General features: G+C 32.6%; 14 protein-coding genes and 1 pseudogene across 17 annotated transcripts; 9 read left to right on the top strand and 6 right to left on the bottom strand.

The window, feature by feature from the left end:
- Positions 1 to 2,233: 2,233 nt before the first annotated feature.
- Positions 2,234 to 2,921, top strand: LOC107371008 (uncharacterized). The gene is made up of 3 exons (XM_015938957.3): positions 2,234 to 2,359; positions 2,442 to 2,526; positions 2,651 to 2,921. Exons 1-3 carry the CDS (start codon positions 2,240 to 2,242, stop codon positions 2,836 to 2,838), a joined length of 393 nt encoding a protein of 130 aa, XP_015794443.2. The 5' UTR covers positions 2,234 to 2,239; the 3' UTR covers positions 2,839 to 2,921.
- A 4,036-nt stretch (positions 2,922 to 6,957) lies between these two features.
- Ptp69D (Protein tyrosine phosphatase 69D) lies at positions 6,958 to 23,845 on the top strand. The gene is made up of 8 exons (XM_089267874.1): positions 6,958 to 7,577; positions 7,642 to 8,144; positions 8,499 to 11,863; positions 20,733 to 20,826; positions 20,921 to 20,997; positions 21,075 to 21,329; positions 22,074 to 22,358; positions 22,685 to 23,845. The coding sequence occupies exons 2-8, from the start codon at positions 7,679 to 7,681 to the stop codon at positions 22,769 to 22,771; spliced, it is 4,629 nt and encodes a 1,542-aa protein (XP_089124000.1). The 5' UTR covers positions 6,958 to 7,577; positions 7,642 to 7,678; the 3' UTR covers positions 22,772 to 23,845.
- Positions 23,846 to 24,046: 201 nt separating this feature from the next.
- Positions 24,047 to 27,251, bottom strand: LOC107371362 (hexokinase-4 pseudogene; annotated as a pseudogene). Its single transcript, XR_001570792.3, has one exon. The product of XR_001570792.3 is annotated as a hexokinase-4 pseudogene (transcript).
- A 1,846-nt stretch (positions 27,252 to 29,097) lies between these two features.
- LOC107371613 (heat shock factor protein) lies at positions 29,098 to 31,080 on the bottom strand. The gene is made up of 2 exons (XM_015939752.3): positions 30,952 to 31,080; positions 29,098 to 30,881 (listed from the first exon to the last, which is right to left on the bottom strand). Exon 2 carries the CDS (start codon positions 30,816 to 30,818, stop codon positions 29,325 to 29,327), a length of 1,494 nt encoding a protein of 497 aa, XP_015795238.2. The 5' UTR covers positions 30,819 to 30,881; positions 30,952 to 31,080; the 3' UTR covers positions 29,098 to 29,324.
- Positions 31,081 to 31,189: 109 nt separating this feature from the next.
- On the top strand, positions 31,190 to 33,409 carry LOC107371614 (mitochondrial import inner membrane translocase subunit TIM44). Its single transcript, XM_015939753.3, has 9 exons — positions 31,190 to 31,359; positions 31,448 to 31,567; positions 31,693 to 31,857; positions 31,926 to 32,156; positions 32,221 to 32,351; positions 32,462 to 32,816; positions 32,875 to 32,964; positions 33,026 to 33,136; positions 33,211 to 33,409. The coding sequence occupies exons 1-9, from the start codon at positions 31,348 to 31,350 to the stop codon at positions 33,328 to 33,330; spliced, it is 1,335 nt and encodes a 444-aa protein (XP_015795239.1). The 5' UTR covers positions 31,190 to 31,347; the 3' UTR covers positions 33,331 to 33,409.
- Positions 33,138 to 34,192, bottom strand: LOC107371615 (meiotic nuclear division protein 1 homolog). Its single transcript, XM_015939754.3, has one exon. The coding sequence runs from the start codon at positions 34,042 to 34,044 to the stop codon at positions 33,433 to 33,435; it is 612 nt and encodes a 203-aa protein (XP_015795240.1). The 5' UTR covers positions 34,045 to 34,192; the 3' UTR covers positions 33,138 to 33,432.
- A 6,050-nt stretch (positions 34,193 to 40,242) lies between these two features.
- LOC107371852 (uncharacterized) lies at positions 40,243 to 43,482 on the top strand. 2 transcript variants are annotated; one of them, XR_001570906.3, is made up of 3 exons: positions 40,246 to 41,530; positions 42,122 to 42,705; positions 42,818 to 43,482. XR_001570906.3 is itself a non-coding variant. In XM_015940011.3 (2 exons), the coding sequence occupies exons 1-2, from the start codon at positions 40,686 to 40,688 to the stop codon at positions 42,486 to 42,488; spliced, it is 1,212 nt and encodes a 403-aa protein (XP_015795497.1). In that variant the 5' UTR covers positions 40,243 to 40,685; the 3' UTR covers positions 42,489 to 43,473. The 2 variants fall into 2 exon arrangements, 1 of the variants encoding a protein (XP_015795497.1); XM_015940011.3 differs by having other exon boundaries at positions 40,243 to 41,530; positions 42,122 to 43,473.
- A 10,077-nt stretch (positions 43,483 to 53,559) lies between these two features.
- Positions 53,560 to 55,013, top strand: LOC149094129 (uncharacterized). The gene is made up of 2 exons (XM_089268304.1): positions 53,560 to 54,115; positions 54,303 to 55,013. Exon 2 carries the CDS (start codon positions 54,313 to 54,315, stop codon positions 54,883 to 54,885), a length of 573 nt encoding a protein of 190 aa, XP_089124430.1. The 5' UTR covers positions 53,560 to 54,115; positions 54,303 to 54,312; the 3' UTR covers positions 54,886 to 55,013.
- A 600-nt stretch (positions 55,014 to 55,613) lies between these two features.
- LOC149094128 (uncharacterized) lies at positions 55,614 to 56,453 on the bottom strand. Its single transcript, XM_089267423.1, has one exon. It carries the CDS (start codon positions 56,451 to 56,453, stop codon positions 55,614 to 55,616), a length of 840 nt encoding a protein of 279 aa, XP_089123549.1.
- Positions 56,454 to 57,236: 783 nt separating this feature from the next.
- On the top strand, positions 57,237 to 60,728 carry LOC149094127 (uncharacterized). The gene has a single exon (XM_089267422.1). The coding sequence runs from the start codon at positions 57,237 to 57,239 to the stop codon at positions 60,726 to 60,728; it is 3,492 nt and encodes a 1,163-aa protein (XP_089123548.1).
- A 145-nt stretch (positions 60,729 to 60,873) lies between these two features.
- Positions 60,874 to 61,365, top strand: LOC149094126 (TATA-box-binding protein 2-like). Its single transcript, XM_089267421.1, has one exon. The coding sequence runs from the start codon at positions 60,874 to 60,876 to the stop codon at positions 61,363 to 61,365; it is 492 nt and encodes a 163-aa protein (XP_089123547.1).
- Positions 61,366 to 66,573: 5,208 nt separating this feature from the next.
- LOC107365393 (uncharacterized protein F54H12.2-like) lies at positions 66,574 to 67,809 on the top strand. The gene has a single exon (XM_015932879.2). It carries the CDS (start codon positions 66,574 to 66,576, stop codon positions 67,807 to 67,809), a length of 1,236 nt encoding a protein of 411 aa, XP_015788365.2.
- A 2,229-nt stretch (positions 67,810 to 70,038) lies between these two features.
- Spt-I (serine palmitoyltransferase subunit I) lies at positions 70,039 to 73,737 on the bottom strand. 2 transcript variants are annotated; one of them, XM_025162742.2, is made up of 8 exons: positions 73,197 to 73,737; positions 72,591 to 72,917; positions 72,389 to 72,483; positions 72,096 to 72,262; positions 71,757 to 72,019; positions 71,244 to 71,689; positions 71,058 to 71,175; positions 70,039 to 70,741 (listed from the first exon to the last, which is right to left on the bottom strand). In XM_025162742.2, the coding sequence occupies exons 2-8, from the start codon at positions 72,741 to 72,743 to the stop codon at positions 70,574 to 70,576; spliced, it is 1,410 nt and encodes a 469-aa protein (XP_025018510.1). In that variant the 5' UTR covers positions 72,744 to 72,917; positions 73,197 to 73,737; the 3' UTR covers positions 70,039 to 70,573. The 2 variants fall into 2 exon arrangements, with proteins under 2 accessions (XP_025018510.1, XP_015795345.1); XM_015939859.3 differs by lacking the exon at positions 73,197 to 73,737 and having other exon boundaries at positions 72,591 to 72,977.
- Positions 70,096 to 70,611, top strand: SNRPG (small nuclear ribonucleoprotein G). Its single transcript, XM_089268179.1, has one exon. The coding sequence runs from the start codon at positions 70,229 to 70,231 to the stop codon at positions 70,457 to 70,459; it is 231 nt and encodes a 76-aa protein (XP_089124305.1). The 5' UTR covers positions 70,096 to 70,228; the 3' UTR covers positions 70,460 to 70,611.
- Positions 73,738 to 75,147: 1,410 nt separating the features above from the next.
- LOC107371868 (uncharacterized) lies at positions 75,148 to 125,213 on the bottom strand. Its single transcript, XM_015940027.3, has 15 exons — positions 123,832 to 125,213; positions 110,924 to 111,021; positions 105,336 to 105,436; positions 103,538 to 104,048; positions 103,232 to 103,333; positions 103,032 to 103,132; positions 97,518 to 97,763; positions 95,248 to 95,693; positions 92,644 to 92,776; positions 91,651 to 91,703; positions 91,309 to 91,578; positions 76,535 to 76,637; positions 76,200 to 76,356; positions 75,995 to 76,128; positions 75,148 to 75,633 (listed from the first exon to the last, which is right to left on the bottom strand). The coding sequence occupies exons 1-15, from the start codon at positions 124,653 to 124,655 to the stop codon at positions 75,184 to 75,186; spliced, it is 3,729 nt and encodes a 1,242-aa protein (XP_015795513.2). The 5' UTR covers positions 124,656 to 125,213; the 3' UTR covers positions 75,148 to 75,183.
- Positions 125,214 to 144,179: the final 18,966 nt, after the last annotated feature.

Here is a 144,179-nt window from a genome sequence, read left to right as displayed (position 1 = left end):
GTAGGAAGAAGAGAACAAAAAAAGGAAAAAAGCCTTTGGCGACTTTTAAGTCACACTTTTTTTATTTGACTTGTGAACATTTTTCATGATTCAATTTCTTTTCTTCATTCCGTTCATTTTAATTATAGCATGGTGATACTAATTGAAAATTCAGTGGAATCTCATTTTCCAGCAAATTTCCGTTCCTTATTGTTGGAATCTTAATTGTGTGATAATTGTACGAAACAAACACAGACAAAGGTGTTCAATCAAAAGGTAAATAAAGGTTGATTAAGAATGAAAGTTTTCTCGTTTCACTTATTTTTCATTCTCCATTCAAAATGAATTAATAACAGACAAAAAATGATGAAAAATCCTATCAATTCAATCTGAATATTTGATTGAAACAAGAAGAGTTTATTCAATCATTTGACAATTTGAACCTTGGATAGCTTGGTGATGAATTGTGATTCGTTGTTAAATAAATGATTTGAAATGGAATCCAAGATGATGATGGAAATGATTTTTAAATGAGAAAATAATCAAATTGTTGATTGGACAAAAGTAAATACATTATTTTGGTATTTGAGTATTCAGTATGTAAGATCGAGTGAGAGTGAAGATGAAGATGAGGATGAACAAGAAGGGTTGTCAAGGCAACTCAGAATCGAGGTTCTTGACTTTACTTGATTATATCAATCGATTGATGTTTATATTTTTCTTTTCTTTTTCTTTTACTTTTCTCTTCTTCTTTTCTCCTTTTATTTCAAAAGATTCTGTGACCTGAGTTAATCAAGATGAAGAGAAGAACAAAAAAGCTTAATAACCGTTAACAGTAAACAGTAACAATTATTTTACAATTATCATGCAATTTGATTATTGATTCACTGGAAAAGGCAACTTCTCTTTGGGTAAACGAGAGAAACATTTCGCTTTTTGTTTCCTTGCCAAGATCTGATTAACAATAAGAAGAAACATGATGAAGATGGTAAAATCTGGTTTCAAGTCCAATGAATATGAGTTATTCTGGTTTAACTCATTTTGTCCTTTCCCTTGCATTTTCCCAATAAAGATAGTAAAAGTGAAAGTAAAACAAAAAGTAAAGGTTTGAAAGTCAAACAATTTGTGAGCATCAAGAATCTTGGGATTATGGAAAATTCAAATTCTAGTTTGATATTGAGGCAAATTGGAATCAATTCTGTTTAAAGGTTAAATTTTGGCTCTTTTTTTCTGTTCAACTCATTTTGTTTCATCAATTCTCATTGATATTTGGCAAATTCTCAGTAGAAGTACATTAACAATGGAAATAATGTAATAACACTGATAATGAAAGTATTGGAGCTACAATGTTGATATCAACTCTTACGACTTGGTAAATGATTTCAATGTTGACCCTTTTTGTCTGTAAATAAACTCACCGTTAACAAACGACCCGACTGTTGAGGTAACTCACAAATAAGAGTCAACATCAGTTTGAAGACGGTAAATGACAAAGTAAAAAAACTATTCAGTGTCGGATAAAAAAATAATATCATTTAACTTATTAATTTTCCAGTGGCGAAAATATTGGTTGATTTTTTTCCTTTTCTTTACATATTAGACGAATGTTTGGTAAAATAATCCACCTCCTGTAACCAGTGCCTGAATCAATAGGGCATTTGTGAAGTATGTAAACAAACCATTTTATTTTGAAAAATCTAACCTTAATTTGAATTTATTTAATTCTGGTTATTAATCGATAAGCAACTACACAGCAATTAACATTGAAAATCACAGGTTACAGATGAGGTTATTGATAGAAATCTTTTACATAGACACAGATGAGGGATCCGGAAACATTTTGCTGTTTAAATGATTTGTATAGTAATTCAACTACCATATCAAATTAATTCTTATTTAATTATCAATCAGGTGAGTCAATTGGAAATAAATAATTTAAAAGGAGAACGGAAGTTTGAAATCGAATCTAAATTATCAAAAAATCCAGGTCTTTGCGTACAATATCTTTTTACCTGATCTGATTTGACAGTATTTCAATTCATTAGGAAAAAGAAACAGCATAAAAGCGGAAATTTTTCGTTTCATGTGTTTTCATGAGTACCAACATAAGTTGCTTTCAATCTATAGAGCTTTGTTAAATGAACGTAAATTTCTAACGTGTTTGCTCAGTCATCACATCCATATCATCTTATCTATAAAAAACGAATATTCTTTTACATTTAAGTTGTTTAAATAAAACGCAAGTATATAAAGCTACCGCATGCAGGTTTTCTTTCAATTCAAACATAAACATTTCAGTTCTAAAGCAATTGCAATTTTTATTGTACCGAAAATGAATCTTTCATTCGTATGTTTTTTACTTATGTACTTAGCATTTGGCGTGAGTTTTACTTTGTCTTTTGTGAAAATCAAAATCGAATGTAAAATGTATCAAAATTATATTTTTACGTTTTCAATTGCAGATAATTGTTAGTGAATCGTTTGAAAACTGTTGGATTAATGACGAGTGCCAAAAGGACGAATGTTGCGTAAAAATCGCGAATTTTTGTAAGTATTTTCTTTTTTATGATTTTCTTATTTCTCGAGCCAATTACCTTTCAAGGGATACTTTTTACTTGTGGGAACTTTTCTTAGATAAGGTTGATATAGAATGATATTTTTAACATTTTAGTTGGTAAATGCAAGGAATTGAAGAAAAAGACAGAGGGTTGTAATGTGAAGGAACAAAAACAACCTCTCAAGGATCATGTATATCTTGTCCAGTGTCCATGTGCAGAAAGTCTTAAATGTCATCCCACAGAGGGTATAATAGGATTAGCACGCGGAACATGTCGAAACGCAAGTGAAGACCGAGATTGATTTCGAAATTTGAGGACACTACGGACAAACGTACGAAACATGTAATGTACCGAAATTAAACTGAAATATTTTATCTAAAAGAAGTGCTGATATGAAATTCTTTTTTGTAACTAAGAGTCGTGACTAAGTATGCAGTTTTCAATCACTCGAGGTGCTCAAATCTAGTACATTCAGACACAAATGCGAAGAATGAAATGAATGAATTTGTTTTGAAAAATTTTGACTTCTTAATAATGATTTTCTCATTGTATTCACACTTTTTGCAAAATTGATTTGCACGCCATCTGCGTATTGCAGAACTACGATCGTAGTATCAGATGAAAGATAAAAGACTTAATTTTTACATGAATAAAAAATGGCTGATTAAATCATTTGTGGCCTTAAATTTGCATTTCGTCAAATCGTCAGGAAAATATTTTTTGAAGTACATCAATCGATTCTTTTTCGTCTAATTATTCTTATTACAAAAGATTGGAGATAATAATATGAGGCAAAGTTTTGAATAGACTTAGCAGAAATTAGTTCAAGTTAGAAATTAATTGATTTAAATTTTCTGTCGTTAGCTGTAACTAATCTGCAAAATGGAGTTGTCCATGAAGACAAGAACTTCTATTGCGATTTTGTGGAAATTCGTTCTGATATGGATGGATATGATGAATATGGTCTTAAGACTATACAGTTTTTGCCAAAGCATGGCTTGGAGCGGAATCCTGATGAAACGTGAAATTTTATCATAACGATGAATTTCATTACGAATTATTAGTTTGTGTATTTTATTCATGTTGCATAACGAATTGATCATGACTTCAGATCTTTGACTTTATGACTTTATTACTGAACGAAATCACCACCCAAACCATAACACTTTTCCTTTTATATGATTGAATTGTCATGAAATGAAATTGATATGAAATGTCTGTTGAATTTCTTCCAATTATACCTAATTCTTCAATTACAGTTCCATTGCAACTGTTTTGATCGTTTTGGTTAATGAATGCATCCTCCCTTGTGGTAAGTCGTTTACCACCAGCAGAAAACCTTGGAATTCTACTCATCGTCTGAAAAAAAGAGAGGTATACAAAAAATATGTTGTTAAATGTATGACGTTGTAACATTCAAGATGTGACTCCTTACCTTGTATTTTGTTAACGAAAAAGAACAAAGAAATGAAAAACCTAATTTGTAAACTTAGAATAACAATATTCAAATGAAGAAAAACTGTGGTCAGTTTTGGTCCCAGGCGAGGAATATATAATGAGTATATTTAAGCGTCACTCTACGAGGACTCTTCCACTCTCTCCTCATTGGGCAGTGACCTTAACACTGTATTGCCCTTTATAAGGCCTTGTTAAGAGGTTTATGATGATCCTTTTGCTTGTATAAAACTTCCTACAAGTTTAAGAAATAAGACTTTTCCTTTAAAACCTCTTAAGTTCATCACATTTAATAGATCCAGATGGTTTCGTCATGTAATTCGTGGTTTTTAGACCTATGAGACTTTTGAGCTTCAATTTGATTATCGTGTAACTTATAAACTCGCTCTTTGACCGCTTTTTAAGCTAAATTGTTTACACTATAACGAATTGTAGATCGGGAAACTCAAAATGGCTTAGAAAATTCTATAGCCAAAAATGCGAAACGACTGTTTCGTCCATGAATCACTCTCTAAATCTTAGCAACAGAATTGAAAATTCCATGATCAGACAGGTTGTCACTCATTATTTTCTACAAATCCAAGCGAAATCCCTCATAATTTTATTTTGCAAAGTTCACAGCATTTAAGCCCACGAAGCACTCGTGACAGACTGATGCCACTCTCTCATTTGACCTTACAAATTAAGGTTTGACCTTATTTCGACCTCGAATGTCGATTGGAAAGATTTCCGCAAAATGTCTATTAATGATCTTGACCTTGAAATATGACAATAGAGTATTCGCGAAATTTTCATAAAATTTTTTCCAGGCTCAAGGGCACTCAGAGTCCGAGTAATGGACATTTTGCAACAGGAAAAATAGCTGAAACGCCCTGTAGTTTGGTATGCGCCACAAGTTCAGATTTACTGTACTTTCATGATTAACAATGGTTCAATCTTTTTCTCGTTAATTTCAACTTTTCTATTCTTTTTTGTCAATTCAGTTTCTAGGAGAGTTCATTTCTCTCTTGGGTCTCAACATTTTGATGCTTTAGCTTGAGAGTCTTCAGACGTGGTCAGAGTTAACAAGGATTGACACCATCATCAACAATATGCTTCATAATGACTGAACATGAATCTCAACATGAACACGTAAATCTCATCTTATTCAAGTTAGTTGAGGTTTTCCCTTTTTATTTACCTTAACTTTTTGTTTGACTTGGATTTCAACTTGAAACTGGTCAAGACTAATAATAATGTTTAAAAGTTAATATGAAAACTAGGATTCATTTCTGGTTTAGGAATGGTTCCAATGATGAATCCAATGATGGTAATCATAATGCTCTATCTTTTACCATTTTTAAGTCAATATTGAGTTGACTTTTCTTCTTCTTCATCTCTCTTCTTTATATGCCTTTTTTACTCCCTTTTCATCATCTTTCACTTTGAGTTGAAGCTCTTTTTTTATACTTCTGCTTTACTTCATGGTAACAACCAAAAAATATATTCAGCTTCAATATTACAATATACAATCTTGTAATCTCATGTTATCATGAATAAGGTTGCCTGTTATTATATTAACATTTGAATATTACATTATTATTTCAACATTAACATAGAGATACAAACAAACAGAAGTAAAGTTGTGTGTGTGATAAACTGAAAAAAAGTAGAAGAGGGAAAAGTTTAAGCTTGAAGATATTAAAAAAAATGATTTGGTTGGTATTATTTGAAATTGTTAATATATTTTTCAAGAAGTATTAAGACATTTATTATTAAGATTATCGGCTTTGCCTTTTGACTTTACCATTAAATTTTTCAAGTGTTGGGGCTAACATGGTGAAAAATGATGGAAAGATTTAAATGTTATTAGCTGAATTGCTACATTTACAGTGTATATGTGAGCTTGCTGTTATAGCTTAATAATGAACCCTTTTGTTTGAGCCATTACAATTGGTTGGAAAGCTTGATCACTTGTTATGCTTTTTTAACCTCCGGTTTAGCATACATTGTCAATCTATTGATTTTTCGTTAATTGTGTAAGAGCAGCAGCCATAAAGACAATCTGTAAATCAGTGTAAGTGAGTTTAAATTGAGTTGAACACAAAGATGAGGCAAGGTAACCAAATCACTCAAGTGTTTCCATTGCTTTTGTTTTCCGTCCTACTTTATGTCCATGCTACGTGTTGATTATTTGGATCCTTTTTCTGAGTAATCATGATTCCAAATTGATGAAATGTCTCTTAGGGAGAATATAAAGGAAAAGAAATAGAATCAGAGGTGAAAACGCATTCATTGGCTGTCCTTTTGATCTCTTTGTTTCTTTGCATCAATTGTAGCCTTTTTGTTTCAGCTTTTTTTGTATTCACCAGATTTGTCCACGTAAATGAAGCTTTTTAACAATAGTTAATTTTTAGATACTTGCTCTTAATTCTGTTTTATCAATGGCATACAATTCATCACTGATTTATAAGCATTTTCCAGTTTACCAGAGCCATTCCGATGGTACACATAATGTTATCCAATATTCGTATGAACTATTTTCTCTAGTCTTTCCTTTTATCTCCACCAATCCGATCGACTTTGAATGTCGATAATTTAAAACCTTAAATGGAAAAATAGAAAAGAAGAATATAATTAGTAAATTGATTACAATAGAATTATTAACAATATAAAATAATGATAAACAGCAGCAGGTGAAAAGCGTGTTATATTACCGTTACCGATGATGGCGCGTTTGGTGAAAGAAGATACTGTTGACATAATTGACTTGAGTCACAATTTACTACTTAATTTAGCTTATAGTTTTGGTAGAAAATCTCTTGAAATTAAATTTGTATTAGTCCAAGAAATTGTCTAGTTTGATTAGATCAATTAGTTAGCTATCATGAGCTGATATAAAACATGAGAATCAAACGAAGGAAAACTTAAAAATAAGCTGATAGATGTCACTCTAGTCTAGCAGCTGATTGAGACGAAGTGAATGAGGAAAAATCATACAATCATTTTTAGAGTTTCAGAGCTGAACTAAGAACAGATGAATTCAGAACAGTTCAGGTCTTCCTTTTTTCCACCATCTACCTGTCAAAACATATCTATTTATATACATCTCTTTTCATTCTTTTATTTTCTCATTTTTTAGACTACAAGACCTACAATTGTCTGTGTGTTCAGCATGGTTTGGATTACAGTTATCAAAAATATAAGCAAAGTGCAACCATCGGATTAACTGATTTTAATGAAATTTTCTGTGTTTTATAGCTCATTTTTTATCAATCAAACCGTGATTTTACCTCTCTCTTTCTCGATGTTTCCTTATTTTATATCATCATCAATTCTATTGAAATTACTTTCTCTTTGTCAAAAAAGTGAAAGTCAATGTTGATGTTCTTGTTCTTATCATTTCTGTTGATACGCTCACAGTTATTCACAGTCTTCTTACCTCCATCTCTCAAGTCACCATCAATTCTATTGTCGTTAAAAACTATTGAAAAATCACCAAGTTTGACATCATTCTGATTGCTTCTTACATGGATACCATATTTTGTAAAGATCTCTTGCTACAATTGATCATAAATAGTTATTTAAGTGTGAGGCCTGAAGAAGGTATTAAATGAAACATATTAGTTATCCGATTTGCTTTCATTTCCTTCTTCTCTTAACCATTCAGCCAAAGGCCTTTAAAACGGCTTATCTTTCAAGGCAACATGAAACACCATGGAACCCTGGTATTGGTCGGGTCTTTGGCATGTTTTCTTGTTTTAAGTGAATCTTTACCCTACAGTGAAGATGAAGTTGATCGGTCTTCAACCTCTTACTCCTCATCAGCTTCATCAACACCACCAAGAATGCCAAATCATGTGATGGTATCACCTTTAACAGTGGCCAATAATAAATCTTTTGTTCCAAATAGTAATAATAATAATATTGATAGTAATTCTCGGAATGTGACTGCTATCGGTTCATTAGCTGATGCACCATCATTACCATCATCTTTATCACCCTCACCTTCACCATTATCTCCATCATCCTCACCATCATCTAGTAGTTTTAGTAGTTTTTTGCAAAGTAACAGAAATTTACCATCAAACACAAATATCAATAATGTTAGCAATGTGACAATTCCATCTTACATGCTTTCAAGAGCTTTAAACATTTCATCTCCAAGTGAAGGTAAGATTCATCAACAGAAATATATTGTTGGAAACTATTTTCTCATGTTCGTTATAGTCTCTCTGACTGAGTGAAAATTCTTTATTGTATATTTCAAGATTTTGCGTTAACGATTTGTTTGCTTTCTTTCTCTTTTTTCCCCTTTTTACATGTTCTTTTTGTCTCTGTTCATCCATCAATACTGTGCTCACCGTTCTTATCCATGCCCATGTGATTATTTCTCCTTGTCTTCTCATGGTCAACATTGTCTTTATCATCATGTCTGCAAACTATGTTTCTGTGATTTTCTTCCCCATCAACTTGTGCGCTGACCATCATGAACACTTTCGTTGACATTACAACTTCTGTCATCAGGTCTGATGAATGCTCAAGTGTTTCCTAATGCTCAAGTTCTTAAGGAAACACTGAATGATACTGCAATACTTAGGTGTAAAATTAATGTAAATACTCCTCTAAAAAATGTTATTTGGGAGAAGTTAATAACCTCCAAAACTAATAATTATGATAATAGTGATACCAATAATAGCAATAATGATGACAAGAAGGCATTACAAAGTGAATTCTGGGAACCCATAATTTACGATGATCGAAGATTTCTTGGTACAAATAATAATAACAATGGCAAAGGACCTAAAGCCAGCAATAATTCATCTTCTGGTGATGATTTAGACCGATTTAGCTTAACAATTAGATCTCTACGGAAAAGTGACAATGGAACCTATGTATGCAGAGGATTTAGTGAGAAATCAAATGAAACGTTTTCCCGTTTAGATTTATTTGTCATTGAACCAGCTAAATTGGATATACTTGCCATTGAACCAATTAATCCTAGAAGTGTTAACATTTCATGGTTATTACGTAGTAATGGTAACACCCAGGTTCACAGGATATACCTTGAAGTGAGAAACATCACTGAATCTGGTGACTCTGAATGGGTTGAAATTGATGGAAACATTGCGCCCAATCGAACCGGATCTTATACCGTTTTCCGGTTAATACCAGCTTATTCTTATGAGTTTCGTTTAGCTGCTTTCAATGATGCCGGCCAATCAGATTGGGTTACATCTAATGTAACTATGCCACCGGATGTTCCATCGCCGGTTACCCAGCTTCATGTGCTTTCTCGAACCAATGAAACCATTTGGATTGGATGGAGGAAACCTCCTGAAGACAATGGAGCCGATATCATTGAATACATTCTTGAATTAAGTGATGCCGAGGATCGTTTATTGTATAACAAGTCATTCCAAATCAATCGTGAAACTGGAGGAAGTGGATCAAGGTTGATGTTCATGTTTGTCGGTTTGGTTCCTGCCACCAATTACACCGTTAGGGTTAGAGCTTGTTCATCTCTTGGTTGTGGCAAATGGTCAGATCCCAAGTTTCAAGTGTCTACTTTGGATGGAATTGCTGAAGCACCAGAAAATGTTGTTCTTCGCTGTTATTATGATTTCCAGAGATCATCTAATCGAGTAAACATCACCTGGGATCCACCTTCCAGATCAAGAGGAACAATTGTTGGTTATAATGTATCACTAGAGGGTCATTCATCCTACCGTAACAGTGAAAATCAAATGGAAATGGACAATTTCAAGAAAATTTATCCCATTGAAAGCAATGAAACAAGCTTAAGTTTGGATGTTAAACCCAATACCAATTATACAGTTAGATTATGTACTCTTAACAAAGCTGGATGCGGTGAATTGAGTGTCATCACTAAAAGTACAATGTGCTATTCATTACCAACAGTTCCATCAAGTATTCCTGGTGCTGGTTCCCTGTTATCCTTAGCTGATCCAGATGATCCATTTTGTCGACAGTTAAAGTTGAAAATTCCACGCATTTCTGAAAGAAATGGACACATTAAATGTTTTAAAATAGTGATAATCAAATTGCCAAAGAACACCGAAACCAATCTGGTCTTACCTCCTACACCTTCCAATGTAAATATAACTTCCTACAGTTACGTCCATTCACCAGCATTTGACGCCCTTCAAAGTAATGATTCATCGGTTGTCGGTGCATACATTGCTGATGAATTGTCAGCAGATAATTTGCCTGATGAGATAATTATTGGTGATGGTGAACATTCAACCTGTGAAGATGGTCGAATACCAAGGCGAATCGATCCCGGATATATAATGACAACACCGAGTGACATTTACAACAACCGTAACAATCTTGTTAACACCGTTAATCCTAGCAACAGTATACACATTAATATTCACACTGATAATCCTAGCAACGACAATAATTTAAACTTTAGTAATAATGGCAATTTAAATTATGGACCTCATTATTCAACAATTAGTTTAACTTCATTGGATAAATTGATTGCTGATGGACCATTGGATTCATCAACCAATTATACCGGTTTCATTGAGGTTCGAGTCTTGGGACCCAACAATGTTTACATTACCAAACAAAGCGATTACTTTGATCCAATAACAACCGGCACTTTTGACCCAAGAATAGGTTCTCTCTCTCCTTTATCACCCATCTTTGCCTCTCTCAGTGATTCAGCAGCAGCTATATTATTTGGTATTGTTTGTGGCCTTGCTTTGGTTCTTTTTTCAGTCCTTTCTGTGATCTGTTTCTTGCGAACAAAAGTCGACGACTCTCTCAGTGACACGGGTGACGATGAACGCCTTGGCCTTACTGCATTACTTCGACGAACTGTTGTGGGTACAAAAAATGGACACATTATTTCCAATGGTGTCATTGGTTCAATAAATGGACATAAATGGATTGGCCAACCTATTCCAATACAAAACTTGCCCAATGTATTTATTGAGCGACATGCCAATTCTGACCTTTTATTTCAAGCAGAGTTTGAGGCATTACCTGAAAATTTTGCTGATCGAACCTCAATTGACTCCAATTTACCTGAAAATGTTGCCAAAAATCGTTATCCTGATATCAAATGTTACGATCAGACGCGAGTAAAGTTAACACCAATCGATAATCAACCCGGTTCAGATTATATAAACGCCAATTTTGTTGAAGGCTATAAAGGAAGAAAGGTTTACATTTGTGCCCAAGGACCCATTGAGAGGACAATAACTGATTTTTGGAGAATGATTTATGAACAAAAAGTCAGCGTTATTGTAATGTTGACCGGAATCGAGGAACATGGTAAAATCAAGTGTTCCCAGTATTGGTCCGATTCGGGTTGTAAAGAGATTGATAAACTGTACACCGTTACCCTGACAAGTTGCACCAAATATTCCGATTTTATAATCCGTCGTTTCATTTTAACCAAATGTGATGAATCAGCTGATGAAGAGGAAGTTCCCAGAGATGTTTTACAATTTCATTTCCTTCTTTGGAAAGATTTTCTCGCCCCTGAACAACCTTCATGGTTATTGAGGTTTATTAAGCGTGTCAATGAACACTATTGTCCCGACAAGGGACCTCTATTGGTTCATTGTTCAGCTGGTGTTGGACGTACGGGTACATTTATTGCCATTGATTCGTTAATTCCTGAAATAACTTGCGGAACCTCAATCAACATTTACGAGTGTGTCTCTCAATTACGTTACCAGCGCAACTTTTTAGTTCAATCATTTAAACAATATATTTTTGTCTATCGCGCTCTCATGGAGTTTGCCCAATTTGGCGATACCGAGATTGAAATTTGCCATCTTAAAGATCATTATCGTCAATTAAAGGAGCAAAAATTTGAAGGTAACATCAACGGAGTTATGGCTGAATTTGATGTAAGTAATCACTGCTCAATACCAATAACATTAGAAACACTATCAATAATAGTTTATAAATTATTAGCAAAAATATCATTAAAATTAAGACATTATTTGTATCCTTTTGCTTTTAAAGTGTCTCACGCAATCGTTGTGTAGACTCGCCCTTTATGTTTAAACTCATGTTACCAGTTTCCTTTTATTTGTAAAATATAACAGTATCATCATCACCATCGCCATCATTATCATCCTAACGAGTAAAGAATGTCTTCATGTCAACCCTTGTAAGACATTTTTTTCCCTACGAAAGCAAATTCAACCTCACAATACAAGACGTATTATTAATGATCTAACTTTTTGTTTACTTTTTTCCATCATTTTAAGCTTCTTCTTCTTCTTTTTTCCAATATTTTTCTTCTCGTTTTTTTTCAATTGTTAACAAAAATTTAAATATTATCTGGAAGAAGGAAAATGATTGCTTCCGAAAAGCGTAACAAGCATCTCAAACTAACCCTAACAATCTTAATAATAAATTAAGGATTGGCCAAGCTTCTTACTCTACTTCATTAATGGAATGTATATTATTAAGTTCATGTTCCTTATTCATTCTACTTGAACTTTTTAAACAATTTATTGCATTATATACATCATTAGTTAGTCAATGACAGCAATTTTTCTCTTTCTTCTATTGAACAGGTAACAAACTCATTCACCATTTATATTCAACCTTTTCTCATTTACCATCATTTTCCTATTTTACGATCAAAACTTTGATATATCAAGAGAGAGTAAAAAAAGAGATGAGAACAAGGGAAAACTTATTAACCATTATTGTATTATTTTTTCACTATTAGTTGTATCGTTTACATTAGTTTATCTTTTGCATTCAGCATCCTTTTCATTCCCTGCAATGTGAAGAAAAAAATGCAACAAAATCATCTTTATTTCATGTTTTTCATTACATTTTTTATCTTTCATTTTGAGTTAACAAAAAAAGCTAATTGAAGATGAAGAAAAATGAAACAAATTTTCCTGCTGACATTTTTTTCTCTCCATTTTGCAGCTAAAATTTAATGATAAAACTGTACATAGGAATACAATGGCTGTATTTCAGTGATTATCATCTTTTCTGCTTCTCCTCTTTTTTTGTTTTCCGAGTAAACTTGAAATTCACTTTTTGATCTTTCACAATTTTCACTCTTCGAAACCCTTTTCTTTTCATCTTTTCATATTCTGCTCCATTATTCGATTTTAAATCGTTTACATGAAAGCCAAAAGAGTATGAAGAGTAAAAGTGATGTTAACTTGAATATGTGTGAGTTGAAAAAGTGTGATCGATTGAGTTGCTTTCAAATTTATTTTCTTTTCTCCAATTGATATTAACAAAACAGAATAAAATTCATAAAAAATAATAAAATAAAGGATAAAATTGAACTCGTCTTCAAGTGATGAACAATTTTTATTTTCCTTTTGCTCTTCATCCTTTTTCCTTGTTCTTTCATTGAACAAAAAAATCTTCTTTTTACAATGTATCTATTGGAATTGAAACTTGTATCATCATTCATGCTCGCTGTGAACTGCAAAAATTGGTCTTGTAATTTCAATTTTGGGTGAAAATTGCATTTTCTTCTTCTCTTTCCATTTCAATTTCAACATTATCAACATCTCATCCTATCATCATCGCCATTCTCATCTGTCTCTTGTTTATACCTTGCTTATGTCATTGTATTCACATATAGTTAAAAAGGAAAAGTGAAGACGAAAAAAGAAGAAGAAGATGAAGAAAAAGAAGCAAAAATAAGATCGATTGTATAAATTGTGACTGATTATTCCAGGGTATTTCAATTGCTATAGTAATGTTTCAGTATTTGACTTTGACGACTTGAAAAGCTCTTTCTTCCTTCTCTTTATCTAGTTCATTCAATGCCTCAAGTAATATGAAACGTTTTTGTTCCCTTTGCTTTCCATTTTACTTGTTATTACAATTACAGGCTATAACATCATCTTTAATATTGCTTATTACATATTGTTGTTGCTTTTCATCCAACTAAATGCAAATTTCAAACAACGACAAACATTTTCATGTTGAATCAGAACAAAATTTTGCATTTTGATTGAATTTCATCCCTTTTTTTCTTGCACTTCTTTCCATTATTACACTCTTTACCCTTTCACCCTCAACCAATCAAACCAATTTTACTCATCATTTCCTTTGCATCCACTTTTTCCTCAATGTTGATTACCATCATTTCACCTGCTGATTGATTAAAATTAATTGACTTGAGCAACAGCGAAAAAAATGTGAAACAGAAGCTCCGAAAATAGAATCAATTCTTGACAAATTTACCTTCCATTCGCCATGTTGATCAAATTTATTGATTTTACCACATTCGAACACGTTAAACATGAAATCTTGACCATTCTTGCTGAGTCCAAAAGCTTAGTTCAATGTTGTTCAGTAATTTCAACATTGACTTGCAAAAAAGCAAGAGTCAAAATTTTCTTCACTCACCTCAGCAGGAATCAAATTTAATTATTTGACCAATCGAAGTCATTTCAACCTTTTTTTCGCTCATAAACTCACAAACCCTTGATAACCTGAAGGCATCTCAACTTGCTTTTTGCTTTACTTTTCTCTACTTCTCATCATCTCTCCATGAATCTAGTCTTTTTTATTGCTAATCAGCTTCCACTGTTGATTGAGAATTTATTGAACTCACATTTTCTCACAACCAACTAATTACCAGTTTAACGTTACTCTACCAAATGACAATCAAATTGCTTTGAAACTTACATGACAAACAAAGTAAACACTTGTCAGTTAATTACAATCAATTTTCATCTTAATTATTCAAACCAAGTAGCTCATTGTTTCTCTTTTCAATGAAAACTAGTTTTCTCTCTCAGCATTTTGTTAATCAAATCATCCTAATTGATTACCCTGTTGATTTCATGTTTTCTTCATTCCATGTAAATTGGTCATTATCAAAATGTTAACTTGTTCATTACTAAAGTCAATTACAATATCAATTTGACATTATTGAACATGAAAAAATAGCAAGACAAAAAAAGAGACAAAATCAATTCTCAGCTGATGGTTCCAAGTGAATCTTAATCTCTTCTTTCACCCAATCACATTAACCTATTGATTTATTTAATAGTTTCCTCCCGTTGATAACTAATGATCTTGGTTGAAACATTCCTATCATGATGATGAAAAGATTTTTTACTCTTTTCTCTTTTCACCGAAAAAAAGTCGAAAGTAAAAAGTTAACAATTTATGTTGTTTATTCATGATAATTTAGCACTCTCATCATCACCATCATTTGAAGTTCACTCGACACAATCAATCTTCGACTTTTTTTCCCCAATAAATGAAAAATACGAAAAAGAAAATGTTCAGAATTGTTCTTTCCATTGACATTAATAATGATAATAATAATAACAATCTTTGTTGACGACTTGACATGAGTCTAAATACAGTAATCTTATTATTGGAATTGATTTTTTTTTCTTGAGCTTTTTGTTCATTGTCTTGTTCAATGCTTAATATCATTACTCTGTTGGACTTTTTTGCTTCTTTGTTCATTGTGCAAATGATTCATGAAAATGAGATAAAAAATATTTTCTTTTAATAATACAATGAATAAGAAAAGTAATCATATTTTATCAATAATTTCATATCAACTATCATCCACTGGCCATTCTAACTGTAAAATGATTAATTTATCATCAATTTTTTTCTTACCTTTTACCATGGAATCATAATTGTTCCAGTCCAAGGTTAATAATCTTGAAATATTAATGAACTCAGATAATCTGTACATTGCTTCATGTTATTAATTTTAATCAGATTTCCTTCAATCTAATTTTCCTCTTTTTTCTCCAACCAAAAGATGAAAGATGAGATTCATGAGATTCCTAATGATGAAACCAATTAGCGTATTGATACTTGGTTGCTAAAAATATTATTATTCTTGATAAATTATCATGAAATTGTGCTTCTTCATTTCTCAATTTCCACATGAACTTTCTTTCCTATTCTACATCATCAATCTGAACCATTATCATTTCAATCAGTTTAGTCTTGAAAGTAAAAACAATATTGACTCAATCACTGCAAGAAGAAAAAAGTTTGTTTACTTCTTTAATCAAGAAAATAAGGTGAAGAGAGAAAAAAAATGATTCTGAAAGGTCTGAATTTCCATCTTGAACTGTTCTGACCATGCAGTTTGCTATCATGGAATGGTGCTCAATGAAAGAATTAAAGGAAAAAGCAAGCATCTGGTGCTGATGTTGAGGAAAATCATGATAAAGAGGAGAACCATGGAAGAAGAACAACAGAAAACAAGAAATGGAATGAAAAATTTGCTGACATTTTCTGCTGCCAATGTTGTTTCTCTTGTTCCTCTTCCTCTCCATCTTCCTACTTTTCTCATCCTTTCCATTTCTTTCAACATCTTTTTTACCCTTCACCACCGCTCTTGTGGTCATCTTGACCTATCTCAATTCAGTCAAAATCTATTCTTAAATTGAACCATTTTTTTCTTCATTTTCATCTTTTTCATTTCCTTTCTTTTAAAACTAAACCATGTTGCTTGAAAATCGCTCTGATTAAACAAGAAACATTTGAAAGGATCGATCCTTCATCTTCATCTTCCATTACCCATTTCTCCATCCTTACCTCTTTCCATCTTCTCTCAGTCAATCTTTTCTTCCATTTCCTCTTTTGTCCCTCCAATCATCCAAATTTCATTCTCTCCTCACTTTTTTTGCTCCATGTATACATAACCTCTTCATCCTTCATCATCATCATTTTCGTTGATTCATTCAATCTTCCATTGATCATTTTCCCGATATTTTCCAGTTTATACATTATTAACCATATTGTGAAGGTTCATCTCTTTGTTGTTGTCGTCTCTTTATTATGTATTATATCAATTTCCGAATTTTATTTATCAAAAACACTTTACATGTTAGGAGAAGAAAAAAAATCATCATGTAAGTTCTTGTTGATGTCAACTCCTTTCTTTTTCTTCCAACCTAATATGATGATAATGTTTGTCTTATCATCTTTCTCCTTGAAATTGCTTTTCACCTGAAAAAAGAATCATTTTTTTCTTCAGCATCCTTTCCCCATGAAAACCATTTCTCACAATGATTCCTGGTATTGTACAACACAATGAAAACAGAGATGAAAAAAAGTGACAATCAAGTTATCATCATATTTACTTGATCATCCCTATGATTCGGTTAAGGATGTGTATTAATAATAACATTGGCAAACCATTTTTTACTCTTCCTTAACATTGAAAATGCTGATTGTTGAACCAAGAAATGATTTTCTTTCATTTTCATTAAACATTCTTAAACTTGCTATTTGCATCAATGAGACAATTTTTGTTCTCACGATCATCATCATTATCATTTAATGTATTTTACCTTTTATTTACCTTATTATCACTATTTAATGATTACTTGTTTGCATTCCGATAATTTGCTCATTTTGCCCTTTCCAAATCAAAATCAGTTTCTTTCAAAGAAACCTTTTTGTCTCAACTTGTCCAATGCAATCTGATAAAAAAAGCTTCATTAATGTTTCAAAAGTCATCATTATTCATGGAGCATTGAAAAATCATTAAAGTCTAATTGCAATAATTTCAAGTTGAGGTGAAAAAAAAGATTGACTTCAATTGACTTTCAGTTGAAATGCATAATTGCAAATGTGAAGTTTTTTCACAATTTATTTCATGGTTAATTTCAATGAATTTGAATGGAAATTGAATCTCTTTTGTTTTTCATGATTTAATCATCACATGAATAGAATTGAAATTTTTACGTGAAATTTTTCATTCGATTATTATCTCTCTTTTGGCTCATTTGTCTTTGACCAGTTTTGGGTTGAAATGAAGTTAATAATTTTTCTCTTCACCTGATAATTTTTTTATTTTTATTTCCATTTTTCATTTTTCATTTCCTTTCTTTCCTGTTTCTTCCTCTTCTTCCAATGCTATTCATCTGAATACAAATGATAATTGAAATATAAACAATAGTGAAACCCTTTCACAAATCATTAATTATATTTAACTCTCGTTTTCCTAGAAACCTTTTCACCTCCAAAAGTGAACAAAAAATTCCAATATTCATTTATTATCATTTTAACATCAATTCATATTCCACCATGAAATACTAACCAAGTTTAGTCAAAAAATTTCCCTTTTAACCCTTCTTTTTAACTCAAGGCTTTTTATCATTCCGTTAATGTAGACATTATTAATCATCAATTTACCTTTTATCCATAATAATTGCAATGTTGTTACCATCAGACAATCATGAAATTTTCAATCAAAAGGTAAATCTTGAAGTTTCTTTCTTTCTTTCTTCATGGATATTTAAATGAAATTCAATATTCAAAATTCATTGAAATAAAACAATTATCGAATCGCTTGTTTGCCAGAATCAAACAGTTGACAGTTTTGTTGATGAATGAAAAAGGCAAAGATTCAATGTTAACTTATGCAAATAGATTTGCGGAAAAAATGTAACCATGCAAAACATTCTGATGATCATGATGTTGATAATGACTCTAATCTTTCCTTCTCTCATTCAGTTATTCATGTCCTTCAAATGTATTCATACCTAGCAAGCTGTTGATAAATATGACGAGTAAAAGTCTGAGATGTCATTTCTATTCCAGAAGCAGCAAAAAGCTGTAACTGGAGAGACACATTTATAGCAGAATGAACAGAAAAAAAAACAGTAAAAGAAGAAAGTGAAATGTGATGTTTCTCCGTCAAAATGGATGAGAATAAGAAGTTACTATTCACTTGGTTGCATAAAATGCATAACAATGATTAATACATGGTTTATGATGATTTTCATGATGACATTCTCATCATCATCATGGCCATCATTACTGATGAATTGACCATGAATAGTTGTGCTTTCCAGTCCAAAAGAGATTCAAGATGAATGATCTTTTTCTCATCTTCCAATGACCTCAGTCTTTACATTTTTAGCTCATAATGAAACTCATTATTTGTCCAACTACACTTTGATAATACCAATAATGAGTATCATTAAAACAACATGTTTGTTTAATAGTCTTAGTCGCTTGTTGGATACAAATTTTGCTCAACATATTACAATCAACTTGCGATGAAAAATAATGATTGCCTTTATAATGCAAATTAATCCAATTAATTGATTCCATTTTTGGCAAAAAAAGTTGAACAACCCAACTTAATCTGATGGATTAAAGGCTTTAATTTTCATGTTTTACTTTTACTTTTGTTGCTTGACTCGAAAATTTGATGAAAATTTGATTATTCATTACTCGATGTTGAGTTACTGTAAATCGTAACAGTTGCAATTGAATTGAATCGGTAATAAACTTTATTGCTCTCAATGTTGCTCTATTAATATTTAATCAACCTGAAAATGTGTAGCTAAAAGGTCTTAAAGTTTCAAGATTTACTATTCTTGTTGCAACCTTTTAGTCTACTTTTGGTTGCTTTCTTGTTTCTAGGAATCATTATCAAAATGAAAACTGTTGAAATTGTGTTATTTATCATGAACGTTGACCATTTTGACTGTTGAAAAATTGAAACTTTACCAGGGAATGGAAAAAGGGAAATATGAAATTCTCAAAGTTACAGACTATTAAACTTTGCCTTTAAATTGTTGATAAAAGTGAAATTAATCAGCCAGAACAGGAGAAATAATTAAATTGAACAAACAGTTGAAAGAAGCTGTAAAAGATGATCAATATGGAACTAGATTTTGAAGGATAAAAACAAGAAAGGTTCATCAATCAAGTTGAAACAATTGAACCTTTGATGAGTGAAAAATTTGATAAGCTTGAAATTGCTGCAATTAATCAGAATCGTTTAATCTCATTTCATCTTGCAATTGGTATGATTTTTAATAGGATTTACCATTGAATCGGATTTACTTTCACTTTATATTGTTGCAATTGAATTAGATTATTGGAAAGATTATTAAAAAAGAAAGTAACTTTATTTTCAAACTTTATATTTGTTTTGTGTTTCTTGTTCACTCACAAAAATCTCGAGAACTAAGTACTTGTTTATTTGTAGCATTTCTCGATTTTTATTGTTATTGTTTTGCGGTTATCTCAACAGTAACAGTTCTCATCATGTGTTATCATGTTGATGATATTTTACACAAAAAATTGAGGTAATGGGCAAGATATAATATGAAGAAGAAGAGAAAAGAAAACAAGGAAAAGAAGAAAAATTTTGGTTCCTCATCTTTTATTGTATTTTTTATTTTCCTTTTTTTCTCTCTTCTCAATCTTTTCCCTCCCAATGTTAGTCAATGTTGATAATGTTCATTTTTATATCATTTCTTGAGTTTACTTGTTCGTTAGGCTCATCAATTTCTTCATGGTTACAACCACCAGAATTTATCTTTTTTTGTGTCTGAACGTGTAAAGGATACAACAATTGTACCAAATGTGTTGAGACTTTTAATGGAAAGGCTGAGTTTATGATGATCATCATAATAAAGATCTATCATCATAATCAGACTTTTCTTTGTTTTTCTTTTGTTCTTTTCCATGATTAACGTTGAGATTAAAATGAGAAAGCTTTCTTTTCCCATCTTGATCATCATTAATTCAAATTGAACTTTCACTCGACCATTTTTCTTGAGTTGATTTACATTCGACTTAAGACTTGGTCAGAGTTGTACATATTGCTTTACTGTTGATACTTGAATCGCTGTTGACTTTAATTTGACAACAGAGAATTGGTTAAATTGATTTTCTTTGCTCTTTTGTACTTCACTTTAAAATTTAATTTAACATTTAAATGTTCAATTCTAATCTTGTTTTCAATTCATTTTTGATTTCTCCTCTTTACAGAGATTAAACGAGGTAATTGAAGATACTAAATCATGTTGTGTTGGCCTAATGGATATGAATATGAGCAAAAATCGCTATGATTTTATTATTCCTTGTAAGTTTCCTCATCGTGTTACCGTTAATTTGGAAAACTCTAATTATCTCCTTTTAATCAACTAATAATGTCTTCTTTTGTTTCTTCCCAATAGATGATATTAATAGAGTTATTTTACCGCCTTCACCCACCAAGGAAAATTCATCTTATATTAATGCATCTTTTGTTCAGGTAAATTACATTACTTCATTAATTGTACACTTTTGGCAACAATTGATTTCTAATTGTTTTCCTTTTCTACTTTTCAGGGTTATGATCGTTGCCTGTCATTCATCGTTACTCAAGATCCCTTAGAAAGTACAGTTTTGGACTTTTGGAGAATGATTTTGGAGCAAAATGTTAAAATTTTGGTTATGCTGTCCGAGTTGGGCGATGGACAGAGTAAATGCTTCTGTTATTGGCCCAAAGGCGAACAAATTCACGATTATGTTAAAATAATTCCAGAAAGTGAAGAGGAATTGGATAATTATATGATAAGAAGATTTAGTGTTGTCAATATTAAGGTGTGTTCAGCCTTCACCAGGAAACATTCAATCTTCAGGATTATCCTGTTAATTAGCACCAAACAGTAGCATTGGCATAAATCAACACCAATTGACAGTAGCTTTTCGAAATCTTGTGTTAGCTTCTTCATTACCAACAATTTGTGTCCTTTTGTTTTTGATTTTTTGTCAATTCTTCAAGTTTGGATTGAAAAAGCGGATTAATGTTTACAAGTTCAACGTTAGGTTATTTTGTTTAACTTGTAACAAGTAAAAGGTGAAAATGGGGGAAATTGAGTTTAGCATGAAAGGGTGAAGAAGAAACCTGATAATTAAGATGAGAAAAGGACAGAAAAATAGAATCAATTGGTGCAGAAAAAGAAAAATTCAACCAAGTTAAATGAATGAAAAAAGCGACTTACTTGAAATGTAACTGATTAAAATGGTTAAATGAAATTAGTTGCAGGTTTGGTGTTGAAAATCACGTAATTGCAGCTTTTCTTAAATCAATTTAACTTGAAAATTGAACTTACCTCAACTCAATTACAATTGTAAAGCCAAAATTTAAAACAAAAAGACAACCTTTCAACTTGATAATTTCACGTTTTTTGTCGCTTTTCACTGAAAGCTTTTTTTAAAATAACATTTATTGCCGCTACTGTTGGTGTTGACTTATGTTGACTGTTAATTCAATTATTCACTTAAAATAATCGATTGTAACAATTATATTTATATTTGTTTCTTGTTTCTCTTTTAACTCGACAGAGCAATGATTCGGTCAAATTAACTCAATATCATTTCATGTTATGGCGAAGTGGAGTCGTTCCTGAAGCTACTTTACCAATCCTTAAACTAATTGAGGTTGCCCTTTCCAGTAATTCCTCGTCAACCTCACCGATTGTGATTCATTGTAGCGGCGGTGGCGATCGGTCAAGCCTTTTTGTTACCCTTTCATCATTAACCCAACAGATACGAACTGATGGACGTGTTGATATTTTTCAAACGGCTCGATATACTCGATCTCAAAGGCCTTGTATGCTTCAAACAATTGTACGTTCAATTTAAGCATGAATTTAAAAGTAAACCAGGAATCTCTCAATTAACCAACACTATATCCTGTTGAATGGAACCAATCAATTTGAATTGTCAAACATTCTTCCATCTTCAATCGCAGCTTTTCACTCTTCCAATCACTTGAAGCAAAATATGATTTAAAGCTTTATAGCATGAACTTCATGAAAAAGCGCACAACGCTGATGGAAATTGAGAGATAACTGAAAATTACCTTTTTATTCATAATTATATGTTTATTAAGAAATTGTTTCAATTGATGACTTTACTAATTGCTTTTTCCCATTTTTACTTGTCTTTTTCAGGCACAATATGATTTTATCTATCGAAGTCTGATAGATTTTATTGATTCACATAATTTATGTGATAATATGAGTGACACTCAATTGTGACATTCCTGTAAAAGATATAAATACGACTCAACTTTTTTTGTAATTAACTTTTTAAATGGTGAATCGTAAGCCGACCATAATGAAAGCACAAGCAAAAGCAATTTTGGCACAAAGGAAATGCATTTTTTCATTGAATGTCAATCGGATAATAAAACAAGTCAATTTCAATAAACTGGTTGCTGCAATTTGACTATCCAATGAAACCAAGCACAACTACACTTGGATGGTTAAAAAAGGATTGACTGACCTTACTGAATTGAAGCCAGACGATGTCAATTTTAATTTAACAAGCATCAAGCCATTGTAAAATAAAAACAAATCCAAAAAAGGATGGCGAACAGGATGATAGTTGCCGTTGATTGTTGCAATTTGTACAATATAATATGCTCAAAATGTAATTGCACAAGGAAAATAATCGAAATGTCTTTTTTTTAACATTCATTATACTATTCCTACAGAAAAGGCAACAATGCGACTATTCTTTCCCTTTCTTGATTCACTAGTTATCATTCCTTAAATTCACTTACCAGTTATTGATTAGTCTTTACTGGTTCAGTCATAATTTGATACTAAATCAGCAACTTTACCCACAGTTACCAGTTTTGTTTATAATCAATAGTTGCAATTGTTAAAACAAGAGTGAGAAATTAACCTTTTTTTGTTCAATTCCTTTTCTATGTTGAAACTTTGAACTCATTCTCTATCTCTAACCATTTTTGACCATTTCTTATCTCAATTTAATCATGAATTTGAGGGTTTTTTGGAGAAAAACTGAAACAAATTGATTATATTTATATAACATTATACATATACAACATATATATTTGTACAGGCCAATGTGCAATTTTTAGAGTCAACCAATCCAATTTTGTGCCAATTGACAGCAGTTTTAATGAGGTAAAGAAATGGTTAATAAGTTGCTGATTATTGAGCTTCAATTGAAGCTGAAATTTCCACAAAAATTGCTTCCCATCTTCATCTTCTTCCACTCCATCTTTCCTACTCAATTTTATCTAGACTGAAATCAATTGAAGAGATTCCAAATAAAAAGAAACAATTTTGATCAAATGTAAATTCAATTTTTGTCTTTTTTTAATTTCATCTTTCAAGCAAATCCATTTACATTAGTAAAGCAAATCGGCTATTTGTATCAACTAAATGCTTCTACATGTAGTTAGCAAGACGAGTTGATGATACAAATGGAACTGGTTTTGTGCTTTATCCAGTAATCCACTTCAATCGACAATCAGTTGATCAATTTATTGAGTACTTGAATCATTTTTAAAATTATCATTTTATTAATTTGTAAACTTTTTTTACATCTCGCAAATGAATAATCATTGAGCTATTTATTGATGAAAGACTAGATGAAAGGAAAATGAAATGAACAAAAATAAATTGTTACACGGACAACAATCAATCGACCCTTTGGAGACACCTAGGCTTTGTCCAACACTCGTCACACTTAATTACTAAAGCTCATTACATTTAACAATTGTTGCAATCGAAATTAAATTGAACATGAAAACAAAATAAAAACTAAAATATTGTATTCAATTGATCATACAAATGGGATGATGAAAACATTGAAATTATTTCAATGGATCTAAATTTGGTAAGCAGGAGAGAGGAGCAAATGATTAAATAAAATTTAGTCAAAAATTAGTTTTCTAATTGTTACAATTTTCGTCTGGGAAATATATCAATTTTATGCAAAAAAGAGGAAAATTTGTATCAGTTTTTTTGTTTGAAAATTAACTTCATTACAGTAAATATATTATAATAATATAACAATGATAATAACCATCCTATTACTTTTGTTTGCTTGTACTTTTACAAAAAAATCAAAGGGGAATTAGGCAGCTAAAGTCTCTTTGTTTTAATGTATATTAAGATATCCTTGTAATGATTATCATTGAACGTTATTATTGTATAATTGTAGCATCATCATTATCATTATTAGTGTTATTATGGTAATTATCATTGAGTAATAATGTTTCTACACATGAGGAAGAAAATGAAAGTCAAGGGAACAAAATAAGATGATGTTCATCTTAATTAATTGAATGCGTTGAGATCAACAGTTTAAAATATCAACAATTTGCGTTTCGTTGTGTAAGTCTTTTGATTTATCTGCTTGAATGGGGCTTTTTGTGTCTAGTTTGTTGATAATTTTTACTGTTTCCAAATGTTAAAACTCTGGGTGCTTTTGTGCTTCGATTAATTAGATGATTACTAATTAACTAAAATGTCATTGCAGAGACATTTGAACGAGAGAAAAGGGAGGGAAAGGAAATGAAAGGGCAAGGAATATACTAAATAATTCAAATTAAATTAGTAATGTGATTAAATGAGGCTCAAACTAAAGCAAATCACTCTCAAAACACTTTGTCCGAGTGAAGATTTCTACAAGCAATAGCAGCGACTAGAGCAGCTCCACGGCCGGAGCCATCTTCGGATAACATCAGGTCAAACTTGTGATTACATAGATCTTTAATTTTTTGCTCTACTCGTTTACGGAAGAAAGGATGAAATCTCATTACGGATCCATCATAGCCGATTATTGTCTTTTCACGACCCAAGCGTTTCAGTACCAATGCAAGACCGGCAGCAACCAATCTGGATGCTCGTTCAGCGACCAAATCACAAACATGTTTCACAATATCAACGTCTACAGAGTCGAAATCGGCCGTTTCCATTTTAGTGAAAACCTTGTAAATTGAGTCTTCCTTTCGTGAGGCAATACGAGATAAATGTTTGGCCGAGAAGCCACCTTTAACAGCCAATCGATTGGGAACTGGGACACCAGGACAGAGTAAATCTTTTGAGTGAAGATGAAGCAAAATAAGCCGAGCAATTTCACCTAAATACATGCCAGATATTAGCTTCTCGAATAGTTGCATTCCTGGGTTAAGGGAATTTTCATCAACTTGAAGATCCCATTTTGTGCGTATATTGTTAAGAGCACCATTATCTCCGAAAGCACCCCATTCGGTGTTAATGGCCACTTGTGGAGGATCTTCATCTTTTTCTTTGGGAACCCATTTGGGGATACGCGCCAGTTTTTCCATGTAACAAAGATTGGTTCCTGTTCCAACAATTAGACCAACACGACACTCACGGTTACGATGAGCACATGACATAAGGGTACCTGTGGTGTCGTTAATCATGGCAACAACATCTGTCTCTACTTTACAATCACCTTTACGACGAACCAATGCTTCTCGAAGTAATTTTACCACATCAGCTCCTGCAACATCGGAGCATTTGAATCCTTTTGTCCACCGAATCAGACTAGCAGAGTCTAAACCTTCTTGTTTACAAGGAAAACTGAAGGTAAATCCAATAGGAAGATATGGAACCGTAATGTTTCTTGAACGGATAAATATGTAGACACATTCAGCGATTCGGTCAAAAAGATCACGACCTGAACCTACCATTACTTTGCTAGGTATCTCACAAGTTTCAGTGTCAATCAAGGCTGAAGCTCCGTCCAATGTAACAGTCAATACACGAAAATTAGTTCCACCAAGGTCAAGAGCCATGAACATTCCTTTTTCATCACCTCTAGGAATATCTCGTACATAAGTTATCAACATTTTAATTGTAGCTTCAGCTTCATCTGACAACCCATGTTCAAACTCTGCCTCCAATGTGGCCATAATTTCCTTCAACTTTTCATCGCTCAGCTCGAGGCAAGAGCAAATTGCCTTTACTCGATCTAGCCTTTCTTCAGGAGAAAGTTCAGATTGTAGAGAAGGTGTTTTTGGTAAAAGCGGCATTAATAAATTTAAAAACTGAAAGATAATGGATTAAAAACACTTTAAAAGACTAATTGTTAATTGTGACAATTGGTCAAAGATTATAAAGGGAAACACAACAAATGAAATTCATTTTTAAAATGAAACAAACAATAACACCATCTATTAGAAGAATAATTAGAGTTTAACCAGAATCGATGGTCACAAGTTACAGTATAATTCACCGTTTTTAATCACACAATTTTGTTCAATTATCTCTTGACTGTTCACTGAAACTAATATAACTGATGATGGTTAATGTCGATGATGTAAATGATTTAATAAACGATGATACAAGTGAATATAAACGATGGCTTTTATAGTCTATGTTGATTAACCTTCAATCAAAGTGTAACCTTTCACTTGTCTTGTGATACTTCTCGTAGATCGGATGATGTAAGTTACACTTGATGTTACCAGTGACCCAAAGAAGAGTTGAAAAGGGCACAAAATAAAAGCAAACAAGATTTCAGTTGATTGTTCAAATTTGGAAATGTTTTCATTAATCGAACTGACTGAGGATAAAATGTTAAACTCACTTTCGAATACAAGAATATCAACTGAAAACTGACTAGAATCCGGGTCAGCCTTGCGCATAGGGAAAAAAGACAGACAAAAAAGAAAGAGGTAAGGGAAACAGAGAGACAAAATTGGGTAACAGAGAGAGAAAGAAAGTTTACCAAAAAGATAGACAGAGAATTGAAGAGGAAAGTGAAATCGAAAGAAGAGAAAGAGTCCGGTTCGAAAGAGTTTAACCTTTTGTATTACATGTAGATATTGTTCAGTTTGAATGGATTGAGAATCGTGTCTGGAAAGGAAAAGGTTAAAGATTCTGATGAAATAATCAGATAGCATTTCATTTGGTTACATTTTTTTCTGGTAATTTTTGTTTTCTTTCACCTTTCATCACCCTTTATTTGTTTATTCACTTATTTTCTTGTTGTTGGTTACCATGTAAGTTACAAGGACTTAATCACTTACAAATAGTTTACCTCTTTCTGGTCTTTTACCTTGACTTGTACGAGACTAAATCAGCGGTTTCAATTGATTAGCGTTTTAAGGTTTACCAAATTAATTATTTTTTATATCCTGTGACTAGATTTATTTTACTAAAGAGGATTTCATCAGTGATTTTGTTGTATGTTGAAAGGGAAGCTCAGATTGTTGGTTGAAAAAACACAGGAAAACACTGGATTAGTCAATTTTTGATTAAATTTAGATCTTTTGTCAACTTGAAAGAATTAAATTCATCTGAATTCAATCAGTTGATTATCATTACAGCTGTACTTGGATAGACTAATCAACTAAACAAGTGCAGTATTGATGATTGTCATTACAATCCTGTTGCTTTTCATGCCATTTATATTTTTGAAAGCTTCAAATCATTGTTGCTATTTTTTGTATATTTGATGTTGAATAACAATTAGGCATTATTGAAACAGTTTACTATCATATGAATTTGGTAAAACTGATCATGTCTCGGTGCATTATTGATAATGGCTGATGCAATTGAATCAATAATCAAGTATTAAAAGGGAGATCAAATGTAACCCAATATCTGATTGTTGATCAATTCATTCATTGTCAACTTAATCGATTGCCAGATAAAAATAAGAAATGTACAGAAAATTTGTCCGAAGAAAACCTTGATTTACAATTGTTGGTTACACTTAAACATTGATTAACTTATATCTGTAAACTGAAACCTATTAATAAGCTTAATTAGATAAATTCAAGTAAATTACATTTTCAGTCAGTTTATTGAAATAAAAAATGCTGTGTTTCAATCAAAATCTATAGCTTTTCTTGTTCTCATAAACATTTAAGTTTCAATTTACATTGTTGATATTTTTATGCCCACAATTACCATTAAATAAAAACCTTCAAGGTTTACTTCAGCTAATCTAAATTGATAATCAGAATTACTGGATGCATAATCGATTAGTTAATGTACGGATTAATGGATTTCATTTTTAATTGGAAAATTAAGTTAACTGTTTGCTTTTTCATGTTTTAGTTGTTAGTAAGTCTCCAGATATTTAATTTATTTACTAGCTACAGAGCAGTTAAATGATAAATCACAGTTAGATTGTACTATAAAAAGAAATGAGATTTACAATAGAATTGAGATGAAAGTAGAAAGGAAATCAATGACAGCTTAACAAGATAATTAATACAATTGTTAGAATCGTGTATTGAGATTGAAAGAATGAGTATTAATTATGATATGAATCAAGACTTGAAATATATTTAAATGCTTCAACAGAAAAATTAAGAAAGAAAACGGAGTTCTAAATGAGGTTGGATGCATTACAGAAGCGAATTTAAAGATCACAGATAACGCTGAGTGAAATTGAACCAATTTCGTTAACAGCCAGTTGAATTCATTTTTGTTTCAAGTTAAGATCTGTTTTGGATTGAGTTCATTTTATGGTGTCTCTCTCTCCCTTTTGCTCATAATCTTGCTTCTTTCTTTTCCTCAATTTTTTTGAATTAGTTTACCAGTATAATGATAGTGACACATGATTCAGAGGTGATATATAATCAAAACCAAGTTATTAATATTTTATGTATACAGTTGGGTAACTTATTATATATATATTTGAGAGAGAAAGAGAAAGAAAGTTATCATTAGGTATTAAACCGATTTGTCAGCAATCGTTTTCATTTTTCACCTTGCTTGTTTGTTGATTTTTGCGCTTCAGCTTGTTGTTGTTCTTTCCAATTATCGATTAGAGTTTTTATGTGCTTTTTTATACGAAATTATTCGAGATTGAGTCTAAATCGAAGATAGTGAGAGGGAGAGATTGTAATGACCCTAAGAGCGCATCAACATTCCCATCATCATTTCCCATGGAAGCCATCGATTGTTCAATCATGTCTGCGTTACTTTGTGTTAATTCATTTTTAAAAATATTACTTGTTGACGTTAAATCTGATGTTGGTTGCATGATAGACGATTCAATGGCAGATTGAAGTGGATCCAGTAATGCTACAACATTATCATCAGTTGAATCTAGAGACATAATAGGATGGTCAATGATTGTGTTAGAGGGAGTGGTTGAGGTACAAGAGGCTGAAGTGGATGTTGATGGAATCGGCGAGGCTGATTTGTTTGTCCCATCGTATCCTAGTGTAGCTCCTCTATTTGAAGCTAAAGATGAGTCTATTACAGATTGTATTGCGGGATTAAAAAGAGCTTCCACTGCTTTATCATCAATTGAAGTAACAGAACCATCAATTAAGTTTGAGTTTCCATTTAGTTGTACAGTTTCATCAATGTCAGGTGCCATGATGGAAGAGTCGATGACAGACTGAATTGGATTGAGCAGAGCTTCAACCGCGTCATTGGAGTCGACTATTTGATCAGAGTTTAAAATATTATCAACTGGACTATCAGACTTAACACACAACGGGCTCAGCTCAGCTGTGGCGATAATAGGGCAATTATTAGCCGTTGCTTCTAATTCTTCTTCAATCATGTCATCAGACACATCGAAAATAAGTGGACCCAGGGAAGAGTTTAATGTATCCATTTGATCATCTTTAGCTAGTCGCTTTGACTTACTGAACTCTCCATTAGCGTCACTAGTTTCATTTAGGCCAATCATTAATGGTGATTTACGCTTAACTCCAATACCTCGTTGTTGAACCAATGAAAGCAAAAATTGGAGTAGCTTTTCAACAATATGCTGTTGCTTTTGGTATTTGCGCCTGAGAATGGCTATTTCTCTCCACAAGGCTTCATTCTCTTTCTGCATGTTCACTAAAATATTGTCAACAGTATCTTGTTTGCCTTTGATAGCTTTAACATCCACCAAAATGGAGCCCACATCATCGTGGCGTACTTCATTTTCATCGATACTCTTGGCTGCTGATACTTGGAGAGGTGTCTTAATTTTTCTTTTTATCAGTTCCAATGAGCTTTCTTGGTCTTTCACAAAATGAACATGGTAGAATTCAATGTCATCTCTTTCAGATCGAAGACCACTATTCTCAATGTTGGTCAATTTACGAAAGCCATACATATTTAACTGTCTTATAAAACTAGCCATGTTGTTGTGTTTAAAGTACAAAGGAAGTAACTCCTTTGCAAATTGTCCTTGATTACTGATAATGAAGCTTTTTCCATTTTGAGACCAGTGTATCAAGTGATCGTAATTAGGGTCTTCAACTAATTTCCACAATTTAGTAAGAAATGCAGGAACATTGGCAACCGTTCCTGAATCAGATGAATGGGTCATCATCAACTTGATCTCAATCACCAAAAATTAGGTGAGTAAATCCAAGTAGTATAGTCAATCTAAATCCTGCAGATAGACAAAAAAAGGTGTTGAGTTACAGTTGTCCATTTAACACTGAAATATATGGTTAACTCACCTGTTTCAATATCAAAGTGAAGCCAAAGAAACAGTGAAAAGTAAAATTAACAAATAATTGTTGAAAAACAATAAATAATAGCCAAAATTAATCAAAAATCAAAACAACGTAATGCCTAACAAAATGATGGTAAATAAATGACAAACAAAACCTGATACTGGTTACATTCGAGTCCAGATAACAGATCCAAAACAGATACCCAAATCCAGTTACTGGTAACTGGATTCGCTCAACTCTGGTGTTACATGAGGCCAATATTTTTTAACTTAAAATCACATGTAAAAATTTAAATCTCTCATGATTTAATCTTGTTTATCTAATTTATCTATGTAATTCTTACAATTGTTGCTTTTCAGTGTAATCAGGGTTGAAATTAGGAAAATCTATTGATTGATCATGTATAACGCTGTAAGTATTTCTCGGTGATATTTTTTGTTGATGTCCTTGTGAATTACATGCACTTACCATGCCTTTACCGGTCTTTTCCATTTAACAGATTCGCTATAGCAATTGTTGCCGTTTGTATTCAAATTTTACCAGAAATCAATATCATCTTTTGAGTCCCGTGATTAGTCAAGCATCTGCAATCAATGGACCTCATTACTGTGTTTATAAGGTTTGTCAAATTCTTGATAGAAAATACTGTTTACTTGTCTTCTAGACTAATTTCGTGTTTATATGACTGATTATAATCTTAACTATTTTCTGAAATATGACTTGATCATTGTTTTCTTTCAACAGAGACATTTCTCATCGGATAGAAAAGGATTTTTCGGTCAAGTTTTGGACAACATCAAACAAGAGATTGCCAAGAATAAAGAAATGAAAGAGAATATAAAAAAATTTAGAGAAGAAGCTCAAAAATTAGAAGAATCTGATGCACTGAAAAAAGCCAGAGAAAAGTTTGTGAGTTTTTACCGTTTTTAGTTTTGCCCACTATCCATATTTAAACCTAAATTTGTATTTGGTTTCAGGAAGCAATTGAGGCCGAAACAACGAAAGGCTCTGAAAAAGTCAAAGAGCAATTCAAATCGTTGAAAGAAAAATTCCGAGAAACTATCGAGGAAGCAAGTAAAAGTGATTTAGGTAAACAAGGTTTAAAAGTTGGTGAAGAAATTGTCAAACAAGCTAGAGTAGCTTCTGAGCAATTAGCCAAACAAGGCCAACAATTAGGAGATGCTTCTGCTTTTAAAGCCGTAAGTGAGGTAAGTAATTAGATTTGATCTGAAAACGACAATCAGTTAAAAACCCTTTTTCTTTGTCTAACAGGGTGTCAAAGCTATCAAAGAAGAAGTTGAAGATGTTACTATTTCTGGACCCTCAGTTTATAAACCACCCAAAAAATTGAGAAAAAGGACAGAACAGTTACATGCTTCAGATAAACCCATCGAAGTCAATACGTACGTTTATTTTAACCTACCTTGATCAAGAAGATATTCTGATTATTGTTTTAGATTTAGTTTCTTTATATCGTTCCATTAATTAAACCGTTTTCAAAATTTCTTGACAGTGAAGCAACTGGGGTTGAACTCCATAAAGACAGTAAATGGTATAAAAGTTGGGAAAATTTCAAGGAAAATAACCAATACGTTAACAAAGTTTTTGATTGGAAAATGAAATACGACGAGAGTGACAGTCCGATCGTTAGGGCATCGAGATTGGTCACTGACAAATTAGCCGATATGTTTGGTGGAGTTTTTCGTAAAACCGAGCTTTCAGAGGCTTTGACAGAAATTTGTAAAATGGACCCCAATTTTGACAAGGCTAGTTTTTTAAGAGAGTGTGAAGTTGACATTATACCAAACATTTTAGAAGCCATGGTTAGAGGTGATTTAGAAATACTACAAGATTGGTGCCATGAATCGGTATTTATCAACTTTCAACAACAAATGAACCTTTATTAATGAACTGTCATTTTTTCAGGCCTATAGTAGATTGAAAGTACCAATCGATACTGCCACGAAATTAGGTTACAAATTGGATTCCAAAGTTTTAGATATTTCCCATGTTGATGTAAGAAGAATTATGTTTGCATAAAGTTCCTCTGTTAATCAATTCATGTTTTGTATTTCAGCTCGCTATGGGTCAAATAATGGAACAAGGACCAGTGTTAATAATTACTTTTCAAACTCAACAAATTATGTGTGTTAGAGATGGTTCTGGTAATGTCATTGAAGGGGATCCTGTAAGTATTAAATATTATTTTATTTTTATTATTATTTTACATAATTTTAACGATTTGTTAACATATTTTTACAGGACAAGATTCTCAGATTTCACTATGTCTGGGTTTTATGTCGAGATCAAGAGGAGCTTAATCCTAAAGCTGCTTGGCGACTACTGGATTTATCTGCAAATAGTCAATCACAATGGTTGTGATGTAATGTAGATCTTAATTTCTGCCAAATAAATTTATGTAAAGTTATAATAAATAGATTTTTTGTATTCACCTAAATAATTTTGAAAATTTGTGAGGAAAAACTATTCAATATAATCAAAGTCTTCCTCTAACTCGAATTGTTTATTGAAGTCTGCTGGCTCCAAATTGAATTTGTTTCGACAGTAATCACGTATAACTTCAATATACTCTGTCCACCTGTTTGCTTCATTTTTTTCATTTTTTATCTCTTTATTCAATTCGTCAATATACTCTGGATTATTGAATTTAACCGTGTTCCATTTCGCTTTAAGTTGATCCCTCTTAAGTCCTAGTTTGTTCAATTCCAGCATTTTTGTCTTTCTTTCCTCCAAATCATCAGTTGCCGTTGTTTCCAATTCTTCATCGACCACTGCCAAATCTTTCTTTAAATTTTCAATCTTTTCTTCGTAATTTGTCACCTTTTTCTTCATAGTTTCCGCTTTTTTACTTGCAAAGGCCCAGAAGTAAGTTGATGTTCCAATCTTGTCTGTTTCAAGCAAGTCATCATCTTGAAGACTCTTGATGACATCTTTAACTGTTTGGGCAACAATTCCTTTCTCTTTAGGTAAGATTTTTTCCAACTCTTTCAATTGAAAAACACTTTTAGATGATAGAAGATAATCCAAAGCACGGCGTGCTTTTTCCTCTTTAGAAAGACCAGTTTTTTTACTCATTTTAGGAGAAAACAAATTAAAACAATAATTATACACAATTTAATAAAACTTCAATAAATTAACCACTAAATGTATTATTTTAACTCTTAATTCTACTTTTTTAATCGAACTTTTACCGCTAAAATGTAACCATGGCTCCATTATCGCTCATCACGCCATCTCACGCATTGAAAATTAAACGAAATACTTTGTGTTACCGAATAGTAACCGATCACTTGGTTAGAGAAAAGCAGCCAAGTATGGTTACCAGTTACTTTAACCGCTTACTTGTTTGCTGGTTATATTGAGAGGCAAATTTGAAAAGAAAATTTGTAAGAAGGTTAATAATTAATTAATTTTCTGAAATAAGTGAAATATAATTTTGAAATAGATATAGCCTTTCGAGTTTATTGACCACATATTGTAAAAAATTGCAATTTTGATTCAATGGAATCAGCATAATTTTGTATTGTCCTTTTCGTTCAATCAATCTTGTAATAAAGTCATTGATGATAGCAACTTGAGGATGAACATGGTTCATTAGTAATCAGTTAGTTAACACAATGTAATAATGTTTAACAATAATTTATAAACCTTTAATGAACATTATTATAAATGATTATGTTTTTCAATGCCTATTGACCTTATTTTATAGCGGCCTTGATGAAGGTTACAATATCAAAATGAAATGAGTTAAACATGAACTGTATTAAAATGGGAGAGACAAGATGAAAAGGTAGTAAGGCAGAAACGAGAGACTAACTTTTATTCATAATGAATAAAGTCATTTCATAATTAATGAGGTTTCCCCAATGAATTAATAAGACATCACTAAACATTTATAAATATAATATTAGAGAGAATTACTTGGAAAAACAGTTTTGCTTTCTCGATATGTTCTCAGTTAACCTTAATATGTACCAATGTTATTAAATAAATGAAGACTAGAAACATTTTAAAGTCACTTTCAACAGGTTATACGAAATGTCTAGTATTCTTGATTTAAGATTCAAAAACGGTCCAAAAGACGTTTGCAATTCCAGGTTTACCCAATTGTCTGACGAAGAAATGAAAGTACTTGAGTTTGTATGAAAATTAAAGGTTTCGTCACAACCGTGAATCTTCCCAAATAAGACATTTTTTGGAATTTTTCCGATCCCAAGCATAATCTGGCTGTCAAGCACATCCCAATATTTCCAGCAGCTATCTTCGGCCTAATTGGAGGTCCACCAAATACCTTGGGTCTTAGACGTTGAGAAAGAGCTACAATTGTTCAAATAAACGCTTCCATGGTACCAATTATTCAGAAATAACTCCTCCATATCCAACGGAAAATCTTTTTTCAGAATAAATCATCTCTCTTCTCTTCCATTTGATCATAACTCTTTTGTGATGGACTAGTCGATGTAAAGCCACCATTCTTCGGTAAAGTTTAATTGCTTCAAACCATTCATCGTGTTATGCTAATTCAACAGCATCACAATCACTATAATTGAGACAAACCATTATTGTAGATTCGTTTTTATTCAATCGATTTAAGTTGGATCAAAGATTACTCAGCAATATCGAAACACAATAAAGGCACTAAAAATTAGTAATAAAGCGTTCATTTGGATAAAAACACTTAAAATATACAGGGTGTTAAGAAAGTTCGTGTGAGGGGCGAAATAGCAGCTTCCCAACCATAACATCAAAAAATGTATAATGCGCGAAATTATTTTTTCCCCTCACACGAACTTTCTTAACACCCCGTAGCTACCAACTTGAAATAGGTAAACAATTGTTGATCAGACGATGGTCATAATTGTAACTTAAAACAAATAAATTTAAAAGCGCGCCTTACATAAAGAAGCTTTATTCAAATCAAAACCAAGCTAATGACATCTAATAATACTTTAAAGTATTACACTGAACCCGGTAATGACAAAATTTTCAATTGTAACCTTTTACAAGTGTTAATTAACATTAAAACCATTAACATAATGATATAGTCACATTTTGATCCAACTATAGGGTTACATATTGTTGTTTCCCTACAAATGTGATTAAGTTAAATAAGGAACCAAAACGAGTGTTAAAACCCAAGTCTTTCCAGTCAAGTAAAGCTCATTGCAGCTTTAGTTTAGTGTTTCCTCTTTGTTTTTATGCTTTTTTTAAAAAAAAGAGTAAAGAGGATGAAGATGAAGATGAAGATGATGAAGAAAAAAGGGAAAAAAGAAAGAGACAGAAAGAGGAAAAGAAAGAAATAAATGAATGTTCACTCTGGTTTTTGATATCGAACAGGGAAATAAGGTTTTCTATCCTCATGTAAAATTCAAACCTCAATCATCTTTACCATCATCATCTTCTTGCAACTAGAAGATGATGTTCATCCTCTCTCTATTACTATGTGAAGATGAAAAGAAATGTGATAAACAAAATGAACAAGAAGAAAGGAGGAAGAAAGAAAAATGAGTGAAAACAGTAAAAGATGAAGATAAAGATGAGTAACTTACAGGTTTAGTCATTAGTATGAGCTACGTTTTGCTGAGCAAACTGTCGTATACATTTTCATCTTCATCAGATTATCTTTGCTCATCATCTTCATGAAACCCAACCAGTTGAAGGAAAAACTAGAAAACAAAATATCGAATCGATTTCCATGATTCAATCTATATTTTGATTGTTTGTAAAATTAAAAGTAAAGCATGAAAAGGTGTCAATGGCGACTCTGGTTTATCAATGATCACATTGAAAACGATCAAGTTTGCTGTTTATTTGGTTAACCATCAATCAAATCAAAGTATCAACAATGTTTTGATGACAATGATTAAGACAAACAAAAGAGCCAACAGTAGTCACTTTAATATTGATCAAATTGCTGTTTTCCATCATCATTCTCATCACTGTTATCGTTATCATGATTACTGTTGACAATGATCGATGAATATGAAACCTCAACAGACAAATAAAAGGACAGCAAAAAAAATTGTCCAACAAATCAAATTGATTTTGTAATAAAAGTTAAATAATCATTTACCTTTTTGTTTACAATATTTGAAGACAACATTCAATCAATCACACTGAACCATTGAAACATTGAGCATCAGTGAACAATCATGAAGTCGAATGAAAAATTGCTAGAAAAGAAGGAAAAAAATAGTTGAGAGAAAAAAGGAAAACTAAAATTGGCCAAAATTATCAACATGCATATTAAATTACAATTAACTTTACTCTTGCTTCTTCTTTTCCTCCAATTCATTAATGCATCTAACAGTGAAAGTGAACCTGCAATTAATGAGGTTACTTAATTACAGGTTAAATTAAATACATGGGAGTGAATTAATATGAAAAGGATGACAATGATCATGAAGCATAAAGTGAACACACTTGGTACATTTAGACAGAAGACAACAAAAGTAAAGATCATTTATTTCACCAATTAATAGCTGATTTAATATCTATTACGTTAACTGTTATTACCTGACCTTAAAAGGTCCATTTAAATGTAAAACTAATCGATGAAGGTAAAGGTACAAATGTCAAGAAGAACAAGAAAAGAGAAGCAAAAAAATCTTCACTCGTGACTCGCTTGGTTGAAGGTGAACCTCAACCTAGACCTCGCTCTGTCTGGGTTGAGGTTAGGCAAAGGTTTAGGGTTCAATAGACAGAGTAAAGAGAAAGCTTTTCTCATTCATTAAGAAATAAAAAAAGTAATTATCATTTTCTGTCGACAATTTATTCGATATTAAAATTAATTTCAATGTCGATTGGGATAAAGTTGAAAGCAACATTATGTTTATCTCCATCCTTCAGTTTAATCAATGATATTAAACAATATCGACTCCCAGGGCGTTGTCAGTCAGTCCTTGTTTTCATTGACTGTAAGCAGGTTAGAGCAGCTGGTACCTGAATCACCATTATACTGATGATGATGATAATGGTGATCATCATCTATGGAATTTTTTGCAGCTCGTTTTCATCTTTTACTCCAATTTGGTTCACGATTTTACCTTTTATTTTGCTGATGCATTACCTTGTCTTTTCATTGATATAAATATCATCACTTTTGTTGATTTTGTTTTACCTCGACTCATTGTTTTACCTCTCTCTCACCTTTCAATGTAAAACATTTATACAAAATTCATTATTAGCTCATCAACAATTTAACAAAATTAATGTTGTTGATAAATTATATTATTTGTCTTATTTTCACCCCTTTCCACTGGTTGACAAAAGGTTGAGAGAGAAGCTCACTTTACACTTTGTACCATTAAACAACATCATTATCAAATCAAAAGTTAAAGAGTTATCATTATTATTAATATTTATACCTGATTCTCATTAATGATTAACATTGAACCTTTTCAATTGAAACATTTTCCTTTTTAATACAAATGAATATTGTTCAACAAAAAATCAGTTTACCTTTCAACAGAATTTAATTTTTCCAATCAAATCTGATTGTTCATCATGATATGTTTCCATGTTCATGCTAACGAGCAAAATGTTGACCAAAAAATTAGTCTTTTTTGAATCATTACAAGTCAAGTACAATGATTATCAAGAAGCACTTTTGGACAATCAAATGTAATCCAAATTAAATTGGATAAAAAAGGCAACTTTAATGATAACTCAACATTGGCTTGATGATTAAGGCGAGTATAAAAGTATGCAAATCTAATTAAATAAGATGAACAATGAGCAACATGGAAATTAATCTTAATCAATTGCGTGAAAAGCCTCTTAACCTGTCACAATATGTTGCCATTTAATTTGATTACGATTTGGTTTTTACTTGTAATAACAATGGTAATAACAATAACAACAGTAAATATGATTGTTTGTATCAATGGAAATGGTTCATTTGGGATTGACAAAAGTTAACATTTGAAAAGAGATTGAGAAAAAAAAGAAGAGGAAAAAAACTCCAAACTGGGAGTGAAAATGAATAATAATAATAATAATAATAATATTTGGTGATAAAAGAAGGCAAAAAAAGTAAACCAAGGAAAACAAATAACAAGAGTTAATAAAATTTATTGAATATTGATACTTGTCTTTATTATTGGCTTTTATTTGTTTTTACGCGTTTTCCCTGTTAAAGAGTTAACCTTTATTTTACCATTAAGCAAGATTAACAATGTTTAATTACCAAGGGAAAGCGATAATGATTTAGTTCTGAATGGACTGAGAAACTGAGCAACTAATTCACTTTGTAATCCTCACCTTCACTCCTCATCATTTCCAGTCTTGCTATCATTATCTTCCTTCCTTCCTTCCTTCCTTCCCTGCTGCTGGGATTGACAAGGAAAGCAAGTCGGGCCATAAGGTCAAGTAAAAAGTCAGGTTGACAAGTTGAAGGAAGCGAAGGAAAAGACAAAAAGCCAAACTTGATCAACTGACCCTTTGGGATGATCGTATCATGTTGTTGTATCATTTAGACAAAATAAATGGATAATTGCTTTCAACTTTTTCTTCACTTCTTTTCCCGTCTCTTTGCGATTTAAATTGATTGTTGAAATTTTAAAATGATACTTTGAAATTGTCTTTTTTTCCTTGTCGCCAAATCCCTTTGGTTTTTTAGTTTTTGGTTAAACTTGAAAAAAGTGACCTCAAAATGATTCGGTTTACCTCCAACTGTGATTAACCATTATGTGAAGAGTGTATTAACCATTTTTACCTTATTGTCAGTGTTGCAGTGATTTGAATGAAAACTGAATCACTTGGGATCAACTTTGAAAGATGAGTTGACATTTGATTGTGACAACTGTTTGACAGTAATCAACATTCAATCATTGTTTTGCGCTTTTTTATCGACTTTACTTTTGATTTTTATTCATCATTGGATCGATTCATTTTGAGTCTTGAACATTTGATTAGATTTGGTGTAAAAACTGTGCTAATTGATAGTGGAATGAGTTGCACCCAAACTGTAAATTTTTATGTTTCATTACAGTTCAGGTTGGAATGAAAAGAAAAGAAGAAGAAGAAGAATAAAGAAGCAACTTTTTTCCACATTTTATGGACTTGAAATGTGAATTGGATGAGGAAGAAAAATGATGATAATAAATTGGTGAAGAGAAAGAAGATGAATGAATGGTTACTGAATGAGAAGATCCTATAAGTTGACTGGGATTGGCTGATATCAAACTATTTCGGGTTGTCTTTGGATAGCACAATAAGCATGAGCAATGGAGATGCTCCAGTTAACCTCAATTTTCATCATCAATTTCATTTTGTTTTTCATTCAATAAACAAGTTACATTTAAAAATCACACAGAATAAAGAGAGAAGAGAAAAAATTGTTCATCATAATAACCAGCATCATCTGATTGTCTTCATTGTTTATCATCTTAATCATCTTAATCATCATTATCATCATTATTTGTCAACAATAGTGAAAAGTCGAGAAGAAAAAAAAAGATAATTATTTTTGTGTTTGTTTCCAAGAGCAGTTTTTATACGATTCAGTTTATTGATTGGGAAAAGAAACAGATAACACCATGAAAAAAGGGGAAAATGTTTCAATATTTAAAATGTAATTTTCATCAACAGTTGTGTGTCAAGTGAATCTGTGATTATCGAAAGTAAATAGATGAAAATTTTGGAAAAGGTTAAACTCTTGAAAAGGTAAAAACGCGAAAAGGTAAAAGCAGAGATTTGTAGTTAAATGTGACTAAATGTCTCATCGAGAATGTGTACTCAACTGTTTATTCACCATGGCCAATCCAGCTGGATCAATTGATTGGAATGGATTTAATTATCAGACAGCATCGTCAACAAACGCTAATAGCAACAACACTGGCAACACCAACTCATCGAGCAACGGTTCAACCGGTGGCAACACAGTCTCTAGGTCAAGTGGTGCAACTAATGGTGTAAGTGAAGGTGCAGGCAATAGTGGCAATGGGACCAATGGAAATGGTTCATGTACTGGGAGTGCAAGTGTCGGTGGAGGTGGTGGGGGTGGAAGTGGTACTAATGGTAGTGGTTCCACTAGTGGTAGTCCTGGTGACTATGCTGGTTCACCTGGTGGTACAAGTGGCCCTCATGGCCATGGACACCATGGTCACACTGGACCCGGTGTTAATGGGCTTCGTGAACTTTCTTCCCAGTGTTCGTACAATAATAATGAATCGTTTTTAGTGAACGGAATGATTCCCGGTTTCCATCATCACCATCATCATCATCATTCGGCAGCAAGTCCCATTACCGCTGCAGCCGCAGCAGCTGCTCATTCAATGCAATCACCCTTTCATCCGAATCATCATCATCATCATCCAACAGTGCACACAGCCAACCATCACCATCATAATCATCATGCCTTTGCCACCTCAACTCCACCTCATCACACACCAAGTGATCCTGGTCTGTTAGATGCTGATCCAAGGGAATTGGAGGCTTTCGCTGAAAGATTTAAACAACGTCGAATCAAGCTCGGAGTAACTCAGGCTGATGTGGGTCGAGCTCTGGCCAACCTCAAGTTACCTGGTGTTGGATCGCTCTCACAAAGCACTATTTGTCGGTAAGTAAACTTAGAACTTTTCTTAGAAAGAAACACTTTTCAAGAAATGTAAAAATCTTCGCCTCAAAAGTTTAATTGAAATGAAATATAACGATTAAAATACTCATTAGTTAATACGAACCAACAGCTGTAATGAATGAGTTCAGAGATCAAATTTTTATTCTTGTTCAACTCGTAATTATCTTTCAAAATGTTAAGAAAATTTAAATAAATTTAATTTCTGTCATTTCTGTAATTGATGCGTATTGTATCTCGATCTGTCCTTTCGAGATGTTCTCGATAAGATTTGCTTGTTCTATCGATGGATTAGAAATTCAAAAAATACGTTTTAATTCGTGTTTTCAGAAAGCAAATATTTAAATTTTGTTTTTCAGTGTTAACCAAATGAATTTAATCAAGTTAATGCTCGAGATTTTGCTTTGTCCAGACAGACTTAAATCATTTATCGCTTTAATAAACCTCGAGAAGTCCCTTTGAACCAACTAAATTTATGAATAACAATTATTGATTTTCTCATCATTTCCAAGTGAAACAGATAATTATTTGTCCATTTGAATGTAAATCATTTGTTTGTTTCTCCCATCAAATTAGATTTGAATCATTGACGCTTTCCCATAATAACATGGTTGCCCTTAAACCGATACTCCAAGCCTGGCTGGAAGCTGCTGAAGCTCAAGCACGTAAAGTACGTGGCCGTGAAGGTGCTCACGACTGTCCCTCAGTGTTACCTTCAAGTGATAAGAAGCGCAAAAGAACGTCAATAGCAGCACCAGAGAAACGGTGTCTTGAAGCATACTTTAACACCCAGCCCAGGCCGTCTGGTGAAAAGATAGCCGCAATAGCCGAGAAACTTGACTTAAAGAAAAATGTAGTTCGAGTTTGGTTCTGCAATCAAAGGCAAAAGCAGAAAAGGATGAAATATTCAGCCGTCAATGGGCCAGGAAACATGACGGGATAACAAAATCGATTAGTGAAAGAAAAAAGTAAAGCAAATAGACAAATGAGCCAAGATCCATATCATCACCTTCATCTTCACCTTCATTATCATCCTCATCATCCTCATCATCAAAATGGGCAAAAACGGCAAACAGAACAAGGCAAAAAAGGCAAAAGAAAAACAAAAGTCCAAACATTTCCCCTCAAATTGCTCACCTTTTTGTACAACCATTTCCCAGGTTTGTTGCATTTTTTTCACTCCCAATCATGATAATCATTTTTTTTGTTGGAATCACTCCCAGTCATTGCTCGTTATTTACACCTTTTCATCTTGTATACTCATCTTTACAGCCTTTTGCTTCATACAACAAAAACCTCATCTTCACCACAAACACTGAAAATGATGGACAACAATTACTACTAACTATCAACCCATTTAAAGACAAACCCTATCAACAGGCCGTATCAAGCCATAAGAACAGAAAATGTTGAAAAAATGAAATTAGAGGCGAATCTCAATATATATTATAAAGTATAAATAATATAAATATAAATATTAATATAAATAAAAATTCAAGTTTTGTCCGATTCTGATGATTAGACAATTGTAATTGAAGTAAACAAAAAACAAAAAACGATGAAAGCTGATACAACAACAGCAACAAAACTGGTTTGCCAAAAAACACTTACACTTATCCATTCACCAATTTCACGCATAAAAATGAACCAAAAAACAAGACTAAATATTCTTAACTTTTTATCAATCAATCTTTCAACTTGGAATGAAAAATCCTGGGAAGATAATTGTTCGGACAAAAGAAGAGTTCATTCATTTTTATCCATCAATTGTAATTGCCTAATTTACCTTTTCCTTTGTTTCCCTTTTTACCCGTCTTTGAACCCTTTCAATCAAAACTAATTGTATTACCTGATTGCTAACAACCTCAGAATGCTCACAATGTTAATATGAAAATAAAAGAATGTGAAAAAAAATTAAAACAAAAAAACTCGACAAATTGACTTTCCATTTATTTCTCAAACTTGAGCAAATAGGTTTCAGTGTTCAGGATGGAATGATTATAGAGAAGAAAATGGAATGATGATGAAGGATGAGGATGAAGGTAAATGCTGGCGAAGCTCTGAGAAAAGGTTGAATCGATTTTTTCTTCTTTTACCATGTTCTTCTCTTGTTCATCATGAGCTGGTCTCCAAGGATTAAATAGATATCATGACAAGGCTTACATGGAAACAAATATAAACTAGTGTTCAGTTGAGCATGCGTTTAATATTTGATAATCAGAGCATTCAGAACATTCCTTTCTTATCATTTTCTTACCTTTCAACTTGAGCTTTCAAAATGATAATCATCTTCATCATGATAGTGAAGGAAAAAAAGAGAAAAAAAGAAAACTGAAATCTTGCAAGTTCAGGACAAAGACTAAGAACTATAATCAGTCAAAAAGAATCTGAGACTTTTCCTTTTCCCCATGAAATTGGAGAAGAAAGACAAACCAGATTATAACATGATGATAACCAGGATGGACTAACATCTCAAACTTATCCTTCTCATGTCACAACAACTCCCTTGCGGTGTATTATAGGTAACTTCATGATTATCATTTCAAAAAAAAGTTGATTCTCTTGTTCAATCATAAAATTCACTCCCAGATAATCTTTAAAACTCTCGACGAATAAACCTGATCAAAGGGCAACCTATAAGAAGAAAATTTTCCCTTGGAATATCAATTTCATGGGAAGAAAATCAAAAGTTTTCCATCAAGAACTTTGTCACAATTAATATCGTCAAGCGAAACTATCGATAACTGGGAGTTTGATAACATTGAATGGAATAAAAAAAAGTCTGGAAAAATTCTCAAATCAATCAAAATTGGAGGAAAAAAATGGAAACAAAAATATCAAATTGATTATCAATAAGCATGAAATGGTTAAAATGTTGACACAAATTAATGGAAGGCGAGTGAAGAGAAAAAATTGTCAGATTATTATCTGTATATTAATGAGTTGGAATTTTGTTTTGTTTGCTTTTTGAAACAAAGTTAATCATTATAATCATGATAATCATTGTCATTATCATGGATTAAAAGTTGATGTTTTTTTGCCGAGTCAATTGGTTTTGTTGATTGGATGTGAAGGTGTAACTTGAATTGGAAAGAGTTGAAAAGTGAACAAAAAATGTTGCATATTTTACCGCAACAAACAAAGCAGATGGTAACTGTAACCACGACCCTTGAGTCTATTAATCTATCATCTTCCCTCTGATCATCATTGTCATCTTTATCCTTGTTTCTACATCATTACGCACTCACTCCTCTTATTCACTCAATTTGATTAACATCAACCTCAAAATGATCTTTTCTTCTTTCAACTAAATTCTTTGCCTTTCTTGACCTTTCCCTTGTTATTGGATTGTTGCATGTATTTCAATGTGTTAAAAGTTAATCAAATGTTGATCGCAATCGTAACTTTTTTTACTCGATTATCATTTAAAGTCAAAAAGATTTTTACATTTTTCTCCTTTTTTGTTGTTCCATTGGTTTATCATTAGCGATTCTTGTCATTCCGTTTTTGTAATGTTCAATGTAACAAAGTTGTAATTTAAGGTTGACTGATGAAGAATGGAATCAAAATGGTGGAGAGAAGAAAAAAATGTTACAAAAAATGGCTTATTCCTTATTCAAAGATGATGAAGATAATGTTACATAGGAAATGAGATGAAAATTGAGTTGAAAGGTAAATAGGTTTGTTCATTTTATCAGTTAATCCTCTTATCGGTTATTCAATTCTGATCAACATTATCATTATCATTGAAATCTTTTGTTTTTGCCTTTTATTTTCTCATCCAAATCATTATAATTCATGTTTTTTCCCTTTTCATCTTTTCCATCTTTTTCATTCTTCCCTTGAAATTGACTGAAAGGCAACAATGAAACCAATTCTGAGCAAACTCTCACAAAATCTCGACTAATCATTGTAAATGGAACAATCAAAGATTAAAAAAAGATCATTTAACAAGAGGAAAAACAAGAAAATTTCAATTTCGATTAAACTCTTGATGAAAGGTTCAACATTTGCAAAGTTGTGTTCTGGTCAAAGAGACTTGGAATTGAGAGCTAAAAATGAAGGAAAAGAATGTTTGCTTAAAAAAGTTCTGATTTAACATTGATAATGGATATTAATGCCTGAAGCAACCTTGAGGGAGTTTTAAGTATCTAAACAAATACATTTGATGCTGAAAATGATCTGATAATTTGTTTCCATTGAACAATAAGAGTAACAATCTTAATCCGAAAAGAGAGAGAGAAGACAAAAAAAAAGTTATTCCAAGTTTACCTTTACCAGATTAAATCGGATTGACTGGATTGATAGGCAAAACTCAATTCCCGTGTGATGATGATGAGGATAATGTTATCAGATAAACAGATAATGATATAATCACAACATTATCTTGGAACCTTATCTTCAACTGTAATCTGAAAGGTTAAGTATCGAGCCTTTTGTTCATATTGGACTCCATTGACAATGACCTTAGGTTATTGAAAGAGTTTATCATTAAACTGAAAGAGAGAAAAGACAACATTTGATTGTTTATCATTAATATTTGCATTGTTACTGGGAGTAAAAAAGCTATCAAAGATTATTTTTTCTTCTTTTCTAGTTTTTAGCATTTCTTTTGCCCTTTGCATCAACAGTTATTGATCAGTTGACTAATGAAACTTTTGGGCGGAAACTTGAGAAATGAAAATTGTCTTTTCATCAACTTGTTTTGGGCATTTTTGTTGCTCCAACAGAATCGCTTTGAAACAATGTTTATCATCTGAAGAGAGTTGAAAACACTTTTCGAGTTAATCGTTTAATTTTATTGAGAGAAAAATGTTGGAAAACAATTTAAAAACAATTACAAGTTTACAATTGATTCAAAATTAATCTTATTTTGTGTGAAATTCAACATATTCATGATATCGATGTGTTTCTTTTTGTGTCACTTTTCCAAGTGTAACTAACTTGTTATGGATAATGATGATTATGAGTTAATGATTCTTCTCTGCTCTATTCACACACAATTATCATCTTTTCAAAGGAAAAAAAATGATTGATTGTTATTTCATGATCTTTGACCATTTTAAGGAGAAAAGGTTAGAACTGGCAAAAAAGTTGGAAAAGTAAAAAAAATCTAAATTTATCTTCTGATGGACATCAATTTGCTCAATGTTTACTTTATTTGATTAAATATTTGATCTTTTACTTTTCAATTGACTTTCAAAGTAAACACTTGATTGGGAAACTTTTTGATTAGCAAGTGATTTCATTAATCTATTTGCTTTCATGTAATAACCAAAATTATTTAACCTTAAGGCTAAATCAATAGACATTCATGGACACGAGTCGATTTGAGGTCAACTTTTAACCAAATTTTTAATCGATCAATCAAAGAATGAAACAGAAATTTTAATTTTTCCGTTTTTTGCTTGCAACTCAACAAGTTTTGATGGGCAAAACATGAAAAGCAAAATGACTTTACAATGTTGCCAGGAAAAGTTGTGTTACATGTTGAGATGAAAAAAAAGTATCCTGTATTCATGATACTCTTGGGATGTTCATCAATCAATTATTAACAATTATTATTATTATCTTTATTATTGGTAAAAGTAAATTGAGAAAAGGTAAGTTATTGGCAGTTATTGGTTTTATTTTTTGCCTCTTCTCTCAGTTTATGTATTGTTGGGTTAATACCAATAATCATTAAGAACCTCTCTTCTAATGGATTCAAAAACAAGAGAAAAGGGTTTCTTGGTTTCCTTTTTTACTGTTGCTTTTGGGTAAGCCAGGTAAGAACTGTCCAGAAGATTATCATGATTAGTTTGAGAAAAGGTGTGAAATGTTTGTCTTTGAATGGGTTGAGTGGAGAGAGACAAAGAAGGCTAAAAAAATTGGCTGTAAATTAAGATTTGTTAGTTGATGTTTAACGTTGATGGAAAGGTGAACAACAAGAGTGGACACAACCTCGAAATGGCCAATTACAAAGTAATGGGCAAACCTTGTATCAAGCTTGCAGTGAAGAAGCAAAAAGAAACAAACAATGATATTACATTAGATAACAAGATAATCTATTAAATGATGATTTTCCTTTTCAGATTCTCTTTTCTTCTTCTCTCTCCAATTGTCATTTGGTAATTCAAGTGAACGACCATTTCAAATATAACAATGAATAATAATTTTACCATGTAAATAAGGTGAACAGAGAAGAAAAAAGAAAGAGAACTTTTCTTTCCTTCAAAAGTCTATTCGCTGAATTATTGTACATCCAATGACACACTTTGTACAGACTGCACTTGGACCATTGGGTTAACCTTGATCATTAACTGACAATCAGTATATTGATATCTCCATCTTTTATGGTTCAATGTAAATATTGCCTTTTTATGGGTTTACTTGGTGAAGCTGCACTCACTGAATTGATCTTATTGATCATGAATATGTTTTTCTTTCTGAAGAAAAAACAATTTCTTTGACTTTTGTAAATGGATTGGAATGAGAGTGAAATTGAAATGAAATTGATTTCATTTGCTTGTTATTAAATTATATCAAGAAAAGGAGTGACCAGAGTTGACTTGGATGAGGTAAAGGCAAAACTGGGAGTTGGTCGAGGAAACGCACACACACAAAGGGATTGAGTGAGAACAAGAAACTTGTTTATAATCATTTTGTTGGTCATTTGTTTGTTTCGCAAACGCGTGTTCCTCACGTACGCTGGTTAATTGGCTTTGAACACGCTTCTCGGTATAATACAAGCATTATAGTTATTTGAATAGAGAATAAAGAATAAGGAAAAGGCCAATAAAAAAGTTGAGTTTACTTCATTTTTCATCACTTAGTCTTCGTCTCAAGTGTCTCTTAAACTCTTCCTCTCATCATCATTGCCATCATTATCATCTTCTTCATTTCCCTTCTTCAGTTGAATCTTCTGAACAACATTCTTCACTTTTTCCATTCCAATTCAACCTTTTCTCATCTTCATAATCTTTACTAAATCTAAATTAATTTGATAGAAAAAACTCGATTCCAAAGCAATTTACCAACACAACCAAAAGCCATTAAGAAAAAGAGGCAAAAAATACTTTTTTTTATTCACTTTTCACTTTAATTCATCTTTTTTTCCTCTTCATTTTATAAGCTCATTTGCCAGTTTACCTTCATGAACAGTTGATTGTCCCAAGCGATCTTCATGTCCATGAACAAAGATGTTAAAGATTAAGAAAGTTATCGATGGAAATAATGTTTTAAAATTGTTGATTAAAACCTTCACTCTGTTAACAGGTAAAAAGATGAAAGTGAATCTTGAAAGGAAAAGTGTTTCAATGGAAATGAAGAGAAGAGGAAGAATGAAGAAGATGAGGATTTATCTTCAAGATATAGGATAATCATCAATTCCCTGCTTTTCCTATCTTCCTTCTTAGTCTTTTCGCCTTTCATTTCTTATCAAACAACGTTTTTCCTATAACAATAGCAATAATAATAATCTTTACTCCCAGCTTCTCTTTCAATCCAATAACCTTGTTACTCGAATCATGATGAAACATGAGAAAAGTAAAGCTCATTCTCATTTTCAATATTCAACTCTGAAAATGAATTCTTTTTTCTCTTCTTCTTGCTCATTGTCATGATGAGCTGATTCATTTGGAATTTGGAGTTTTCAAAAATTTTGAGTAAAACAAAAATGATTTTCTTTTCTTATTGAAATTTATTTTTGTAGAAATTCTGAAACTGAAAATAATCTCTTCTTTTCTCTATAACTTGCTTCCATGATAATCATGTTCATCTATTGGAATAGGTGGGCGATGGCGACCAGGTTCACTTGACGAGGGAATCCAAAGTGAGATGACAAGAGATGAAGACTGAGAGCTTCAGATTTCATGTGTAATAATGATGAGATGGAAAATGTTGTTACCTGGAAAGTGGAAAAGGATAACAGAATTGAATTATTGAAATAGTTTCTTTTACCTTCTTTTTTTGTTCCATCTTCATCATAATCTTTTCTCAGCATTCGCTGCATTACCAGCGTCTCTTTCGTCCCTCATCCAATCCTTCATCTTCTTAAATTGAACATCAACTAGTTCTTACTGTTGCCTTTTTTTGTGTCAGAATTTCATTTTATATGCAAAAGTTCACTACAAGACTTGAAATGTTTCAGATTTGATAGAAGAAGAAAAAAAGAGCAAAAATCGAGAAAAAATCAAGTTTAGGAGAGAAAAGTACAGAATCAATAATCCTTTTTTTTCGAGTTCGAACTCTTCTTCTCAGAAGAAAGAAAACAATGAATAGACTTGGAATCTGTATCTATATTGGAAATTGGATTTCATGATGAATGAGAATAAAAATTAATTTCCAAATTCTAAATGAAAGGAAAGTCTAAATGGAATCATGATTGGTGAACATTATCTCAACTGATTTACATTATTATCAACTGTCACCATCTTTCAAGATTGGCTCAGTTGAACAGTTGAACAGGAAAAATATGAATATTCAATTCCCTTCAGAGATTTCAGTGATTTCTCTGAAAGAGCAAATCTCTTTTATTAATCCAACATTTTACAAGATTACAGTTTAATGTACAAGTTTCAACCTTTGATTAACATTTGCGAATCGGTAATTGATAAACAGCTAGAAACATTGTAATGTTACAAGTTGATGATGTAAAGAGGTTTCAGTGAAAAGGGCAACATTAAGTTGAGATAATCCAATTTTGAAGTTGTTTAGTTGCCAATAAAATGCTTTACATTATTGGATAACATGCATTCCTAGGATGAGGAAAACACTCAACCACAAATCGCATTGATTAACATGATCAGATGAAAGGGAAAGATTATCATAAACTTTATCAAAGCAAAAAGCAAACAAATTCAAGTGAAAATGAACATTTCATTAGCAAAAGACCAAAAATGAATTCAACTTCATTCAATTAAAATAAATTGTTATTCAATGATTTCAACATTGAAAGTGCTTTCAGCTAATAAGATGAAATAGCAATTCTAATTTTTCAATTTTTCCTTCCTTCGACTTCGACTTGCAATTTGCTGTTGAGTTAATATTGGTTTATCAGTTGATAATTCATTGGTAATCGAATAAATTTCAGAAATCACAAAATTCTATTCGATCTTTTCTTCGAAAAATAGATTTTGGTTGAATATTTTTATCTTTTTTCATGATAAAAGTCTTTTAATTTTAGGGTTTTGCGATTGATTTCAATGTTTTTTTCTCATTCGATACATGAAGATGAACATGGAAAAGAAAAAAATTCAATATTGGAAGAAATTCGATTTTTCCACAAACTTCGAATTTTGAAAAATATTGTTCTTTTTGTGGAGATTCAACATTTTTCATGTTCACCAATGAACCTTTGGACATTCAATTAGAGAAACAATAAATATAATTTGATAGAAAAAAAGTTTCTTTCATCATTCAAATATGGAGCTTTTGATCATTGAATTGACCACTTAATCACTTTTACTGGTCAGTTTAACTTGACCAGACAAAATGACCATAAAACACGAAAGCAAAGGAAAACAATTAAACTAATTGTTTACTCTTTCAATAAAATGTCATTAAATGGAAACATTTGTCGAGGAAAAAAAGGTTAAAATTATTGATCCAAAAATGAAGCAAAACCTTTTCTCGATCAAAAACTGCTTTTCATTCAATACCAACACTTGAACATTCAGACTAACCTTTAATTTTCCCTTTAAAATACAAAAACATTATTTTCTTGAATGATATTGAAGGACAACAACAACTCGATAGATTCAATGAAAATTCACATTTCGCATGTTAGTTAAAGATTACCATGTAAATGTTAATAAATGTTAACAATTTAATTGTTTTCTTTCAATTGTAACTCCTGTCTTCCCACTCTGACTTTTATTACCATTTCATTATAAATGCTATAATATTACGAATCTCTCTGTTAATTGATAATATCATCATCATTATAATATTTAATGAATGAAAAAATAAGTTTAAAGGTAAAAAAAGATGAAGACATTTTATTTAATTACAATGTTCATGTTTCTTTCGTGATAAAATATTGTTTTAAAAAATTGCAATATAAACAGGAGAATCAGAAAGGAGCAGTGAAAGTCATTAAAAATTAGCTTCTATTTATTGTTAAAATTTATGATTGATGTTAATTATTAATTAAACAAGTTCATTAGAAGCTTTTTTTACCTCTTCAGTCTTTCAGTTGACATTTAGCTAATCAAATCCATTCAAGATTAACTTGAACTTTCCGAGAAAAATGAATTTCCAAATTGATTTTCAATTTCAATTTTTAAACATTTCATTTTCATTTGTCATTTGATTTTCTGGTTTTCAATTTTTTAGGTTTTAAGGAAAGCGTTTTTTCTGGTCTTTTTTTGGGTTAACTCGCTTTCTGTTTCGGAATGTTTTTTCATTGGATTTTCATGGCAACGAAAATTAATTTTTTTTCTTTTACTCATTTTCATGATGAAGATTGCGCTTTTTGTTCAGGTCAATTAGGGTTTACCTCATCAAGAGTTAATCATTCAAGTTAAGTGTGAGTGAAACATTATCAACATTTTACAGGTTAAAAGATGGTTTAGTGTTTAATGTTTTTGGGTTTCAGGTTTGCATAGTTTTGGTCTGTCAGTAGTATAAAATGGCTGGCTCCAGCACAATTGTGCTGGAGCCGAGCCACAGTTATTTTGTCACTTAAATGAAATTTATCAGCACAATTAACATGAAAATTTTTTATTTTCAATGAACATATTGAATCAAAGGTTTTACCTGAAAGAAAGAGAGAAAAGAAATTGTGAATGATCATATACAGTTATCTAGTTAAGTATACTTGTGTTGAAGCTGTACTTACATTTGTTGATGACCGAATTCTCGTTTCAACGACGAACAAAGAATGGGTATCCAATTCAACATCATTTGAGGGTCTCGATGATTTTCTAAATAATTTCTTATGTTCTCTAAACACATTAAGACTCTATTTAGTGGCACTGTACAACAGGTACTGGTAAAAACGTCAATCGTAATACAACTTTCTTCATCTCCATAGAGATATTCTTCTTCAGCAGCCACATTTGATGGTATCACTTCCACTATTTCTATCGATGGTGAACGTTGTGAACACATTTCACAGTTGCAATCGAGAACTGATTCGTCTTCACTTGTTACTATCTCTCCTTCTTCCAAGGCAACAGGATCTTCTTGTTGATTTACACTAACATTAGCTTCCATTTGTTGCGATTGATTGTCTTCATTGTCAACAGTTGCAGACATTATAAAAATTAAAACACTGAATCGATGATTTTTGAACAGAGATAAACGACTATTTGCAAACTAACAGTAAAATGAAGATTAAATTGAGCTTGCCAATTGATGAAGATGGACTGCTACCTACTTAAGATTTCAAAATATAATTCCATCTTGTAGTTCCTAAAACTGATCCAGACAACCTATTTTTCTTTTTATTTCTGAGCCAATTTTATTGACCCATGCATGTTGTAAATCAATAATACTCTTGCTCACAGAAAGTGATTAAATGCAATCTTTTCCCTTTTTTGGTTATAATAACAACAATCACTTTCACATGTTGTCATGATGATTGCAATTGCATTTCTTGCATATAATTGGTAACATTTTGCGCAATGAAAGCAACCTCGTTCTGCTTTTGGGCTTTTGGACATAAATGGTAAACATCATATCTTCTTTTTTTTGCAAGATTATAAAAATATTCTCATTTACCAAAAGTGATGGGTGGTATAGCATTAGTATTACCGTTATATGCTATTATATATCAATCTTCTTCTTTTTTTTTCTAAGAAAACTTTAATTGATCTTTTTTAATCAGCCTTTTTACATAGTAATCAACTTTAACAATACATCATCTACGCAATTTATTCCATTTGCACGAATAAGGTAAAATATGACAAGTTGCATATCATTTCACTCCTCTTTACAAAACGAATGCAATTAACATAATTACAGGAAGAACTGATGTTCAAAATTCGTATAAATACCGTTGGAAAAGTTCAGAAAGATATCAGTTCACTTTGATTATTCATATTAAATGTTTAAATCTTATATTTGTTACAAAATGATTGTTAATATTTTGTACTTTTCAACATACAGCTTTAATTACATTGTTTAAGTTTCCCATTCATTGTTCCACTTTATGCTTGGAATTTCTTTCAGAATCAAGTTCCGATTTATGATTTTCCGGTTGTGCCTTTGCTTTCTGTGTCCTTTTTGTCCGATTTTGCCCCTTCTTTGTTTTTAGTGTTTTTTCACACATAATCAAGTTTTACTTTGGTCTTTGGTTGTGCCTTTGGTTTCTTGGCCCTTTTTGCCCGATTTTGCCCCTTCTTTGATTTTAGTGTTTTTTCACACATAATCAAGTTTTACTTTGGTCTTTGGTTGTGCCTTTGGTTTCTTGGCCCTTTTTGCCCGATTTTGCCCCTTCTTTGATTTTAGTGTTTTTTCACACATAATCAAGTTTTACTTTGGTCTTTGGTTGTGCCTTTGGTTTCTTGGCCCTTTTTGCCCGATTTGCCCCTTCTTGGATTCTGCTGTTTTTTTTTCACAAATAATCACGTGATCAACTAAATTGTTAGTTTGATTTTGATTAACCTATTATTTCAGATATTTTTCTTGTGTTCATTCACTGACTATTGTCTGATTTTTTATCTTAATTTGATTTTATCTGCTTACTATTAATTTTTTATTGATAGTTGATTGAAACTGACTTGAAAATCATTTGAAAACATTCAATTTCCTTTTTTTTTGCAATTAACAGTAATTGTAATATGTCACTCACAGTAGTTGATGGGAAGATTGTACAGCAAACGCAGAATAAGCAGCGAAAGAAAGCTAAAAAGGCTACCACTGAAATTCAGCTTGTTGATGTACCTGAAGCAACTCCATCTTCTCAAATGGCTCTAGATATGACTTCTACATTGAAGCAAAAGATTCCTGAGTTTAAAGTACCGAAACTACCCGGTCCAGAACGTAACGTATGTAATTTATCGTCCTCGTCTTCTTCGTCATCTTCTAGTTCAGATTCTGAATCTGTAACTACTAAATCAAAGAAGAAAAGGAAATATGATTTGAAACCAATTGAAGTCGATTTGACCAAGATTCCAGGCAATGTTCAAAGAAATACTTTGCCTAACTTTGATGATAGAGACGCCTTTACTGTATCAAACAATCTTATCTTCTTTACAATTCCAACTGGTAAAGGAAGAATTGGACATTTCCGCAAGTATTGGTTTAAAGACAATCGACCTCAAATAAGTAACTCTGGAGGTGATGTCAGCAAAGAGCAAATACCAGGATTGATTGATTGGCTGCGCCGAACTTATGAAAATTGGGATAAATGATATCCCAGTAATTTTGATAATCCATTCATTCTGTTTGATGAATACTATATGACTAACAATTTAATGCAAATTCTTTGAATTTGATGGGGGGATTTATTTTGCTTTATATTTGTTTCTTTGCTAATCAACTCAATACCTAATAAATATAATTCATTTACGATAAAAAAAATTGTATCACGTTTGATCAAGAAAATGTTTGGAGTCAGCGGTACATATACCCTGATATACATGTTTTTGCCTATCAAGTTAATTTGTTACCAAAGAATGATTATATGATCATTTTGTTTAAGAAATGATTCATAATAAGCTGTTGGTAAAATGTCAAGCTATGAAGAGATTGAATCTTTAAGAAAATTCAATGATAGTTTATTGAAAGAAAATGATTTGTTGAAAAATAAATGTGGTGAATTAGAAAGAAAAATAATTTCCTTAAATAGCTATTTGAAAGAACAAAACGATTTATTAGATTCATATAAAGTAATCGATTTAAATGCATTAAATTGCTACATAAAATTATTAGAAGAACTTCCTGTTAGAATTATTGAAAGATTACATAGAAAAGAAAGCCAGATTAATTCTGGAAATCAAATTGATCCAAGATAAAGTTGAAAAAAGTAGTTAGAAGAAAAAAAAAACATTAAATTGTTACATTTTTAGTATCTTAATCGCTAATAAAAGAATTCATATGAGAAAATCAAACAACATGTCCATCCAAGATTGTGAAAAACTTATCGGTTTCCAGTTGAACCAAATCCATGAGTACCTCGATCAGTTTGAGACAAAAGTTTGACTGATTCACTGACGGTAGTTATAGCAACTGATGCTGCATTTTTAACAAACACCAACCTGGCAATTCTTTCACCTTTCTCGATGAAAATGGGATGTTGAGAATTGTTGATCAAGATAATTACAGCTGGTTCATCATCTGCTTCGATCAAACTCTCTAAGCAATCTAGTCCTTGTTTAGCCAATTCAAGATTACTCGAAATGTAACCGTACGTTTTAGGGGAAAATTTGAATATTAATCCAGTCCGAATTATTCTTCTTGATTTTGGTTGCATTAGGAAAGCCACCTCGGCAAAAAAGTCGAAAGCAACACTATCATCCGAGTATTTCTCCGGTATTCGTGTGTCTGGGTCCATTTTATATACAACTATTACATCCTCGTCTCTCCGAATATTTCCTGGCTCACAATTGAAAACTTCAACCATAGCACCATCGTGATAATATTCAAAAATCACTTGTGCAAATCTATCTCCCTCTTCCACTATTAAGTTTTCTCCTGAATTGTTTATCAGCAACACTTTTACCTGACCAGTATAATCAGGATCGATAACTCCTGCGCCAACATCGATACCTCGAACTGCATATGATGATCGTGAAGCTAGGCGAGCATATGTTCCGACTGGCATAACGAATGTCAAACCAGTATTCACCAAAGCACGCTCGCCAGGTTTGATCAAACAATGCTCAACACTATGCAAATCAAAACCAGCAGAAGCTCTTGAACCTCTGATTGGTATTTTTGCCTTGGAGTTGTGTTTGACAAATGTTATTTGACAAGACATTTCGAACTTTAATCACTAATAAATGAAATTTAAATAACAATCGAAATGATTTCACTTTAGTCACTGATACTTTTAGAAATTGTTTGGCTGTTTTTATACAAAAATAAAGAATTATCGAGAACGCCTTCACCTTTTAACACTAATAAGCTTTTTCTAGTTTAATTACTATTTAAGGTTATTGTTTAAAGTAAATTATTCAAGTCCTTGATCGTTTCCTTGAATGTAATTTATTCTATACCCACATCTTTACATCACTCCAAGATTTCAACGATTTCATCATTATCAACCTTGGAATTGATTAATTTCACATGAAATTGGGCTCGTTATTATTTGAAATGATGAAATCAAAACAACGATTTCGTTATAATTGTAGGTTGATTAAAACTATGACATTGATTGGATACTTTAAGTGAATCAAAGATGTAGGAATGAAATTTTTCCATTTACCAAAATTCAAGGAAAATTATTATTTTCCTTGAATTTTTTAAATGATAAAAATTTCATTCCTACATCTTTGATTCACTTAAAGTAGCCTTATTTAGCCTAATTTGATACGCAAGGATTATTTTAACATAAAAAACCTTGAAAAAAAATTATTAGACTGTTCTTTATTTGAAAATTATTTATTGTTGATTGGTCCTTAAATAGAATGCAACTGTATCATAAAACATATAAATTAGTTGTGTTCTACCTTAACATCATCATTATAAAGAAAGTTATCTATACAAAATGTACAAGTTTAAACAAAAGTGTAAATTTTGTTCAAAAAAGTTCAAAAAACACATGAATCTGTGTCATCATGAAAAAATCTACAAAAGTGAAAGAGCTGATGATATTTGTGCATTGGATTTTGATTTACCTGATGGTTATTCCATTCAAAAAACAGCTTTCAGTCGTTCTTTGAATGTGTTTAAAAAAAAGTTCGATGAACAAATTTTTGATATTGAGTCTTTACTCAAGACAGAACATAAAAGTATACGAAAAATCTTCAAAAGATGTCTCAAACAATTCAATGGTTTAAAGGCTCAAATCAGTGTTCAATGTGAATTCTACAAAACAGATGGAAGTGAAGTTATCTGGCTGGATCCCCTCTTCTCATCTTCAATGAAAGCTTTTACAACAATGGAACTGTTTGATGAATTTTTGCAAGAATCTGCAGTTGAAATTCTGATTGATTTTGATAACTTCACTCATAAAGGTAGTGGATGGATGCTCCGTAAAGTTACACTCATGGAATTGAGAATTGGTAAATATGTTCCTCTTTCAGGTGGATGTCTTTTTCGAAAATTACCTGCCGAATTTGTGGCAAAACGGTGCATAATACAATTGCAAACCATAGATAAGTGTTTCATGTGGAGTATCTTGGCAGCTTTACATCCTGCTAAGAGGAATCCAGGAAGAATATCGAATTATAAAGCCTACGTCAAACAATACAATTTTGATGGTTTCGATGGAGAAGTTAAATTGGATCGTATAAAGACTTTCGGAAAGAGAAATGGTATCTCAATCAATGTTTTTGCCTTGGCTTATAGTGATGAGCTTGGTTTATACCCTATTCCATTGATCGTAAATAATAATCAACAAGAAAAACATGTTGATCTCTTACTTTTTGCTCAACATTATTGGCCGATAAAAAATTTCAACAGATTTGCTGGTAGCAAACAATCTAGATATCATCATTTCTGCTATAACTGTCTAACAGGATTCAGGAATAAACAAATCCTAACCGAACATGCAAGTGACTGCAAAAATTTTAAGGCCCAGAAAATTTTAGTTCCGCAAAAAGGAGCTAAATTGTGTTTTGATGAATTTCATAAACAATTGAAATATCCTTTCGTTGTTTATGCTGATTTTGAAACTTTGTGTAAACCTGTGGATACTGATATTAACAAACAGACGTTTGAATACCAAGAGCATTTACCATCAAGCTTTGGTTATGCAGTAGTTGATGCTTATGGAAAAATCGTTGAATATGACTCTTATCGAGGATTGGAAGCTGGAAAAGTTTTTCTACAATCAATGCGTTCATTAGTTTGGAAGATTCGTAAAATTATAGATGATAGACAGTTGGATTTCGTAATGACTCCAGATGATGATGATGCATTTGCAAAAGCTCAATTTTGTCATATCTGTGAATGTGAATTCAAAGATAATGATATGAAAGTCAAGGATCATGATCATTTTACAGGAAAATACCGTGGAGCTGCTCATGTATCTTGCAATTTAGATTTGCGAATACCACAAGATATTCCTGTAATTTTTCATAATTTGAAAAATTTCGATGCACACATTTTACTACAAGGGATTGAAGATGATATGTTCAAAAAAATATCGATTGTCCCCCAAAATATGGAGAAATACATCTCGTTTCAATTTGGAAATTTGAAATTTATTGACAGTTTCTCATTTTTAAGTAGTTCTTTAGATAATTTAGCGAAAGATTTATCAGAGGATGCAAGAAAAAAATACTTAACCCAATTATTCCACGATCATGATATTCCTTTCGTTTCAAAAAAAGCAATGCTACCTTATGACTATTTAGACAGTTTCGATAGATTCAATGAGACAAAATTACCGGGAATAGAAAATTTTGCTAACAAGTTAAAGTTTGAAACATTAGACAATGAAACATATCAAAATATGGTTGATCTTTGGAATCATTTCGAAATCAAAAATCTTGGAGAATTTCAAGATCTTTATCAGAAGATTGATGTTGCTTTATTAGTTGCCGTTTTCGAAGATTTTCGTTCAATAAGCATACAGCAATTCAACTTAGATCCTCCACATTTTTTCTCTGCGCCCGGTCTCACATGGGCGGCAGCTCTTAAAAAAACAAAAGCAGTTATTGATTTATTAACTGATATCAATATGATCATGATGATAGAAAAAGGTGTAAGAGGAGGAATTTCATCAGCAATGCGTAGATATGCAGAAGCAAATACTCCTGGAACTTCGAGATATGACCCTTCGAAACAATCAAGTTTCATAAGTTATCTCGACGTTAACAATTTATATGGATATGCTTTATATCAAAGCATGCCTATTTCAGATTTTGAATGGGTAGACGATAAAGATTTTGATGGAATTTATGATTGTTTCATAAATAAAGAAACAGAAGATTCAGATGTCGGTTGCATATTCGAAGTTGATATTGAATATCCTGCTGATCTACACAATGCACATAATGATTTCCCCCTTGCACCTGATAAATCGATGATAGAAGATGAACAGTTGAGTAATTACCAAAATCATATTTTAAAAAGCACAGGTTATAAAAGAACTAAAACTTCGAAACTTATACCTAGCTTTTTACAAAAGATGAAATATGTAGTACACTATAGAAATCTTTCGTACTATGTGAAAAAAGGACTAAAAATTACTAAGATCCACCGCATAATCAAATTTAAGCAAAAACCATGGTTACGAGATTATATTCTACTATGTACAACTAAACGTCAAGAGAGTAAATCAAATTTCGAAAAAAACTTTTGGAAGCTCATGGTGAATGCAATCTATGGTAAATCAATCGAAGATGTCCGTAAACACACTGAAGTTAAGTTGGAGCTTACATATGCTGGTGCAATGAAGCAAATGCGCAGAGCAATATGTGAAAAATTTTATATATTGGATGAGAATAAAGCTCTTTTCAAGTTGCGTCGAAGAAAAGTAAATCTTAACAAACCAATCTTTGTAGGATTCACTGTTTTGGAATATTCTAAACTGCATATGTATCAATTGCATTACGATGTATTCAAAAAATATTTCAATGAAAATATTGAGCTTCTTTATACAGATACTGATAGCTTGATTTATCACATAAAGACAGAAGATTTACACGCAGATTATAAAAATCTGCATTATATATTCGATTTTTCTGATTATCCCAGAAATCATGAATCCGGATTATGGACTGATATCAACAAAAAGAAACTGGGTTATCTTAAAGATGAGCTGAATGGAAAGCATATTCTGGAATTCATAGCTCTTAAACCTAAGGTTTATGTCATCAACTCTGAAGATAATATTAAAAAGACAGCGAAGGGTGTTCAAAAGGTTGTGTTGAAAAAAATGGTCAGCTTGGATGATTACAAAACTGCTCTTTTTGACTTAAAACTTTTTTATCATGATATGAGAACAATACGAAGTGAAAAACATAAAATCAAATCTTTACAGTCACACAAACTTTCCCTGAACCCATTTGATGATAAACGTTACTTGAAACCAGATGGCATTACTTCTTATGCTTATGGTCACTATGCTATTGGTGATAACTAACTGTATTGTTGTATGTATAAGAAAGTCAATATTTCCTTCTTCTGAAAAATAATGAATAAAGAACTAATTTCAACTATATTAATCCTGATTGGATTGATTATATTTTTATTGTATTCCTATTCATCATTCAAAGTTTATGTTCACTATGAACGAAATATTACCCTCGGTTAGCGTAACTAATTTTGTTACGTTATGGGATGTTAATACTAAAATAGATATTATTCCAAAACAAGGAAAAAAGAAACGGTTTAATGCTGAAATATTAAAGTGTGGAAAGAAATGTTGTTTATTGTTTGGTTCTGGAAGAATAATCGCTACTGGATTCAAATCTCTCGAAGAAACTAAAGATTTCGTATTGGGTGTGTTCAAAAAAATAAATTTCATCAAAATAGTGAACATAACTGGTGTTGTGAAATTTGAGCAGCCAATCAGTGCAAACACTATATTTCAAAGTGGATTGAAAGTATGTTATGAACCTGAACTATTCCCCGCAATCACATGGAAAGAGTATGGTATCTGTTTTGTGTATTACCCAAAAGGGTCATTGATCATAACCGGAGCTAAATCAATGGAGCAACTAGAAACAGCATATAAAACATTCTGTTACCGATTTAATCCTCTTGCATACAAGATTTAATGTAATATAAGAATTGTAATTTGATTAATGAAATAAAATGAATCTTTATAGTGTATATTTGAAACATCCTTTTACTATGATGATTGCTGGACCTTCGGGTTCTGGTAAAACTCATTTTGTAAACAAATTAATTCAACATGCTGGGATTTTCTCAAATCCAAAACCTGATCGAATAACGTATTTTTATAGCGAATATCAACAATCATTTTCGGATTTAACATCAGTAAACTTCATACAAGGACTACCTGAAAACTTGATGAAATCCTTTGACGGTAGTAAACCTGAATGGATAATAATTGATGACTTAATGCATGAATCAGTGAATTCAAAAATTGTGTCGGAGCTATTCACTAAAGGAAGTCATCACAGGAACGTTTCGGTGATTCTCCTGGTGCAGAATTTTTTTATCCGTGGAGTTGAAAGTCGGAACATCTCCCTCAACTCAAATTACATTGTTCTTTTTAAAAACCCTAGAGACCAATCAATAGCAACAATGATCGCTCGTCAGATGTTCCCCAGGAATATCAAAAAATTTCAACAAATCTTCCAAGACGCTACTCATGAACCGTATTCTTATCTTTTTATTGATTTAAAGTCTGACTGTCCAGATGAGATACGATTGCTGACAAATATTTGTGGCGAGAAAGAATACATAACCGCTTATCAAATTTGATAATTTATATAAGATGTCAAACCGTCCACAAAATACAAAATAAAGATGACTGTAGAAAAAGCTTTAAAAGTATTACCCTATCTTAAAAAACTAACAAAAATTAGATCCAAAGTCAAAAGAAAAAAAACTCTTGATTCTTGCCCAATCCATGTTTTCAATGCAATAAGTGATATTTCTAAGAATATTCTGAAGGGAAATATTCATGTTAATCGTCAACAAATGAAAAAACTGAAACCGTATAAGAAGATAGTGAGAAAACTTAGTGAACGATCTAATCCCAAAAATAAAAAAAAGATTTTAATCCAAAACGGTGGTGCATTACCCGCATTACTTATTCCAGCTGTTTCTATTCTTGCTGATATAGTTGCAAGAAAATTGATAAAATGAATGCAATAACTAAAATGATACTCATTCCTGAGGATCAATATAGGAAAAATTGTCAATTTTTTAATCCATCTTATTTACAACCAATAATGAATGCTAATATACCGATGGACTTGAAAGTTAGACTTTACAATGATTTGTTGTTAAAAAACTCTATTAAGAATAAAGTTAACAGCGAAACGCAAACGATTGCTAACAAACCTAATGTTATTGATAATGGTGTTAATACTGAAAATTATGATCCATTTGCTAGTATGGATGATAGACAGCTTTCTTTCAGTCCATTGTCATCACTTTCCACGTCCACACCTGGAACCGTAACAACACCTTCATCTTCCTCATTATCTCACGGAACACCAACGCCTGAAATTAATAGGGAATTAAATGCATATGAATTAGAACTTGCTTTGCGGAATATTCCAGATCTAGTAGATCCAAAAGGAAAAGTGATAAGAGATGATGGAACGCAAATTAATAATAGCAATATAGAGACAATCGCACAGTATCTAACTTTATCTAAGAATCAGGACTATACTGGAGTAAATGCTCCTAGTGGAACAATAAGAGTGATAGGGGAAATAGAAAGAAGACCACAGCTTTTTAAATCTATTCGACATACACCAGTTTTGAAAAGGTACGGTAACGCATCAAAAAGTCATTTATGGAAAGATTTCTTGCATCTGAGTACTATTCAATCAAAAGTACAGGAGGGTTTGGAGGACTCCAAAGATTGTACCGATTAATTAAAAAAAAGCATCCAGAAATAACTTATGATTTCGTGAGAACATGGTTATTAAAACAAGATGTATACAATCTTTTCAAAGATATTAATAAAAAGTTTATAAGATTACCTATTCTCGTCAATTCAATTGATGAACAATGGCAAATTGATATTATGGATATGACTTGGTTACAGAAAGAAAATGAGGGTTATAAATATATTTTGAATGTTATAGATTGTTTGAGCAGATATGCTTGGGCCAAGCCAATTAAAAGAAAGACTGGAAGTGAAGTAGCACAAGTGTTAGAAAGTATTTTCCAAACTGGAAGAATCCCTGAAAAAATACAGTCAGATCAAGGAACTGAGTTTAAAAATAAAACTGTACAAGAATTGCTACATGTGTATGGAATTAAATTTTTTACTTCAACTGATGATGTGATAAAATGTGCCATTGTAGAAAGATTTAATAGAACGTTGCGAACAAGATTATATAGATACATGCATCATGTGAATAGTCGATCATATATCAAGGTTCTACAGGATATCGTAGATTCATACAACAATTCTTATCATCGAACAATAATGATGACGCCTACACAAGTTAATGAGGAAAACCGGTCTCAAGTCGTACTTAATATAAGAAAATCACATCGTACATTAAATAAAAGACAAAAGCCCTATTCTGTTGGTACAAAAGTACGTATAACCAGAGCTAAAGGAAAGTTTGAAAAAGGAGCTACAAGCAACTTCACAGAAGAAATTTTTGAAATCGTGAAAGTTAAAAAAACACCTCAAGGTTACGTTTACAGATTGATTGATTTGTTGAAAGAACCTATTACATCTATATTCTATCATCCTGAGCTAATACCAGTGACAGAACAAAATCTTCACAAAATCGAAAAGATTATTAAAAGTCGTATCAACAAGACAACAAAACAAAAGGAATTTTTCGTAAAGTGGCTAGGTTATCCGAGTAAATTCAACAGCTGGGTACAAAATGTGGAATCAACCTGAAGAATATTTCATTGAGGTAGTTTCTAATGCATCGATGGAAGATTTTCCTGATAATACTTTATCAAAATTCACAAATAAACTTCCTGTGCCATTGGAATTAGATGGCGAATGGGTAGTTGGAATACAAGAAATTTTTTATCCGATTGATATTGCTCCAGAAGAAGTTAAAATCCAAGTGCAACTTTTCACATCAGATAAAACAGAAAAACTATTATCAGATGTTTTTTTGAATGAAAACGATGCACCAGAAGTGATAATATCCAAAATTAATGACGCTTTACATTCACTATTTAAAAAAGTGACAGGTAATGTTACTACAGATATACTCGATCGAAATAAAAGGTCGCTCGATAAATCAGAAAATAGAGCTTTCTCCAAACCTTCTGTACCAGAGGGACCTTTGATAATACCTTTAACGTTAGCAGAAGTAAACGAGCTTACCCCTGAAAAATGAGAGAAATGTCAAAAGAGGACAGATTGGACTTATATAAACGCATTTCAGTTGGTGTTCCGATAATTATAGATAAACTTTATAAGGAGATGGAAAAATTTCGTGCTGAGGTTGAGAAAAAATCAAAAGAAATGGTTGCTTTACACGCTAATTTGAGAACATTTACCGATCAACTTGATCAAGTTAAAATATCAAAACAAGAAGAACATCAGAAGTATAAAGATTTAAAGATTGAACATGACAAGAAAGTCAATAATATGAATGAACTCAACACTTCTATCAACAATTTGAAAGAAAAAATTTCTAAATTGGAACAGAAATTAACACTGAGTGAAGCGTCAGTAAATGAAGCAAGAGTAAAAACAGCCAAAGCTAAAGATGATTTCGATGCAAAAGAAAGAGAACTGTACTCAGCTAAACGATCGTTTGCTGATAGTGCTAATGCTAGTGCAAGAAAAATAGCTGAATTGGAATCAGAACTTGCCAAAAAAAGAACTGATACTAGTGCATTATCTGGTCGACATAATACTCAAATACAAGGAATGCAAACAGAAATTGATAAATTAAAAAATGCAGAAATCGAAGCAGAAAAACAACATAAAATAAAAATAAAGAAACTAGATGATGATTATGAATCTTTGAGGAATACACTAGTTGAAAGTCAGCGTAAATTCAATGAACTCAAACGTGAAAATCAAATAATGAAGCAAGAACATAATGAAAAACTCGCAGATCTTAACAATGAAATCAACACTCTGAAAAATGATAAGTCAAATTTAGCGAATGAAATAATACGTAATTCTCAACAAATACAACAATATAAAGATGAAATTGAATCTTTAAAAGCAAACGAAATCGATTTATCATCACGTTTGACTGAAAAGGAAGCAGAAATTAAACGTAAAATCAAAGAAATTGAAGATGAAAAGGTTGAAATTGAATCAAAACGTATCAAATTAGAGAATAAAGAAAATTTATTGGTCCAAAGACTAGCTAATCTTGGAATCAGAACTCAAACAAACACAGACAGCAATGCAGTTGATGAATTTCTGAATTTTCCAGGTTTAGCATATGATAATGGGAGAATCATTTTCCACCCAGGACGCAATCAAGGAAAAACATACACTCCATATTTTGCAGATATTGGATTTTTGAATGCTTTAGGTTTCGATGCTAGTTCATATTTGCAAATGATTGATGATTTTTCAAAAGGGAAAAATTCCTACGCTAGTGATAAACGATGTAATCTGAACTTGCGATCCCATTTGATGTTCATAAATTCAGACATAGTCGCTGAGCATTTTGTTGGAAATAAATCTGCTCGTGTAATGAGAGTCTTACCAATCAAAAGAGCTAAAGAATATGAATTAGTTCATGAAAAATTCTTGAAACCTTTTTATTATCCTGTTAGATCAAATAGAATCGAAGATATCAATTTTTTGCTCACTGATGAAATGGGACAAAATATCAAATTCAATTCAGGTCGTGTTTTAGTTGGTTTACACTTGAAACGTGTATAGTTGTATAAGAATTTTTAATGAAAGAAATAAAACATAAAAATAAAATGAATCGTAAAGTATATTGTTCTTGTGACTCAAATTTTAATAAGTTTTATCAGCAACAAGCTGGTTCTGGATTTTCAGATATCGAGGTTTTCAGAGGGGTTCCATATCAGCGAGGCTACGGTTTCGGTAGTTTGATAAAAAGGTTTGGTGTTCCGATTTTGAAAATTCTTGGTAAACATGCTTTGAAAACTGGTATTAATGTAGGTCAGGACATTTTAGACAAAAAAAACATTAAAGAATCTGTTAAATTGCATGCAAAAACAGGAATACATGCTGCTGTGAATGACTCTCTAAATAAAGCTAGTACATTAATGAATCAAACAGGAAAAGGTATCAAGCGCAAAAGGTTATATAAGAATAAGCGATTGAGTAAAAAAAAGAAAGATATATTTGATTAAAAATGGAATATCTACATCCTTCATCATCTCCAGCTAGTAAAAGTGAATTAAGCTTATTCACTGTACCGCCGACACAAGTTGCAATAGAATCTAGTTATGAAACTGACTATCGACCGTCTCAAAATTTAGATAATGGCAAAACATTTGAAGTGAATATTCCTGCATCAGAGGATTTCACAGATCTAAGCGCTACAATGGTTCATATGAAAGTTTACATTACAAATAAAGATGCAATATTGAAACCCTCAGAAAAAATCACACTCGTAGAAAATTTTGCTAATGCAATTTTCGAACAAATTGATTTATATCTTGGATCAACTAATACGTCGCTTGCTAACAACATGTATCATTATCAAGCTTTTTTAGAAGATTTATTATATAGACATCCAACTGAAGCTGAAGCTGGATCTTCAATAACACAAGCAGTTATTGAAGGAAATAAAGTACACGAATTATATTTTAGACTTCATTTACCAATGTGCACTCAAGACAAATTACTGCTCAATGGTGTCCCGATTTCATTTCGTTTTACAAGAAGTTCAGGTTCTTTCCCATTGTTTAAAGAAACTCTCGTTGAAACAGAACAGTATTCATTCAAAATACAGAAATTTTCGCTGCATATCAAAAGAATCAAACTTTATCCTGATGCACAATCATCTATTATTAAAACACTAGAAACATATCCTGCAAAATATTTTATAACACGATCAGACACAAGAAATTTCTTTATTGCGAAAGGATTATCCTCTATATCTGTAGAGAATGTTTTTTCAGGAGTTTTACCTCGTAGATGTATTATCGGGTTTGTGAATGAAAGAGCAATAAGTGGGTATATAGATTCAGATCCGTTTGAATTTCAACATTTTAACGTCAACCATATCAGTTTAAATATCGATGGCGTGATGTATCCCAGTATACCATATACACCTGAATATGCAAATGGAAACGCAATGCGTGAATTTGTAGAATTGTATCGAGCACTAGGTCAAGATGAAGGAATAGCTCAATTACAACTATCGTATGAGAAATACAAAAAAGACAAAGTACTTTATGCATTTGATATTGGTGGAGAACTAGGAGCGGACGTTGGAGTATTATCACTAATAAAACGAGGCAAAGCTAGATTAGAAGTTCGTTTCAGTCAAGCCCTATCTAACACAATAAAGGCAATTGTATTTGCTCAGTATGATAATCTAATCACCATTGATAAAAACCGACAAGTAACTATTGATTATTAAAATGTTGAACAGTTTAAAAATAAAAAAAATGTTGAAACATTTGAAATGGTTTGGAGGTGTTTTTCCTAGTGATCGTCTTCCTATTACGATTAAAAGACCAATCTCTTTTATAATAAACCTGGATCCAAGCTATAAAGAAGGATCACATTGGGTTGCAATAAATTTTACACGGTTTGGAAGGGCAATTTACTTTGATTCATTCGGCCGTAGTCCAGAAGGGAATATTTTAACTTTCATTGAAAGAAATACAACTAGAGGTTTTGATCATTGTCCATATAAATATCAAGGAAATACTTCTACTGCATGTGGTTACTTTTGTGTTCTTTTTGTAATCTTAGCTAATCACCCTGAACGATTTTTCAATTTATTTGAAAAATGTAAACATAATGTAAATGAAAAACGACTGAAAAAATTACTAACCGATTACATCTAAATGAATAAAATCTAAAAAATTTTACAAACTAAAATTTTGCTGAAAAAAAAACTTCATTTAAGTTTCTTAATGACTGTGGCTCGGCTCCAGCACAATTGTGCTGGAGCCAGCCATTTTATACTACTTCTGTCTCTGGTCAGTTTTATTATTATTCAATACACGATTGTTAAACTTAAATTATGATTGTTTAACAATGCAAATCATAATAGTTTGGGTCAGATTGAATAAATGATAACAAGAATAACCGATAACCAAGTGATTATAAACACTGATTTTTTGCCAATATTAAATGAAAAATTTTACTCGTTTATTAACTTGCCCTTTGCTTGATAACATTCATTTGCATTTTTTACCATGTAACATTACTTTAACCTCTCTTTCATCATCATCATCATGAGAATGACAATTGATGACAAATACGTGAGATGAACAGTTAATTAATTATATGAGCAAAGGTTGCCTTTAATAACCTTGCTTTAAGTGGGATTATTTAACAGACTAAAATTGAAACAATCATTTGTTCACAAAAATGCAAACATTATTAACAAGGCGTTTATAACAACTTTTCAATTGACCAAAAATTGAATTGCCACTGATTTAAATTCGCTCCAAACCTTTAATTAACTTGTAATGTTAATTATCGATACATTTGTTTCATAACAACCGAGTCTAATGTTGATATCTTTGCTCTCAGGTTAGGCCAATTAGTCTTGTATTTGAATGAAAAATAAAAGTGTCATCAATAGTCCAACCGTCAAGAATAGAAAGCGTTTGTTTGACACAAAAATTTGGGTTAACCTAATCAGCTGATGGACAATTGAGTCTCCTTGGAAGGCTTCAAAGGGCATTTGATATGATAAATCGATGGTTGATTGTTGCTTCAGACGGATATCATTATGATAGATTAATGATTCATTTGATGAAGATATTGATACATTGGGATCATCTTGGGTTGGCAAGTTTCCAGTTGATTCTGATTCTGACTCGGATTCAGATTCAGATGATAATGTTGATAAATATGTTCCCTCTTTTACTCGAGATTTGCTTTTAATGATCACTTTAGGTGACAATGGACGAATTAATAGTTGATTATTTGAATCTGCTTCAATCATGTTTATTGGTTTGGTGTTGTTGATGGATTGTAAAAATACATCTAAATCGTCCAACAGTTGGTTATATTTTTCCAGTAAAAGGTTGAGATCGCTGGATTGGTTCTGGTATCGGTTCAACTTGTCTAAACTGGTTCGTGTGTTTTTTATGTAACGTTTCATCTGTTTAACCAGTAATTGTAGGTTTGAGTCGAGACATTGGATTGGTCCGTCTCCGGCATCTGTGGTTGAGTCAATGCTTGATGAACTTGATAATGCACGGTAATACGACTTGATTTGGGTTTTAAGTGTTGACAGATTGGCAAAATTTTTAGACAAAATTTTCATTTGTTTATCCATTTAGATTCAATTTTTCATTTGACTCAGCTGAGTCAATTGGATTTGACAATCAGTCTTTCAATAATTATCCTTCATTTAGATATCCATTTATTGGTTTAAGCGACTCTTTTATGAAACGTTTGACTTTATTCATCTGCAGCAATTCCGATTCGTTTGTTTTTGTTCCAAGTAATGATTGACTATTTTAAGCTTTGATAAATCAATATTTTATTAACTGTAACTTTATTTTTTTCAATTGAAATCATTTGAATAATGTTTATTTGAAGAAACCGCGATTTAATTCGCATGTCTCCATCTGGAGGATGGCGGTTGCAAGTAATTTTGCAGTTAAGTAAGGTTTAGACTTGCTTTTAAATTGCATTGTTTATTGTCAGTAAAAAATCTCTCTAGTTAATTGACATTGTAATAAATTATTTTGTGAATCATCAACTTTCTGTTTTAGTGCAAAGAAAGATTGCTGATTTTTTTTGTAACTTTCTGGTATCAAGTTTTGACCTTTTTTTATTTTGTGTGAAAAAGCTGTTACTTTGGCTTGAAAATGAGTCGTGCTCACCCACCTGAGTTGAAAAAATATTTAGACAAACAATTGACTCTTACACTAAATGGTGCTCGAAAAGTATCGGGAATCCTACGTGGTTTTGACCCTTTCATGAATTTGGTATTGGATGAGGCGACAGAGGAATCCAAAGATTCTAAGGTTCAATTGGGAATGATTGTAGTACGAGGTAATGCTGTTTACTTGTTGGAAGCTGCAGAAAGGATTTCGTGATCTTGGTCTTAATCTCTTACCATTTTGTATTGGAGGAAAATGTGTGTGTATTTGTGACCTAAAATAGAGCATTTTGTGTTTTGTATGTGTATGAGGTCTAGTAACATGGTTACATCAAAGAATAATAAATTTGTCGAAAGCTTCTCCTATTACATCACAGATTTCGGTTAACTCGGTTTCTTCAAGTGAAGCATTGATAAGCAGACGGATACTCGGACGATTTTTCAAAACTTCTTCATCAAGATATCGTGATATGGCTAAAGCAAATCCCTTTTGATGCGCCTAGTCAGAAAATTGAATAAAAAATCAGTGATAGAAAGAACAAAAGAAATTACAATAACTGAACGCTGGTTATGATAATCTCTGATAACTTGAGATTATTCTGCAGAAAATACTTGTTTAGATGCCTCTTGAATTTCACAGCAACCCTCCTCACTTAACGCAAATTTCAATGCCTCTTTTAAAGTAAATCTCCCTAGTCGTTATCTAACGATTCATTCATGTATATGAACAAATTCAAGAATGAGATAAATGGCGACTGAGAATTTTTTTTGGTTAAGTTAGGGTTGCTGTATAGTAGATAATTTGGATAACTTACATGATCACAGATTTTTTCAAGTTGCTCTGTTTCGACATCGTATGAACTCAATTCTTTAGAAAATCGCAAATGTTTAACTGGGCTAATAGGATCTCCATGAACACGGCATGATAATAATCTACCAATAAAGCGGATATAGAATTAATGACAAGTGAAATATAATACATTGGTTTAAAATAGACGAACCTGGACAGTTTTTGGTGCATATTTATACAGTTAGAACGAAGTTTCTCTGTTAAATCGGGTTTATTTTCTAACATATCAAGAGCTGCAATTGCAACAGCTACTTGAAGAGGAGGCAAAGATGCAGAAAAACAGTAACCTAGACCGGAAAGTCTCTGATGATCGATTATGAAAGTTGTACCAGCACAAAAACCTCCGTAACCACTTATGGCGTGTTCCAGGGTTGATGAAATGTGATCTATATCTTCAATAGGTATGTTTAGATGCTCTGTGATTCCTTTACCATGTTCACCTAAAACACCGAATGAAACTGTTTCATCGACGAAAATTCTAACTTTGTACTTTTTTTTCAGTTCCATCATTTCACGCAGAGGACAGATATCTCCATAATTCATGTACAACGCTTCAACAACAAGAAATCGCCGAATGACTCTAGCAAGCTTTGGATTCTGCAAAGAGATGGACAAATGAAACACATTAATATCTCGAAAAGTCGTCGTTTGATTTTGTAATTACCTTGTTGTCGAATTTTTCCTGTTCAATCAAAAGTCGATGTAAATCGTCTACATCATTATGTTTGAAATATTTTATGGTACTTCGAGATGCTGTCAAGCCTTTTTGAATGGCGAAATGAACTCCTTCATCACAAAATATCACATCACCTTTTTTAGCATAAGCAGGAATGGCACTTGCTACAGCGGACAGTCCATATGAATATAAAATGACTTCTTCCACATTTAAAAATTTAGCTAGCCGACTCTCCAATTCGAGGTGAATGTCTTTGATTAAAGATGGAAAAATTCAGACTATTATTACTCCTCAAATGTTAAACAAGCACTGATTAAAGATACTAACCTACAGTTCCATAAAAACCTCTAGGACCACAAGAGCCAACTCCATATTTCCTTAAACCGTTGAGAGCTGCATCTTCCAACGATTTTTCATCACTTAATCCGAGATAATTGTGTGTAGCTAGATTAAGACACTTTTTACCATCCACTATGATATGCTTGCCGTATTTGCTGTTAGGGAAAGAGAAAAAGACTAATTAAAACATTTGCCAAGATACGAAGAGTATGTTTTCAAATATAATGAGCAAGAACATTTGTGTTCAGGCTGTTCAACATTGACATTGAATGTTTACTCACCTTGTGACAATTTTTGGGTTCAATGCATAATGATCACTTGGTATATCAGGTGCCAATGGCTCTGGTTTCCATTCATCAATCAATAATTGCTTTTCCTATTGATAAAAGTGTCAGACAGGTAACAAATTGGAGAGTAAACAATGTGGAAAGAAGACAAGATTTATGTGAACAATCTGCCAAAAAGGACAGATCAAAGACCTACCTTTTCAGATAATTTTGCCGGTCGCCTTGATTTCTTTTTACGGAGGAACATTAAATAGACAACAATGAGCAACAGAAATGCTTCGAGTAAAATGTGATAGCCTAGACTGCTGCGTAAATAAGATGTGATAGAGTTCCAATTGAGCCATTCCATTTTTGAAAATATTGGTACAAAGTATAGATGTTTAGAGAGGCAATGAAGATGAAAATTATGCAAAAACAACGGCTGATGATGCTAGTGGTATTGAATGCTAGCGGAATATAAATTGTTGAGATAATAGAAACAATAAAGAAACATAAGTTGACTACCAGAACATGGTTTTAGAAACTGAAAAAGATAGAGTAAGAAAAACAAAATTAACTAAGGAACCACCATAACATGGAAAAAGAAAAGGTAAATGAAAATATAAAACTAGAAAAACAGCTGAGCTTGAGTGAACCAAGTGAGCATTGGTATAAAAAATGAATCAATGTAAAACCTGAAGCATGATCTTGTTGATTTTAATGAAGAAGATATTAGTGGTGATGTTACTGTTGATCTGCAACTTGTCTCTTTCACCAGAAATCAATGCAATCAGATGGAGGATCTAGGCGCTCGATTACTCACCCATTATTTCATCGGATTCATAGATTGATTAGTTGATTTAAAGTGATTGTGTTAATGCCTTGCCAATGATTGAGTAATTTTCAGTTTTTGAAATGAAGCCACTGTTAGAGTCAAATCTGAAGTAACGTTCAAAGAGGTCAAGCAAAGGTGAAAGAAACACTTCTGTTACACTGATAAGGAAATGACTGGACTATAAAAGGGTAATTTTTTTACTGGTAAGGACTTGACTTTATTGGCAAATATTAGGTTCATTAAGGGAGCTTGATTGGTTAATAATTTGGGTTAAGTTATTACTAATAACTGGCATAGAAGAGCATTTGTTTGATCAGCTGATTTTCAACATGCGAGTGTGGGTTACCAGAGACTACCTGTATCAATGTTTAATGTATTTTAGGTTCCAAGTCTAGGAGGATTTTAATGAAACTATTTCTCTCTTTAATTGATTGATAATATGCTTGATATAAGTTACATATAATTTACAGAGAAAAAAATGTTAACAATTGTCACTGCCGTCGAGTGGATGACTATAGGATGAAAGGTTAAGTTAACCTGGTTAACTTTATATGGTCGATGTTAGCATATTAACTTGATTAACACTTTAAGCTGTGATTAGAAGCACATTAATGATTGCAAGTTGAGGTAAGTCCTTGAAAATCAACTCAAGATGATGGAATGAAAAATGGAAAGTTATGATAACCAAGCCGGATCAGAATCGCTTCATTCATCAATAGGCAAATCAAATAAAGAGACAGTTACTCTAGTAGTTGATTTAGTGATGCTGGAAGAACATAAACTATAATTAACCGATAAAAGTTAATCAGTTATCACCAATTCAACTACTTGAAGCAGCAATCACTACATTGATTTGCAAGATATTTACCAATAAGGTCAGATATCTGTTCAAGTGACCATCATTTCCGGCATTAGGTTATTCAAAAGAATACCTAATTTTTGATCAGTGGATCGTCATTGAGGCTTAACAAATTGTCAAAAATGTTAATTCCTCTCGAATGCACTCCTTTCACGTCATTTTAAATTAATGATCAAGTAAAACTTAAACCATTAACTCAATCAGATAAGATCAAATGCATAGTATGACTAAAATAAGGCAATGCAACCCTATTATATACAAAATCAAACACAAACACTAGCACCATCTATCATCACAAAACAAAACAAATTATTGGGTGAACTTCAAAAGACGAAATTTTACCAGAAAAAATGAAACATTGAAATGACTGTTGGAGTGAGTCTATTGACGCTTAAAAGCATTAAAACTCCTGAAATTATTTACCAAAATGGTAAAGATACATTCTTATCCCTGTTCCTAAAATAAAAGTAAGGAAATGATGATAACTGATGGTAATGCTGATCAATGATGAAGTCTTTCCAATCGATTTCATTGACATTCCTTAAGAACTTGTGGTTGATTCGCTGAGCTTTTTCATTTCGATTATCATTCTACTCAGCAGCATGCAAGTCAAAGTCATACGTGATTGTCTGTTACTGGATTCATTGAAGATCAATACTATCAATCATTTATTGAAACTGAACGTTAAATGCTGACAAAAATCTGTTTCTATTGCACAATCCGAACGATTTTCTGAAACATCATTGGTCATTAGCGATGATTTGCTTTTCACTCAGCAAAGACACGAACGATTGACCCAGAAAAAATATTAAAAATCCATGTTCCAATCACACCGAAGAACCCATTCGAAATAGAAAAGGTTAAAATTTTTATGTCTGTTTCAAAGTTATAGCCATCAACCGAATCTAAAATTCAAACCGAAAATTTCGCTTCATCAGGAAAATTCCAGAATCCAAGCAGAATTTAAGAGAATAGAATTGCAACATTTCTTAATTTTGGTTGAATAAGAAGATCTTTCAGAGAATCGACATTCATCCAAAGAATGAACCATTTTTGGTATAAACATTATTCTTGACAAAATTGAGCATCACAAAGCATTTTATTTGGCAAATGACATTACAAATCACCAATTCCTGGTTCAAAGTGGACATCATACTCAGTCAAAGTTACACGTTGAAAGGCTGGACAAATGTCAATCTCATTCATGGCATAAACATTGTCTGGTTGTTTGTTTGATGAATTTCCAGTTGAATCCTTTTCCTTTGATTCAACTTGACCTGGCATGAGAACCAATGAATCATCGAGAGCAGCAAAAAATCCATAAAAAAGTATCACATTTAAACCAAGTAAACATGATATAGCAGAAAGTGTATATTTGGATAAAATTTTGCGTGAATTGCGATAATAAAAGTTGGCAGTCAATAGAAAATCAGTCCAAAAAATAATAATCAAAGATTGATTTAAAATTTTCGATCCATTGTCGAGGCGACGAAAATTTTCCAACAATTCCTTTCTATGGCGATCGCTAAACTTGATCTTCAATATAATCGTCAAAATGAGATGAACCTAGACACAAGAAAGATAACAAAAAGTAATTCATTAACAGCGAAAAAGAAACTTTGATAAAAAAATTGTAACACATTATGAATCTCATAATGATTAATGAAACCCAAAAAAAGATGAGTTTTGGTGTTTTTGCATATTAATTGGAGTAACAACCTCAAGAGAGATGCTCAATTCTGTCCAATTATAAAGGTAATGAATGTTGAATATTCAACAGTTGATTATCGATGAACTCCTCATGAATGAATGAATGGCATAAACAGCAAAACCCATTTTTCGCTGGTAAATAATTTCGAAAGAAAATGTCATTTTCCTAATTCTATGCAAATGTCACTGAGAAGGTTTATGGTTTCAAGTTACTCACCATTGTTATGAAAAAGGCACTTGCGTTTGTTAAATAAAAATAGCGACTTTCAATTTCGATCATTTTATCGACTGAAACAGATTTATCCAATTCATTTGCTATCACAGCGGCGCCAGTTAAACTCAATGGTATAACTGAAAATATTAATGAAAACAATTTGAGATTTAATGAAAGGGTTGAATACTTGAAATGTGAATATACTTACTCCATCCAAGGAAGGTAATTTTGAAATGAGGTAAACTGTGTTTACCGTAGTTTAGGTGAGTGACGCAGGTAAGTACGTTATTGCATAGGCTTATTTGAAGGCAGTTGCAGGCCAATTGGAAGAACAGTATTGATTGGAATATGTAAACTGATGGAATCTGAATGTTGAAAGAAAAGTTGAAATTAATTAAACAGCTTCAATCTGGGTTTAGAAATCATTGAAACGAATAATTATGCAAAGTATTTCATTCGCATTCATTGGTTTGTCCGAAAACATGTCAACACAAAAGGACAAAATTTATTCATTTCTGTATATTTCATGGTTAGTCAACTTACTGGAATTTGAAGAAAATGATAACTGGCTAAAAAAGAACATTCAAGTCCTATCGTTGCAAGGCAAATCTGGAGTTTCAAGCACTTGATACAATTCATTTTGAATCTGAAAAGAAAAAAAGTTTCCAATTAAAATTCGAAGTTTCATGGACCAAACTCAATACAGCGTTTTATTTCGATTTACATTTATATTTTATATTGAAATTATTGTCATTATCAAGATGCAGGCGTCGATGAATCAGAATGAAAACAATCGAAATTCTGGAAATTTTCATTTTCCAGAAACTTTAAGAAGCCCAAGAAAATCTTTAAATTTTTCTTAAAACCAATTTTGAGATTAAACATTAACTTTTACAAGACTCAATAAAATGAACAACTAACGTGCCAAATGTTATGAAGGTTTCAAACTTAATCAATTGAATAACTTGAACAATTAGATTGCCTCAATGATGTGCCTATAATGCAAATTGAGTGTAATTAAAAGGAAGAGTAAAAAGAGGAAAAGGCGATTAAACCTGATGACCAAAAGATCAACGAAAGGTAAACGAACTAGAAAAGAGTCTGAGAGAACAAAGTTGGCTGCATTCTCTTGCAAGGTGAACTGAACAAAATTGAGATTCCACCATTTTCCAACTTCAGCATTAGCCAACAACGAAAAGGACAAAAGCGCAATTCTGTTCAAGTTAACCCATTATCTTGATCATCTAACCCAACCCAACCTTTTCCAACCTTCAATCTTAACTTCATCTCAATGTTTACACATGTTTATACCAAAAGCATATTCACTAACCTAATTAACCGTTAATCGAGTCATCAGGATAAATTAAAAGCTTTATTTACTCTCGTTGATCCATTACAAGGTTAGTTGTAATGCAATCATAATATGATAACATGGTCAGCTTGGAATGAGAATACAAATTTTCAGAGTTTCTCAATGTAACATCAAGGAATTATATGAATGGAAGAAAAGCAAACATTAAGCTCATCATTCGATTCAAGTCTTAAGGGTAGAAGAAGAAGAAGAAGAGTCAAAAGAGCAACAATCATCATGTTTATTCAATGATAATGATAGTTGAATTCAACATTTAAATGAACACAAAGTTGAACATTATTCATTTCATGGTTTGCCAACCTTTTCCAGGTTTCACCAACTTTTATCAAATCAAAATCATTTGACCAATAATTGTGTGAGTGTTTTACATGAACAAGCTCAATGTTTCCATTTTCATGGTTAATTGTCTTTTCCTCTTTACATGTTACCCTTTCAATGAATAACAATGATGTTATCAATCAAAAGCCTTCTTCCAATCAATCCATGAATTTCATAATTGTGTACTCAGAAGAAGAAGCAAAACTAATCTTAGAAAAGGTAAAAAAAGGTTGACCAGAAAAAGGCTTATTCAGTATCGAATATTCAATGAGATTCATGGTTGTTGAACATTAATGTTACAATTGTATCAATAGATTCAATGTTATATTCAAAGTTGATATTTGATTGAATAACATGATTATTTATTTACCAATGATATTACAAGTAGTTTGTCAAGTTACTCTTGATCAGTGAATCAATATCAACTATTGACTTTTTTTCTTCTTCTTTGACTTATTTTTTGTTTACTTTTCCTGATCCAGTTGAAAGGTTTGTTACGGAAGTAATCTGATGAGAAGACTGCGAACTTGCTTTCACTACAAGTTTTAAGGTTCATATCATGGATCACTAAGAGATCTACACCTATTTCAAATAACTGAGTTTCAGGATATCTCATAAGAGATGAAGAATCACAATTCAAATAGAGGTTTTAGTTTTACTGAACTTTATTAATTGAAATTAAAGGAGGTAATTTGTTTAACTGAATATTTCTTAAGAAATAAGATTGAATGAATTTGAATGTTTTTAGAAGTATTACAAGGATACTGGAAGATGTGACTTACTTAAGATGTGAAGTTAAGAAGTGAAGAGAAGAATGAAAAATTAGGTTTTTATAACCTTTACAAAACAAAGGAATACTTTTGGAGGGAACAATAGAAAGTGAATCAATTTCTCTGTCGCAAATGTGTCTGGTTTTGGTGTCTTACCAGTGACCAATTTTTTACTCTTATCAGTAAAATTAACCTTGATGAAGCTGTTAGCTTTCAACTCTTATTTTACATGTCTTAAGACATATATCTCATGAGAGATAGCTTGTAGCCTTAACAGTGCTTTTAAGATTAAGAGTTAAGGTGAGAGATAGTTGAAAATTATGGTTAAAAAGAAAGAGATTTTTACAAGTCTTTCTCTATGGCACTTAATTTTCAACTCTAAATTTTGGTCAGATTTTAACCAGGATTGTGGTTAAGTTTTACATGGCTTATTCAGGATTAGCGAAATATGAGAAGTTAAGACTTTAACAATTTAGAAATGGCATTTATATAATTAAAACATAGTTTTTGAAAACTGAATTGAATATTGTTTAAACAATGAAAATTAGGAATCTGAATAACTGAATTTAAACTGGATTAAAACTGAATTAAAGGTTTGAATCAAAGATTCAACCAGAAAACAGAAAGGCATTGAATGAATTAACTAAGTTAAGTTTTCTACCTTTCACTTCCCTGAATTTAAGACCTTGAAATCTTAGTAAATTCAGGTTTAGGCATTTCTGTTTGAAGAGTTTGAATCATTGGATGAGGACCTTTGTCGAGTAGGGTAAAATACATGGGATCGGACTTGGGAGGATGAAATAGGTCTATGAAAGACGGTTGTTGTTGAAGTTCCTGAGGATCCTGTGGATGTGAATGATTCCCTTGAATCCTCTGACATTCTTGATGAATTTGATTCCGGCATATCCTTTGATCTAAGATTTCTCCATGGACTTGGTGGAATCGGATAAGGGATTACCTTTCCCTGTGCATAATTTCTGATTATATCTGAGGATGAAGTGAGGTCTGTAGTTGAGGAAGAAGTTGATGAGGAACCTGAAGTTGAACCGGAGGAGGATGAAGTTGAAGTTGTTGAGCTGGAGGAATATGAAACTGGAGATGAAAGTGGAGCAGAAGGGGAACTTCGAGGTGAAGGAGTTCCAAGTAAATCAGCGATAGCTGAATAGATTGAAGATGGAGTCGATCGCTGGTCGAACTCAATGACTGGAGGAGGAAAATTTGGATTAACTTCAGCAGAGTTGTGCCTTCGTTTCTTTGAGTTTGAAGATGAAGAAGAGGAAGAGGATGAATTTGATGATGTAGCTTGAGCTACTGACTGTGATGATGCTGGTAAAGTTGATTGTTGAGATGATGGAGGAGTACCGGAAGGAGTGTGAGGGGAAAGAACTCTTATTGATGATGAGTTATCATCATCAGCTAAATCAATCAGAGGGGAATTTCGTTCAGGTTGAGGTCTTGGTGGAGATGGAGCTGGAGGATTGTACTCAGGAGTGATTGAGTCTATTGATGAGGTTGAGGATGCAGATGAATCGACTGAATGAATTGAATAATTACTCTCGCTTCCATAGTTCGAGTATTGGGATGAAGTTGGCGAGGTTGCAGGAGAAACGCAAGGAGCTTTGAATGAGAAATCTTGATTTCTTATACCATAAGCCCAATTAGATGGCCATCGAGCTTGATTTTCTCTAACTCTTTTCTGGTAAATTTCAAGAAGTCTTGCAACTTTTCGATTACCACACGTTCGAACCATATTTTCGTGGTTGATTCCACCCCATTTGCGGCTTGACTCTTCGATCTCTTGCCAGTAGGCCATGTAAAGATTCATGCTAGTGATAGCTTCGATTGCTGGTGAATGAGGTTCAGCTCTGAGAGTGAAACCTGGGAATAGCAAGAATGAGATGAGGGAAAGAGATGCTGGAGAGGAGACATAAGGTGAGAAATGTTGGGTGATTTCCCTGAATTTATGCTGAAGTGCATAAATTTCATCTGGATGAAGGTCCAAAGAGTGCATTACATTGATCAGTCCTGATCCAACAATAGCGGTAGCTGTCAAGAAGAAGGCTAAAATCTGATCTCTTACGGAGATAAAAGATTTAGCATGTTTAATGTCTTGTGGAGTAAGACCGTGGAATTGCGTATCCATCTTTGCAATATCATCGTGACTTATGAGAGATTCGTACACAATGTTTCGATATCCATCGACAATTACAACCCAAACTGGTCTAGGTCGTAGGGCATCTCGTTTACCATCGACAGTCCATCCATCGACTCGACAATAAGACATATGGATTGAAAAAGTAGTTTCCGGAGATGGATGAATATCAATGTTTTGCTTGATGAGCTTTTCAGTATTAGCTCGAAGAGGAGGCATATTGATTGCGGTAAGATTGTGAAAAGTTCTGGTTAGTAAATCAACCTTATTCTTGCGATTGACTAAAGCTTTTGCATTTGATGTTGATGGAAAAATGTGTTCCATTCGGAAACCACGTAATGAGGGGAAATTATGCTTAGCATATTCGAACAACTCTTTTTGAAGTTCAGGGGAAAGTCTCAAGATTGGATTGATTTTGATGAAAGGAGTCAATCGTTCTTCGATTTCAGGGGCTACATGTTTAGGGAATGGAGGATTTGATCTAGGTATTCCACCTCTTGCTACTTTGACCCACTCTTCCGAATCAGTAAGAAGGTAAAAGGGGACTCTGGACCAGGTAATTGTATGAGGTCGAGGTTTAATTACGAGAGGATCAATCTTTTTACCCATAATTGGTTCAAAACCAACTATGTGCTGAGCAAAATATTCACCTTCGTATAAGGGATGAGTAGGATCTTGCATTTGTTTCTTTGCATCCCAGAAACCTAATTGAAATTGAGCGAGGGATCGAATAGCGATAGGACTGAGAAGGGGATCGTTTGGATTTTCATCCTTAAGATGAGAGAGGCAAGCCCAGAGATTCATTTTCTCGTACCATTGATTATCATGGCTACGATGGTTTTCAGGCAAATCAAAGTTTCCTGTTTGAAGATGTTGTGGTAAAAAGTTTGCTAAACTTTTTGGAGCTTTCTTTAGCTCTTCTTTCTTTTGAGTGGGAACTGAACTTGTTTCAAAAACAAATTTGAAGTAGAATTGTTCACTGAACAATCCTAATCTGCATCGAGGTTCATGTTCGAGGAATGAATCTAAGGGTAAATTTGCAGTGCAGTGAGTTCGTCTGCATTTGAAAGTGGATTTGTTATAAATTTCAAGGGTTTTCTTATTATAAAGTTCCTTAAAGAAAGGGTAATCATCTCTAGATGAATGAAATTTAATGCATTCTGGAAGTATGCAAAGGAATTGTTCAGGATGTGAGATTGGGAGTAAGCCGAGTATGTCAACTAAATTTCGAAGCCAACCAATACAACCTAAACAGTAACATTTACGACATGATCGACATTCACGAGGATCTAATGCAAATTGTTCACAGAAGTGACATCTAATTTGTTCCTCAATTAAATCAAACTCAGGATTGTTAATATGAGCACGAACAATTCCGTGAGGAATGGTAGGTAACTTCATAGTTTTGATTGATTCGTCATGGAATACATTATCATAAAGTTTATATCTCATGAATTTGTCAAAATCATTTCGAATGACTGAAAAAGTTTTGGCTTTGGCTTTGACTATTTCTTTGATTTCAAAGAATCTTTTATCAGATACAAAATCGGGAAGAGGTGCAGTTGGTAGAGGTGCAGGGTATTCATTTTTGGCAAAAGGATAGTCAGAAGGTTTAAGATAACGATTGGGCCAAAGGGTACGAGTTAAATTTATTTTAGGAGGGACTGGAATTGGTTTGAAAGGAGTTTTACTGTAAAGATTCGGAAGGTTTTGATCAATTTGAGGGGCATTACTAGACCTTTGATATGATACAATTTGAGAATTGTTGGATGGAGACTGTTGACTTGAATCATTTGGTTTGGATATTCCCAACAATGTATTATGAATCAGTTTTCGGACTTCCATCCTTGAAGCTCCGGCATCGATTCTTTGACCAATGATTTTTCCATCCTTCTTGGATACCAGAAGAGATGGATCCTGAGGGAAAGGTTCTTCACGACCTGGGTTCCGATTTGGTTCAGCTTTGGCATTTCGATATTTCCCATAATCTGAATCAGGGTTGGCCTTTTGATTAGTCTTCGCGACTTTTTCCTTGATTTCAATGGCCTTTGGATCGTTCACAAACTTCTTTAGAGGAATTTTGCCCTTCTTTGAAACATTGGAAAAGTTTTCAGGGTCCCAATTAAATGGAGGTTCTTTATAAACTTGGTGAGAAAGAGTTTCAGGAAACACAGTTGAGGGTGATCTTGGCTTTCGACTGAGTCGAACAGCATCAGTTTCATCATCAGTGGAATCTTCACTAAGAACATTAGATTTAAAATCGTAATTGTCACGGGTATAACGAGTATTTGGAGGAGGCGGAGGAGGAAGCATATCGCTTTCAGTTGATAATGATGGTAATGATGAAGATCCTTTAATTATGATGGATCGGTGAACTCTTTGATGAGTTGATGGTTCACTTTCAGTGACCGAAGGAGGAGGACGAGGAACGAAAATTTGAACACTTGGATCATCACTGAACCTAGCAGGAATTAAGTCTTGATCGGGAAATTTGTTGAGAGGAACTGGTGATGGTGATGGTGATCTGATTCGATCAACTCGAATATGTGGCGTAGGCACACGAACAGTTTGTCCTGAAGGTAGAACTCTTTCGATGATAGTTTTCTTGGCTGGTTGCATTATGATGATGATGAGGATTGTTTGAACAATTAAAATTTGAATCGAGATGGAATTGGATTGAAAGGAATAGTTTGAACTGTTGGAAAGTTTAGTTTTAGGAATAGTTTTTGAAAACTGAATAAGATTTAACTGCCAAGTGAAAGGTTTGATGAAACACAAATTGAAATAATTACAAAACTTTGAAATAGTTCTAAAGAACTGAATAGATAAATATCCTTTAAAGGATGAAAATATGAAACAATGTTGAAGGTTTTGAGAAACTTTGAGAAGTGAAAAGAAGTCACAATTTGGTGAAATTACTGAGGTCTTAGAAGACTGTAAAAAGGGTAATAATTGTTGAGAACAACAGGTAGACAAGTTCAAGAAGAACGAAGGATTAAGGTAAAGTCGTAAAGTGAAATTGAGACAAGAATTTGAGGTCGGATTAGCGAAATGAGTTGAAAGTAAAAAGAACTTAAGAAATTTTTCAAATGTAAAGCTTGAGCTTTGAAGTAGTCTAATGAGAGGAGAACAGTAAAGTGCGGGATCAAAAGATTCTATTGTCTTTACTTTGGTTACATTGGTACCAGAGGGGAAAAATTTTGCTCTCCCTTGATTACCAAATGCAACGCCATTGGTTAAAAAATCGGTTGAGTGAAAGTTTAACTTTGGTAATAGTTTGATATCAAAACCAGGCTTTGCCGGTGAGTTATCAAAGCAAAGATATAACACATAAGTGTTGGCGGGAAACTTTTGTCTTCTTGTCTGGGATCTTGTTTGTCTCTTACTCATATCATTTGAATGATTAATTAATTTTTTAGATTGTTTTAAAATTTCTCTATCTGCTGAAAGATATTTTCTTTTGATTTTAGGCTTTTTAGCAGTAATTGGGAACTCTTTTTCAATATAATTTGAATTATCGGAAAAGTTTGAAGAATCTGAATTTGAATGATTTAAAGGATTTTGTTCAATATTTGAATTAGAAACATTTGCATTGTTAAATATCTCTTGAGAGATTGGCTCTGAAAAAGCATTTTGATCAATTGTATTGTTTGAATTAACTCTTGTAGATAAATTTGGTTTGGTTTTAACTGATTTTGATATATCTTGAGATATGGTTTTAGGAGTTAAATCTGATTCTGAATCTGAAGAGGTTTGATTAGTTTGAGAGTTAATTGGATTTGTTAGAAATTTGTTTAAATTGTAATCATCTTTTGAAATGATTAAGGGCTGTTCTAATTGTTCTGAATCCGTTGATGATTCTTGCGAATCATTTGGAATTGAATTGAAATCGGAATCTAAATCTGAATTTTGAGAGTTTATATCACTTGAGTGATCAATTATATCATCTAAATGATTGTCTAAATTATTAACTGAATTATTAACTGAATCTAAATCTGGAAAATTTTCTGGTTCTAAAAAGTTGTCTGGATTAAAGTATTGATCTTTGAGCTTTTTCATTCGTTCATCTAATTCACCTCGGTAGAGTTTGGTATTTGATACATTTGAACTGAATAATCCTAAATCGGTTGTTTCTAACAATAAAAGAGATCCTTTTTGCATTTCACATACTAAGTATGGGCCATGATACTTTTCTCTAAATTTCTTAGCTAATTTTGGATCAACTGATTCATTCTTTACGAATACGAAATCGCCTAAGCGATATGGGGAAGACTTGTGTAATGATTTGGTCCTATTTATCTGATAAAGTTGTTGAGAGTGAAGTCTAGCGTAAGCTAATTTTCTGGCTTGAGCAACATTCCAATAATTACCATCAGGAAAATCTAAAAGATTATCTAGAGGCTTTCTTGCATGTCGACCAAACACTAGGAAATAGGGTGTAAATCGAGTTATCTTATGGACAGAAGTATTAATCGCAAAAACTGAAGCTTCAAGAGTATTTTTCAGGTCTTTTGTAGAGTTTGCAATCACATAAGATCTAAGTCTTTCGGCAATTGTCCGATTACATCGTTCAACGATACCTTGAGACTGAGGATGATATGGATTGGATTTTTCATGCTTAATTCCATGTTCCTTAAGGAACTCATGAACAGCTTCACTTGTGAAGTTTGTTCCTTGATCCGTTTGGATTACCTGGGGAAATCCATACGTTTGGAATAAAGATTTTAACAAAGTAATTACTGTACTAGCTTTTTGATTACTGGTCAATTCAGCAAAAACATATCGAGAGAGTATGTCAACCAATACAATGATATACTTTTTCACCTGATTAACTACAATGGGTCCTTGCACATCCAATTCGAATCTTTCAAAGATTTCTTTGGGAATAGGTTTAGTGGAAGGATCTACGTAAATTATATTTGAAGGTTTAGCGATTTGACAAACTATGCAATTGTCGCAAAGTTGTTTTACTTGATCTTGTAAATATTGACACCAGAATCTTCTTGATATCTGCAAGTAAGTTTTCTCCGGGCCAAAATGTCCACCTAAGGGGCTCTCATGCTCATAGGCAAAGATATCTTTAAGGAGTTGAGAGTCGATAACAAGTCTTGAACCAAATGGTGTATTGATGTCTTTTCTGTAAAGCAATCCATCTCTAATCACATAGCGTTTAAGCGCTATTGAATCGTTTGAGCGATAGAGTTGAATAAGTTGTTGAATATCAGGATTGTTAGCTTGAGTGAGACGAACTTTTTCTTTCCATTTGCTAATTTCAGAAGGGGTTGGATTATCAGAAGTTTTGATATGATGAGTTTCAGAGGAAACAGAGTAGGCAATAGCAGGAATATGATTTAAATCATTGAGTTGAGGAAGTTCATCTTGACATAATGAGTTCAAACCAATATCGTATAAACGATTTTCAAAAGGATCAGCAATATAATCAATTAAATAGATTCTGTCGAGGAATTCTTCCTCGGGATCAATAGTTTTCCTATGTGACCATGAATTTTGATAGCGAGAAAAACAATCGGGAGGATGAGTTGAGCCTTTTTTATAAATGACTTTAAAATTGAAGGTAGATAACATAATAGACCAACGCTGTAATCTTGAGTTCTTGAAATTGACTTTGGTGAGCTGGCAAAGGGCGTGATGGTCTGTCTCGATGAGAAATAACTCTCCTTCGAGGAAATGGGTAAACTTATTTACACCAACAAAGATAGCTAAAAGTTCCTTTTCGGAAACTGAGTAATGTTTTTGATATTTTTGGAGTTTTTGTGAGTAGAAGGAAAGGGGAAGCCAGTCTTTGACTTCTTCGATAGGAGTTTCAGGGTCATAAGAGGGGGAATTTCGATCTTCTTGTAAAAGGATGCCACCAACGGCATGATCAGATGCATCAGCAGAAAGTTTTCTTCTTAAATCGGGATCGAAATGAACTAACATAGTTGTTGAAACGAGGGAATCTTTCAAGATATCTAAAACTTTTTTGTCTTCGGGTAAAATTCGGAATCTTTTCTCTTTTGAGATGAGACGATAAAGAGGAGCAGCGAGTGTTGAGAAATTAGGAATATAGCGGGAAAAGTAATTATAGCAACCAAGAATGCTTTGCAATTCTCGTACATTACGAGGATAAGGAAGGTTCTTTAAAGCTTCGACTTTCTTAGGGTCAGGTCTTATACCTTGTCCGGAAACAAGATGTCCTAAGAGGAGGATTTCTTCGAAACCAAAATGGCACTTTTCAAGTTTAACTTTTAAATTGAAATCTTGTAATCGATTGAGAACAAGTTTTGTGTTAGCAAGTAAATCGGGAAAATCTTTTCCAACGACAGGGACATCATCAAAATATCCAACGCATTTTTGATAAATAAGTCCATCCAGAACTTTATTCATCAATCTCTGGAAAATGAAAGGAGCACTTGCCAAACCCATTGGCATACGTTTGTAATGGTACTTTCCATCAGGCGTAACAAATACTGTCTTTTCTCTTTCTCCAGGCGGCAATTCAATTTGATGGTAACCTTGAGCGAGATCGAAAATATTGAAATATTTTCCACCTCGTACGACTTCTAAACAGTCGTCGATTCTAGGCATAGGGTACTTTGGTACTTTGGTGATTCTGTTTAGTTTTCGGTAATCAATTACCATTCTAAAACTTCCATCAGGTTTTGGAACTAGGAGGGAAGGGGATCCACCAGGAGCAGTACTATGCTCGATAATGTCATTAGCTAACATTTCGTTGATTATCTTTTTGAATTCTAATCTACGATGAAGTGCGCAATTATAAGGCTTTTGATCAGGAATTTCCTGAGTATCAAGATCAATCTTGACAGGGCAAACAGAAGCTGGAACAAGTCCCAAATCATTTTTTGATTTAGAGAAACTTGCTTGGAAGGAATCAATTAAATCAGTTAATTGTTCTTGGTATGGTTGAGGTAAATCAGGATTGATTCGAGCTGCTATTTTTTCTCGGAAGGGTTGAATTTTAATTTCTTTACACTCTTCTTGAGTGATAAATTCGCATTTAGCCATTAATGCAGAAGAGCTTTCAGGAATTTGAACAGGAATAGGAACTGGTTGAGTTTGTTTTGGGCGAGTATCGATAATGTAATTATTTTCAGTATTGTTATCAGCAAGGGTAGTAGTATCAAAAATTTGTTTAGTTTCTTCAGGGGTACAAAATCGAAAGTAGAAGGTAGGATCAAGTGGAGCTGAATCTGGAAATTCAGAGCAAGTAGTGTGATAATGATCTCCATCGGATTTCAAAGTGAAATAATAAAGATGAATGAAAGCATTTCCAATCAGGCAAACTGGTTCAAAGTTTTGGACGATGTGAACTCGAAATACTCGTGATTCTCTCATAGCTGGATGTTTAACAATAGCGTAGGCAAAACCTTGAGAGGGAACATATTGTTTCGCAGCAATTCCTTTTAATGATCTTGCGTAAGGAATAATATGAGCATTAAGTTCATTAGCAACAGTAGCATCGAGGGCTGATAATGTCGAGCCCGTATCAAGCAATACTCGTCCTTCTCGAACTAATTCTCGAGTAGGTTTGCAGAGCTTGAATGTGGCTTGAGGCATATGACACAGATCTGTCTCGCCTAATTTAGTTAGAAGCGGTACAGTAAGAGCTGAAGAAAGTGTCCAAAGTAGTCCTGGGTTTCTGAAAGCATCAGCTTGAGGTTCAGGAGGAAGAGTATGAGCTAAATTTGAAGATGATGGAGTGGTGTTTGCAGGGGAAGTTGCACTTGGGGGTGCAGTAATTGCTCGGACATTGGGATTATTAGGATTATTGGAGCGATAATTTGGATTATTTTGTGGTCGGGTCCTACATTGTTGAAGAGTGTGTCCTGTTCTTTTGCAATAGTTGCAAGTAATAGTATTTGAATTGGAAGTTTGAGGAGGACGGTAAGGTTGAGTACGATTGGTACTAGGATTTCTTGAATCAGGTTTACGAAGATAAGTATTAATATTAGAAGTTCGAGGGGGTTGAGAAGAATTAGTTTTATTTTTGTTAAAGTTTTTACTTTGTTCAGCCTCGAAATGTTTACGAATAAGTAAATTGGTAATCTTAGTGATATCGTCATTAAGACCTAGGGTATTAATTTCATGAACAATGAAATGAGGAAGATGATTAAAAAGTTCATGTTTGAAAACTTCATCTGAATAAGTTCCTACAGCTTTGGTGAGGGAAGATTTTAACTTTAACAAGAATGTATTGGGATGTTCAGAAAGGTTATAACGAAGTTGTCTTAGTTGATATTGTGCAGAATATTGCATTGCAGGAGTTTTTAAAGCACTAATTAAAGCGTCTAAATACTCTTTATAGCCTGTGAGGTTACTATCTAACGTATTAGCAACAGCTAATAGTTCATGGGCTAATGATTTTTTGAAACATCTCAATCGAGTTGTATCATCAACGTTCTCTTGAGCGAGTCGTTGTTTGGTATTGGTAATAAATTCGAAGACATCTTCGCCCTTTTTGAATTCAATAACTTGAGGATCTGGTTTCAGATTTGAAAGTGCATTCAGAAGGAATTGAGGATTTACTTGGGGTTCACTATGAGTAGAGGAAGGAGAAGGATGAAAGAGTGGAGGAGGTTGATTGTTCTGTTGAGCTATGGGATTGATATGAGCACCTAAGGTGTTCAAAATCTCTAAAAGCTTTCGCTGAGATTCAAGAGGGATAGGGATGGAACAAATATCTGCATAAGTTATGCGTAACATAGCCTCACGATCTCGACCTAATGTTCGTATTATGGTCTTTATCTCGTCTTCCGTAATTCCATTATGTCTGCATTGAGTCATCCAATCGGGAACGGCAAATTGAGTAACCGTAGCGGTAGGAAGACATTCGATGTCATCATCAGGTAATTGCTCACCAACAGATAACAAATGCGTTTTTATGCATTCGAAGAATCTTCGTTTAGCAAGACATGGAATAGGTACAAGAACACTCCAACCATTTAGAGTTTGAGTCATAGTTTCAAGAGTCATTTCATAGACGATTGGTTCATCGGCTGCGACATTGAATTTTCTTCTTCTTTGCACTGCCATAATGAATGAGTTGAATAGTAAATCGGGATATCACTTAAGTGATGGTAAAGATGAATGCAATTGAAATTGGAAAGTTGGAACTTGTAATGTTTAAAGTTAATTGTTGAAGAGTCCAAAAGAACTGGAGTTAATTGTTGAAATTTGAAGAAGAGTAAATTGGAATTTACTTTGAAGTTTAAAGTTTAAAGATTGAACTGGAATTGAGTTATAGTTGAATTTGAAGTTGGAATTGAGTTCAGTTTACTTGGAATTGAAAGTTAATTTGAAATATTCTTTGAGGAATTATGTTGAATTTTGAGTTGAATTAAAGTTGAATTGGACGGAAATATTCTTAAAGGAATACTTATAATAAAGACTTTGATCAATTTTACCTTATGAGCTATATGGAAATAGCTAATGTGATCCTGATTGATGAGAGTAAGGAGATTGTGGAAAATCTTTGAGTCAATTGGAATTGAATTTGAAAGGATAGTTCATAAGAACTGAATCAGGCACAGAAAAAGCACGGCGAGTCCGATATTCTAAGGGTTTGAAGAATTACACAGAGTATAACCTTCGAAGGTTAAATTGTCAAGGTCGTGGAAACACAGAAACACAAAACAGGCACAGAACTTAGCGATCCTGCCAGAGTCGCCAAGTGAAAGGTTTGTTACGGAAGTAATCTGATGAGAAGACTGCGAACTTGCTTTCACTACAAGTTTTAAGGTTCATATCATGGATCACTAAGAGATCTACACCTATTTCAAATAACTGAGTTTCAGGATATCTCATAAGAGATGAAGAATCACAATTCAAATAGAGGTTTTAGTTTTACTGAACTTTATTAATTGAAATTAAAGGAGGTAATTTGTTTAACTGAATATTTCTTAAGAAATAAGATTGAATGAATTTGAATGTTTTTAGAAGTATTACAAGGATACTGGAAGATGTGACTTACTTAAGATGTGAAGTTAAGAAGTGAAGAGAAGAATGAAAAATTAGGTTTTTATAACCTTTACAAAACAAAGGAATACTTTTGGAGGGAACAATAGAAAGTGAATCAATTTCTCTGTCGCAAATGTGTCTGGTTTTGGTGTCTTACCAGTGACCAATTTTTTACTCTTATCAGTAAAATTAACCTTGATGAAGCTGTTAGCTTTCAACTCTTATTTTACATGTCTTAAGACATATATCTCATGAGAGATAGCTTGTAGCCTTAACAGTGCTTTTAAGATTAAGAGTTAAGGTGAGAGATAGTTGAAAATTATGGTTAAAAAGAAAGAGATTTTTACAAGTCTTTCTCTATGGCACTTAATTTTCAACTCTAAATTTTGGTCAGATTTTAACCAGGATTGTGGTTAAGTTTTACATGGCTTATTCAGGATTAGCGAAATATGAGAAGTTAAGACTTTAACAATTTAGAAATGGCATTTATATAATTAAAACATAGTTTTTGAAAACTGAATTGAATATTGTTTAAACAATGAAAATTAGGAATCTGAATAACTGAATTTAAACTGGATTAAAACTGAATTAAAGGTTTGAATCAAAGATTCAACCAGAAAACAGAAAGGCATTGAATGAATTAACTAAGTTAAGTTTTCTACCTTTCACAGTTTACCATGAATATGTATGTTGAAACAAGAAGAAAAGTCAAGAGTATTTGGCTTACCTTGAACGGATAATCAGAATAGTCATGGTTAAGATGATGAGTCCAATGGAAAAGGAGAAACTTGCAATTAAAAGGTAATCAGTAGGCACTTGGTGACTTGCATTTGACTGTATATTGAGCTGCTTTTCAGTGGGATAAGGATGAGGTTGATGCTTGTATTGACTGGTTAAGAGTACGGAATAAGCTCCGGTTATATCACAGACACAAATGGTTGATTGGGAATCACTTGAAGTTTTTGAAGTTGAACAATGTTTAGTTTGAAATCCAAGTCTGGAAAAGAATTGTTTTAATTGTATTTTTTTAATATTTTTTTCTTTTCTTTTTAATTCGATTTTTTATTACCTTTCATTAAACTGTGCAAGGCCACAAGTAACTTTTTTAGTGTCAACATCACTCTGTATAAGAAGGGAATGAAAAAGATTAAATTTGCAAGTTTATGAATAATGAATTTATTATAATGCAATTTTATCGTCTCTTGTGTCTAACCCTTAACATTGACTTTCACGTTAACCAATAAAGTTTACACTATTTAATGATAGATATTTAATCTTTTTTTTGTTTGATTTGCATAATTTTGATGAAAAGCAAATGAGAAAGCTCTTTTTAACATTGAAATCTATTGACGAGAAAGAATAATAAACTGAATTTTCAATCTGCTTTATAACGTGTGTGATGCTTGATGTAATTGTTTGACTGTTTGCGAGTTTGCCAAGACATCTAAACGTGCTTTTTCGCGTTTAGAGACTAAAAACTTTGATGCTGCTTTGCGTCTTTTCAGTGTTTTGTTTGGCATCTTAATTTTGTTTCCTTTCTCATTAGAAATTGGAAAAAGATGAAAACTGGCTTATTTTTTGCTATTTATATTCTCAAATGTCAGATGGAGACACAAGTCAGATATGAAATCGCATTTTCATTGAAATCAATATTTTTAAAGTTTTGAGTTTATGATTGGAATGAAATCAGGTTGAAATGGGAAAATTTCCGAAACATAATTCAGTTTTAGGGTAAATAATTTATCGAATTGAAAAATTGATTGGAATTTTTCCAAGTTCTATTCTTTAAATGAATTTTCGCAATTTCTTGCTTACGATGTGTTCGGTTAATCATCACGCTTTAAGAGTGACTTTGAATGTTTTAGAGTTCGTTGCCCAGAGTAAGATGGTAAAAATTATTGGAGTTATATGAATAATTACGTTGAAAGGATGAGACTACTTGTTGCTAGAAGTTAGGATTTCATCGAGAGGATGAATTGTTAAACAAGTTACAAAGTCAATTCTAAAAAATTTTCTGATTTAAGCGTAAAGATAGAATTTATTATAAATGTTTATACTTTACCTCTAAAGATGAATGATGCCGTAGGTGAGCGGTAACGCGTAGAGGGTAAGGCTTTAACGGTATATAATGAGCTTGATGGACCAAGGCAACAGTAACAACTTTCGAGTTAATCTGATATTCTTCATCGGTAAAACTGAATCAAGAAAAAAAGCAATCAATAAGTTTAAATGTTACAAATAGCATATTTTTCATTAGTTTCATATTAAAAGCTGTATTAAATTATTATTTAAAATTAAATTTTCATTATAATTTAAATGATTTAGTCAGAATGTCTCTATTTCTCAAAAATTTCCTTGATTGTTATTCACATTTCAATTTGAATAAATTTTCATGCTGTCAAATATCTACCAACATAATAGAGTTTTATTTAATTAAATCACCGATTTTCATATTCCGCAACAATTGAATTAATTGGAAAATTAGTTACAATTCAAAACATAAAGTTGAGTCATAAGAATGAAAATTTCAAAACTAACATGAATCGAAACCTAAAATTTACATAATTATTGTCCTGAGATGCTTTAATCATTTTTATCACTTTCCGCTAATGAATTTCAAAATCAGAGATCTTTACTGACATGATATTCTCTTGCTCTCGATTTCATAGTAAAAATTTCCTTCTTAAACTTTGATATTTGAAAAATGAAGTTTTCATAATATTAAGTGTCAACGATCTTAAGTCGACGTACCAATGATTCAGAGATCGATGTTCGCAGCATTGCATGCTGATCCAAATATTTCAAATTATTCAAATTTGTTTATTGACTAGGATAACTCGATATTATCTGATGATGGACTTTTGATGAAAATGGCTGGGAGTGAAAAATGTGATGAAAAATGAGTTTCAAAGCATTTTTCAATTGCAATCCCATTGATAATGACTTCACATGAACTACTAAGGCTTGTCCAGCTATTAACTGAATGGTGAAACTATTCATCAAAACTAGCCATAATCTTTAACCTCAAATTATAGCTTTGATCACCTTTCATTATCAACTTTCTCAATCACTTCCAAGTTGAACAATATTGAGAACTGCATAACTCCAATTAAGAACTATTGCAATCTGTTTCTTCCTTGGAGTTCAAAGAAATTTCGCCAACCTTCATTTCCAAAATTGAGTTATCACCATTGACATTTCCATCATATTTGCAGTTTGAAACTTTTCTTTTCCATTCAACCTTTTTTCTTCATTTCTTCACTTTCTTTTTGTTTGAACAGCTATTCAGATAGACTCACAAAAACATAATAGCATCTTGTAATAGTTTGAACCATTGTAAGATTAATGAAGTCAGCATTGAGAGGGCAAAAGCTCAACTGAATCAAGGCTAATGTTACAATTTCAAGTTGCAAGTAAAAAAAAACTTCCAATGGCAAGTAAAAAAAAGAAAGAGTAAGTAACTTGTTCCCAGTAATCACAACTGGAAACGAAGTCAGGATAAGAGAAAAAAAATTGATTCCTTTTTTTGTGCCTTTTCGTTTCTACTCAAGAACAATCTATTTTCTTTGCTATTCCACTTAGCATCCTCTTTCTTTCCCTTTCACCCCTTTCCCTCCTCCATCTGATTCTCATCTTTATCCTGATCACTAACCATTTCCAACTCCCTTCCAGTTACACCCAAATATAGCATTCACTCCCAGTGGAAAAATACTGACAAGTTGAAAATGCTTTGGAAAATCCCAGTGAGTTAGAAAAAAAATTCTCGGAAAAACTTTACAAATTGCAAGAGAAAAGAAAACGAATTATCTTTTTGCTCTTTTTGCTGTAAATTTGACTTTATCCTTTTGCGTTCCTTTTACTTCACTTCATGTATAAACAGTGGCAATTTGTTCATTACCTTACAGGTAAGTAAAACTGTTTGACTCTAAAAGGTTCACTTTTCTGTTTAAATGATGAGAGTGATTTATCTGGTTTAAAGTTGAATAAGTTGAGAAAATGTTTGACTCAAAATTTAGTCTTTGGTTCATCATTAGCTGGGAGTTAATGGTTGACCCAAAGATTAAAGGTAAAGGATGGAATCGAGAAATGGAAAAGTCGAAGAAAATTGTTGGAAAAAAATGTTGTACATTACAAGGTATTCGAATCTTTTTATTGCCCTTTTGTGACAAAACATTGATGTTCATGTTCACGACTTGTTTCTTCGTGTTATCAAATTTTATTGATATTACAAGTTTTTTATCTCAACTGTGGGTGAAGAAGATAAGGCGAAATGAAATGACAATGTATAACAATGTTGCTATAAAGTTGTTGAGCGACGAGTAATCAAGTGATCGATTTTGTTTCCTTAAAAAACAATATCATCGATTGACTCTTTATCAAGAGGTTTTCAGTGAAAATTCAATTTCTATCTGCTGATGAAGCTTTAATTGAATTTTCCTCTTCATCACTTTACACTTTGAAAATAAATCATTTCAAATCAATTAGTGAATCAATATTGTTAGTCACTTGAAAGACAACAATTAAAAATGATTTATTAAACTTTAGGTATTTGGATTGAAAGGGAAGAGTCTGTTATCGAGAAAAAATCTTGTTCATTGAAATACGATATTTCAAAGTGAAATGGAACTTTTTAATTTGAAGAAAAAGATAATGAAATTTTACTCACTCTTTGTGAATGACAATGTTTTTTGGCCAAAATGAAGTTAAATTTTGATAGAAAACTGTTAAAACGCTTTTCAGTGAATCATTTTCATGCTCAACTGTTGACTCTTTACCATGATAACCAGGTAATGAAGCAATGTCAACTTGAACACTATCAGTTAACCAGCTTGGTATTGTTGCTGTTGATGATGGTGATGATGATTGTGTTACTTTATTGTTGTACAGTGATGAAGTGGATGATGATAATGACGATGAAAAGGCTGAGGCTGTTGATGTTGTTAGTGTTGGTAAGTTTAAAGTGGAAGGCATAAAAAGGTTTACACGATGATCCAGATTAAGTATTTCAACCACAAAATTGGATCGAGTTATTTGATGATTAAGTTGACCCTTTTTAACTTTACTGGCCAATAAACTGTACTCCATTAGTAGACGATGTAAATTGGCCAGACCCTGTAACACGATGACAGAAGACGAAAAACGAATAAAACAAATTAATCAAAGACTAATATTGCTGCTAATTAGCAGTTAACTATTGATTGGTGCAAAATTGGAATCCATTTTTTATTCAACATGAGACTGAAAATTGAAACGTCAATTATCTTGAACATGATAAACTCGTGTAAACAAGATAATAGTTGAATCATTAATTTTCATTTAGCATTTAACGAAAAATTGCTTCATTTATAAAAATTTACAATTTTATTTGTTTCTTTTGCTATTTCATGAAACATTGTTACTTTGCTTTCAACACCTGAAAATATCTTTTCCTTTCAGTCCTTTTGTTTACCTTTTCATGAGAAGTTGTTTTTTTTTGTATAAACTTTTCATTTCTATTCTTAAATTGATGATAATTTTGCCACCAGAAAAGCTCAATAAATCACCAAAGATTCACAATAGTGAAACAAGAAAAGGTTCACTTTTATCATTACTGTTGTGCTCGTAAAATAATGGTTCAAGTTGTTGAATGACAATTTATTATGTTGTTGTTTTTACTCTTCAAGTTTCAAGCTTAAAGGTTGATTGAATCGTGTTGGCCTGAAAAACAAACACATGCAAGTGATCAATGAACTTCTAAAGTGACAACAGTATCAAACGAATAAGCAATATCAAATGGAAAGAGAAAAGAAATTTGCTCAAAAGTGAATCATCATTGCAAGTAAAAACAGGGAGTGAATGCTGGGAGTGAGTTCCAAGAGTTACTGGGAGTGAAGGTAATGTTATTGATAGCAAATTATTGGGATAACTGTGAATAAAGGCTATTCTAAAGTTACTAACTACTCTTGAGAATTCGAGTGATTTTTACTTGGAATTTTTTCTCTTCCATTTCTATTTATCCTCGGATTTCTTCATATCACTTTCTTGGCTTTTACTGTTGACAAAAAAGGTTGCAAAAGGTAAGCATTTTCAGATTGATTTTCAAATGTGACTCGATACAGAGAATCGGATAAATTAATGATCGAAAATTTTCGTTCTTCTCTTGATATTTTCTCGATTGATTTTCTCATCTTTCGATTTTCTTCTTATCCAAAATGAGCCAATTGACAATCTTTATTTTGCTATTTATATAGATATTTATCAATGTATAATGTATGTTAATAAAGATGGGTGAGAAGAGCAAAAAAAGACGGAAAGAGAACGAAAGAAAAGGTTCAATTTATCAGATAAAAGTCTCCATGGTACCTTTCATTATGATCATGAAACAACATCAATCGACTTACTTCCTGTTCATATGATAGTTTCTGTTTTGTTCAACTCAATTTTCATTCATTATTATTTCCATCAGCAACTCTTATCAGGATCGCAACATCATCCATCCCTTATCAACCATTGTATCCTTTCGTAATTTAATTGTTTTTCATTGCATGTTGAACCATTCATGATAGTGTCATTAATGAATTTTTGTGGATAAAACAAATTACAGCAAAACTCGGCGAAAAACTTTGAAATTTTCATCAGTTTTTCATCAAAAAATTCACTAAAAGAATAAAGTTTCGAATCGATTGGTTACATTTGAATTGAATTTTTCTCAACCTCATGAGCTAAATCCGTTTCAAAGGTGCAAAACTCATTTACTGAACAACAATATTGAATCTGATAACATGAGTTGAGGTAAAAAGGAAAACGAAAATTTTGCTTCTTCTGAGTTTTGAAAAAATTTCATTCTTACTGATTATACTCATCAGATTGTGAGATAACAGATTTCACATCAAACATTGTTTTCATGATGATTTTTACCTTCTCATGTAAGGTTGATAATGATGATGGTCTACTTACCGTTAGACTATTGATTGATTCAGGTTTATTGAGAAGTGAGGAAATAATATCAAGAGCAAGTTGAGAAGATTCATGAGTTTCCATTGAATCCATTGTTAACTTGAGCACTGCCATAAGGGATTCCAAAAGGTGAATGATGAAGTGACCTTGAGAGGGTCTCAATCGAAGACCATTCAGCGAATCTTTCAGTTGATTCATTAATGAAGAATGGGAAACCAAATGATAGCCGAGTGTAAGGCTCATTAACTGGGAGTAAAAAGAGAAGAGCAAAAAAATATTCACATTCAGTTGCAACATTAATCAACCAATGGACCAACAGGGAGTGAGAAGAGGACAAATGGATTGACCGAACGAGACAAAAAGAGTAAAGAAGAAAAAAATCGAGACTTTGGTTTGAACCAAAATTCCATAACACATTTCATAAATTGGATATTGAAATAGGAAATTGGTGAAATTACATGAGACTAGTGAAAAGAGTTAACCTTTTTTTCAGTTGAAATTGCTTCCAAATAAAACCTTTTGGTAATTTTTGGCCTTCATTTTCTTTTTCTTTTCCTTTTGATTTTACCTTCTAATCATCATTACTTTCGTTTGCTTTTTTGTGGCACAAAATTATCATCAAAACCAATTGATATCTAATATTAATTTTCAGGCAAAATAGTTATTTCCTTTTTTTCCTGAAGAAGAAATGATTTGATACAAATAATAGCAGCAACAGTCAACTGATGTTTAATTTGATAAGGAAAATTTACTCTGATGAATGTGATAAAATATTATACAAAGTATGCACTTTAAGGTAAATATAAATGAAACTCATCAAAACTAATCTTTTTCAATTCAGCTTTCAAAAAGGTTCACTCATTAAATTGAAAAGTCAAGTTTAACTCTAAATAGTTATTCAAGGCAATTGAAAAATTTCAATGGAACCATTTTATCTCTTTGCATCTAAATTTTGAATAGAAAAAAATTGACTATATTGATTGTTATTTAAATAATTCAAGTATCAATAGAAATTTATAAATTTCCGATTTTTTCGACGCAAATATCAACGCGTGAACACAGGTAATAAGTGATTAGACTCATTTTTAAGTAAAGTAAGTTGTGCGTGATGAACAAATAATTGATAAATACCCTCTTCAGTCAATTAACAATAGTTTAACGCAAGTTAAAGAGAGAGAGAAGAAAAAGCTTAATCTGATTTATTGAACGAATTAACCAGTATTCATATTAGTAAAAGGGCAATGGAAGAGAAGCAAACAATTTAAGTTTAAACTAAGGGAATTGTTATTAAATTAGATCGTCCAGTGTATGTTAGATATCAAGATATTCTCTTTTCCAGATTCATAGCTCGTGCTGGCCAGATATTAATAGTATGACTGTTTCATACCTTTCAGTAAATCATTTATTATTTTTGAGGAAAACTCGACTGACTTATCAATGGTAAGAGCTGTGAATATGTAATCAACATCAACAGATCTGAAAAATTTTCAAGGTCATTCAGTTATTTGACCTCTAATTGACTTTTGTATGTCGATTTCTACAAGTTCAAACCTTTTCACGTCTCTTATGTTTGTTACATGTTGATAACTCATGTGAGTAAAAAGATTTGCGTGTTTGTGTACCCTGCAGTAGATGAAAGCTTTTCGGTGCAAATTCGTTTATCTTTCCAATCATATGAGGTATCAACATGTAACAAACATCAACTGAAGTGAAAAAGTTTGAAATTTCAGAAATCGAACATACAAAAGTCGATTGAAAGTCGAATAACTAAATGACTTTGAATGTCCTTGAGACTCTGGATTTATGGTTCTTTAATTGCACGAATTATACTAACTAAATGTTATCCAGATATGTCTTCTAGTTCAAAAGTAAAGAGCACAATCGACGGTCAATGATAAAATAAACGCCAAGTACAATAATCTTACAATTTTAACATTTTAATATATTATTTAATCTTAAATCTAGCGCTTATGTAATCGTTGATTTTCAATATTGAATCTGATTCTCGATCTTAACACATTAGATCTCATTAGATATTAGATTTCATTAAATATTACTAATTAGCAAAAATAGGATAATGTTAAATATATTATATAATGATTATACAGTTATTTAATGAATTTTTTTTGTTTCAGATCATGCAAAGAAAAATATCTACCATGCCAACGGCAACCTCGACCGAATCTTGCAACTAATATTTTGCTCTCAATAAATGAGGAATACATTTTCAAATATTAGCGGTCAAAAGAAAGGCAAATCATAATTTGCAAGGTCAAATAATCATACTTGGAAAGTTTTATCATTCTGTCATAAGGCTATCGTTAGATATCTTATTTGAACGTAACCTCTTAAAAGAACATGCCAAATGCAAAGGTCGTTTGAATTATCCAGTTATTACCACGTGGAGGTGAAGTTGCAATTGAATGACATTTGGGCAGTTTTGAAGAGCCGCACACTGGAACACTACACAATCCTGATTTCTCATATCCTGACAACTCTAATAACATCTCTTGTATGTCGAACGAGTTTTTGAAAAGATTTAGATCAATTTATTCGAGTGAAAATTATGATTTGCCTTTTTTGACCTCTAATATTGCTGGGAAAGATTTCCGCAAAATGACCTTGAAATATGACAATGCAGTATCGCCAAAATTGTCATAATCAAAATATTCGATTTCACGGTCACTCCACTGTCAAGTAATAGCCGTTTTACAGCAGAAAAATTAGCTGAAATGCCCTGTAAACAACCCATTTATAGACTTCACCAATGTCAAGGTCACGAGATCATGAAATCACCGAACAGGGCCGACTTGATTGGTCTCAAGTAATTTCATAATCAGTATTCTGAACAGTTTTATTTTTCAACATCCCACCTTCGAAGCCATTTCAAAGTTTAACAAAAGTTTGAAAATGAAGCAATTTATTTGAAAAGTGTCTTTACTCATGAACCGTCTCTTAATGATATTCACACCTTTAACTTTTCCATTGCATCTTCTGTTTCCCATTAATAGACTATAAATTGAGATGCTTATCAATTCAATTTAATCTCAAGATGCAAACGTAAGCACAAGAATATTTGCTGCTCATTTTTAGCCAATAATTGACTATTCAAGTAAACACTTATGAAACAATTTCTCGTTTCTTTTCTCACCATTCTTTTCATTTGCTATTATCATTCCCTAAACTATCATCATCATCATTAACCTTAACTGTAAATGGAGTTAACAAGAGAAACAATAAATGAGCCAATCTACAAAGCAAATAGTTAAACGAGTTACTTTTAATTCGTTGACACGTTCAATGAATCATCATTTTTGTAAAAGCGAGATAAAAATACTTTTTTCCAACCAACAAAAAGAAAAGAAACTTTCTTTCATCAAAAATTGCAAACCAAATTAATCATTCCAAAAGTGCTCAACATTTCAATTTAAAGCAACAAACGAAACTTTCAACTTTCAACATTCGAAAGAAGAAAAAACGTTCTGCAGATGAAATTCACTCCCTGTTGGTTAGAGTTGTGATAACATTGGAAAAGCGATAAAAAAAGATAAAAAATATTTCATCGTTATTCTCATTGATAGCACATTAAATTGAAAACATGAAATGAATTTGAGCCAAAGAAGAGAGGCAAAAAAAAGATTACAGTAACTCTGTTAATATAGAGAAAAATTGATATCAAAATCAATTCCCTTTCTTTCATCTTTTAAACACTTATCTTTCATCTTCATATTTGCTCCTATCTATCGTTACCTCTGAACAAAATTTTTGTCATTTTCTGTCTCACTTTACAATTGTTCCACAGTCGAGATAAAGTTCAACTAAAGAGAGAACAAAAAAGTCACCAAAACTCCCTGTTGTTCATCTATTGGTAGATATTTTTTTCAGATAACTTTGGTTTTCTATCTTGTTGATTGTTATTTTTCCCTTGTAATGCTAACTCTTGTTAAGCAATGAACAATTTGTTCATAATCTGAAAATAACAACTCCAACAACGAGACCAGCAATTTATTAACGAACATGAATCCACATGATAAAAGAAAGACAAAAGGAAAATCGAGAGAAAGAGAAATTTATTGTTTTCTTTTCATCTCAAGATTCGCATTCTCTTCTCAACAAACACAATTTTTTTCTCTTCCCTGTTTTGTCTTCCTTCCTTCCCTGATCTTCTTCAGTCTTTGCTGCAACTTTATCCATTTTCTTGTATCAACCAACTTTACAAGATTACCTTTACACATCACCATGAGTACTGAAAGTTCAATTGATTGCCAACCTTGAAAAGTTGCAAGAAAAGAAGAAAAATTTTTTTCCTTTTCCTTTCACCTTTTCTTTTGAAATATTATTTTCAACTCTCTTCTCTTTTCACTCCCAGTCAACATTATCCCATTTTTGTTTATTGAATCAATTTGATTAGCATGGTAAATTCCTATTCAAGTGTCATCAACATTTTCAACTCAATCTTCAAAATCTTCTTTCAACTGATCTTTAACCTCATCTCATTCAAAATTCCAACCTTTTTCGCTCGAAATTCGTTGCGATTTTTTCTTCTCTCAATTTGATAAATTTTCCTTTCAAGAGCAAAATGAGAAGATAAATATTAATAAATTGGAATTGAATTGCATCTAAGATTTGATCAAGTTTCATTGAATCATCATTCATGTCAATTTGAGAATTCAATTTTTTCTCTTCACATTTTCCTCTTTAAATGGTAAAGTTGAAATTCATTTAAATTGCTGTGAATTATTGTGATTTGCATGATGAATGTTTCCAGGCAAAGAGTTTTTCTTCTCTAATTACAATAATATTCAATATTGAACTTGTCAGGTTAAGGAAAAAGAAAAAGAAGAAGAAGAATGATTTTCGATCAGAAAAATGGATAAACATTTCTACAAGTGTCACAAGTCTTTTCCTCGTAACATTAATAGATTCAGTAAGAGAGTCAATTTGATTTGTGATTTCCAATTAATCATACAAAATGTTGATGGTCATTTGTGTGCAAGTTAATGTTGTTTATCTTTACTTGGGTCAGATTAATGTATCCAGTCTGGCCTTGGTCAGATCAGACTGTGAGATAATGATGAGTCTAAAGAGGAACAACTATTCTGAATATATAATAAAATGAATGTTAATGTAATTCATGTAATCATATATCCAAGGCAAGTTGAAAGGTATTAAACTTTGATTGATGGTTGACTGTGATTTGTGCAACAAGATGAGGTCAAAAAAGTTGGACAAAAGTGGACAGAGAAGAAGAAAAAAACTAAGAGAAAGAAAAAGTTTATGCAAATCGACTTCGTCTTGCTGTTTACTTTTATTATAATTGTTGCAATGATGAGTTGATGTAATCACTGACAAGTTGAACAAGATTTATTGACATTTACATTGACCATGGTCAAGAGTCATTAGAAGCAAGAAAATGGACTCATTGACAGAGCTTGATGTGGTTGCAACTGATCAAAGTCTCGAACTTAATTGTGATTAATTTGTTTGAGTAAAAAGGTAAATGGCTAAACTCACCTTTTCTTGGATATAAAACATTTGATAATTAAGGCAACTCGAGAAATCAGCTTCATCCCATTTACCTGAAGTAAAACATTTACGACGAGCAACTCCACCATCTGAGGAAAGGTGAATAGGTTCAATTATATCGACTAAATGAACTTTGCTTTTTGTGGTTCAACAACAAAAAGAGAAACTAATTGATCAATTAGATTTACCTTTATAACCTGGTGGACAAGGTTCAACTGCAATCCCATCAATGGCAGTTTCAGGCCAATCAATATCTTCATGTGTTTCCTTGGGACAAGTTTGGATAAACTCTGAGGGAGAGGAAAGAAAAGGCAAAAAAGGTCAATATTAATTATAATCATGATCCATTGTCTGAAGAGACATCAACTGATGAAATTGTGTTTTTCTTTCCTCATGTTTCTTTTGGTGGTGAACATTATTCAATATTCTTTGATGGAGAAGAAAAAATGGAAAATCATTTTCCCTTCGTTTCTCGTCATTTCCTTATTACTTACCAGAAGATATGTTGCTTGGTATCACTGTTAGCATTGACTCTTTACCAACAGTTCCCAGTGGAGTTGTAACCAGGCAAGTGTAAACCGCTCTGGTCAAAGCTTTAGGCACAATTAGTCTGATCCCGGCTGGATACAGATCTTCAATCAACTCATCATCATAGAGAGGATTCAATATTTCACCATTTTTAAGCCAATTGTAGCCTATCAGTGGATCATAGTCGAGCGAGAAACAAGACACTGTGTAGGGTTGAGCCGAGTATACGGTTGCACTCAATGGATACACTTTAACTTGTGGCTTGGTAAACACTTTCAACTCGTAGCTACTGTTGACTCGTGAATGCCAATCGAAGGCTTCACAAGTGAAAATGCCTGAATCCAGTGGATAAAGTTTGTCCATTGTCAACGAGGCAACATATCGTCCAGGTAAATTGGAACGAACCAGGGTTGTTGACATTTTACGAAGAAAACTAGTTTCCGTGTCTATCAAGGTAAAGTCTTTGTACCATTTAACCTGAAGGCAGAAAAGTTACGAAATGGGGAAAAAATGATAATAAAAGTGAGAAAAGAAAACATTTTTTCAAAATTTAACAGAAAAATATTGACTCTTTCTCGGCATTACCATAAACAGCATGATAATGTCATGACCTAATCAATTTCGATTTTCAGTTGAATAAAGTGTTGGCGAAAAAAATTTGAGCAAAAGTAATCATCTTTTTCTTCTTGTTGCCATAAAATGTATTCATTTCATTGAATGTTACTCATTACATGAGAAAGGAAAAAAACTGCAATAAAGAAATGCTCTTTGAATGAAAAAATAATTTCTGTTTGGAATCGCTTTTTTTCGAAGGTGAAAAGGTTCTCATGGAAAAGACATCTTTTCAAATTACTGTTTATGGGATAAAATAATCTCTACTGATGTGACATTTTTTACTCTTGAAATGCTTTCCAATTTGTAATCATTGATTTCATCTGTTCATTTTTCTCATTCTCCTTGGAGAAATTGAAACTTTTACTTTTATCTATCATGCAACAAGAGATTTCTAGATGTTCATTACAATTACATCTCAATGAAAGATTAAATTGTTGATGGGAAAAGGAAGAAAATGAACTTCAAAATGATATTCCATCACAAGTAAGGTAAAAATGTTTTTGTTCAGTAAACATAGTTAATCATGATTCAAATTATTCATTGAACATTCTGTTGCCGTTAAGGATAAGGAAAATTTTCCAATCAATGTTTATCCAAGTGATAAAAAGAGAGAAAAAAGTTGATTCAAATTCGAGTTCTTGTTTCAGCAGAAAACTTGGAATTGAAAGAAATCTATTTTTGAATTTAATTTTCATGATGTCAGTCTGGAGTCTTTCCAATGTTGTGGAAATACATTTATGATAAACTCAACAAATGCTAATCAACAAATTCATTGTTGGAGGATTCATCAGTCGAAACTGTTATTGATGTTATCCTTGATATGTTTTGACCCATTCCTTAGTCTGTAATCCAATGGGTTAAGAATGGTTTACCTCGGTTTTGTCTTGTGAGGTTCATTAGAGCAAAGCTGTGATTTGATTTATGATCAAATTTAAATTCAAGTTTATCCATTGGGTAAAGACGAGACTTATTTATACATGAAGAAGGTGGCAAAATGTGAATACAAAATGATCTTTATTCTGAACTGAATCCCTAACCCAAACCAATATGATTATCATTATTGAATGGAAAGGTGATAAATGATAATCAGGAAAAGAAAAGAACAACTGATGTGAGAAGGAAAAAGGAAGAAAGAAAAATTGTTCTTACCTCAATTGAATTAGTTGATTGTATAAGGCAACTTAAGGTTAACTTAGCATCTTCTGTTGGTGTCACATCATCTTCAATTGCTAACTTTAAAATTTGAAAACCTTTTGGAAGGAAGGTGAAATTGGAAGGAAGAAAAGAAAAAAAAAGCATAAAGTAAGGAAATGAATTCATTGGAATTATCATTGAGCAAATCAACATCAATCAAAGTTCAAGTTTTTTCTATGATGAGAATTTAGAACATAATGAATTCCATTCAGTTTTATCAATATTTTAACTAATTTCAGGTTATTTATGCATATGTTAAATAAATTAGCAAAATGAGAGCAGCAAGTTCGGTATTCATTTTGTGCTATTCAACATCAGTAGGATCGCTATTTAGGACATTTTAGATTGTTTAGCAATCGTTTTTGCAGGACTGATTTGTCTACGTATCTACCGTGAATCTATTACGCGTAACGGCAAAAAGTTTGTGTATGTGTGTTGCGACGAGCTATAAAATTTGAGTAAAGACGGATCTATTCATTGCTGTTTGATGGCATAGACTGCTCTCGTTCGTCATCCTCTCTGATTCAACAAGGATTTTTACAACTGAAATAAGACGAACAATGGTGGCAATCCTATTCTCCAATCTTGGGAGCAAAGATACACAAAAAAGTCAGATACACTCGTTCAAGCTGTTGAATGGCATAATTATTTAAATCGAAAAAATGTCACATATTGGCTAGCTCTTGAGGTATCTGTAGCACCGATTTGTGAATGATTAAACACTTATAACGGGCATTTTTTCTTCATTTTACAGCTGTTTGCATCCATAACTCACGAACAATTAACGCAAAAGACCTCAGACTTGAATTAGCTTCCGCAGATTGAAAAAGTACAAGTTTGAACGTCCAAGGTCATTCAAGGTCAATTTGTAATTTGACATTCGAACTTATGGTTCTAGTCAATTGGAACTGCTCTCCTGATCTGCTTCAAAGAGGAACATCTCTAATTGTAACAGAGTAATGGTAACTGCGTAAACAATTTAGCTTGATGTAGTTTTTTAATGACAGAATTTCAAGAGGGCTCTCAATTAATATTCAATTCTGTTCAATACATTATCAAATTAACAATCAAAAACACCGAAATTAAATTCATAAGTGAATTTGTTCATCACGGACAAAGGAACTACATGTTTCCATACGGTTCAATGTGGTCATTGGTTAGAGATTTTGAGTAGTTCAAGTTAAAGCAATTCAGCTATATCTATTGATATAACAGCCACCAAGTTCATATCAGTATGCATCAAATTAAATTGCGAATGATATGAATATTGTTGGATGGTTGGAGTGATTAAATTGCAGAGCCAGCTAGAAAAGTTAAATATTTGACTAGTAAGACTCAAATTTTTATTTTATCGTAAATTAATCTCCTCATTTGAGTGGTTCATATTTTCAGAACATAAATATATCTGCAGAATGATAAAAGCTACTTGTAAGTCTACAAACTTCAAAGATATCTATTTGATTATCTTTATTATTCTACATATGACCAATTTATTGGGCCGAAATTGGCGAAATTTTTCTGATTCGATTATATTGTTCGCATGTTCATAACCCATACCATTGGAAAGATAAATGAATTTTAGCGAAATACGATTGATTAACTGGATGATATGGAATCACTCATATCCTTTAGCTAGTATGAGTTGTAACATGTGACTAACATAATCGAATCAAAAAATATTGCGATTCCAGAAAATAACCTTCCAATGTCATTTAGAGGGCAAATAAAGAATTGACCTTGTATAACCTTGGGCATTTCAACTTGTGTTTCGCAATCTGCATAATCACATGGTTCAAGTCTGAGTTCTGTAGCACTAACGGTTTCATCTTATGCCTGTAAGAGGGCGTAAGATGAAAAAACGCTCGGAAGATTACAGGTATGCTGTATCGAGTGTATAAATTCTTGTTTAGAATAATGTGGGTCTAGCTTACTGTTGTTCTGCTTTGTCGATTATCACAGTATACCTGAAGTATAGTTTACCAATTTATTACCATAGATGAACCCGTGAAATGCCTTTAGTTTGGATAGTTCTTCGAGCTATCTCAGTCAGAATGATTCAAGGTGGCAAGGATTGTGAGGATAATCGGCATGATACATGTGATTCAGCGGTGATAGCCGGCATTTCAACGCTAACACTACGAGGACCGGTGCTATAGACAAGATCAAGAAAATGAACTTGAATCTTTTATTGATGATCATTTTTTGAATCATGTAGTTTCATAGGCAACAAACTAGAATCAACAAATGAGTCAATAATTGATACTATTCCTGAATATTGTGATCAAAATCTTTTGTAGCTGAGTAAGTGGGTGTAATTTCTGATTACCGTGCTACGAACTCGTGAATACGGTATTTTCATCTTCATTTCATAATAAAATTCAATTCATTCTAAGTGCATGTTGTTTCACTTTATTTTTTAATCGTATCTTAGTATGAAATTCGAAATAACTCATTCATGAATTTTCAGCTTTATTTGACTACCAGCATATCGTAAGCATACTTCACCAGTGGCATGCCAATTATCACACATCTATGAAAAGTATGCCGAGCCAAAAAATACACCAGAAAATTAATATTGTTATATTAAAAAATCAATTATTAGAAACACTCAAATGCATTTGATAGCTTGCTTTATTTGTTATTTATGATTACAATGCAATACACTAGAGATTATTGAGTAATAATCCAAAAATCAATCTTATTCATTGTCATTTGATTGTTTCATTTATGATAGTCGCAGTCAATTTGTGTGAATGCAGTAAGCAAATGGCGGGCCCATGAAATCAAATTAGGTGCAGTCTATTGAATCGGTAGGAGGGAATGAAAAAAATTTAAAAAATCATAGGAATTGTTGCCGAAAACCGACCAAAATGACGGAGGGCGAATTTGCTTGTTCTAAAAAATTGATGACGGTTGGGATGGTTTACAAAGAGAACCGACCTCAAAATTCGACATTTCCCTCATCTATCGTCAAGAATAATAAAAAAAATCGGTATAAGCCAGGAAACGGATTGATTCACCCAAATCAGCCCTGGATTATAGTGTTTTTTTCGTTCTTTACCAGTCAGTAGTATAGTAAAGTCCGGGTCTGGGACAAATAAATTAGAAACAATTTTTACATGAAAAAAATAAGCTTTTTTATTGGCTTTTTTAGCTATAATAAAATTTTTCTACAAATTTCGGCTCTGCTCGAGCTCTCTTGTTCGGGCTTCAGCCCATCGCGTGTATCTTTGGAGGAATTCCTCTTGAGGAATTCCGAAATAGCTTTCACATTTAATATCGATGTATCTCAAAAATGAATCAATATTATTTCTATCTTCAATAAGTTCATTTTTTTTATCCTCCAAAATGGCTATTTCCGCATTTTTATTATCTATTTCTTGATTCAAATTGCCAATCCTGTCTTGGCTTGATTTTAGACTTTCTGATAATTCTTCTATCTCAACAACCAAATCGTCTAGTTCTTTTTTAGCTGCTTTATATTTTTCTTTTTTGAGGCCATACTTTTCTTTAAATTCCTTACCGGCCGCGATCTTTTCTTTAGCGGTGCTAATCGTGCGTTCGATCCATGATGGAACCTCAATATCTTTTGACTCGATGAATGATATAATTCTATTTAACGCTGTAGTAAGGGGAATAGAACCTCTTCGGGAGCAAACAAATTAATAATTAGATAAAAAGAAATAAGAAAAGCTTATTTTTCATGTAAAAATTGTTTCTAATTTATTTGTCCCAGATGGTGTCCCAGACCCGGACTTTACTATACTACTCCAGTCATACCTTAAAAAGATATCGATGATCAAAAATGTTGTCTCAAAGTTTTTCAGCATAGGTCAGATGGTAATTTCGCTTATTTCACTCTTGACCTGGGGTCCGGGTGGTGGGATGTGAAATATTTCGAGCATTCTCATAAAAAGCCATTTATTTAATCACATTCTAATTTTATTCACCACATCAAGATCATTAAGTTTACCATCACTACAAACAATTATTTTTCTTTTCCGTTGTTGCCTTGAAAAGTATTAATATGACATTTTCAGACAAAAACAATTGAATCATTTCATTTCATTTTGACAAAACTCCCAGTGGTCTAAAGCTCTAAAATAAAGTTACAAATATTAACATTTCTCCATCTCAAACTGTCGGACAACAATTGTTAAATCCTTTGCGATATTTCACTCTCTTGTTCATCATCATTTATCATTCTCAATATTGATACATTATATCACTTCATCTGTCAACTTTACCAACCTTGCAAGTCTTTTCACTGGAAAATATAATCAACCCAACCGTTCACAATAAAAATTAACCCTTTATCCTGGCAAAAGTTCAAAAATTTTTCACATTCTAACCTTTTCTAAAAGCCAAAGTTGATATTTTATCTGAAAATTTCCCTCAATGTTAATGACCATGATAATGATTCAACTGTTTGACTAGGATGAAAACATTGCCATCATGAAGTAAAATTGAATTTTGTACTGAACATGGAAAAAAGCTTTAATGAGCAAATTGTTCCCTTTTTATGGTAAACATCTTAATCCTTGAATTTTCAATCAATCACATGAATGATAATTTTCCTCTTGATTAAGCCACAATTTTCTCACTCGAACCAATATTTTTACCACCTTTTTGTCTAATTATTCCCATGAGTTGAGTTATTTTTATCGCCGTGACATTTGATGGATAATCTCGAGTTTTCAAGTGTCGCTTCACTAAACAACTGGAATGATAAAGTTGATCAATAAAGTGTTTTCACATTTCATTCCCAACCTTTGATCCAAAGAAGAGAAAAGATATTCTCGTCAAAGAATCGCAAAATTTGTTCATTTTGGTTGCTCATTTGAGCCGCAAAAGTGAATCTTTAATCATTTGAATGGAGCAAAAGTTGGCTGAAAAGTATTGAATGTTGACATGAAAAGTTTCAAGTAGATTTAAGGTAAAGGGAATTAAGTGGGGAATTAAACTGGTAATGGTTAATGTTAACCGATTAGGCTTTGTACTTGGAATTAAATCAGTTTGTGGATGAAAATTTTCTTTCATCTCTTTTCGGTTCCTATTTGGTTGTAGATGATGAATTGGTGAGAAGATGAAGAAAGTAGCAAATAAGATGAAAGATAACATCAAGTTTGTTATCTTTAGCTATTCACCGAGTAAAATGCTTTTTACCTTTTCGCTTTCATCTTTCGTTAAGAAGCTTTATCAACTTTATCCAATTTCATCAGTCATTTCATTGAATCCTGACAATGCTCTGTTTATACATTTATACGTATAAACATAATATATTTACTTGCATCATCATCACTCCCAGCAACATCAACTGTCCACCTTACCTTGTTCACCATCAGCCACTTTCTTATCACTAAATGCACCAGACTCCAGATTAATAGTATTATAGAGTTCAATTAATTTTCCTACTTTCAAGTTGAACCAAGTCTTAACCATTATCGAGTCCATTATTCATCTCAACTCCAACGCACAAAACTCAACTTGCAACATTTTCGTTGGTTTGCGTTAATTCAAAGTTGATTAAAACTTAAATTTACCTGTTTTGTTTCCATTGGTCGGTGTCACTCTTGACCTGTCTTCGCCCAGAAAACCATCAACAGTACTGCACTTGGTGAAATGACTTCCAGCAAAATATCTAAAGAAAATAATGTCAATTAGAATTTTGCAAAAATAAAATATTCATTTTTTTCTTTAAAATGGAGGATTTTTTTGGCAGAAAATTTTCAAACATTTATTTAAATATTTTGTAACATTTCATCGGTTCATTTTACTCCAATTTAGTCTTGTCCTAAAGTGATGAATATACATAAAGATAACAATAATGATGTCAGTAATAATAATCATGTGCTTATCATTATCATGTTACTTGAATGATATCATCAGAAAAATGTTATTTTCTCTTTTCTTATTTATATTTTGCTTTCTTTTTTTTCCTCTCCTCAACGCATTGATCATCAACTTGATGTGAAGCAATTGTTCAGGTGATGACAACTATTACAGGGTAATCAAATGAGTTATCAAAATGACAATAAATCATTCCAAGTTATCTTATCATTGGCTTCATGCAACAACAATAATCACACAAAACAGAGAAAACTTGCCTTCTATTCCTTCCCTTAAACTTTTGCCAGAAACTTATTATTCCATTATTTCAGTTAGGAATAAAATTATCTCAGCAAATTTATAATCGAAAAAATTAAAGTCAATAATGCGAACTCAAGAAAATTGCAATTCGAACGAAATCGTTGACGTTATGTTCGCAAGAATCAACAATAGAAAAGTTCCACTATTGATTTCATGGAACTCTAATCAATATCAGATGATTCACTTTCCTCTTCTTTTCAAATCACTCAATCAACCATGTCAACCTTTTCCATTCTTGTTTAATTAACTGTACTTTCGTAATTATCTAAATTCTTATTGTGACGCTCGAAGCATTAAAAAATACCTTTTCCCTTCGACCTTTAATGCTAATCAATAAACTCGAACATGAAAAGAGACAGAAATTTTCTTGATCAATTTTTTCATATCAACTTTATTCTGCTTTCAATTTGTTATCACATTATTTAAGAATCTAGTCATTCCCTGCTTTACCCTTTATCTCATTTTGCACGTTAAATCTACTTGCTCTTGTGATGAAAGGTCTTTACATTGCTGTCTGTGTTTATTCCTTCATCATCTTATTCTGATTATCTGTTTTATCAAGAAATGAACAGGAAAGAAACTCCCTGTAAATACTCCGGTTAATCCAATAAAAAGACTAGTTAAACCTTTCAACACCTTGTTTGTGTTAATATTATTTCTTTATCCAAAATAATCATCAGTCTGGCTTCACTTTTAACCCAATTTTTCTTCATCAAACATTCCCTGTTTACACAACCTGTCTCGCCCTGTTTACAATCAATTATTAAATAATAATTTCCACCAAAATCCAACAAAATTTCAAAATGATTCAACTTCTCAGCTCGACTAATGACCAACATTGAAACATCAATGACTTTTAGATCTAAAAGTTTCTCCATTTCTAATGAGTGCATCCTTAATGGGTTTAAGCATTTGGAGCTTCAATATCAAAATTAGCTTGCGAAAGAAAGGAATTAAAGACTTAGAGCTCAGAACACAGAATTTGTTTTCATTACGAAACAAACGTGATAATGATTGAATGAAATGTCGAGAAAAAAGTGATAAAACTTTTCTTGGGAAGGAAAAAAATATTTTAATCCATTTTTAAATGCATAAATATTACATTCAAATGGCATTTACAGTTTGAATGAAACTAACAGCTTTTGCAGAAAAACTGAAAAGAGGAGAAGAAAAAAGTTTCCACTTTTTTACTTTTTCATTGAATTCATTTCTATTTCATGGTTCAACTTTTATCATTAAAATGAAAAGTAATCTTTACCTAATTATAGCATCAAAATGCAATAAGATGATATAAAAAAGAAGGCGAAGAGAAGAAGAAGATAATTCTTCTAATGCTACATCCCAAGTTGGATACTTGAGAGAATCAGATAAATAGTGATTCTGTTGATAGTCACACAATGATATCTAATATCTCTAAATGCTGTAATGAATCTGAGCCTGAAATAAGGTAAACATTTTCTCTTCTTCTTCTCATTATTTTTATCTGTAAATGTCATTAAAGGCAATTGTAACAAGAGTGAATTTAGAGAAGATGAATTTAGGTGAGAAAAGGCTGTTTCTCTGAATTTATTATCCACTAAATTATTTCATTGGAAAGGGTCAGAAAGGGAATAAAGTTGAATCTGAAAAATGTACTTTTTATGCGCTTCCATTGGAATAGGACAAAACTGAGATTTTATTCATTCACCTAATATCATACTTTGGTATTTATCATTACATTTAATCGGTCAACTTTATTCCAAGTAAAAAATACATTTCCAGTAAAATCTCATAAAATCATATTCCATTGATGAACAGGGAAGAGAAAGCAAAAAAAATGCGATATTTTTTTAGCAAATGATGTTGATGCGACTCTTTTTTTCAACTTGTAATAACAATTGTAATAATAATGATGGTAATGACGATAAATGTGATGACAATTTTTTCCTCGTCTCTTCATTTTCCCTTTTTCATGGACATTGAAGTCGGATAAGGAGAGCTTAGAATAATAGACTTTATCACCTCTCAGAATATCTTTTCCAACCAATCCATAATATTCATGGGCCTTGAACTATTTTCAGACTGACAATTGGCTTAACTTGCTCATCATGACTCTTGTTGATGATATTTCAAATTCCCTTACTTGGGATTTCCTTCAAGGTTTGAATGATGATTCAATTCTTCAACTGCAGGTTCATTGATCAAAGGAAAAGGTGAAGGAAAAGTCGAATTGTTTGCCCTTAGAACATCGGAAAAGGTTTCGAAAGTTGTTTTTGCTTTTTCGCTCTTTTCTCTCATTTCGTTTAGCTAATGAAACTTGATCTTTAAACAAGTGTCATCCAACGGGAAAGGTAAACTATGAAAAGTTGATGGGAATGAACAAGTTTATGAAGATGATATTGATGAAGATGAGGTGAAGAGGGAACAGACAGGATAAATAAGAAGCTTACTCAGGAGAAACAAAGTGAAGAGAAGGCAAAAAGTAATATGAGCAAGATGAAGATGAAGGCAAAACTGGTGAGCAAAGTTTCACCAGAAAAGTCTAATAACATTGCCAGACCATAATTCATAGCTTTTTTTACTCTCATCGGCACATTGTGCTCTCATATCCGAATCTGTTAATACCCTTGTGATCCATCATCTTTTGCACACAAAATTTTTCAACTTCCTTTTTTGTCTTTTCCCATTTTCCTTCTTCCAGGATGATGATGAAAATTGGTGAGATGAGCAGAAATGAAAATTTCATCTTTTCTCTTCTTTTCCATTCTTCAACTTCATTCTTGTTCACATATAATTCAATTAGCTGCATCATTATTCCGTCCATTCAATTGCGCTAATTTTCATCAGTCGTTTGGAAGTTTTTTGAAAGAAAAGCAAATTTCGTCGAAATTCATCTCAAGATTGGAAACATCATGTCATGAGTCAAGCTCTTTGAAGGGATTTTTTTTCTCTTTTCTGGTTTTTCTTTTTTCAAAATTCTTGCACTTGAATATTTTTGAATATCTTTCTTGTCTCCATTAACCAGGGATTTTCATGGTGGTCTAACGGTTCTTTAGAGTTTTGATGAAAAGGCCGGTAAAGAGGAAAATGTAAAAGAAATGATTGTCCAGTTAAGCTTGAGTTATCAGATTGAATAAACTTGAAGGTTCAACATTTACGTTTATCCAAGGATAAAAAAAGGCAAATCCTTTTTCTTCCTCTTCCCTTCAGATGAAAATGCTTCTTTCCATGATGAAACCATGAAAAAGAGCGCAAAATAACAATACTAATAATATATTATGTTGGAAGATCACAGAAGAAACATTGTTACTCATCTTATTGATAAACTTTGTTTATGCATAAATATTATATGCATGATGGAAGATACAACTCAACATATTCTGCTCTTCATCAACTTTGATTCTTTGACCAGAAAAAACTTTTCCATGATTTAATGGACCTTATTGGCCATTTTATCATCAAAACATTTCTCACGAAAAATAGTTCCAACAAATGCATTTCAATTGTTGAACCCAAAATACTTCAGAAGTGTAATCATTTCAAAGCAATAAAAGCTTCTACATTCGTTCAGAGAAAATTTGAATTGAAAACTCTACACTTTGCAATGTTTATCAGTTCATCATTTACTAACGAACTAACTTGGTCAGATTAACTTCAAAGTGAAGTTGAACTTTTCCAAGTTAAATGAACTTGTAATTCCTTTTCCTTGCAAAATGATTTTGTTAACTTATGAATAGTTTTACATGCGAACCTCAAAAGTCTGTAGAGAAACTTTTCGAGCCCAAAGACATTTGATGAAAGCGAACCATTATTCAACAATAATTCGTGGTTGCTATTAAATTGAACTTTGTCAATGTTTAATGTTTTCCTTCCTTTGAAAGGGCATAATTTAGAGTCAGTTAAATGAGCAATAAACGTAACGAACAAAAGGGAAACAAAACGAGACGATAATTTGTATAATTTCCTTTAATTGATGCGCTTTGATTCTCTATTCAAGCCTGTTGAACTTTAATGCCAACCTCAACAGCACTTTTTTTCATTCTGTATTTGACTTTCATCAGCAACTTTAGACATGAAAAAAATAATTACCATTAACATTATAATCGTTATTTACAATATTTATTATCATTTTTATTATTTATGAGATCATTAATTTCAGCTTTTATCCTTGCTTTGTAATTTTGATCCAAATTATCGTTAACACAATTCATTCGACTATTGATATTACAAGTCAATTCAGGTGTAAATTGAATTTAATTCAAAGATAATAATTTTGCCTCATTAACCATCTTAAATAACAACAATATTATTCCAATTGGAATAATAGTTTTTCCTTTTTTTCTCTCATTCACTTGTCTGTTATTCCAACATTCCCATGGATTCTCTTTACATGATAAAATAGAATAGAAGTTTTCTCACACTTTTCCGTTTACTTTTTCACTGCACATATCATTGAATAAAAGGGTTTGAATTTTTTGCATTTTAAATCAAATTAAATGAGTTAACTCTTTTACTTTGGCATTGTGTCTGTGTTGCACCATTAACATGGTTATTGCATGTATCTTGGTTTAGCTACTTTAAATTAGTTTTACTTGTGTACAAGTGGAACGTGACTTTTGTTGTTGAATAGCTTTCCAATGAAATGTTCATTCAAAGTTCAACAATTAGCATGACAATAGACGAAATGAAGGTGCAAAATTAGAGTTGACTTCTTTCTTCTTCCCAACCAGAAGACAAATAGACTAACGCTTGACTGCTGATTTATGCTGACCAACAACTTGACCTTTCACTTTGATTGTTTCAATTGCTTTAGAAAACATTTGCTCAGCTCATCACCAGTCAGGTTAAATTGCTTATTCAAGTCATTACTGTTCATTTAAATATTCAAAAGTAATTAAATCAAATTCGTTGAGCAAAAAATTGAAATCAACTTCAATCTTCTTTCGAGTTAATCAATAACTTTAAGCCGTTTCCAGCATCCATTTGAACATCGATTCATCAGACGGATTGTTATTGTTCCAACAAAAGTTATGATTGAAGTTTTAATGCCGAAAGTTCAACTGCGAAGGCAAAACAGGATCGAATGAAAATTTATTTTTAAAAATTCTAAAGTCGATTGTTTCTCATTTGTTTTATTGGTTGATTGAAGGCTATTGTTAAGGTGGGTTGTAGTTGACGTTATGAGACTGAATGCAGAAGAATGCACGAGAATAATGATTATTTAAGGAGAGAATGGATTATGCTGGGAATGATCAGGTTTCCCATTTATTTTGCCATTTATCTGAACTGACAGAAGGCTCATTATGATATTGTCATATCTTATTTTCGCTAATTAATGTACATCACACATCTTTCTTTTCTCTCTTCTTTTCCAGCCTCATCATCATTATCATCCTTGTCTCTCATCTTATTCTTTGATAAAATAGCAAGCCTCATTTGATACCTCCTCACCCATCAACAATCAAAGATCAACGACCCGATTCAAAATCCAATATTTAGATAACTAACTTATGGATGAGTTATTACTCGTTTTAAGCAAACCGATGCCAGCCATTAACAGATGAAAAGTTTAACCTCTACCTTGAAACTCCAAGTTTTAGTCAAGATACAGAATAGTGATGAACCATCAAAGTTTCTCGAAGTAAATCGCTATTCCATTCCATATCAAGAAACAGAATGAAAACCTAAACGAATTTAATGTCAAATAATTTCTCAAATTTATCTGCTAACGAACTTGCTCTGGAAACTATTCAAGCTTTGAATTCACTTGATACTATTGCTTATCTTGAATAGGAAAGGAATGAATGTTTTCGAGAATTCATTCGAATTTTTGCACAAAATTTTCCACTCTTTGAATTACCTTTTGAAATAATTTCTTTTCTCGAAAAGGGAAACATTTATAGACGACTTTTGCACTAGAAGGGAAGAGCTCAGATGAAAGATGAAAAGATCAGAAAATGTTTATAAAGATAATAAAGAACCGGAAAAGGAGAAAATATTCAAAATTCAGAAAATTTGAATGCTAAAGGAACCAAATAATTTCAATGATAATATTATTTCAAACATTTTTTTCTTCATTCCCTGTTTCAAAATGATATTGTTATTGGAAGAAGCATAAAAAATAACTACAATTGACTTTATTCTTGAGCTTCTCACTCTTCAATAGAAATGTTAAAGAAATTGAAATGAAAATAAAAAAATATTGAAATAATGTTGACATGATAATTCATAATTTATTTTCCGAGTCGAGATAACATTCGAGAAGTAAAGATAATCTGATCAGAAGCAGCGTATTAAAGTAGAGAAGAAGGGAAAAAACGAATAACAATTAAATTGTAAATTCAATTTCTATTCAGTTGATAATCAGAATTTAAAGATTTTTTGCTCTCAACTTCACCAATATCAACAAAGAATGTAAATTCAGGATATTCAGTTGAGTTGTTTTCGATTAAATTGAACAAAATGTCTTCCATTGTAAATGCGATGACTTTTGTGATGAGCAAAAAGGACTCAATTTCGGAACAATAAACGAGAAAATTCAACATTTTTTACGCCTTTGGAATCAATTTTCAATTGACAGGGAATGCCTTTTGTAAATTAGCCAACCATTTATAACCTCATAATTTGGGTCGCCATGAAATGCATCAAATTCTGAATTGATTTAATTTCGCCTCATTCTTCTTCTCCTTTTTTCATGGAAAATCTTGCAACTCCATTCTCTGTGTCATCTATCCATTGATTTTGAACCTCTTTTCTTGATGCTTCACATTGTTAACATTATGATTCAAGTTGTAAGCCATTGTGCCCTGGTTCATCCACTTTAATCGTGCATCATTCTTGTTCATCAGTCAACATGATGTATTCATATTTTCCATGATAAATGCATATCTCTTTATTCACCCTCGAATAACACTAGAGAAAGAAGCTTGGAAAACAAAACAAGCGAAACTTTTTTCCTTCTTTTCTTGCTTCTGTGGCAAAGAAAAGATTTCAATTTTTCTGCTTCTCACACTTGAACATATTTTTGGTTCACAAATAATCTTTGAATGTCACAGAACTGTGCAGATCAAAATGCTTTGTTAGTTTCAACATTTAAAGGCAGAAAGAAACACAACATTTGAACTGCATTCGACAAAAAAGAAAAGAGAAAATGAGAAAATTGGAATCAACTGCGGATTGAAATGAACAACTTTGGTTCGATTCAGCTTAAATCGACTTTAGCAAGTCCATAAGTATAGCGACATTCATCAACTTTAATTTGTCAGCCATTTCTATCATCGTATTCAAAATAAAACACTTTATTTGTGTTCTTTTCGAATCATATTCCACCTTTTCTATTGCAAAGCAAACACTTTGCTTTAAGTCTGATCTCGATTATGCTTGATCAAATGCAACAGCAAAGTTTTGGTTGAGACTAAATTTGTTTTCCATCAAACTCTGATTCAATTTGTCTGCGGAATCAACTCGAGAAATCGAATAATAGCAGAAATTGAAATCTGGTAAATCGATGCAGTCATTTTAAAATGACTTTCTGTCCAACATTGAATTGTTCACATTTCGTTATTAGCTTTGATTATTAGATGAAAAACGTTAAGAAGCATTTTTTAAGCTTATGAAAAGTTTTCTTTGAACAATTTAACTTTTAGTTTCGTTTTGATGTATTTATTCATTTCTTGTTCAATTCCACTGCAATGAATGAAGTACTTGAATCATTAGTCAGAATTTATTGACGGAAAAAGTGTTCTCTCCATGTTTTTTGTGCCAATTGACTTGGTTGCATTAGGGTCAAGGGAACTGAACAGTGACTTGACAATTAACGATAATGATGCAAATGATATTCCTTACTTGTAAAATTTGTTTCAACATTTCCATAACTTTATTCTTAAAGTGATAACTAACGTAATGTTAATGATAAACGTTTTCACTCGTAATGTTGAAAGCCCATGTGATTATCTCTTGCATGCAATTTTGGTGAATAAATAAGTATGTGAGCGGAAAAAGTTAACAATAATAATCACCATTCAAATGATATTTCGTCCACAGAATATGGATATTTGTTTTGCGTCGAAAAGTTTATCATAAAATCATGATGGAAGCGACCATTCAAAGTGAATATTTATCTTTCAATGTTTATGTTTAATAATGGATGAATGATAATAAAAATCATAACAAAGTTATGAGCAAGAATGGAATGGAAGAAATGGCTTTAATGACATTTCCACTCCTTACATGATAAACTTGTTAAATCTTCATTTAGATAACGTCTCATTTGATAGTCTCATCAACATGAGCATTCACATTCTCATGACGTTCTGTTCATCTGATAATTCATTTTAATCTTTCTCTCAACATTTGCTTGCCAACATTTTCACAATTCATTAACTGTCTTTATTCATCAATTCCTTCTCAGCATTTTGATGATGTTTTTAATCAAATATGTTGATCGATTTGCTTTCAACTTCAAATGAGTGAATGTTGTGAAATTTGCAAAAGTTCATATTCGAGTGAATATTGTTGAGAGTAAATTGATGTCTATCAACTGATGTCAATTGTTGCCCAAAGCCATCTTTTCAACGAATAGTTCAGATATTTTTCTTTCAAATTTTGCGAGCTTTACTTTTTCTCTGTATCTTTCGTTGTAACCAAGTTTCAACATTCATCATTTTGACGTAAATTGTTCAACTTGAATGGTTTGATTGCCACAATTGGAATTGGTAATCATGTAATTGAAAAGAGTTACTTTGAAGAGGCAAGTACTCGAGGAGGAAAACTGTTTCAATGAAAATGTTCAATGGAAAAGAGTCGAAAAGTAAGTCAATATCTCTTTGCCTTTTGTAACCGCAAAGATGTTTTGACGTTGATCTTATCTAAACATTTGACACTCACTTTAACATCAACTAAAATGATGACGACGAAAAGAAGTGAGTTTATTGCAATTTACAGTTTGATGAAAGTGAAAGACAAATAACTGGAAGAGGTGAAGTTGAACACTTTGCAATAACTTTTCAATTTTCATTTCCCTTTGCAAAACTCAACACTTGACTTCAACTCGAAATTATTAAAACAATTGTGATGTAAACTACTGATGTATGAAATTCAACGAGAAAAAAAGTCAATACTTTTATTTTGCATAATGTGAAGGATTCCATGAAAGAAACCACAATCAGCATATGCTTCATTCTGAACAGTAGATCACTGCTTGAAGCTAATAACTCGATCTTGAAAACGATAGCTTGACTCAAAATTCAAGAAGGTTTATTTGAATAAAAGGAAGGATTCATTTGCAGAAGCACTCTATGGTTCATTCACTACTTAAATCACAGTTCAATTGCACTTTAGCAATTAACAAATCACAGTAAATATTTGTGAAGATTGGAATTGAGGCAATTACTTTGAGTAGACTTAGGAGAGGAAAGGAACCACTCGAGACTAAAGCCACTGGTCTTAAGCCCAGTTTACTCGCCGGGAGTGAAGTCTAATTACAATGATTAATTTCAGACTGACAACAATTAAGGACTTCTTAATGCAAAGTTTAATGACGGGAACTTGACCAATGCCTAATACAATTGAGCACGCATTCATTCACTGACATGGTTGTCTTCTGATATCTTATATTTTGTGTATGAAGAGACATAGGAACTAAATGTCTGAATTGGTTGAGGGAATCAATATTGTAAGCGGGAATAGTGATGTTGAGTACTCTTGGAGTAGTTAGAAATGCAAAATTTGCAGAAACCAAACTCGATTCGAGTGCAACTATGATTATCGAACGAAAGTTTGAAAAATGAAGTTTGAGGACTTTTCTCCTTCCAATTGATCTTACTTACAATCGGATTTGATTTCTTACTTTCTTCGCCTTTTCCAGGATAACAATTGAAAGGGAGAAAAATGTTATCATTGAAAACTAATTTCTGTGTAAATTATAATTCAAGTGTAATGAATATGAGTTGATTTTTTTGTGAAAAGTTTTTTTTCCTCTTTTCTTATTTAAATGATTTACATCATAATATTTGAATGATAAACTTTACATTGATGATACAAAAGCGATTTATCATTTCAACTTGTTTATTGTTGAAAGGCAAAGAGCAAAAAAGGAGAAACAAAAATGGTGTGAATATGATGAAAAGAAGACGAATTTAGTTTCATGCATATTCTGAAAACCAATTTTTCCTCTGAATTTATACTGAAAATTTTCCCTCTCTTCCACCATCTTTTCCCTAATCGTGGAATCGTTGAAAGAAAAAGTGAATCAAATTGACAGCAATATGTATATATTTCATTGTTGCAAACACTCAGTAAAAGTGAAATATGCTTCATTCAAATTAACATTCAATAGCATTTAACGGATGATGACAGCAAAAAAAGAGTGTCAAATGAAAGGACAAAAAGTCGAGAGAAAAGAAAATGATTTTTGGCGAAAAAAAGTGTTGAATGTTGAATAATTTTACGCTTTACTAAGTTGATCATGAAAGGTTTCAAGTTTCAATTAATGTTAACTGTTGAAATTGTCCAACTTGTCTGACGTTCATCATGATAATCACGAGTCAAGAATAAGATGGCAAAAAATTGGTTAATAAGAGGAAAATGATAATGATGAATTTTTGGGTGAAATAAGTTAAGGTTGACATTGATGTATCATGCAATAAATACACAAAATGAGTTCAGGTTTTTTCCTCATTCCTGTTCATCTTCCCATTATCAATCCTTTTATGTGACCTTACTTTGCCACATCATCTAAATGTCAACAGTTATCTTCAGAAGGATGACAATAATCATTCTTCTTCTTCTTCTTCTTCTTATTTTCGCCTTTCCTTCTCATTCCCTGTGAAAGTGTCACATAAATTGTTTATACTCAAAGAGATAAGTGATGGTTGAAAATTGATAACATTGGTCAGACTCTCTATTATTATCTTTATATTGACAGAATATCTTTAAACACTGGGAGTGAAAAAGTTTTCTTGCTTCACTTTGGAAAGTCAATGAATAAACAGGTGAACGAAAGAAAAAAAACGAGAAAAAATGTTTACTGAATATTCGCCTGTTTGCCTGAGAAAACCAATAAGATTATGTTTATCGCCTGTAAGCATTTCAAGTTTACATTCCCAGTCAACCTTGTTTATCATTTGTGACAAATTTTATCACTAAAACATTGTACCTTGTCAGGTTAATATTCAAATGTTGAAGTGAAGAAAATGATTTCTAAAGAGAAATGGTTCAACATTGTTCAATGTATTTTATCTGCAATTAAATGATATTGACTGGGAGTGTAAAGTGTCATTCCCAGTCAATTTGATAACTCTTTTCATTTCACTTTTGGCAAGAAGCTTGACTGATGAATCGACTCGAAAAGATACTTAGTTAAGGTTTGTGATTGCCCGATGGTTAATGATTTTCCCTGTTTTTTTGCCTTGACTGGGCTTGCACTGGAATCAGTTCAATGGCGAAACTAGACAAAGAAAATGTTGTCAACAGTAAATGAAAAGTTTTTTTCATGCTCACAGAATGGAAATGTAATAAAAAAAATTGTTGGAAATGCTTCTAATTGTTTGTGAAGCTGACTTTATTGGTGCTTCCTTATTGGGTTAATATTTTATCTTATATTGTGGCTGTGGTTAATAACACCATTTGATCATTATCAAGCTTTTATATCTCATCGTTATCAATACTAATGAGCGACGAAACATCTTAATGTTGCTGGAACCGGGAGAATCCCAAAAATAGATTAGACACACAAATGGACTTGAATGGAAATGAAAGAGATATAAAACGAAATTCACTAATTTGTTCAGAATTCCAAGTCGCCATATAATTGTTATTGCTATAATTATTAGGCGAGCATAAAATGGAGCGAAAAAGATGTTCTGGTGATTTGGAAAAGTTGAAGAAAATTATCTCTAGAATCTCGACTCTTTAATTTTCATGATGATTTCCGCGTAAATTGTGGTTCGATTGATTGTTGAGTCGATTGTGATTAAGTCTTTTGATAATCAATTGAAAGCAAAAAAAGAATCGATAAAGTTCAAGTTGAAAGATATGTTTAATGACGCTCTGTTTATCAGATGAAATGAATTGAAAGCAAGTTTGCATTTCAAGTCAAAATTAATTGTAAAATCAATCGACATTCGTTAATCATCAATGAATAGAGTGACTTTTCTCAAATGAACCAATGAAAGTTTGAAAATAGCCTTTGAAAAGGTTAAACTTGAGGTCAACTAAAGTTTAGGCAATTAAGCGTTTAACTTTATTCATTGGGTTTAATTGAACTTAAACATTGAACGACTGTTTGGGATTGTAATAGTTTAATGAAAATTGGTTGAATTACCTGCAATCAGTTCCATCTTTACATGGATTAATTCCTTTTGAGGGATCACATTTTGGCCCATATTGACAGTAACGTCCAAAGAAACCAGGAAAACAAGAACAATATTGTACCTTTGCGTCCTTTGAAGCAAAACATTGACCATTAAAGGAACATTTGTAAACTGAACAATAATCTGGTATAATTTTATGGGCAACTGTAAAGGAAACAATTGTAAAGGTTATGTTGAAGCCAAAAGCATCCAGAAACCAGTCCATGTTTCGAAGGTAAATGTTACGATCGTCTGTAATGTCCATTTCCAGGACAAGAACGGGTTTACTGGTTACCAGTGGCATTGGATCGCCTTCAATGAAGGAAGGTAAAAGGGAAGTTGATCCAGCATTTAAACTTGAATTGATGTAGAATGCATATTCGGTTGCTTTTAATCCTTCCTTCAGGTAAAACTGGGTCCAGTAAAGGGTAATTACGTTACCAATGGGAGCACGAATTATCCAACTACAATGAATTGGAATTGGAAATTGATGTGGAAAGTTGGGACTGGAAATGAATCCAGTCTCAATTTCATCATAAACAAAGGTACACTGATTGGTATTGTGAGGAAAGGAATTGAATGGAATGCTTGAATAATGGGAATCACTTTGAAAATTATCTGTTGACAAATTAATATTGTTCTTGTTCTTCCCAGGCAAAGGTAATTTCACAGTTGGATCAATTGAATTCTCAGATGAACTCAACAATGGACTGGTGATCAGCATAATAAACAGCATGATAATTAAACTTGGTAAAATCCATTGAACTGGAAAACTATGAAACTTTAAATTTTCCATTAATTCCTAGTTATCTTTCAAGCCTTTTATTCAATTAGAATGAAATTTTTGTATTCCAAATGGTAAACGTTTCAACAAATGAACACTTTTTCATTGAAACATGAACACGATGGAAAATTCACTCCAATGATCGATGATTCAGTTTTGGAATCGACACTGAAAATATTGAAATCTCATGAAATGTAATCACTTTGGCAGAAACAAAATGACAGAAAATATTGATTGTTGAGAGAAAAACTTTTCTCATTCATTTTTCTCGACTTTACATTGATGTTTAAGTTGGCGAAAATTTCACTGTAAATTGTCCAACAATTTGACCAAATACTTACTTTTGTATAAAAGGCAAAAGATATTCAGAAAAGTTTTGCTTCTTTTTTTGGTTAATCAAAAGTGTAATGGAAAGAAGCGAAATCGTTATTTAAGATGAATTAGGGTTGAGTTGAATGATGATGATGATGTTGCCGTTGCTTTTATTGTTGATAATATGATGATGGTTTGAACCATTTCAGGAATGGGCAGAAGAGGCAAATCTGATATTATTCACAAGACATTCTCTGATTATTATTGAATTGTTGTTTTTGCTTCACAAGAAAAGAGGATAATTTTTTGATGGCCAAAAGATGTAAGAGGAAGAGTGGAAGGAGGAAGATGAGGAGGAGATGGAAGCAAGTGAATAATGATTATGATGAAGAGTAAAAGTTGACCGTTTTTAAGTCAAATAATAACAAGTTATGGTTGACCGTTATGGGAACAAGCAACAACATTAACAAAAAAGCAGCTTCTTTATTCAATTTAATTGGTTGTTGGTTATTTTTTGTTGGTTTGGTTCAAAGTTAAAGTGTTCAAGTTGCTCTTGGAACGAGAAAAGAGAAGAAGAAAAAAGGAGAAAAATTATCCTGCAAAAAGAAGATGATTCTGAATGATTCAGATAAAGAGAGAAGGTTGATTGAGAGAAGAGAGCAAGAGAGAGAGAGAGAGATGATGATGGCGATGATAGGAGGCACATGAACAGGACTTGAAGGGAGTGAGAGGCTGTGTAGACGGTGCTGCTTCCAATGTTATCTTTGCGTCTATTTTGAGGCAAAGTGATGATGAAGAGGGAAACCTTTTCACTGGGAATGACTGGGAGTCAGCTACTGAGAATGGTTACAGTAGAGCATCTCAATGGCGTTTCTCATGCATTTAGCTTGCCATTTCTACTTTTACCAGTTTCTTTATTTTCTCAACATTTTTATTTTCACTTTCATTTCTTTTCCATTCACCCTTAACTCTAAATAATACTTTTATAGTTTTTTTTCTTGCTTTTTTGTGTTTGTTTCTTGTTGTTGGTTATTGGTAAGAATATTAAATCTGATTCTGAATTGAAGCTGAAATTGAAGCAAGGTTGATAGGAAGGAGAGAGAGTCTGTTGAGCCTTTAGTTTCAAATTCATTCCTCTTTATCATCATTATTCATTGCTTTTATTTCTAACTTTACTTCATTTAGCTTGATGTAATTTATGCTTAAACAAGTGCAGCTAACCAAGTTTATTGTGAATTAAGGTTCAAGTTTTTCATTAGTCTTTGCTAAAATATTGTATATTGTTTGGAAGTTTTGATTGGTAAGTTTTTCGTATAAGATGGTGAAAGGTTTGTTACGGTAATCTGAACGAAGACTGCAAAGCTTGCTTTCACTACAAACCAAAAAGCTCGTATTCTGGATCGCTTGATTAAGCTATGCACCTAGCTGAACACAAATTGAGGTTTCCTTAGATCTCCTAAGAGATATCACACACAATTCAGAAGAGATACTTAGAGTATGGAAATACTGGAATAATTGAAATAAAGATTTTACTGAAGATCTTGAACTTAATTGAAGTTTAATGGTTAACTGAAATAAGAAGATTCCTTGAGGAATGGAAGTTGAATTTAACATAAAATTAAGATTTTCAATGAAATTGAAAATTGAACAGAGGGTGACTTACAATGAATGCAAAGTAAAGTAAAGAATGAAAAAATTGGGTTTTTATAACCAACTGAAAACAAAGGATAATTTTGGAGGGAACATTGTTAGAAAGTAAAATGATTGTCTTTCGACATTGTCTGATTTTTTGGGTTCATTACCAGTTAGCAACAGTTTCTTATCTCTGATTAATACAGTTAAAGCTGTGTAGCCTTTCACTTACTAATTATGTCTTGAGACATATATCTCTAGAGAGATAAGCGTACCTTTGGTAGTGCTTTTAGATTAAAAATTGAGGTGAACAAAAGTTGAAAGCTAACCACAAAAAGAAAGGGATTTTTGGTTCTCTTACTTTATGGAGCTTAAAATTCAACTTTTAAGATTTACTGATTTAACCAAATTTTGTGGTTAAATTTACAATGTTTCAGACTGATTTAGTTACGGATTTAAATGTTTAAGATTAACCATTGTGAGGTTTTGACAATTAGGAATAGTTATGAAAACTTAATAAATATTGTTTAAACAATGAATTGAAAAATGAACTGAATTTAAATTGAATTAAAGAAATGAATCAAGAGAATCAAGGCGAGAATTGAAAATCATTGAATGATAAAACTAAGTTACTTTCTCTACCCTTCACTTCCCTATTTTTAAGACCTTGATCCCTTAGTTTTGATCAGGTTTATGAGTTTCGATTTGGAGGTGAAGATTCTCGTGATGAAGACCTTTGATGAGTTGGGTAAAATATGTGTGAGCGGACTTGAGAGGGATAAATGGTTCTGTCTGAATTTGATGAGGATCCGGAGGATGCGGTGCTTGTGAAGGATTGCCTGGAAGTACTAGAGATGTTGGATAATCTTGATGAATCAGAATGTGGAAGAGGTCTTTCGATCCTTCGCCATGGACTTGGAGGAATTGGATATGGAATTATCTTTCCTCTTGAGTAAGCCTGTGATCTTGGTGAATGAGAAGATGAGGATGAAGAAGTTGAATCAGATTGTGAATCTGAAGTTCCGGAGGAGAGAGATGAAGTTGAAGATGCTGAAGAAAGTTGATTTGGAGAGGATTGAGGAGTTTTCAATAAATCTGCAAGATAAGAATAGATTGAGGAAGTTGGCGATGCTCTATCTACATCAATCCTTGGTGGAGGAAAATCTTGTGAAGATTCTTGTCCAGAATAGTGGCGTCTTTTTCTTTCGACTGAGGATTCCAATGAAGATATAGCTTGAGCTATGGTTGACTGAGTAGATTGAGGCAGAGTGGAAGATTGAGAGGATGGCGGAGTGTTGGTAGGAGTTTGAGGTGGAGCGATTTGAACTGAAGAAGTTTCAGAATCATTTTCGAGATCAATTAGAGGGATATCTTGAGGGGGAGATTTTCGAGGATCAGGAGCTTGTGGTCGATACTCGTAGTTGATTGATTCAACTGATGAAGTTGATGAAGCAGATGAGTGATGTGAATGAATGGAAACATTGCAATCGCTTCCGTAATTAGAGTATTCTGAGGGTGTAGGTGATGATGCGGGTGAAACTCTTCTAGCTTTGAAATTTAAGTCAGTGTGATGAGTATAATATGCCCAATTTGAAGGCCAACGAGCTTGATTGGATGCAACTCTTTGTTGATAAATTTCCAAAAGTTTGGAAACTTTCTTATGTCCACAAGTTCTAACCATGTTTTCGTGGTTGATACCACCCCATTTTCTTGCGGATTCTTCAATCTCTTGCCAGTATGCCATGTATAAATTCATACTGGTGATAGCTTCGATAGCTGGAGAGTGAGGTTCGGCTCGTAAGGTAAAACCAGGAAAGAGTAGGAATGAAATTAATGAAAGAGATGTAGGGGTTTGAACAAAAGGAGAGAAATGCTGAGTTACATCTCTAAATTTATGTTGAAGGGCTCGAATTTCATCTTCATGAAGATCAAGAGACCGCATCATATTGATGATACCAGCTCCAAAAATAGCGGTAGCGGTTAAACAGAAAGCGAGAATTTGGTCTCTAACTGAAACGAATGATTTGGCGTGTTTGAGATTTGATTCCGTGAGTCCATGAAATTGGCTATCCATGTAGGTTATCTTATCGTGATGAATTAGAGTTTCAAAAACAATGTTCTTAAAGCCATCGACGATAACGACCCAAATAGGTCTAGGGCGAGGTGCATCTCGTTTGCAATCGACGGTCCATCCATCAATTCGACAATATGCCATGTGCATTGAAAAAGTTGTTTCTGGCGATGGATGCAATTGAATGTTTTCTTGAATCAATTTCTCAGTATTGACTCTGTTGTATAATTTCAATATTTACTGAACAAGTATAAACCTTAAACTAACTCTTTATTAGATTCAATACTAAACATTAAAAGAAACAACTTATTGTTGTAACAATGATTGACAAGGATATTGATAATAATTAGTAAAAATGATCAACAAAAACCCTAACAATACTCAACAGCCCCTCATGTTGATTATTTTACTTCATCTCATGTAACAATAAACCAAGAAATTCATGAAACTTGGGACTTGCAAGTGGTTTCGTCATGATATCAGCTTTGTTAGCTGAGCTTTGCACATATTTCAATCTTACTAATCCATTTTCAATTTGGTCTCTAATAAAATGATGGCGAATGTCAATATGCTTCGTTCGTGAGTGGAATACAGGGTTCTTAGCTAATTTGATTGAACCTTGATTGTCACAATTAATGTCTATCGGTGTTTCAACCTCATAGCCTAATTCATTCATCAATGATTTCAACCAAATAACCTCTTTAACTGCCTCAGTCTCAGCCATATACTCGGCTTCAGTTGTCGACAAGGCTATAGTTTGTTGCTTTTTGGTGTTCCATGAAATCAAATTACTATTCAAATAGAACAAATATCCAGTCGCTGATCTTTTATCTTCAAAATTACCACCCCAATCAGCATCAACATAGCTCTCAAGAACTAGATGCTGAGTTTTGTTTGACTCAAGAATAATTCCAAATTTAGAAGTACCTTTTAAATAACGCAATACTCTTTTTGCTATTGTATAATGACTATTGGAAGGTGAAGATAAAAATTGAGACAAAATACATGTAACAATAGCCAAATCAGGTCTCGAACAAGTAACTAAATAATGAATCGAACCAACAATCTGTTGATATTTTGATTTCAGAATATTATCAAGTTGATCAGCTTCTTTGCAAAGTTTGACATTTGGGTCAATTGGGGTTGAAACTGTTTTACAATCATTCATTTCAAACTTCTCCAGTATTTCATTGATATATTTCGATTGATTCATTTGAATAGAATGATTAACCTGATCATGAACGATATTTATACCCAAGAAATATTCAAACTTATCCATGACTTTAGTTTCATATCGTGATGAAATATGGGCAATAAATTTACCAATAAAATCAGAACTCGTCGATAATATAATCAAATCATCGACATATAATACAATGAAACACTTGATATCATCTTCATTATAACTGTATATGCAGCTATCAGAGATACATCGTTTAAAGCCAGTTTCAAGAATAAATCCATTGATCTCAGAGTTCCAAGCATTTGATGCTTGTTTAAGTCCATAAATACCTTTCAGCAACTTACAAACTCTTCCTGATTGGTCATCAAAACCTTCTGGTTGCATCATAAATAGATCCTCCTCTATTTTACCGTTGAGAAAGGCTGTCTTAATGTCGATTTGTCTTATTTGCATTTTCTCAATCATTGCCAATTTGAAGATCAACCTAATCGATGTCAACTTAGTTACAGGAGCAAATATTTCATGATAATCAATACCTTCATGTTGAGTGAAGCCTTTTGCTACCAATCTTGCTTTATACCGGTCAATTTCACCGTTACCTTTGGTCTTAATGGTAAATACCCACTTACATCTGATTAATTTCATACCTGGAGTTCTCGATACCAGAATCCAAGTACCTTTATCTCTTAATGATTTCATTTCATCGTTACATGCTTTAATCCATTCCTGTGAGTCATTTCTTCTCATTGCTTCGAAGAAACTTCTCGGAATTTCATTATTCATAAAAGCTGAATTGATTTCATCATGTTTCTCTTGGACCGGAAATTTTTCTTCATTGAAAACAACATCTCTTGACATATAGATGCGATGTGTTTCAAGATCAATAACTTTATAACCTTTATAATCATCATCATAACCAATGAAAATGCGCTCAGATGATCTTGGTGCTAACTTGTTTCTTTGTAACTTAGGAGTCAAAACATAACAAATACAACCAAATACCTTCAAGTTCTTCAATTCAAGTTTCTTGTTGTACCACAACTCAAATGGGATCTTATTATTGATACTAGAACTTGGTCTACGATTTAGCAGATAAACAGCTGTGTTCATTGCTTCAGCCCAAAACTCATCATTTAAATTTGCTTCGATTAACATGGAACGAGTGATTTCCAGCAAAGTTCGATTCAATCTCTCTGCTTTACCGTTCTGTTGTGGTGTATAAGGACAAGTCTTTTGGTGTTTGATCCCTTTTTCTTGGAATAGATTTCTTATTTCTCCAGTTAAATTTTCTTTTGCTCCATCACTTCTAATAATTTTAAGTTTTCGCCCTGTTTGATTTGTTACAAAGGTGATGAACTTAGTAATAAAACCAGAAACCTCATCTCGTTTCTTCATGAAATAGATGAAAGTGAAATGGCTGTAATCATCAAGGAACGTGATAAAATACTTATTACCATTCAAAGATTCAACTGGTAAAGGACCACAAACATCAGTATGTACTAAGTCAAGAATACTTTCAGATTTGGTTTCCGAAGATGCAAATGGTTCTCTGGTTTGCTTCCCTAAAATACAACTCTCACAGTTGAACTCAACACTTCCAGTAACTGGCAATAAATTTTGCTTGACCATCTCTATCATTCCAGTTTTACTAATATGACCCAATCTTTTGTGCCAAATTAAAACATCATCATTCAATCCAGTTTTACAACACAAATATTGTTCAAATGATTTTATTTTGAATATACCATTTTCATTTCGTGCTTTTAGGATAACATTATTATTTCGAAAAACCTTGACATCATGAATAGTAAATATAACCTTCAATCCTTTCATTGTCATCTTGGACACTGACAATAAGTTTTGAGTCAAAGTTGGAATATGCAATACACCATTGACCATGAGTCTCTTACCAGTATCTTTATCGCAAAATAGGACGTCACCTTCACCAATTACCTCAACTTGACTACCATTGGCAATAGTTACCTTTTTACCTTCAAGTTGTTTGTAATTTATGAACCAATCAAATCGAAAGCACATATGATTTGTAGCTCCACTGTCTACAACCCAATCACAATTAGTTTCATTTTCATGAACCATTAAGGCCTCATATTCGGATTCAACAATATTACATTTATTCTTATTTGTATCTTCTTTTATTTCGTATTGTTTATCCTTCTCCATTTGTGCCTTTTTCTTGAAACAATTTTTAGCCATATGACCAAACTTATGACAATAATTACATTTACCATTAAATTTCACCTCTTTACCCTTTTCATTAGCATTAAAAGCTAATTGATCATCTTCATTATCGTTAGTTACTTGGGATTTTCGTCTACCGAACTCTTCTAATACACGATTACAGACAAAGTCAAAATCAACCAACTCCTTTTGAGTCTCAAGAGCAATGACCAAATTTTCATAATCTTTCGGTAAACTGTCCAAAAGTACCATTATCATCATCATCGTGTTAATTTTATGCCCAACTCCTTCTAGTTGATATCGTAATTCAATCAACTTATTAACATGAGTTTGCATATCATCTTTAATATTATATTTCAAATTGACAAATCGTCTCCAAAGAGTTCGTTGATTAGTTAAACAACCCCTTTCAAAATTATCACAAAGGGATTTCCAGGCTTTAATAGCATTTCCAGCCTCTCTAAGTAATCCCAAATACTGATCACTAACGGACAATACAATAGTACGATAAGCTTTGTCTAATTTCTTTTGATATTCTTGACGTTGCTTAGCATTGTTACCTTCACCACCTTTTCCTGTAACAATATCAAATAGATCATTTTCTTTAAGAATAATTTCCATCTTAAATTTCCAATTGTACCAATTAGCAGCACTTAGCTTTTCAATGGATAACACTTTTTCAGTCTCCATTTTCAACCAAATAACCAGAATTGAAATAAACACAGATTCAACAAAATCCTGAAGTAAATGAATTAATAGGAACCGACTGGACCCATAACCTGTTGTATAATTTCAATATTTACTGAACAAGTATAAACCTTAAACTAACTCTTTATTAGATTCAATACTAAACATTAAAAGAAACGACTTATTGTTGTAACAATGATTGACAAGGATATTGATAATAATTAGTAAAAATGATCAACAAAAACCCTAACAATACTCAACAGACTCTAAGTTTAGGCATATTAATAACTGTGAGATTATGAAATTCTCGGGTTGCCAGATCTTGCTTGTTTCGGCGATTTGCCAATGCTCTAGCATTATTAGATGAAGGGAAAATATGCTCCATTCTGAAGCCTCTCATGGAAGGGAAATTCTGCTTTGCATATTCGAGAAGATCTTTTAGGCTTTCAGGTGAAAGTCTTTCGAGAGGATTTATTTTGATGAAAGGTGTTAACCGATCTTCGGTTTCAGGAGCAACCGTTTTGGCAAATTGAGGGTTAGATCGAGGAATTCCTCCTCTAGCAACTTTGACCCATTCTTCTGAGTCGGTAAGGAGATAAAAAGGGACACGGGACCATTTGATTGTATAAGGTCGAGGAGGGAATTGGGTTTTATCGACTTTCTTTCCCATTATGGGTTCAAGTCCTACAATATGCTGAATAAAGGATTCATTTTCTGAGAGTGGATGAGTGGGGTCGTGTAATTGCTTCTTAGCATCCCAAAAATTCAAATTGAAATCTGCAAGCGATCTAATTGCTACAGGACTAAGGTAAGGATCATTTGGATTCTCCTCTTTCAAATGAGAAAGACAAGCCCAAAGTCCCATTTTCTCGTACCATTGATTTGAATGGTCTCGATGATTATCAGGGAGATCGAAATTTCCTTGTTGCAGATGTTCAGGAAGAAAGTTTGTTAAACTTTTGGGTGCTTTCTTTAGTTCTTCACGAACTGAGGGGGAAATCTGAATTTCTTCGAAAGCGAAATTGAAATAGATTTTGGCAGCAAAGATACCTAATCTACACTTCTTTTCATGTTCAATGAATTCATCATGAGGAAGATTAGCAGGGCAATGAGTGCGTCTACATTTGAAGAGGGTTTTGCGGTAGGTTTCAACTGTTGAATATTTAGATAAGGGTTGGAAAAATGGATAATCATCCTTCTGAGAATGATATTTTATGCATTTAGGTAAAACGCAAAGGAATTGATTGTGATGAGTTAGAGGAATTAATTCTAAAACTTCGACAAGCTGCCGTAACCAATGAATACATTTCAAACAATAGCATTTTTTGCATGATCTACACTCTCGAGGTTCTAGAGCGTATTGCTCACAAAAGGCACATTGAATTAAATCTTTGATTGAATCAAAGTCTGGATTAGTTAAATTTTCTCTGACTATTCCATGAGGAATCTCAGGCAAATCTATTGTCTTGATTAAATCATTGTGATACACATTGTCATAAATTTTAAAACGCATGAATTTGTTAAATTCACTTTTGAGGATTGAAAAAGTTTGTGCTTTTTTCTTAATCATTTCTCTAATTTCTAAGAATCTTTCATCAGATAAAAAGTCTGGAAGAGGTGCAGTTGGTAATGGAGCGGGATATTCATTTCGAGCAAAGGGGTAATCTGAAGGTTTTAAGTAGCGGTTAGGCCACAAATTATGATTAACTTTTGGAGGAACAGGAATTGGTTTGAAAGGAATGTTATTATACCGATCAGGAAGATTGAATCTAAGTTTGCGTTCGGAGGAATTACTTATCTGTCTAAACGGAGTCATTTGAATCTCTTCTTCAGCAGCTTGAATGGCTATTTCCTCGAATTGTTTTGGATTGCTGAACATTGCTTCTGTTAGGTTCCTTCGTAATTCCATATTTCGCTTATGGAAGTTGGATGATTTTTCAAATTGATCTTGTTTCTCTTGTCTCAGTTGTTGTAGTCTGTCAGCCTTTTCTTTTTCCAATTGTTTCGCTACTTGAGCAGCATTAGGATCGGCAACAAATTTCTTTAAAGGAATTTTTCCTTTCTTTGAAACACTAGAATAGTTTTCAGGGTTCCACTGATTAGGAGGCTTTTGATAGACTTGATGTTGGAGAGTTTCAGGATGAATGGATGAAGGTGAAGGAGGTTTTCGACTGAGTCGAACTGCATCGGTTTCATCATCGGTAGAATCATCACTTAAAATATTGGCTTTAAAGTCATAATTTTCACTGGTGTACTTCCGATTCGGTGGAGGCGGAGGAGGAAGCATTTGATTATCACTTTCCAAAGATGGAAGAGATGAAGATCCTTGGATCATAATTGAGCGATGAACTCGTTGATGAGTGTCCATAGAAGGTTCACTTTCAGTTACTGATGAAGGTCGCTTCGGAACAAAGATTTTGACCGTTGGGTCATCACTAAAAGTCGCTGGAACTAAGTCAGCATCAGGAAATTGGTTGAGTGGAACAGGAGAAGGTGATGGAGATCGGATTCGGTTCACCCGAATATGAGGAGTCGGAACTCGTATGGTTTCACCAGAAGGTAACACTCTTTCAATAATGGTTTTCTTAACCGGTTGCATTTCGAAGGTAGATGAATTGAAATTGTTGGAACTTAAAACAATTGAATAAGTAAACTTGGAAAAGTCTGAATCGGGAAAGTTGGAAAAGTTTAGATAACTTGAGTTATAATTGGAAAGATGAATTGAATTGAAATGAAAACTGAGGGAATGTTGGAAAATTGGTTGAATCGGTTGATGAAAAATTTGCCAAGTGAAAGGTTGCAGAAAGTTCGGAGTGGAGTTGAATAAAAACTTTGAAATAGTTCTCGAGAACTGGAACAATTGAAATCCTTTGAAGGATAAATTTGGAGAACGGAGTTGAAGGTTTGAGGAAAACTTGCAAAGTGAAAGGAATTCACGAAATTTTGGAAATAACTGGTTTGAGTGACACAGGTGAAAGTGCAATAAAAATTGCAGAGAACAGGTAAACAAGAAGTTCAAGAAGAACAAGAGATTAAGGCAATTCGGATAAGTGAAACTTGAGTAGGAATTTGTGGTCAGATTAGCAAGTAAAGTAAAGTAAAATGGAAAAAGAATTTTTGAAAATGTAAAGTCGAGACTTTGATGATGTCTTATGAGAGACGAAAATGAAAGTGAGGGAAAAAAGGATTCTTTTGTCTTTAGTTCGGTTACATTGGTACCAGAGGGGGATGAAATTTGTTTCCCTTGATTAGTCAAATCAATCTCATTGGTTAAAAATTTAGTTGACTCAAAGTTAGATATGGCTAAGAGTTGGTTCTCATGCTTTGATTTAACCGGTGAACTATCATAGCATAAATATAACACATAAGTGTTGGCGCCTAAATTTTGCTTTTTTGTCTGGGCTCTAGTTTGCCTCTTATTAATATCATTTGAATGATTAACCAATTTTTTGGATTGTTTTGAGATTTCTCTATCTGCTGATAAATACTTTCTTTTAATTTTAGGCTTTTTAGCTTTGATTGGAAACTCTTTTTCAATGTAATCTGAATTATCTGAGAAATTTGAAGTTGAATTTGGATGAATTGAATCAATATTTGAATCATTTGAAAAGCTTTCATTTGAATTGTTTGTCTTAAATATCTCATGAGAGATTTGCTTTGGTAAAGTATTTTGGTTAATTGTTTTAGCTGATTGAATACTTGAAGATTTATGCGGGCTTGATTTGGCTAATTTTGATATATCTTGAGATATGGTTTTGTTAGTTACATTTGTATCTAAACTTGAATTTGTTTGAGTTTCTGAAGGGTCAAAAGGAATTGTTAAAAATTTGTTTAAATCAAAATCATTTCTTGAAATGATTGGAAGGTCTGATTGAGTTGAATTGTTTGATGATTCTTGAGAGTCATTTGGAACTGAATTAATGTCTGAATCTAAATCTAATTGTTGAGAATCAAGATCATTAGAGTGATCAATGAAATCATCTAAATGATTAGTTAAATCTGAATCTAAATTTTGAGAATTAATATCACTTGAGTGATTGACTGAATTGTCTAAATTGTTTGTTAAACTTGAATCTGAATTTGCATTTTGAGAATTGAAATCACTAGAGTGATGAGTTAAATCATCTGAATGATTAACTATTTCTGAATCTGAAGCTAAATTAGGGAAATTGAAGTTTTCTGGTTCAAGATATGTTTCTGGATTGAAAAATCTTTCTTTTAATTGTTTCATTCTATCATTTAATTCTCCTCGATAAAGTTTTGTGTTGGAAACGTTTGTACTGAACAAACCTAAGTCTTCTGTTTCAAGCAATAAAATTGACCCTTTTTGAATTCCACAAACCAAGTAAGGTCCATGAAATTTCTGTCTAAGTTTCTTTGCTAAAGATGGATCGATTGATTCGTTCTTAACAAATACAAAATCGCCTAAGCGATATGGAGATCCTTTATGTAAAGCTTTAGTTCTGCTAATTTGGTAAATTTGTTGAGAATGGAGTCTGGCAAAGGCTAATTTTCTGGCTTGGGCAACATTGAAATTAATTTCATCTTGAAAATCTAAAAGATTATCTAATGGCTTTCTTGGGTGTCGACCAAATACTAGAAAATAAGGAGAAAAGCGAGTTATTTTGTGGACTGACGTATTGATTGCAAATACTGACGCTTCAAGCGTATTTTTCAGGTTTTTAGTGGAATTAGCAATTACGTATGATCTAACTCTCTCGGCAATTGTACGATTACATCGTTCAACTATACCTTGAGATTGAGGATGATACGGATTTGACTTTTCATGTTTTATTCCATGTTCCTTGAGGAACTCATGAACTGCTTCACTTGTGAAGTTAGTTCCTTGATCCGTTTGGATTACCTTAGGAAATCCATACGTTTGGAATAATGATTTTAGCATATCTATAACTGTTGAAGCTGTTTGATTGTTAGTTAACTTAGCTATGACATATCTCGAAAGTATGTCAACCAAAACAATTATATACTTTTTAACCTGATTGACCACAATAGGTCCTTGCACATCCAATTCGAATCTTTCAAAGATCTCTTTAGGGATAGGTTTAGTGGAAGGATCTACGTAGATGACATTTGTGGGCTTTGCAATTTGACAAGTTATGCAATTGTCGCATAATTGTTTGACAAGGTCTTGTAGGTATTGGCACCAAAATCTTCTGGATATTTGAAGATAAGTTTTCTCCGGGCCAAAATGTCCACCTAAGGGGCTCTCATGTTCATAGGCAAAGATATCTTTAAGGAGTTGAGAGTCAATTACCAGACGTGAACCAAATGGAGTATTAATATCCTTTCGGTATAGTAAACCATCTCTAATTAAATAGCGTTTGAGCGCTATGGAATCATTAGAGTGATATAAATCAATTAGCTTTTGAATATCTGGATTAGTTGCTTGAGTTTGACGAACTTTTTCTTTCCATTTACTGATTTCGGAGGGATTTGAATTTGAAGAGGGTTTGATGTGATGGGTTTCAGAACTGGTTGAATAGGAGATAGCAGGGATACAATTTAAATCATTTGAATGATCAATATCAGAACTGCATAAAACATTTAAACCAATATCGTAAAAGCGATTTTCAAGGGGATCAGCAATGTAATCAATTAAATAAATTCGGTCGAGGAATTCTTCCTCGGGATCAATAGTTTTTCTGTGTGACCATGAATTTTGATATCGGGAAAAGCAATCGGGAGGATGAGTTGAACCTTTTCGGTAAACAACTTTGAAATTGAGAGTAGAAAGCATAATGGACCAACGCTGTAATCGGGAATTTTTGAAATTGACTTTAGTTAGCTGGCAAAGAGCGTGATGGTCAGTCTCGATGAGAAAGAGTTCTCCTTCGAGGAAATGAGTGAATTTGTTGACTCCAACAAATATAGCTAATAGTTCCTTTTCGGAAACTGAATAATGTTTTTGGTATTTTTGAAGTTTTTGTGAATAAAATGAAAGGGGAAGCCAATCTTTTACTTCTTCGATTGGTGTAGCAGAATTATAAGAAGGGGAATTTGGATCTTCTTGAAGAAGGATTCCACCAACAGCATGATCGGATGCATCAGCAGAAATCTTTCTTCTCAGATTTGGATCGAAATGAACGAGCATAGTTGTGGAAATGAGTGAATCTTTGAGGGAATCAAGAGCTTTTTTATCTTCGGGAAGGATTCTGAATCTTTTTTCTTTAGAAATGAGGCGGTATAAAGGAGCAGCTAAATTTGAGAAGTTTGGAATGTAGCGTGAGAAATAGTTGTAACAACCAAGGATGCTTTGTAATTCTCGTACATTACGAGGATAAGGAAGATTTTTCAGGGCTTCGACTTTCTTTGGATCAGGTCGAATTCCTTGTCCAGAGACAAGATGTCCAAGAAGAAGTATTTCTTCAAAACCAAAATGACATTTTTCTAATTTAACTTTGAGGTTAAATTGTTGTAGACGATCTAAGACGAGTTTAGTGTTATCAAGTAATTCAGGAAAATTTTTTCCTACGACTGGAATGTCATCGAAATACCCAATGCATTTCTGATAGATTAAGCCTTCTAAGACTTTGTTCATCAGACGTTGAAAGATGAAGGGTGCACTGGCCAAACCCATTGGCATACGCTTGTAATGGTATTTACCATCAGGGGTGACGAATACGGTTTTCTCTCTTTCACCTGGAGGAAGCTCAATTTGGTGATATCCTTGAGCTAAGTCAAAAATATTGAAATATTTGCCTCCTCTAACGACTTCTAGGCAGTCGTCGATTCTGGGCATAGGATAACGGGGAACTTTGGTGATACGATTTAGTTTTCGGTAATCAATTACCATTCTAAAACTTCCATCAGGTTTAGGGACCAAGAGGGAAGGTGAACCACCCGGAGCAGTGCTATGCTCAATGATATCATTAGCAAGCATCTCGTCAATGATCTTTTGAATTCTAATCGTCTATGAATGGCGCAATTGTAGGGATTCTGGTTAGGGATTTCTTGATTGTCAAGATCAATTTTAACTGGACAAACAGAAGCAGGGACAAGTCCTAAGTCATTCTTTGACTGGGAAAAACTTGTTTGAAATGATTCAATTAAATCAGTTAATTGCTCTTGCAATGGCTCTGGTAAATCTGGGTTCATTCTAGCAGCTATCTTTTCTCGGAAGGGTTGGATTTTGATTTCTTTATGCTCTTCAGGAGTAATGAATTCACATTTTGCCATCAATGCGGAAGCATCTTCGATATCGACAGGGACATGAATTGGTTTATTGGGTTTAGGTTTTGAATCAATAATGTAATTGTTGCAATCGGGAAGAGTTGTAGTGTTGAAAATTTGTTTAGTTTCATCGGGGGTGCAAAATCTGAAGTAAAAAGTAGGATCAAGAGGGGGTGAATCTGGAGATTCAGAGCAGGTAGTTTCATAGTACTCTCCATTAGATTTTAAATTGAAATAATAAAGATGGATGAAGGCATTTCCAATCAGGCAAACTGGTTCAAATTCTTGAACAATATGCAGGCGAAATACTCGGGCTTCTCTCATAGCTGGATGCTTGACAATAGCGTAGGCAAAACCTTTGGAATGGACATATTGTTTAGCGGCAATTCCCTTTAAAGTTCTTGTATAAGGGATAACGTGAGCACCAAGTTCATCAGCGACATTAGCGTCAAGAGCGGATAGAGTGGAACCAGTATCAAGCAATACTCGACCTTCTCGAACCAATTCTCGAGTAGGCTTGCAAAGCTTGAAAGTAGCTTGTGGCATGTGACACAAATCTGTCTCGCCTAATTTGGTTAAAAGCGGAACAGTTGGGACTGATGAAAGTGACCACATAAGTCCTGGAGTTCGAACAGCATCGGTTTGAGGTTCAGGAGGGAGAGAAGTAGCTAAATTGGAAGATGATGGAGTAGTGTTTGAAGGTGAAGTTGCACTTGGGGGTGCTGTAATTGCTCGGATATTTGGATTAGGAGGATTATTGGAATTGTTTGATCTGTAATTGGGATTGTTTTGAGGTCTAGTACGACATTGTTGAAGAGTGTGTCCTGGTTTCTTGCAATAATTACAAGTAACAGTGTTTGAATTGGAAGTTTGAGGAGGACGATAAGGTTGAGTACGGTTGGAAGAAGGATTTCTAGAATCAGGTTTTCGTAAATAGGTATTGAGATTGGAAGTTCGAGGAGTTTGAGAGGGATTTGTTTTATTTTTGTTAAAGTTTTTGTTTTGTTCAGCCTCGAAATGTTTTCTAATTAATAAATTGGTAATTTTAGTAATATCATCGTTGAGTCCTAGAGTGTTAATCTCATGGACAATGAAATGAGGAAGATGATTGAAAAGTTCATGTTTAAAAACTTCATCTGAATAGTTTCCTACAGCTTTAGTGAGGGCAGACTTTAACTTTATCAAAAATGTATTAGGATGTTCGGAAAGATTGTATCGAAGTTGTCTCAATTGATATTGTGCAGAATACTGCATTGCAGGAGTTTTCAGGGCACTAATTAAAGCATCTAAATACTCTTTATAGCTAGTGATGTTAGAGTCTAGCGTATTAGCTACAGCTAAAAGCTCATGTGCTAATGATTTCTTGAAACAACGTAATCGAGTACTATCATCAACGTTCTCTTGAGCGAGTCGTTGTTTGGTATTGGTGATAAAATCAAAGACGTCTTCGCCTTTTTTAAATTCAATTACTTGAGGATCAGGTTTTAAGTTTGAAAGAGCATTCAATAGGAATTGAGGGTTTACTTGTGGTTCGCTAGATGTAGAGGAAGGTGAAGGATGAAAGAGTGGAGGAGGTTGATTGTTTGGTGGTATTAAGGGGGGATCAATATGGGCACCTAATGAATTTAGGATATGCATAAACTTTCGTTGAGATTCAAGAGGAATAGGAACAGAGGTAATATCAGAATACGTCATACGCAACATCGCTTCGCGATCGCGTCCTAGTGTTCGAATAATGGTCTTGATTTCGTCCTCAGTGAATCCATTATGTCGACATTGAGTCATCCAATCAGGAACAGTAAATGTGGTTACTGTATCAGTGGGCAAACATTCGATGTCTTCATCGGTCAATTGTTCACCAACAAAAAGTAAATGAGTTTTAATACAATCGAAGAGGCGTCTCTTAGCTAAACAGGGAATCGGAACTATGACGCTCCAACCTTGTAGAGTCTCATTGATAGTTTCGAGAGTCATCTCATGAACAATCGGGTCATCTGCAGAGACATTGAATCTTCGTCTTCGTTGAACGGCCATATTGATTAATAGGGATAAGTAGTAATGCAGAGAAAATTCACAGTAAATATATCACTAGAGTGATGATGAAAGTTGAATGCGTAGATAATTAAAGCTGAGTATGGATGAAAGTTTGAAGCTTTAAAGTTGAAATTTGAATGGTTGAAGAGTTCAGAGAACTGGAGTTTAATTGTTGAAATTTAAAATTGAATTGAGATAGTTGAACTGAGTTAAGTTTGGTAATTTGAAAGAGTTAACCGGAATATTCTTAGAGGAATTGAATTTGAAATGTATTGAAGGTTTAAAGTTGAAATTGTTCAGGGTTTAGAGTTAGTTTGAGATTCTTTGAAGAATTGGAATTGTATGGATGAAGGCTGAATATTCTTAGAGGAATAATCATGCAAAGACTTGAATTAATTTTACCTTGAGAAAGCAAATGGAATTTCTTATGAAGGAATCAGAGTCCTGAGTTGAGTTTAATTGTTGAATTGAAGGAGAGATCATGGAAGATCTATGAATTTACAATAGTTCAAGAGAACTGAGTCAGGCACTGAAATCTTTAGAAAGGCACGGCGAGTCCGATATTATAAGAGTTGAGGGTTACACAAGTATAACCTTCGATAAGGTCAAATTAACCAAGACAGTAAAACACAGAATAAGAGTTCAACAGGCACAGAACTTAGCGATCCTGCCAGAGTCGCCAAGTGAAAGGTTTGTTACGGTAATCTGAACGAAGACTGCAAAGCTTGCTTTCACTACAAACCAAAAAGCTCGTATTCTGGATCGCTTGATTAAGCTATGCACCTAGCTGAACACAAATTGAGGTTTCCTTAGATCTCCTAAGAGATATCACACACAATTCAGAAGAGATACTTAGAGTATGGAAATACTGGAATAATTGAAATAAAGATTTTACTGAAGATCTTGAACTTAATTGAAGTTTAATGGTTAACTGAAATAAGAAGATTCCTTGAGGAATGGAAGTTGAATTTAACATAAAATTAAGATTTTCAATGAAATTGAAAATTGAACAGAGGGTGACTTACAATGAATGCAAAGTAAAGTAAAGAATGAAAAAATTGGGTTTTTATAACCAACTGAAAACAAAGGATAATTTTGGAGGGAACATTGTTAGAAAGTAAAATGATTGTCTTTCGACATTGTCTGATTTTTTGGGTTCATTACCAGTTAGCAACAGTTTCTTATCTCTGATTAATACAGTTAAAGCTGTGTAGCCTTTCACTTACTAATTATGTCTTGAGACATATATCTCTAGAGAGATAAGCGTACCTTTGGTAGTGCTTTTAGATTAAAAATTGAGGTGAACAAAAGTTGAAAGCTAACCACAAAAAGAAAGGGATTTTTGGTTCTCTTACTTTATGGAGCTTAAAATTCAACTTTTAAGATTTACTGATTTAACCAAATTTTGTGGTTAAATTTACAATGTTTCAGACTGATTTAGTTACGGATTTAAATGTTTAAGATTAACCATTGTGAGGTTTTGACAATTAGGAATAGTTATGAAAACTTAATAAATATTGTTTAAACAATGAATTGAAAAATGAACTGAATTTAAATTGAATTAAAGAAATGAATCAAGAGAATCAAGGCGAGAATTGAAAATCATTGAATGATAAAACTAAGTTACTTTCTCTACCCTTCAATGGAAATGCGCTTTTCGTCATTTGTTGTTTATCATGTTCATCTTTTGTCAGTTTTGTGCAGTACATGTTGTCTTGACTTGACTCAAAGTTGACCGGAACTGCTATTGGCTTGACTTTTCTTGCTTTAATTACTATTGAATCAACTCCATTTCATTTCTAAATAAGTTAAGAAGATGAAGGAATTCGAATCACGATCAGAAATTTCATTGTAGTAAGAATTCTCATTGACTATCATTAGTTGCTCGAAAGAAACAAAATGCTTTTAATTTTAACAAGGAGAACATTTCCTCATGAACTGCTTTTAACACTCAACGAAGAGGCTTCGATGATTGAAAAAAGCCTTTTGTATTGGTTTGACAAAAGAATGAGAATAGCAACTAGAGTCAGCAATCCTGACCGATCGTCCTCCCTTTCCATGATAAATTCAAGTTTAATTCAAGACTCAAATTCTGTATGCAAAAGAGTATTTCATTAGCATCATTAGTCCTGAAGTATTGGCATGAATATTCGTGCAAAAAAGACTAGATTGATTTCCAATGTTTAATAATAGACTAATTTCAATCAAAATCAAAATTCAATCCTGG

This window comes from Tetranychus urticae, chromosome 2 (assembly GCF_039701765.1).
Source record: "Tetranychus urticae isolate SD_2017Ah chromosome 2, NJAU_TeUrti_SD_1.0, whole genome shotgun sequence".
In the NCBI taxonomy this organism is placed as follows: Eukaryota; Metazoa; Arthropoda; class Arachnida; order Trombidiformes; family Tetranychidae; genus Tetranychus; species Tetranychus urticae.
This window is presented reverse-complemented; position numbering and strand designations above follow the sequence as displayed.

Excerpts from the sequence above, each read along its gene's own strand:
- LOC107365393 (XM_015932879.2), top strand. The coding sequence starts at position 66,574 with ATGGAATATCTACATCCTTCATCATCTCCAGCTAGTAAAAGTGAATTA.
- Spt-I (XM_025162742.2), bottom strand. The coding sequence starts at position 72,743 with ATGGAATGGCTCAATTGGAACTCTATCACATCTTATTTACGCAGCAGT. Across the intron at positions 72,484-72,590 it reads CGGCAAAATTATCTGAAAAG|GAAAAGCAATTATTGATTGA; the intron begins GTAGGTCTTTGA and ends TTTTATCAATAG. Across the intron at positions 71,690-71,756 it reads AGGAAAAATTCGACAACAAG|AATCCAAAGCTTGCTAGAGT; the intron begins GTAATTACAAAA and ends ATCTCTTTGCAG.
- LOC149094126 (XM_089267421.1), top strand. The coding sequence starts at position 60,874 with ATGAACGAAATATTACCCTCGGTTAGCGTAACTAATTTTGTTACGTTA.
- LOC107371613 (XM_015939752.3), bottom strand. The coding sequence starts at position 30,818 with ATGATGACCCATTCATCTGATTCAGGAACGGTTGCCAATGTTCCTGCA.
- LOC149094127 (XM_089267422.1), top strand. The coding sequence starts at position 57,237 with ATGAATCTGTGTCATCATGAAAAAATCTACAAAAGTGAAAGAGCTGAT.
- LOC107371615 (XM_015939754.3), bottom strand. The coding sequence starts at position 34,044 with ATGAGTAAAAAAACTGGTCTTTCTAAAGAGGAAAAAGCACGCCGTGCT.
- LOC107371008 (XM_015938957.3), top strand. The coding sequence starts at position 2,240 with ATGCAGGTTTTCTTTCAATTCAAACATAAACATTTCAGTTCTAAAGCA. Across the intron at positions 2,360-2,441 it reads TTATGTACTTAGCATTTGGC|ATAATTGTTAGTGAATCGTT; the intron begins GTGAGTTTTACT and ends TTTCAATTGCAG. Across the intron at positions 2,527-2,650 it reads CGTAAAAATCGCGAATTTTT|TTGGTAAATGCAAGGAATTG; the intron begins GTAAGTATTTTC and ends TTAACATTTTAG.
- LOC107371868 (XM_015940027.3), bottom strand. The coding sequence starts at position 124,655 with ATGGAAAATTTAAAGTTTCATAGTTTTCCAGTTCAATGGATTTTACCA. Across the intron at positions 103,334-103,537 it reads ACCAAGCAACATATCTTCTG|AGTTTATCCAAACTTGTCCC; the intron begins GTAAGTAATAAG and ends CCTCTCCCTCAG. Across the intron at positions 75,634-75,994 it reads GTGCCTTTTTCATAACAATG|GTTCATCTCATTTTGACGAT; the intron begins GTGAGTAACTTG and ends TCTTGTGTCTAG.
- SNRPG (XM_089268179.1), top strand. The coding sequence starts at position 70,229 with ATGAGTCGTGCTCACCCACCTGAGTTGAAAAAATATTTAGACAAACAA.
- LOC107371614 (XM_015939753.3), top strand. Across the intron at positions 32,965-33,025 it reads TAGATATTTCCCATGTTGAT|CTCGCTATGGGTCAAATAAT; the intron begins GTAAGAAGAATT and ends TTTGTATTTCAG. Across the intron at positions 33,137-33,210 it reads ATGTCATTGAAGGGGATCCT|GACAAGATTCTCAGATTTCA; the intron begins GTAAGTATTAAA and ends ATATTTTTACAG.
- LOC107371852 (XM_015940011.3), top strand. The coding sequence starts at position 40,686 with ATGTCTCATCGAGAATGTGTACTCAACTGTTTATTCACCATGGCCAAT. Across the intron at positions 41,531-42,121 it reads TCACAAAGCACTATTTGTCG|ATTTGAATCATTGACGCTTT; the intron begins GTAAGTAAACTT and ends CCATCAAATTAG.
- LOC149094128 (XM_089267423.1), bottom strand. The coding sequence starts at position 56,453 with ATGTCTTGTCAAATAACATTTGTCAAACACAACTCCAAGGCAAAAATA.
- LOC149094129 (XM_089268304.1), top strand. The coding sequence starts at position 54,313 with ATGTCACTCACAGTAGTTGATGGGAAGATTGTACAGCAAACGCAGAAT.
- Ptp69D (XM_089267874.1), top strand. The coding sequence starts at position 7,679 with ATGAAACACCATGGAACCCTGGTATTGGTCGGGTCTTTGGCATGTTTT. Across the intron at positions 21,330-22,073 it reads TTAGTGTTGTCAATATTAAG|AGCAATGATTCGGTCAAATT; the intron begins GTGTGTTCAGCC and ends TTAACTCGACAG. Across the intron at positions 22,359-22,684 it reads CTTGTATGCTTCAAACAATT|GCACAATATGATTTTATCTA; the intron begins GTACGTTCAATT and ends TGTCTTTTTCAG.